This window comes from Phaseolus vulgaris, chromosome 11 (genome assembly GCF_051622355.1).
Source record: "Phaseolus vulgaris cultivar YP4 chromosome 11, ASM5162235v1, whole genome shotgun sequence".
Classification (NCBI taxonomy): domain Eukaryota; kingdom Viridiplantae; phylum Streptophyta; class Magnoliopsida; order Fabales; family Fabaceae; genus Phaseolus; species Phaseolus vulgaris.
The window spans coordinates 17,247,382-17,391,560 of record NC_143508.1 but is presented as its reverse complement, the minus strand read 5'-3'; positions in this window follow the sequence as shown (position 1 = coordinate 17,391,560).

Genomic DNA, 144,179 nt, shown 5'->3' with positions numbered 1-144,179 from the left:
TAGATGAGTGTCAAAGAGTTGTGATAGACATTGATTTTCAAGAAATTAGCTTGAAAAGACTTGAAACTACTTTTTTTGTGGTAGTTGTATGTATTTATTGTATATATGTGATAGATGAGTGTCTATAGCAGTGATAAACATTAGTTTATAAGAAATTAGGATGAAAAGACTTGAAACTAGTTCTTTTGTGATAGTTGCATGAATTTATTGATATATTGATAGATGAGTCACTATAGTAGTAATAAACATTGGTTTTCAAGAAGTTAGCATGAAATGACATGAAACTAGTTTTTTTTCTGGTAGTTGCGTGAGTTTATTGTATATATTTGATAGATGAGTGTCAAAGAGTAGTGATAGACATTGGTTTTCAAGAAATTAGCTTGAAAAGACTTGAAACTACTTTTTTGTGGTAGTTGCATGTATTTATTGTATATATTTGATAGATGAGTGTCAAGGAGTAGTGATAGACATTGGTTTTCAAGAAATTAGCTTGAAAAGACTTGAAACTACTTTTCTTGTGGTAGTTGCATGTATTTATTGTATATATTTGATTGATGAGTGTCAAAGAATAGTGATAGACATTGGTTTTCAAGAAATTAGCTTGAAAAGACTTGAAACTACTTTTTTTGTGGTAGTTGCATGTATTTATTGTATATATTTGATAGATGAGTGTCAAGGAGTAGTGATAGACATTGGTTTTCAAGAAATTAGCTTGAAAAGATTTCAAACTACTTTTTTTGTGGTAGTTGCATGTATTTATTGTATATATTTGATAGATGAGTGTCAAAGAGTTGTGATAGACATTGGTTTTCAAGAAATTAGCTTGAAAAGACTTGAAACTACTTTTTTTGTGGTAGTTGCATGTATTTATTTTATATATTTGATAGATGAGTGTCTATAGCAGTGATAAACATTGGTTTATAAGAAATTAGGATGAAAAGACTTGAAACTACTTCTTTTGTGATAGTTGCATGAATTTATTGATATATTGATAGATGAGTCTCTATAGTAGTAATAAACATTGGTTTTCAAGAAGTTAGCATGAAATGACATGAAACTAGCTTTTTTTCTGGTAGTTGCATGAGTTTATTGTATATATTTGATAGATGAGTGTCAAAGAGTAGTGATAGACATTGGTTTTCAAGAAATTAGCTTGAAAAGACTTGAAACTACTTTTTTGTGGTAGTTGCATGTATTAATTGTATATATTTGATAGATAAGTGTCAAGGAGTAGTGATAGACATTGGTTTTCAAGAAATTAGCTTGAAAAGACTTGAAACTACTTTTTTTGTGGTAGTTGCATGTATTTATTGTATATATTTGATAGATGAGTGTCAAAGAGGAGTGATAGACATTGGTTTTCAAGAAATTAGCTTGAAAAGACTTGAAACTACTTTTTTTTTTGTGGTAGTTGCATGTATTTATTGTATATATTTGATAGATGAGTGTCTATAGCAGTGATAAACATTGGTTTTCTAGAAATTAGCATGAAAAGTCTTGAAAGTAGTTTTTTTGAGGTAGTTGCATGAATATATTGTATATATTTGATAGATGAGTGTCTAGAGTAGTGATAGACATTGGTTTTAAAGAAATAAGCTTGAAAACAATTGAAACTACTTTTTTTTGTGGTAGTTGCATGTATTTATTTTATATATTTGATAGATGACTCTCACTAGTAGTGATAAACATTGGTTTTCAAGAAATTAGGATGAAAAGACTTGAAACTAGTTCTTTTGTGATAGTTGCATGAATTTATTGATATATTATAGTAGTAATAAACATTGGTTTTCAAGAAGTTAGCATGAAATGACATGAAACTAGCTTTTTTCTGGTAGTTGCCTGAATTTATTGTATAAATTTGATAGAGGAGTGTCAAGGAGTAGTGATAGACATTGGTTTTCAAGAAATTAGCTTGAAAAGACTTGAAACTACTTTTTTTGCGGTAGTTGCATGTATTTATTGTATATATTTGATTGATGAGTGTCAAAGAGTAGTGATAGACATTGGTTTTCAAGAAATTAGCTTGAAAAGACTTGAAACTACTTTTTTTTTGTGGTAGTTGCATGTATTTATTGTATATATTTGATAGATGAGTGTCTATAGCAGTGATAAACATTGGTTTTCTAGAAATTAGCATGAAAAGTCTTGAAAGTAGTTTTTTTGAGGTAGTTGCATGAATATATTGTATATATTTGATAGATGAGTGTCTAGAGTGGTGATAGACATTGGTTTTAAAGAAATAAGCTTGAAAACAATTGAAACTACTTTTTTTGTGGTAGTTGCATGTATTTATTTTATATATTTGATAGATGAGTCTCACTAGTAGTGATAAACATTGGTTTATAAGAAATTAGGATGAAAAGACTTGAAACTAGTTCTTTTGTGATAGTTGCATGAATTTATTGATATATTGATAGATGAGTCACTATAGTAGTAGTAAACATTGGTTTTCAAGAAGTTAGCATGAAATGACATGAAACTAGCTTTTTTCTGGTAGTTGCCTGAATTTATCGTATAAATTTGATAGAGGAGTGTCAAGGAGTAGTGATAGACATTGGTTTTCAAGAAATTAGCTTGAAAAGACTTGAAACTACTTTTTTGTGGTAGTTGCATGTATTTATTGTATATATTTGATAGATGAGTGTCAAGGAGTAGTGATAGACATTGGTTTTCAAGAAATTAGCTTGAAAAGACTTGAAACTACTTTTTTTGTGGTAGTTGCATGTATTTATTGTATATATTTGATAGATGAGTGTCAAAGAGTTGTGATAGACATTGGTTTTCAAGAAATTAGCTTGAAAAGACTTGAAACTACTTTTTTTGTGGTAGTTGCATGTATTTATTGTATATATTTGATAGATGAGTGTCTATAGCAGTGATAAACATTGGTTTTCTAGAAATTAGCATGAAAAGTCTTGAAACTACTTTTTTTGTGGTAGTTGCATGAATTAATTGTATATATTTGATAGATGAGTGTCTAGAGTAGTGATAGATATTGGTTTTAAAGAAATAAGCTTGAAAAGAATTGAAACTACTTTTTTGTGGTAGTTGCATGTATTTATTTTATATATTTGATAGATGAGTCTCACTAGTAGCGATAAACATTGGTTTTCAAGAAATTAGGATGAAAAGACTTGAAAGTAGTTCTTTTGTGATAGTTGCATGAATTTATTGATATATTATAGTAGTAATAAACATTGGTTTTGCAAGAAGTTAGCATGAAATGACATGAAACTAGCTTTTTTCTGGTAGTTGCCTGAATTTATAGTATAAATTTGATAGAGGAGTGTCAAGGAGTAGTGATAGACATTAGTTTTCAAGAAATTAGCTTGAAAAGACTTGAAACTACTTTTTTTGTGGTAGTTGCATGTATTTATTGTATATATTTGATTGATGAGTGTCAAAGAGTAGTGATAGACATTGGTTTTCAAGAAATTAGCTTGAAAAGACTTGAAACTACTTTTTTTTTGTGGTAGTTGCATGTATTTATTGTATATATTTGATAGATGAGTGTCTATAGCAGTGATAAACATTGGTTTTCTAGAAATTAGCATGAAAAGTCTTGAAAGTAGTTTTTTTGAGGTAGTTGCATGAATATATTGTATATATTTGATAGATGAGTGTCTAGAGTAGTGATAGACATTGGTTTTAAAGAAATAAGCTTGAAAACAATTGAAACTACTTTTTTTGTGGTAGTAGCATGTATTTATTTTATATATTTGATAGATGAGTCTCACTAGTAGTGATAAACATTGGTTTATAAGAAATTAGGATGAAAAGACTTGAAACTAGTTCTTTTGTGATAGTTGCATGAATTTATTGATATATTGATAGATGAGTCACTATAGTAGTAATAAACATTGGTTTTCAAGAAGTTAGCATGAAATGACATGAAACTAGCTTTTTTCTGGTAGATGCCTGAATTTATCGTATAAATTTGATAGAGGAGTGTCAAGGAGTAGTGATAGACATTGGTTTTCAAGAAATTAGCTTGAAAAGACTTGAAACTACTTTTTTTGTGGTAGTTGCATGTATTTATTGTATATATTTGATAGATGAGTGTCAAAGAGTTGTGATAGACATTGGTTTTCAAGAAATTAGCTTGAAAAGACTTGAAACTACTTTTTTTGTGGTAGTTGCATGTATTTATTGTATATATTTGATAGATGAGTGTCTATAGCAGTGATAAAGATTGGTTTTCTAGAAATTAGCATGAAAAGTCTTGAAACTACTTTTTTTGTGGTAGTTGCATGAATTTATTGTATATATTTGATGGATGAGTGTCTAGAGTAGTGTTAGACATTGGTTTTAAAGAAATAAGCTTGAAAAGAATTCAAACTACTTTTTTTGTGGTAGTTGCATGTATTTATTTTATATATTTGATAGATGAGTCTCACTAGTAGTGATAAACATTGGTTTATAAGAAATTAGGATGAAAAGACTTGAAACTAGTTCTTTTGTGATAGTTGCATGAATTTATTGATATATTGATAGATGAGTCACTATAGTAGTAATAAACATTGGTTTTCAAGAAGTTAGCATGAAATGACATGAAACTAGCTTTTTTCTGGTAGTTGCCTGAATTTATCGTATAAATTTGATAGAGGAGTGTCAAGGAGTAGTGATAGACATTGGTTTTCAAGAAATTAGCTTCAAAAGACTTGAAACTACTATTTTTGTGGTAGTTGCATGTATTTATTGTATATATTTGATTGATGAGTGTCAAAGAGTAGTGATAGACATTGGTTTTCAAGAAATTAGCTTGAAAAGCCTTGAAACTACTTTTTTTTGTGGTAGTTGCATGTATTTATTGTATATATTTGATAGATGAGTGTCTATAGCAGTGATAAACATTGGTTTTCTAGAAATTAGCTTGAAAAGTCTTGAAAGTAGTTTTTTTGAGGTAGTTGCATGAATATATTGTATATATTTGATAGATGAGTGTCAAAGAGTTGTGATAGACATTGGTTTTCAAGAAATTAGCTTGAAATGACTTCAAAACTACTTTTTTGTGGTAGTTGCATGTATTTATTGTATATATTTGATAGATGAGTGTCTATAGCAGTGATAAACATTGGTTTATAAGAAATTAGGATGAAAAGACTTGAAACTAGTTCTTTTGTGATAGTTGCATGAATTTATTGATATATTGATAGATCAGTCACTATAGTAGTAATAAACATTGGTTTTCAAGAAGTTAGCATGAAATGACATGAAACTAGTTTTTTTTTCTGGTAGTTGCGTGAGTTTATTGTATATATTTGATAGATGAGTGTCAAAGAGTAGTGATAGACATTGGTTTTCAAGAAATTAGCTTGAAAAGACTTGAAACTACTTTTTTGTGGTAGTTGCATGTATTTATTGTATATATTTGATAGATGAGTGTCAAGGAGTAGTGATAGACATTGGTTTTCAAGAAATTAGCTTCAAAAGACTTGAAACTACATTTTTTGTGGTAGTTGCATGTATTTATTGTATATATTTGATTGATGAGTGTCAAAGAGTAGTGATAGACATTGGTTTTCAAGAAATTAGCTTGAAAAGACTTGAAACTACTTTTTTTTTGTGGTAATTGCATGTATTTATTGTATATATTTGATAGATGAGTGTCTATAGCAGTGATAAACATTGGTTTTCTAGAAATTAGCATGAATAGTCTTGAAAGTAGTTTTTTTAAGGTAGTTGCATGCATATATTGTATATATTTGATAGATGAGTGTCTAGAGTAGTGATAGACATTGGTTTTAAAGAAATAAGCTTGAAAACAATTGAAACTACTTTTTTTGTGGTAGTTGCATGTATTTATTTTACATATTTGATAGATGAGTCTCACTAGTAGTGATAAACATTGGTTTATAAGAAATTAGGATGAAAAGACTTGAAACTAGTTCTTTTGTGATAGTTGCATGAATTTATTGATATATTGATAGATGAGTCACTATAGTAGTAATAAACATTGGTTTTCAAGAAGTTAGCATGAAATGACATGAAACTAGTTTTTTTTCTGGTAGTTGCGTGAGTTTATTGTATATATTTCATAGATGAGTGTCAAAGAGTAGTGATAGACATTGGTTTTCAAGAAATTAGCTTGAAAAGACTTGAAACTACTTTTTTGTGGTAGTTGCATGTATTTATTGTATATATTTGATAGATGAGTGTCAAGGAGTAGTGATAGACATTGGTTTTCAAGAAATTAGCTTGAAAAGACTTGAAACTACTTTTTTTGTGGTAGTTGCATGTATTTATTGTATATATTTGATAGATGAGTGTCAAGGAGTAGTGATAGACATTGGTTTTCAAGAAATTAGCTTGAAAAGACTTGAAACTACTTTTTTTGTGGTAGTTGCATGTATTTATTGTATATATTTGATAGATGAGTGTCAAAGAGTTGTGATAGACATTGGTTTTCAAGAAATTAGCTTGAAAAGACTTGAAACTACTTTTTTTGTGGTAGTTGCATGTATTTATTGTATATATTTGATAGATGAGTGTCAAAGAGTTGTGATAGACATTGGTTTTCAAGAAATTAGCTTGAAAAGACTTGAAACTACATTTTTTGTGGTAGTTGCATGTATTTATTGTATATATTTGATAGATGAGTGTCTATAGCAGTGATAAACATTGGTATTCTAGAAATTAGCATGAAAAGTCTTGAAACTACTTTTTTTGTGGTAGTTGCATGAATTTATTGTATATATTTGATACATGAGTGTCTAGAGTGGTGATAGACATTGGTTTTAAAGAAATAAGCTTGAAAACAATTGAAACTACTTTTTTTGTGGTAGTTGCATGTATTTATTTTATATATTTGATAGATGAGTGTCTATAGCAGTGATAAACATTGGTTTATAAGAAATTAGGATGAAAAGACTTGAAACTAGTTCTTTTGTGATAGTTGCATGAATTTATTGATATATTGATAGATGAGTCACTATAGTAGTAATAAACATTGGTTTTCAAGAAGTTAGCATGAAATGACATGAAACTAGCTTTTTTCTGGTAGTTGCCTGAATTTATCGTATAAATTTGATAGAGGAGGGTCAAGGAGTAGTGGTAGACATTGGTTTTCAAGAAATTAGCTTGAAAAGACTTGAAACTACTTTTTTTGTGGTAGTTGCATGTATTTATTGTATATATTTGATTGATGAGTGTCAAAGAGTAGTGATAGACATTGGTTTTCAAGAAATTAGCTTGAAAAGACTTGAAACTACTTTTTTTGTGGTAGTTGCATGTATTTATTGTATATATTTGATAGATGAGTGTCAAGGAGTAGTGATAGACATTGGTTTTCAAGAAATTAGCTTGAAAAGATTTCAAACTACTTTTTTTGTGGTAGTTGCATGTATTTATTATATATATTTGATAGATGAGTGTCAAAGAGTTGTGATAGACATTGGTTTTCAAGAAATTAGCTTGAAAAGACTTGAAACTACTTTTTTTGTGGTAGTTGCATGTATTTATTGTATATATTTGATAGATGAGTGTCTATAGCAGTGATAAACATTGGTTTATAACAAATTAGGATGAAAAGACTTGAAACTAGTTCTTTTGTGATAGTTGCATGAATTTATTGATATATTGATAGATGAGTCACTATAGTAGTAATAAACATTGGTTTTCAAGAAGTTAGCATGAAATGACATGAAACTAGTTTTTTTCTGGTAGTTGCATGAATTTATCGTATAAATTTGATAGAGGAGGGTCAAGGAGTAGTGGTAGACATTGGTTTTCAAGAAATTAGCTTGAAAAGACTTGAAACTACTTTTTTTGTGGTAGTTGCATGTATTTATTGTATATATTTGATTGATGAGTGTCAAGGAGTAGTGATAGACATTGGTTTTCAAGAAATTAGCTTGAAAAGACTTGAAACTACTTTTTTTGTGGTAGTTGCATGTATTTATTGTATATATTTGATAGATGAGTGTCAAAGAGATGTGATAGACATTGGTTTTCAAGAAATTAGCTTGAAAAGAATTGAAACTACTTTTTTTGTGGTAGTTGCATGTATTTATTTTATATATTTGATAGATGAGTCTCACTAGTAGTGATAAACATTGGTTTCTAAGAAATTAGGATGAAAAGACTTGAAACTAGTTCTTTTGTGATAGTTGCATGAATTTATTGATATATTGATAGATGAGTCACTATAGTAGTAATAAACATTGGTTTTCAAGAAGTTAGCATGAAATGACATGAAACTAGCTTTTTTCTGGTAGTTGCCTGAATTTATCGTATAAATTTGATAGAGGAGGGTCAAGGAGTAGTGGTAGACATTGGTTTTCAAGAAATTAGCTTGAAAAGACTTGAAACTACTTTTTTTGTGGTAGTTGCATGTATTTATTGTATATATTTGATTGATGAGTGTCAAAGAGTAGTGATAGACATTGGTTTTCAAGAAATTAGCTTGAAAAGCCTTGAAACTACTTTTTTTTGTGGTAGTTGCATGTATTTATTGTATATATTTGATAGATGAGTGTCTATAGCAGTGATAAACATTGGTTTTCTAGAAATTAGCTTGAAAAGTCTTGAAAGTAGTTTTTTTGAGGTAGTTGCATGAATATATTGTATATATTTGATAGATGAGTGTCAAAGAGTTGTGATAGACATTGGTTTTCAAGAAATTAGCTTGAAATGACTTCAAAACTACTTTTTTGTGGTAGTTGCATGTATTTATTGTATATATTTGATAGATGAGTGTCTATAGCAGTGATAAACATTGGTTTATAAGAAATTAGGATGAAAAGACTTGAAACTAGTTCTTTTGTGATAGTTGCATGAATTTATTGATATATTGATAGATCAGTCACTATAGTAGTAATAAACATTGGTTTTCAAGAAGTTAGCATGAAATGACATGAAACTAGTTTTTTTTCTGGTAGTTGCGTGAGTTTATTGTATATATTTGATAGATGAGTGTCAAAGAGTAGTGATAGACATTGGTTTTCAAGAAATTAGCTTGAAAAGACTTGAAACTACTTTTTTGTGGTAGTTGCATGTATTTATTGTATATATTTGATAGATGAGTGTCAAGGAGTAGTGATAGACATTGGTTTTCAACAAATTAGCTTGAAAAGACTTGAAACTACTTTTCTTGTGGTAGTTGCATGTATTTATTGTATATATTTGATTGATGAGTGTCAAAGAATAGTGATAGACATTGGTTTTCAAGAAATTAGCTTGAAAAGACTTGAAACTACTTTTTTGTGGTAGTTGCATGTATTTATTGTATATATTTGATAGATGAGTGTCAAGGAGTAGTGATAGACATTGGTTTTCAAGAAATTAGCTTGAAAAGATTTCAAACTACTTTTTTTGTGGTAGTTGCATGTATTTATTGTATATATTTGATAGATGAGTGTCAAAGAGTTGTGATAGACAATGATTTTCAAGAAATTAGCTTGAAAAGACTTGAAACTACTTTTTTTGTGGTAGTTGTATGTATTTATTGTATATATTTGATAGATGAGTGTCTATAGCAGTGATAAACATTGGTTTATAAGAAATTAGGATGAAAAGACTTGAAACTAGTTCTTTTGTGATAGTTGCATGAATTTATTGATATATTGATAGATGAGTCACTATAGTAGTAATAAACATTGGTTTTCAAGAAGTTAGCATGAAATGACATGAAACTAGTTTTTTTTCTGGTAGTTGCGTGAGTTTATTGTATATATTTGATAGATGAGTGTCAAAGAGTAGTGATAGACATTGGTTTTGAAGAAATTAGCTTGAAAAGACTTGAAACTACTTTTTTGTGGTAGTTGCATGTATTTATTGTATATATTTGATAGATGAGTGTCAAGGAGTAGTGATAGACATTGGTTTTCAAGAAATTAGCTTGAAAAGACTTGAAACTACTTTTCTTGTGGTAGTTGCATGTATTTATTGTATATATTTGATTGATGAGTGTCAAAGAATAGTGATAGACATTGGTTTTCAAGAAATTAGCTTGAAAAGACTTGAAACTACTTTTTTTGTGGTAGTTGCATGTATTTATTGTATATATTTGATAGATGAGTGTCAAGGAGTAGTGATAGACATTGGTTTTCAAGAAATTAGCTTGAAAAGATTTCAAACTACTTTTTTTGTGGTAGTTGCATGTATTTATTGTATATATTTGATAGATGAGTGTCAAAGAGTTGTGATAGACATTGGTTTTCAAGAAATTAGCTTGAAAAGACTTGAAACTACTTTTTTTGTGGTAGTTGCATGTATTTATTGTATATATTTGATAGATGAGTGTCTATAGCAGTGATAAACATTGGTTTATAAGAAATTAGGATGAAAAGACTTGAAACTACTTCTTTTGTGATAGTTGCATGAATTTATTGTATATATTTGATAGATGAGTGTCAAAGAGTTGTGATAGACATTGATTTTCAAGAAATTAGCTTGAAAAGACTTGAAACTACTTTTTTTGTGGTAGTTGTATGTATTTATTGTATATATTTGATAGATGAGTGTCTATAGCAGTGATAAACATTGGTTTATAAGAAATTAGGATGAAAAGACTTGAAACTAGTTCTTTTGTGATAGTTGCATGAATTTATTGATATATTGATAGATGAGTCACTATAGTAGTAATAAACATTGGTTTTCAAGAAGTTAGCATGAAATGACATGAAACTAGTTTTTTTTCTGGTAGTTGCGTGAGTTTATTGTATATATTTGATAGATGAGTGTCAAAGAGTAGTGATAGACATTGGTTTTCAAGAAATTAGCTTGAAAAGACTTGAAACTACTTTTTTGTGGTAGTTGCATGTATTTATTGTATATATTTGATAGATGAGTGTCAAGGAGTAGTGATAGACATTGGTTTTCAACAAATTAGCTTGAAAAGACTTGAAACTACTTTTCTTGTGGTAGTTGCATGTATTTATTGTATATATTTGATTGATGAGTGTCAAAGAATAGTGATAGACATTGGTTTTCAAGAAATTAGCTTGAAAAGACTTGAAACTACTTTTTTGTGGTAGTTGCATGTATTTATTGTATATATTTGATAGATGAGTGTCAAGGAGTAGTGATAGACATTGGTTTTCAAGAAATTAGCTTGAAAAGATTTCAAACTACTTTTTTTGTGGTAGTTGCATGTATTTATTGTATATATTTGATAGATGAGTGTCAAAGAGTTGTGATAGACATTGGTTTTCAAGAAATTAGCTTGAAAAGACTTGAAACTACTTTTTTTGTGGTAGTTGCATGTATTTATTGTATATATTTGATAGATGAGTGTCTATAGCAGTGATAAACATTGGTTTATAAGAAATTAGGATGAAAAGACTTGAAACTACTTCTTTTGTGATAGTTGCATGAATTTATTGATATATTGATAGATGAGTCTCTATAGTAGTAATAAACATTGGTTTTCAAGAAGTTAGCATGAAATGACATGAAACTAGCTTTTTTTCTGGTAGTTGCGTGAGTTTATTGTATATATTTGATAGATGAGTGTCAAAGAGTAGTGATAGACATTGGTTTTCAAGAAATTAGCTTGAAAAGACTTGAAACTACTTTTTTGTGGTAGTTGCATGTATTAATTGTATATATTTGATAGATAAGTGTCAAGGAGTAGTGATAGACATTGGTTTTCAAGAAATTAGCTTGAAAAGACTTGAAACTACTTTTTTTGTGGTAGTTGCATGTATTTATTGTATATATTTGAAAGATGAGTGTCAAAGAGGAGTGATAGACATTGGTTTTCAAGAAATTAGCTTGAAAAGACTTGAAACTACTTTTTTTTTGTGGTAGTTGCATGTATTTATTGTATATATTTGATAGATGAGTGTCTATAGCAGTGATAGACATTGGTTTTAAAGAAATAAGCTTGAAAACAATTGAAACTACTTTTTTTTGTGGTAGTTGCATGTATTTATTTTGTATATTTGATAGATGACTCTCACTAGTAGTGATAAACATTGGTTTTCAAGAAATTAGGATGAAAAGACTTGAAACTAGTTCTTTTGTGATAGTTGCATGAATTTATTGATATATTATAGTAGTAATAAACATTGGTTTTCAAGAAGTTAGCATGAAATGACATGAAACTAGCTTTTTTCTGGTAGTTGCCTGAATTTATCGTATAAATTTGATAGAGGAGTGTCAAGGAGTAGTGATAGACATTGGTTTTCAAGAAATTAGCTTGAAAAGACTTGAAACTACTTTTTTTGCGGTAGTTGCATGTATTTATTGTATATATTTGATTGATGAGTGTCAAAGAGTAGTGATAGACATTGGTTTTCAAGAAATTAGCTTGAAAAGACTTGAAACTACTTTTTTTTGTGGTAGTTGCATGTATTTATAGTATATATTTGATAGATGAGTGTCTATAGCAGTGATAAACATTGGTTTTCTAGAAATTAGCATGAAAAGTCTTGAAAGTAGTTTTTTTGAGGTAGTTGCATGAATATATTGTATATATTTGATAGATGAGTGTCTAGAGTGGTGATAGACATTGGTTTTAAAGAAATTAGCTTGAAAACAATTGAAACTACTTTTTTTGTGGTAGTTGCATGTATTTATTTTATATATTTGATAGATGAGTCTCACTAGTAGTGATAAACATTGGTTTATAAGAAATTAGGATGAAAAGACTTGAAACTAGTTCTTTTGTGATAGTTGCATGAATTTATTGATATATTGATAGATGAGTCACTATAGTAGTAATAAACATTGGTTTTCAAGAAGTTAGCATGAAATGACATGAAACTAGCTTTTTTCTGGTAGTTGCCTGAATTTATCGTATAAATTTGATAGAGGAGTGTCAAGGAGTAGTGATAGACATTGGTTTTCAAGAAATTAGCTTGAAAAGACTTGAAACTACTTTTTTTGTGATAGTTGCATGTATTTATTGTATATATTTGATAGATGAGTGTCAAAGAGTTGTGATAGACATTGGTTTTCAAGAAATTAGCTTGAAAAGACTTGAAACTACTTTTTTTGTGGTAGTTGCATGTATTTATTGTATATATTTGATAGATGAGTGTCTATAGCAGTGATAAACATTGGTTTATAAGAAATTAGGATGAAAAGACTTGAAACTAGTTCTTTTGTGATAGTTGCATGAATTTATTGATATATTGATAGATGAGTCACTATAGTAGTAATAAACATTGCTTTTCAAGAAGTTAGCATGAAATGACATGAAACTAGCTTTTTTCTGGTAGTTGCCTGAATTTATCGTATAAATTTGATAGAGGAGTGTCAAGGAGTAGTGATAGACATTGGTTTTCAAGAAATTAGCTTGAAAAGACTTGAAACTACTTTTTTTGTGGTAGTTGCATGTATTTATTGTATATATTTGATAGATGAGTGTCAAAGAGTTGTGATAGACATTGGTTTTCAAGAAATTAGCTTGAAAAGACTTGAAACTACTTTTTTTGTGGTAGTTGCATGTATTTATTGTATATATTTGATAGATGAGTGTCTATAGCAGTGATAAACATTGGTTTATAAGAAATTAGGATGAAAAGACTTGAAACTAGTTCTTTTGTGATAGTTGCATGAATTTATTGATAAATTGATAGATGAGTCACTATAGTAGTAATAAACATTGGTTTTCAAGAAGTTAGCATGAAATGACATGAAACTAGTTTTTTTTCTGGTAGTTGCGTGAGTTTATTGTATATATTTGATAGATGAGTGTCAAAGAGTAGTGATAGACATTGGTTTTCAAGAAATTAGCTTGAAAAGACTTGAAACTACTTTTTTGTGGTAGTTGCATGTATTTATTGTATATATTTGATAGATGAGTGTCAAGGAGTAGTGATAGACATTGGTTTTCAAGAAATTAGCTTGAAAAGACTTGAAACTACTTTTTTTGTGGTAGTTGCATGTATTTATTGTATATATTTGATAGATGAGTGTCAAAGAGTTGTGATAGACATTGGTTTTCAAGAAATTAGCTTGAAAAGACTTGAAACTACTTTTTTTGTGGTAGTTGCATGTATTTATTGTATATATTTGATAGATGAGTGTCTATAGCAGTGATAAACATTGGTTTTCTAGAAATTAGCATGAAAAGTCTTGAAAGTAGTTTTTTTGAGGTAGTTGCATGAATATATTGTATATATTTGATAGATGAGTGTCTAGAGTAGTGATAGACATTGGTTTTAAAGAAATAAGCTTGAAAACAATTGAAACTACTTTTTTTTTGTGGTAGTTGCATGTATTTATTTTATATATTTGATAGATGACTCTCACTAGTAGTGATAAACATTGGTTTTCAAGAAATTAGGATGAAAAGACTTGAAACTAGTTCTTTTGTGATAGTTGCATGAATTTATTGATATATTATAGTAGTAATAAACATTGGTTTTGCAAGAAGTTAGCATGAAATGACATGAAACTAGCTTTTTTCTGGTAGTTGCCTGAATTTATAGTATAAATTTGATAGAGGAGTGTCAAGGAGTAGTGATAGACATTGGTTTTCAAGAAATTAGCTTGAAAAGACTTGAAACTACTTTTTTTGTGGTAGTTGCATGTATTTATTGTATATATTTGATTGATGAGTGTCAAAGAGTAGTGATAGACATTGGTTTTCAAGAAATTAGCTTGAAAAGACTTGAAACTACTTTTTTTTTGTGGTAGTTGCATGTATTTATTGTATATATTTGATAGATGAGTGTCTATAGCAGTGATAAACATTGGTTTTCTAGAAATTAGCATGAATAGTCTTGAAAGTAGTTTTTTTAAGGTAGTTGCATGCATATATTGTATATATTTGATAGATGAGTGTCTAGAGTAGTGATAGACATTGGTTTTAAAGAAATAAGCTTGAAAACAATTGAAACTACTTTTTTTGTGGTAGTTGCATGTATTTATTTTATATATTTGATAGATGAGTCTCACTAGTAGTGATAAACATTGGTTTATAAGAAATTAGGATGAAAAGACTTGAAACTAGTTCTTTTGTGATAGTTGCATGAATTTATTGATATATTGATAGATGAGTCACTATAGTAGTAATAAACATTGGTTTTCAAGAAGTTAGCATGAAATGACATGAAACTAGCTTTTTTCTGGTAGTTGCCTGAATTTATCGTATATATTTGATAGATGAGTGTCAAGGAGTAGTGAGAGACATTGGTTTTCAAGAAATTAGCTTGAAAAGACTTGAAACTACTTTTTTTGTGGTAGTTGCATGTATTTGTTGTATATATTTGATAGATGAGTGTCAAAGAGTTGTGATAGACATTGGTTTTCAAGAAATTAGCTTGAAAAGACTTGAAACTACTTTTTTTGTGGTAGTTGCATGTATTTATTGTATATATTTGATAGATGAGTGTCAAAGAGTTGTGATAGACATTGGTTTTCAAGAAATTAGCTTGAAAAGACTTGAAACTACTTTTTTTGTGGTAGTTGCATGTATTTATTGTATATATTTGATAGATGAGTGTCTATAGCAGTGATAAACATTGGTTTATAAGAAATTAGGATGAAAAGACTTGAAACTAGTTCTTTTGTGATAGTTGCATGAATTTATTGATAAATTGATAGATGAGTCACTATAGTAGTAATAAACATTGGTTTTCAAGAAGTTAGCATGAAATGACATGAAACTAGTTTTTTTTCTGGTAGTTGCGTGAGTTTATTGTATATATTTGATAGATGAGTGTCAAAGAGTAGTGATAGACATTGGTTTTCAAGAAATTAGCTTGAAAAGACTTGAAACTACTTTTTTGTGGTAGTTGCATGTATTTATTGTATATATTTGATAGATGAGTGTCAAGGAGTAGTGATAGACATTGGTTTTCAAGAAATTAGCTTGAAAAGACTTGAAACTACTTTTTTTGTGGTAGTTGCATGTATTTATTGTATATATTTGATAGATGAGTGTCAAAGAGTTGTGATAGACATTGGTTTTCAAGAAATTAGCTTGAAAAGACTTGAAACTACTTTTTTTGTGGTAGTTGCATGTATTTATTGTATATATTTGATAGATGAGTGTCTATAACAGTGATAAACATTGGTTTTCTAGAAATTAGCATGAAAAGTCTTGAAAGTAGTTTTTTTGAGGTAGTTGCATGAATATATTGTATATATTTGATAGATGAGTGTCTAGAGTAGTGATAGACATTGGTTTTAAAGAAATAAGCTTGAAAACAATTCAAACTACTTTTTTTTGTGGTAGTTGCATGTATTTATTTTATATATTTGATAGATGACTCTCACTAGTAGTGATAAACATTGGTTTTCAAGAAATTAGGATGAAAAGACTTGAAACTAGTTCTTTTGTGATAGTTGCATGAATTTATTGATATATTATAGTAGTAATAAACATTGGTTTTGCAAGAAGTTAGCATGAAATGACATGAAACTAGCTTTTTTCTGGTAGTTGCCTTAATTTATAGTATAAATTTGATAGAGGAGTGTCAAGGAGTAGTGATAGACATTGGTTTTCAAGAAATTAGCTTGAATAGACTTGAAACTACTTTTTTTGTGGTAGTTGCATGTATTTATTGTATATATTTGATTGATGAGTGTCAAAGAGTAGTGATAGACATTGGTTTTCAAGAAATTAGCTTGAAAAGACTTGAAACTACTTTTTTTTTGTGGTAGTTGCATGTATTTATTGTATATATTTGATAGATGAGTGTCTATAGCAGTGATAAACATTGGTTTTCTAGAAATTAGCATGAATAGTCTTGAAAGTAGTTTTTTTAAGGTAGTTGCATGCATATATTGTATATATTTGATAGATGAGTGTCTAGAGTAGTGATAGACATTGGTTTTAAAGAAATAAGCTTGAAAACAATTGAAACTACTTTTTTTGTGGTAGTTGCATGTATTTATTTTATATATTTGATAGATGAGTCTCACTAGTAGTGATAAACATTGGTTTATAAGAAATTAGGATGAAAAGACTTGAAACTAGTTCTTTTGTGATAGTTGCATGAATTTATTGATATATTGATAGATGAGTCACTATAGTAGTAATAAACATTGGTTTTCAAGAAGTTAGCATGAAATGACATGAAACTAGCTTTTTTCTGGTAGTTGCCTGAATTTATCGTATATATTTGATAGATGAGTGTCAAGGAGTAGTGAGAGACATTGGTTTTCAAGAAATTAGCTTGAAAAGACTTGAAACTACTTTTTTTGTGGTAGTTGCATGTATTTGTTGTATATATTTGATAGATGAGTGTCAAAGAGTTGTGATAGACATTGGTTTTCAAGAAATTAGCTTGAAAAGACTTGAAACTACTTTTTTTGTGGTAGTTGCATGTATTTATTGTATATATTTGATAGATGAGTGTCTATAGCAGTGACAAACATTGGTTTTCTAGAAATTAGCATGAAAAGTCTTGAAACTACTTTTTTTGTGGTAGTTGCATGAATTTATTGTATATATTTGATAGATGAGTGTCTAGAGTAGTGATAGAAATTGGTTTTAATGAAATAAGCTTGAAAACAATTGAAACTACTTTTTTTGTGGTAGTTGCATGTATTTATTTTATATATTTGATAGATGAGTCTCACTAGTAGTGATAAACATTGGTTTTCAAGAAATTAGGATGAAAAGACTTGAAACTAGTTCTTTTGTGATAGTTGCATGAATTTATTGATATATTATAGTAGTAATAAACATTGGTTTTCAAGAAGTTAGCTTGAAATGACATGAAACTAGCTTTTTTCTGGTAGTTGCCTGAATTTATTGTATAAATTTGATAGAGGAGTGTCAAGGAGTAGTGATAGACATTGGTTTTCAAGAAATTAGCTTGAAAAGACTTGAAACTACTTTTTTTGTGGTAGTGGCATGTATTTATTGTATATATTTGATTGATGAGTGTCAAAGAGTAGTGATAGACATTGGTTTTCAAGAAATTAGCTTGAAAAGACTTGAAACTACTTTTTTTTTGTGGTAGTTGCATGTATTTATTGTATATATTTGATAGATGAGTGTCTATAGCAGTGATAAACATTGGTTTTCTAGAAATTAGCATGAAAAGTCTTGGAAGTAGTTTTTTTGAGGTAGTTGCATGAATATATTGTATATATTTGATAGATGAGTGTCTAGAGTAGTGATAGACATTGGTTTTAAAGTAATAAGCTTGAAAACAATTGAAACTACTTTTTTTTGTGGTAGTTGCATGTATTTATTTTATATATTTGATAGATGAGTCTCACTAGTAGTGATAAACATTGGTTTTCAAAAAATTAGGATGAAAAGACTTGAAACTAGTTCTTTTGTGATAGTTGCATGAATTTATTGATATATTATAGTAGTAATAAACATTAGTTTTCAAGAAGTTAGCATGAAATGACATGAAACTAGCTTTTTTCTGGTAGTTGCCTGAATTTATTGTATAAATTTGATAGAGGAGTGTCAAGGAGTAGTGATAGACATTGTTTTTCAAGAAATTAGCTTGAAAAGACTTGAAACTACTTTTTTTGTGGTAGTTGCATGTATTTATTGTATATATTTGATTGATGAGTGTCAAAGAGTAGTGATAGACATTGGTTTTCAAGAAATTAGCTTGAAAAGACTTGAAACTACTTTTTTTTTGTGGTAGTTGTATGTATTTATTGTATATATTTGATAGATGAGTGTCTACAGCAGTGATAAACATTGGTTTTCTAGAAATTAGCATGAAAAGTCTTGAAAGTAGTTTTTTTGAGGTAGTTGCATGAATATATTGTACATATTTGATAGATGAGTGTCTAGAGTAGTGATAGACATTGGTTTTAAAGAAATAAGCTTGAAAACAATTGAAACTACTTTTTTTTGTGGTTGTTGCATGTATTTATTTTATATATTTGATAGATGAGTCTCACTAGTAGTTATAAACATTGGTTTTCAAAAAATTAGGATGAAAAGACTTGAAACTAGTTCTTTTGTGATAGTTGCATGAATTTATTGATATATTATAGTAGTAATAAACATTAGTTTTCAAGAAGTTAGCATGAAATGACATGAAACTAGCTTTTTTCTGGTAGTTCCCTGAATTTATTGTATAAATTTGATAGAGGAGTGTCAAGGAGTAGTGATAGACATTGTTTTTCAAGAAATTAGCTTGAAAAGACTTGAAACTACTTTTTTTGTGGTAGTTGCATGTATTTATTGTATATATTTGATTGATGAGTGTCAAAGAGTAGTGATAGACATTGGTTTTCAAGAAATTAGCTTGAAAAGACTTGAAACTACTTTTTTTTGTGGTAGTTGCATGTATTTATTGTATATATTTGATAGATGAGTGTCTATAGCAGTGATAAACATTGGTTTTCTAGAAATTAGCATGAAAAGTCTTGGAAGTAGTTTTTTTGAGGTAGTTGCATGAATATATTGTATATATTTGATAGATGAGTGTCTAGAGTAGTGATAGACATTGGTTTTAAAGAAATAAGCTTGAAAACAATTGAAACTACTTTTTTTTGTGGTAGTTGCATGTATTTATTTTATATATTTGATAGATGAGTCTCACTAGTAGTGATAAACATTGGTTTTCAAAAAATTAGGATGAAAAGACTTGAAACTAGTTCTTTTGTGATAGTTGCATGAATTTATTGATATATTATAGTAGTAATAAACATTAGTTTTCAAGAAGTTAGCATGAAAGGACATGAAACTAGCTTTTTTCTGGTAGTTGCCTGAATTTATTGTATAAATTTGATAGAGGAGTGTCGAGGAGTTGTGATAGACATTGTTTTTCAAGAAATTAGCTTGAAAAGACTTGAAACTACTTTTTTTGTGGTAGTTGCATGTATTTATTGTATATATTTGATTGATGAGTGTCAAAGAGTAGTGATAGACATTGGTTTTCAAGAAATTAGCTTGAAAAGACTTGAAACTACTTTTTTTTGTGGTAGTTGCATGTATTTATTGTATATATTTGATTGATGAGTGTCTACAGCAGTGATAAACATTGGTTTTCTAAAAATTAGCATGAAAAGTCTTGAAAGTAGTTTTTTTGAGGTAGTTGCATGAATATATTGTATATATTTGATAGATGAGTGTCTAGAGTAGTGATAGACATTGGTTTTAAAGAAATAAGCTTGAAAACAATTGAAACTACTTTTTTTTGTGGTTGTTGCATGTATTTATTTTATATATTTGATAGATGAGTCTCACTAGTAGTGATAAACATTGGTTTTCAAAAAATTAGGATGAAAAGACTTGAAACTAGTTCTTTTGTGATAGTTGCATGAATTTATTGATATATTATAGTAGTAATAAACATTGGTTTTCAAGAAGTTAGCATGAAATGACATGAAACTAGCTTTTTTCTGGTAGTTGCCTGAATTTATTGTATAAATTTGATAGAGGAGTGTCAAGGAGTAGTGATAGACATTGGTTTTCAAGAAATTAGCTTGAAAAAGACTTGAAACTACTTTTTTGTGGTAGTTGCATGTATTTATTGTATATATTTGATTGATGAGTGTCAAAGAGTAGTGATAGACATTGGTTTTCAAGTAATTAGCTTGAAAAGACTTGAAACTTCTTTTTTTTTGTGGTAGTTGCGTGTATTTCTTGTATATATTTGATAGATGAGTGTCAAAGAGTAGTGATAGACATTGGTTTTCAAGAAATTAGCTTGAAAAGACTTGAAACTACTTTTTTTTTGTGGTAGTTGCATGTATTTATTGTATATATTTGATAGATGAGTGTCTACAGCAGTGATAAACATTGGTTTTCTAGAAATTAGCATGAAAAGTCTTGAAAGTAGTTTTTTTGAGGTAGTTGCATGAATATATTGTATATATTTGATAGATGAGTGTCTAGAGTAGTGATAGACATTGGTTTTAAAGAAATAAGCTTGAAAACAATTGAAACTACTTTTTTTGTGGTAGTTGCATGTATTTATTTTATATATTTGATAGATGACTCTCACTAGTAGTGATAAACATTGGTTTTCAAGAAATTAGGATGAAAAGACTTGAAACTAGTTCTTTTGTGATAGTTGCATGAATTTATTGATATATTATAGTAGTAATAAGCATTGGTTTTGCAAGAAGTTAGCATGAAATGACATGAAACTAGCTTTTTTCTGGTAGTTGCCTGAATTTATAGTATAAATTTGATAGAGGAGTGTCAAGGAGTAGTGATAGACATTGGTTTTCAAGAAATTAGCTTGAAAAGACTTGAAACTACTTTTTTTGTGGTAGTTGCATGTATTTATTGTATATATTTGATTGATGAGTGTCAAAGAGTAGTGATAGACATTGGTTTTCAAGAAATTAGCTTGAAAAGACTTGAAACTACTTTTTTTTTGTGGTAGTTGCATGTATTTATTGTATATATTTGATAGATGAGTGTCTATAGCAGTGATAAACATTGGTTTTCTAGAAATTAGCATGAAAAGTCTTGAAAGTAGTTTTTTTGAGGTAGTTGCATGAATATATTGTATATATTTGATAGATGAGTGTCTAGAGTAGTGATAGACATTGGTTTTAAAGAAATAAGCTTGAAAACAATTGAAACTACTTTTTTTGTGGTAGTAGCATGTATTTATTTTATATATTTGATAGATGAGTCTCACTAGTAGTGATAAACATTGGTTTATAAGAAATTAGGATGAAAAGACTTGAAACTAGTTCTTTTGTGATAGTTGCATGAATTTATTGATATATTGATAGATGAGTCACTATAGTAGTAATAAACATTGGTTTTCAAGAAGTTAGCATGAAATGACATGAAACTAGCTTTTTTCTGGTAGTTGCCTGAATTTATCGTATAAATTTGATAGAGGAGTGTCAAGGAGTAGTGATAGACATTGGTTTTCAAGAAATTAGCTTGAAAAGACTTGAAACTACTTTTTTTGTGGTAGTTGCATGTATTTATTGTATATATTTGATAGATGAGTGTCAAAGAGTTGTGATAGACATTGGTTTTCAAGAAATTAGCTTGAAAAGACTTGAAACTACTTTTTTTGTGGTAGTTGCATGTATTTATTGTATATATTTGATAGATGAGTGTCTATAGCAGTGATAAACATTGGTTTTCTAGAAATTAGCATGAAAAGTCTTGAAACTACTTTTTTTGTGGTAGTTGCATGAATTTATTGTATATATTTGATGGATGAGTGTCTAGAGTAGTGATAGACATTGGTTTTAAAGAAATAAGCTTGAAAACAATTGAAACTACTTTTTTTTGTGGTAGTTGCATTTATTTATTTTATATATTTGATAGATGACTCTCACTAGTAGTGATAAACATTGGTTTTCAAGAAATTAGGATGAAAAGACTTGAAACTAGTTCTTTTGTGATAGTTGCATGAATTTATTGATATATTATAGTAGTAATAAACATTGGTTTTCAAGAAGTTAGCATGAAATGACATGAAACTAGCTTTTTTCTGGTAGTTGCCTGAATTTATTGTATAAATTTGATAGAGGAGTGTCAAGGAGTAGTGATAGACATTGGGTTTCAAGAAATTAGCTTGAAAAGACTTGAAACTACTTTTTTGTGTGGTAGTTGCATGTATTTATTGTATATATTTGATTGATGAGTGTCAAAGAGTAGTGATAGACATTGGTTTTCAAGAAATTAGCTTGAAAAGACTTGAAACTACTTTTTTTGTGGTAATTGCATGTATTTATTGTATATATTTGATAGATGAGTGTCAAGGAGTAGTGAGAGACATTGGTTTTCAAGAAATTAGCTTGAAAAGACTTGAAACTACTTTTTTTGTGGTAGTTGCATGTATTTGTTGTATATATTTGATAGATGAGTGTCAAAGAGTTGTGATAGACATTGGTTTTCAAGAAATTAGCTTGAAAAGACTTGAAACTACTTTTTTTTGTGGTAGTTGCATGTATTTATTGTATATATTTGATAGATGAGTGTCTATAGCAGTGACAAACATTGGTTTTCTAGAAATTAGCATGAAAAGTTTTGAAACTACTTTTTTTGTGGTAGTTGCATGAATTTATTGTATATATTTGATTGATGAGTGTCAAAGAGTAGTGATAGACATTGGTTTTCAAGAAATTAGCTTGAAAAGACTTGAAACTACTTTTTTTTTGTGGTAATTGCATGTATTTATTGTATATATTTGATAGATGAGTGTCTATAGCAGTGATAAACATTGGTTTTCTAGAAATTAGCATGAATAGTATTGAAAGTAGTTTTTTTAAGGGAGTTGCATGCATATATTGTATATATTTGATAGATGAGTGTCTAGAGTAGTGATAGACATTGGTTTTAAAGAAATAAGCTTGAAAACAATTGAAACTACTTTTTTTGTGGTAGTTGCATGTATTTATTTTATATATTTGATAGATGAGTCTCACTAGTAGTGATAAACATTGGTTTATAAGAAATTAGGATGAAAAGACTTGAAACTAGTTCTTTTGTGATAGTTGCATGAATTTATTGATATATTGATAGATGAGTCACTATAGTAGTAATAAACATTGGTTTTCAAGAAGTTAGCATGAAATGACATGAAACTAGCTTTTTTCTGGTAGTTGCCTGAATTTATCGTATAAATTTGATAGAGGAGTGTCAAGGAGTAGTGATAGACATTGGTTTTCAAGAAATTAGCTTGAAAAGACTTGAAACTACTTTTTTTGTGGTAGTTGCATGTATTTATTGTATATATTTGATTGATGAGTGTCAAAGAGTAGTGATAGACATTGGTTTTCAAGAAATTAGCTTGAAAAGACTTGAAACTACTTTTTTTGTGGTAGTTGCATGTATTTATTGTATATATTTGATAGATGAGTGTCAAGGAGTAGTGAGAGACATTGGTTTTCAAGAAATTAGCTTGAAAAGACTTGAAACTACTTTTTTTGTGGTAGTTGCATGTATTTGTTGTATATATTTGATAGATGAGTGTCAAAGAGTTGTGATAGACATTGGTTTTCAAGAAATTAGCTTGAAAAGACTTGAAACTACTTTTTTTGTGGTAGTTGCATGTATTTATTGTATATATTTGATAGATGAGTGTCTATAGCAGTGACAAACATTGGTTTTCTAGAAATTAGCATGAAAAGTCTTGAAACTACTTTTTTTGTGGTAGTTGCATGAATTTATTGTATATATTTGATAGATGAGTGTCTAGAGTAGTGATTGAAATTGGTTTTAATGAAATAAGCTTGAAAACAATTGAAACTACTTTTTTTGTGGTAGTTGCATGTATTTATTTTATATATTTGATAGATGAGTCTCACTAGTAGTGATAAACATTGGTTTTCAAGAAATTAGGATGAAAAGACTTGAAACTAGTTCTTTTGTGATAGTTGCATGAATTTATTGATATATTATAGTAGTAATAAACATTGGTTTTCAAGAAGTTAGCATGAAATGACATGAAACTAGCTTTTTTCTGGTAGTTGCCTGAATTTATTGTATAAATTTGATAGAGGAGTGTCAAGGAGTAGTGATAGACATTGGTTTTCAAGAAATTAGCTTGAAAAGACTTGAAACTACTTTTTTTGTGGTAGTTGCATGTATTTATTGTATATATTTGATTGATGAGTGTCAAAGAGTAGTGATAGACATTGGTTTTCAAGAAATTAGCTTGAAACTACTTTTTTTTGTGGTAGTTGCATGTATTTATTGTATATATTTGATAGATGAGTGTTTATAGCAGTGATAAACATTGGTTTTCTAGAAATTAGCATGAAAAGTCTTGAAAGTAGTTTTTTTGAGGTAGTTGCATGAATATATTGTATATATTTGATAGATGAGTGTCTAGAGTAGTGATAGACATTGGTTTTAAAGAAATAAGCTTGAAAACAATTGAAACTACTTTTTTTTGTGGTAGTTGCATGTATTTATTTTATATATTTGATAGATGACTCTCACTAGTAGTGATAAACATTGGTTTTCAAGAAATTAGGATGAAAAGACTTGAAACTAGTTCTTATGTGATAGTTGCATGAATTTATTGATATATTGATAGATGAGTCACTATAGTAGTAATAAACATTGGTTTTCAAGAAGTTAGCATGAAATGACATGAAACTAGCTTTTTTCTGGTAGTTGCCTGAATTTATTGTATAAATTTGATAGAGGAGTGTCAAGGAGTAGTGATAGACATTGGTTTTCAAGAAATTAGCTTGAAAAGACTTGAAACTACTTTTTTTGTGGTAGTTGCATGTATTTATTGTATATATTTGATTGATGAGTGTCAAAGAGTAGTGATAGACATTGGTTTTCAAGAAATTAGCTTGAAAAGACTTGAAACTACTTTTTTTTTTGTGGTAGTTGCATGTATTTATTGTATATATTTGATAGATGAGTGTCTATAGCAGTGATAAACATTGGTTTTCTAGAAATTAGCATGAAAAGTCTTGAAAGTAGTTTTTTTGAGGTAGTTGCATGAATATATTGTATATATTTGATAGATGAGTGTCTAGAGTAGTGATAGACATTGGTTTTAAAGAAATAAGCTTGAAAACAATTGAAACTACTTTTTTTTTGTGGTAGTTGCATGTATTTATTTTATATATTTGATAGATGACTCTCACTAGTAGTGATAAACATTGGTTTTCAAGAAATTAGGATGAAAAGACTTGAAACTAGTTCTTTTGTGATAGTTGCATGAATTTATTGATATATTATAGTAGTAATAAACATTGGTTTTCAAGAAGTTAGCATGAAATGACATGAAACTAGCTTTTTTCTGGTAGTTGCCTGAATTTATTGTATAAATTTGATAGAGGAGTGTCAAGGAGTAGTGATAGACATTGGTTTTCAAGAAATTAGCTTGAAAAGACTTGAAACTACTTTTTTTGTGGTAGTTGCATGTATTTATTGTATATATTTGATTGATGAGTGTCAAAGAGTAGTGATAGACATTGGTTTTCAAGAAATTAGCTTGAAAAGACTTGAAACTACTTTTTTTTTTGTGGTAGTTGCATGTATTTATTGTATATATTTGATAGATGAGTGTCTATAGCAGTGATAAACACTGGTTTTCTAGAAATTAGCATGAAAAGTCTTGAAAGTAGTTTTTTTGAGGTAGTTGCATGAATATATTGTATATATTTGATAGATGAGTGTCTAGAGTAGTGATAGACATTGGTTTTAAAGAAATAAGCTTGAAAACAATTGAAACTACTTTTTTTTGTGGTAGTTGCATGTATTTATTTTATATATTTGATAGATGAGTCTCACTAGTAGTGATAAACATTGGTTTTCAAGAAATTAGGATGAAAAGACCTGAAACTAGTTCTTTTGTGATAGTTGCATGAATTTATTGATATATTATAGTAGTAATAAACATTGGTTTTCAAGAAGTTAGCATGAAATGACATGAAACTAGCTTTTTTCTGGTAGTTGCCTGAATTTATTGTATAAATTTGATAGAGGAGTGTCAAGGAGTAGTGATAGACATTGGTTTTCAAGAAATTAGCTTGAAAAGACTTGAAACTACTTTTTTTGTGGTAGTTGCATGTATTTATTGTATATATTTGATTGATGAGTGTCAAAGAGTAGTGATAGACATTGGTTTTCAAGAAATTAGCTTGAAACTACTTTTTTTGTGGTAGTTGCATGTATTTATTGTATATATTTGATAGATGAGTGTCTATAGCAGTGATAAACATTGGTTTTCTTAGAAATTAGCATGAAAAGTCTTGAAAGTAGTTTTTTTGAGGTAGTTGCATGAATATATTGTATATATTTGATAGATGAGTGTCTAGAGTAGTGATAGACATTGGTTTTAAAGAAATAAGCTTGAAAACAATTGAAACTACTTTTTTTTGTGGTAGTTGCATGTATTTATTTTATATATTTGATAGATGAGTCTCACTAGTAGTGATAAACATTGGTTTTCAAGAAATTAGGATGAAAAGACCTGAAACTAGTTCTTTTGTGATAGTTGCATGAATTTATTGATATATTATAGTAGTAATAAACATTGGTTTTCAAGAAGTTAGCATGAAATGACATGAAACTAGCTTTTTTCTGGTAGTTGCCTGAATTTATTGTATAAATTTGATAGAGGAGTGTCAAGGAGTAGTGATAGACATTGGTTTTCAAGAAATTAGCTTGAAAAGACTTGAAACTACTTTTTTTGTGGTAGTTGCATGTATTTATTGTATATATTTGATTGATGAGTGTCAAAGAGTAGTGATAGACATTGGTTTTCAAGAAATTAGCTTGAAACTACTTTTTTTGTGGTAGTTGCATGTATTTATTGTATATATTTGATAGATGAGTGTCTATAGCAGTGATAAACATTGGTTTTCTTAGAAATTAGCATGAAAAGTCTTGAAAGTAGTTTTTTTGAGGTAGTTGCATGAATATATTGTATATATTTGATAGATGAGTGTCTAGAGTAGTGATAGACATTGGTTTTAAAGAAATAAGCTTGAAAACAATTGAAACTACTTTTTTTTGTGGTAGTTGCATGTATTTATTTTATATATTTGATAGATGAGTCTCACTAGTAGTGATAAACATTGGTTTTCAAGAAATTAGGATGAAAAGACCTGAAACTAGTTCTTTTGTGATAGTTGCATGAATTTATTGATATATTATAGTAGTAATAAACATTGGTTTTCAAGAAGTTAGCATGAAATGACATGAAACTAGCTTTTTTCTGGTAGTTGCCTGAATTTATTGTATAAATTTGATAGAGGAGTGTCAAGGAGTAGTGATAGACATTGGTTTTCAAGAAATTAGCTTGAAAAGACTTGAAACTACTTTTTTTGTGGTAGTTGCATGTATTTATTGTATATATTTGATTGATGAGTGTCAAAGAGTAGTGATAGACATTGGTTTTCAAGAAATTAGCTTGAAACTACTTTTTTTGTGGTAGTTGCATGTATTTATTGTATATATTTGATAGATGAGTGTCTATAGCAGTGATAAACATTGGTTTTCTTAGAAATTAGCATGAAAAGTCTTGAAAGTAGTTTTTTTGAGGTAGTTGCATGAATATATTGTATATATTTGATAGATGAGTGTCTAGAGTAGTGATAGACATTGGTTTTAAAGAAATAAGCTTGAAAACAATTGAAACTACTTTTTTTTGTGGTAGTTGCATGTATTAATTTTATATATTTGATAGATGACTCTCACTAGTAGTGATAAACATTGGTTTTCAAGAAATTAGGATGAAAAGACTTGAAACTAGTTCTTTTGTGATAGTTGCATGAATTTATTGATATATTATAGTAGTAATAAACATTGGTTTTCAAGAAGTTAGCATGAAATGACATGAAACTAGCTTTTTTCTGGTAGTTGCCTGAATTTATTGTATAAATTTGATAGAGGAGTGTCAAGGAGTAGTGATAGACATTGGTTTTCAAGAAATTAGCTTGAAAAGACTTGAAACTACTTTTTTTGTGGTAGTTGCATGTATTTATTGTATATATTTGATTGATGAGTGACAAAAAGTAATGATAGACATTGGTTTTCAAGAAATTAGCTTGAAACTACTTTTTTTGTGGTAGTTGCATGAATTTATTGTATATATTTGATAGATGAGTGTCTAGAGTAGTGATAGACATTGGTTTTCAAGAAATTAGCTTGAAAAGACTTGAAACTACTTTTTTTGTGGTAGTTGCATGTATTTATTGTATATATTTGATTGATGAGTGTCAAAGAGTAGTGATAGACATTGGTTTTCAAGAAATTAGCTTGAAACTACTTTTTTTGTGGTAGTTGCATGTATTTATTGTATATATTTGATAGATGAGTGTCTATAGCAGTGATAAACATTGGTTTTCTTAGAAATTAGCATGAAAAGTCTTGAAAGTAGTTTTTTTGAGGTAGTTGCATGAATATATTGTATATATTTGATAGATGAGTGTCTAGAGTAGTGATAGACATTGGTTTTAAAGAAATAAGCTTGAAAACAATTGAGACTACTTTTTTTTGTGGTAGTTGCATGTATTAATTTTATATATTTGATAGATGACTCTCACTAGTAGTGATAAACATTGGTTTTCAAGAAATTAGGATGAAAAGACTTGAAACTAGTTCTTTTGTGATAGTTGCATGAATTTATTGATATATTATAGTAGTAATAAACATTGGTTTTCAAGAAGTTAGCATGAAATGACATGAAACTAGCTTTTTTCTGGTAGTTGCCTGAATTTATTGTATAAATTTGATAGAGGAGTGTCAAGGAGTAGTGATAGACATTGGTTTTCAAGAAATTAGCTTGAAAAGACTTGAAACTACTTTTTTTGTGGTAGTTGCATGTATTTATTGTATATATTTGATTGATGAGTGACAAAAAGTAGTGATAGACATTGGTTTTCAAGAAATTAGCTTGAAACTACTTTTTTTTGTGGTAGTTGCATGTATTTATTGTATATATTTGATAGATGAGTGTCTATAGCAGTGATAAACATTGGTTTTCTTAGAAATTAGCATGAAAAGTCTTGAAAGTAGTTTTTTTGAGGTAGTTGCATGAATATATTGTATATATTTGATAGATGAGTGTCTAGAGTAGTGATAGACATTGGTTTTAAAGAAATAAGCTTGAAAACAATTGAAACTACTTTTTTTTGTGGTAGTTGCATGTATTTATTTTATATATTTGATAGATGACTCTCACTAGTAGTGATAAACATTGGTTTTCAAGAAATTAGGATGAAAAGACTTGAAACTAGTTCTTTTGTGATAGTTGCATGAATTTATTGATATATTATAGTAGTAATAAACATTGGTTTTCAAGAAGTTAGCATGAAATGACATGAAACTAGCTTTTTTCTGGTAGTTGCCTGAATTTATTGTATAAATTTGATAGAGGAGTGTCAAGGAGTAGTGATAGACATTGGTTTTCAAGAAATTAGCTTGAAAAGACTTGAAACTACTTTTTTTGTGGTAGTTGCATGTATTTATTGTATATATTTGATTGATGAGTGTCAAAGAGTAGTGATAGACATTGGTTTTCAAGAAATTAGCTTGAAAAGACTTGAAACTACTTTTTTTTTTTGTGGTAGTTGCATGTATTTATTGTATATATTTGATAGATGAGTGTCTATAGCAGTGATAAACACTGGTTTTCTAGAAATTAGCATGAAAAGTCTTGAAAGTAGTTTTTTTGAGGTAGTTGCATGAATATATTGTATATATTTGATAGATGAGTGTCTAGAGTAGTGATAGACATTGGTTTTAAAGAAATAAGCTTGAAAACAATTGAAACTACTTTTTTTTGTGGTAGTTGCATGTATTTATTTTATATATTTGATAGATGAGTCTCACTAGTAGTGATAAACATTGGTTTTCAAGAAATTAGGATGAAAAGACCTGAAACTAGTTCTTTTGTGATAGTTGCATGAATTTATTGATATATTATAGTAGTAATAAACATTGGTTTTCAAGAAGTTAGCATGAAATGACATGAAACTAGCTTTTTTCTGGTAGTTGCCTGAATTTATTGTATAAATTTGATAGAGGAGTGTCAAGGAGTAGTGATAGACATTGGTTTTCAAGAAATTAGCTTGAAAAGACTTGAAACTACTTTTTTTGTGGTAGTTGCATGTATTTATTGTATATATTTGATTGATGAGTGTCAAAGAGTAGTGATAGACATTGGTTTTCAAGAAATTAGCTTGAAACTACTTTTTTTTGTGGTAGTTGCATGTATTTATTGTATATATTTGATAGATGAGTGTCTATAGCAGTGATAAACATTGGTTTTCTTAGAAATTAGCATGAAAAGTCTTGAAAGTAGTTTTTTTGAGGTAGTTGCATGAATATATTGTATATATTTGATAGATGAGTGTCTAGAGTAGTGATAGACATTGGTTTTAAAGAAATAAGCTTGAAAACAATTGAAACTACTTTTTTTGTGGTAGTTGCATGTATTTATTTTATATATTTGATAGATGACTCTCACTAGTAGTGATAAACATTGGTTTTCAAGAAATTAGGATGAAAAGACTTGAAACTAGTTCTTTTGTGATAGTTGCATGAATTTATTGATATATTATAGTAGTAATAAACATTGGTTTTCAAGAAGTTAGCATGAAATGACATGAAACTAGCTTTTTTCTGGTAGTTGCCTGAATTTATTGTATAAATTTGATAGAGGAGTGTCAAGGAGTAGTGATAGACATTGGTTTTCAAGAAATTAGCTTGAAAAGACTTGAAACTACTTTTTTTGTGGTAGTTGCATGTATTTATTGTATATATTTGATTGATGAGTGTCAAAGAGTAGTGATAGACATTGGTTTTCAAGAAATTAGCTTGAAAAGACTTGAAACTACTTTTTTTTTTTGTGGTAGTTGCATGTATTTATTGTATATATTTGATAGATGAGTGTCTATAGCAGTGATAAACATTGGTTTTCTAGAAATTAGCATGAAAAGTCTTGAAAGTAGTTTTTTTGAGGTAGTTGCATGAATATATTGTATATATTTGATAGATGAGTGTCTAGAGTAGTGATAGACATTGGTTTTAAAGAAATAAGCTTGAAAACAATTGAAACTACTTTTTTTTGTGGTAGTTGCATGTATTTATTTTATATATTTGATAGATGACTCTCACTAGTAGTGATAAACATTGGTTTTCAAGAAATTAGGATGAAAAGACTTGAAACTAGTTCTTTTGTGATAGTTGCATGAATTTATTGATATATTATAGTAGTAATAAACATTGGTTTTCAAGAAGTTAGCATGAAATGACATGAAACTAGCTTTTTTCTGGTAGTTGCCTGAATTTATTGTATAAATTTGATAGAGGAGTGTCAAGGAGTAGTGATAGACATTGGTTTTCAAGAAATTAGCTTGAAAAGACTTGAAACTACTTTTTTTGTGGTAGTTTCATGTATTTATTGTATATATTTGATTGATGAGTGTCAAAGAGTAGTGATAGACATTGGTTTTCAAGAAATTAGCTTGAAAAGACTTGAAACTACTTTTTTTTTGTGGTAGTTGCATGTATTTATTGTATATATTTGATAGATGAGTGTCTACAGCAGTGATAAACATTGGTTTTCAAGAAATTAGCATGAAAAGTCTTGAAAGTAGTTTTTTTGAGGTAGTTGCATGAATATATTGTATATATTCGATAGATGAGTGTCTAGAGTAGTGATAGACATTGGTTTTAAAGAAATAAGCTTGAAAACAATTGAAACTACTTTTTTTTGTGGTTGTTGCATGTATTTATTTTATATATTTGATAGATGAGTCTCACTAGTAGTGATAAACATTGGTTTTCAAAAAATTAGGATGAAAAGACTTGAAACTAGTTCTTTTGTGATAGTTGCATGAATTTATTGATATATTATAGTAGTAATAAACATTGGTTTTCAAGAAGTTAGCATGAAATGACATGAAACTAGCTTTTTTCTGGTAGTTGCCTGAATTTATTGTATAAATTTGATAGAGGAGTGTCAAGGAGTAGTGATAGACATTGGTTTTCAAGAAATTAGCTTGAAAAGACTTGAAACTACTTTTTTTGTGGTAGTTGCATGTATTTATTGTATATATTTGATTGATGAGTGTCAAAGAGTAGTGATAGACATTGGTTTTCAAGAAATTAGCTTGAAAAGACTTGAAACTACTTTTTTTTTTTGTGGTAGTTGCATGTATTTATTGTATATATTTGATAGATGAGTGTCTATAGCAGTGATAAACATTGGTTTTCTAGAAATTAGCATGAAAAGTCTTGAAAGTAGTTTTTTTGAGGTAGTTGCATGAATATATTGTATATATTTGATAGATGAGTGTCTAGAGTAGTGATAGACATTGGTTTTAAAGAAATAAGCTTGAAAACAATTGAAACTACTTTTTTTTGTGGTAGTTGCATGTATTTATTTTATATATTTGATAGATGACTCTCACTAGTAGTGATAAACATTGGTTTTCAAGAAATTAGGATGAAAAGACTTGAAACTAGTTCTTTTGTGATAGTTGCATGAATTTATTGATATATTATAGTAGTAATAAACATTGGTTTTCAAGAAGTTAGCATGAAATGACATGAAACTAGCTTTTTTCTGGTAGTTGCCTGAATTTATTGTATAAATTTGATAGAGGAGTGTCAAGGAGTAGTGATAGACATTGGTTTTCAAGAAATTAGCTTGAAAAGACTTGAAACTACTTTTTGTGTGGTAGTTGCATGTATTTATTGTATATATTTGATTGATGAGTGTCAAAGAGTAGTGATAGACATTGGTTTTCAAGAAATTAGCTTGAAAAGACTTGAAACTACTTTTTTTTTGTGGTAGTTGCATGTATTTATTGTATATATTTGATAGATGAGTGTCTACAGCAGTGATAAACATTGGTTTTCAAGAAATTAGCATGAAAAGTCTTGAAAGTAGTTTTTTTGAGGTAGTTGCATGAATATATTGTATATATTCGATAGATGAGTGTCTAGAGTAGTGATAGACATTGGTTTTAAAGAAATAAGCTTGAAAACAATTGAAACTACTTTTTTTTGTGGTTGTTGCATGTATTTATTTTATATATTTGATAGATGAGTCTCACTAGTAGTGATAAACATTGGTTTTCAAAAAATTAGGATGAAAAGACTTGAAACTAGTTCTTTTGTGATAGTTGCATGAATTTATTGATATATTATAGTAGTAATAAACATTGGTTTTCAAGAAGTTAGCATGAAATGACATGAAACTAGCTTTTTTCTGGTAGTTGCCTGAATTTATTGTATAAATTTGATAGAGGAGTGTCAAGGAGTAGTGATAGACATTGGTTTTCAAGAAATTAGCTTGAAAAGACTTGAAACTACTTTTTTTGTGGTAGTTGCATGTATTTATTGTATATATTTGATTGATGAGTGTCAAAGAGTAGTGATAGACATTGGTTTTCAAGAAATTAGCTTGAAAAGACTTGAAACTACTTTTTTTGTGGTAGTTTCATGTATTTATTGTATATATTTGATTGATGAGTGTCAAAGAGTAGTGATAGACATTGGTTTTCAAGAAATTAGCTTGAAAAGACTTGAAACTACTTTTTTTTTGTGGTAGTTGCATGTATTTATTGTATATATTTGATAGATGAGTGTCTACAGCAGTGATAAACATTGGTTTTCAAGAAATTAGCATGAAAAGTCTTGAAAGTAGTTTTTTTGAGGTAGTTGCATGAATATATTGTATATATTCGATAGATGAGTGTCTAGAGTAGTGATAGACATTGGTTTTAAAGAAATAAGCTTGAAAACAATTGAAACTACTTTTTTTTGTGGTTGTTGCATGTATTTATTTTATATATTTGATAGATGAGTCTCACTAGTAGTGATAAACATTGGTTTTCAAAAAATTAGGATGAAAAGACTTGAAACTAGTTCTTTTGTGATAGTTGCATGAATTTATTGATATATTATAGTAGTAATAAACATTGGTTTTCAAGAAGTTAGCATGAAATGACATGAAACTAGCTTTTTTCTGGTAGTTGCCTGAATTTATTGTATAAATTTGATAGAGGAGTGTCAAGGAGTAGTGATAGACATTGGTTTTCAAGAAATTAGCTTGAAAAGACTTGAAACTACTTTTTTTGTGGTAGTTGCATGTATTTATTGTATATATTTGATTGATGAGTGTCAAAGAGTAGTGATAGACATTGGTTTTCAAGAAATTAGCTTGAAAAGACTTGAAACTACTTTTTTTTTTGTGGTAGTTGCATGTATTTATTGTATATATTTGATAGATGAGTGTCTATAGCAGTGATAAACATTGGTTTTCTAGAAATTAGCATGAAAAGTCTTGAAAGTAGTTTTTTTGAGGTAGTTGCATGAATATATTGTATATATTTGATAGATGAGTGTCTAGAGTAGTGATAGACATTGGTTTTAAAGAAATAAGCTTGAAAACAATTGAAACTACTTTTTTTTGTGGTAGTTGCATGTATTTATTTTATATATTTGATAGATGACTCTCACTAGTAGTGATAAACATTGGTTTTCAAGAAATTAGGATGAAAAGACTTGAAACTAGTTCTTTTGTGATAGTTGCATGAATTTATTGATATATTATAGTAGTAATAAACATTGGTTTTCAAGAAGTTAGCATGAAATGACATGAAACTAGCTTTTTTCTGGTAGTTGCCTGAATTTATTGTATAAATTTGATAGAGGAGTGTCAAGGAGTAGTGATAGACATTGGTTTTCAAGAAATTAGCTTGAAAAGACTTGAAACTACTTTTTTTGTGGTAGTTGCATGTATTTATTGTATATATTTGATTGATGAGTGTCAAAGAGTAGTGATAGACATTGGTTTTCAAGAAATTAGCTTGAAAAGACTTGAAACTACTTTTTTTTTGTGGTAGTTGCATGTATTTATTGTATATATTTGATAGATGAGTGTCTACAGCAGTGATAAACATTGGTTTTCAAGAAATTAGCATGAAAAGTCTTGAAAGTAGTTTTTTTGAGGTAGTTGCATGAATATATTGTATATATTCGATAGATGAGTGTCTAGAGTAGTGATAGACATTGGTTTTAAAGAAATAAGCTTGAAAACAATTGAAACTACTTTTTTTTGTGGTTGTTGCATGTATTTATTTTATATATTTGATAGATGAGTCTCACTAGTAGTGATAAACATTGGTTTTCAAAAAATTAGGATGAAAAGACTTGAAACTAGTTCTTTTGTGATAGTTGCATGAATTTATTGATATATTATAGTAGTAATAAACATTGGTTTTCAAGAAGTTAGCATGAAATGACATGAAACTAGCTTTTTTCTGGTAGTTGCCTGAATTTATTGTATAAATTTGATAGAGGAGTGTCAAGGAGTAGTGATAGACATTGGTTTTCAAGAAATTAGCTTGAAAAGACTTGAAACTACTTTTTTTGTGGTAGTTGCATGTATTTATTGTATATATTTGATTGATGAGTGTCAAAGAGTAGTGATAGACATTGGTTTTCAAGAAATTAGCTTGAAAAGACTTGAAACTACTTTTTTTTTGTGGTAGTTGCATGTATTTATTGTATATATTTGATAGATGAGTGTCTATAGCAGTGATAAACATTGGTTTTCTAGAAATTAGCATGAAAAGTCTTGAAAGTAGTTTTTTTTAGGTAGTTGCATGAATATATTGTATATATTTGATAGATGAGTGTCTAGAGTAGTGATAGACATTGGTTTTAAAGAAATAAGCTTGAAAACAATTGAAACTACTTTTTTTTGTGGTAGTTGCATGTATTTATTTTATATATTTGATAGATGACTCTCACTAGTAGTGATAAACATTGGTTTTCAAGAAATTAGGATGAAAAGACTTGAAACTAGTTCTTTTGTGATAGTTGCATGAATTTATTGATATATTATAGTAGTAATAAACATTGGTTTTCAAGAAGTTAGCATGAAATGACATGAAACTAGCTTTTTTCTGGTAGTTGCCTGAATTTATTGTATAAATTTGATAGAGGAGTGTCAAGGAGTAGTGATAGACATTGGTTTTCAAGAAATTAGCTTGAAAAGACTTGAAACTACTTTTTTTGTGGTAGTTGCATGTATTTATTGTATATATTTGATTGATGAGTGTCAAAGAGTAGTGATAGACATTGGTTTTCAAGAAATTAGCTTGAAAAGACTTGAAACTACTTTTTTTTTGTGGTAGTTGCATGTATTTATTGTATATATTTGATAGATGAGTGTCTACAGCAGTGATAAACATTGGTTTTCAAGAAATTAGCATGAAAAGTCTTGAAAGTAGTTTTTTTGAGGTAGTTGCATGAATATATTGTATATATTCGATAGATGAGTGTCTAGAGTAGTGATAGACATTGGTTTTAAAGAAATAAGCTTGAAAACAATTGAAACTACTTTTTTTTGTGGTTGTTGCATGTATTTATTTTATATATTTGATAGATGAGTCTCACTAGTAGTGATAAACATTGGTTTTCAAAAAATTAGGATGAAAAGACTTGAAACTAGTTCTTTTGTGATAGTTGCATGAATTTATTGATATATTATAGTAGTAATAAACATTGGTTTTCAAGAAGTTAGCATGAAATGACATGAAACTAGCTTTTTTCTGGTAGTTGCCTGAATTTATTGTATAAATTTGATAGAGGAGTGTCAAGGAGTAGTGATAGACATTGGTTTTCAAGAAATTAGCTTGAAAAGACTTGAAACTACTTTTTTTGTGGTAGTTGCATGTATTTATTGTATATATTTGATTGATGAGTGTCAAAGAGTAGTGATAGACATTGGTTTTCAAGAAATTAGCTTGAAACTACTTTTTTTTGTGGTAGTTGCATGTATTTATTGTATATATTTGATAGATGAGTGTCTATAGCAGTGATAAACATTGGTTTTCTAGAAATTAGCATGAAAAGTCTTGAAAGTAGTTTTTTTGAGGTAGTTGCATGAATATATTGTATATATTTGATAGATGAGTGTCTAGAGTAGTGATAGACATTGGTTTTAAAGAAATAAGCTTGAAAACAATTGAAACTACTTTTTTTTTGTGGTAGTTGCATGTATTTATTTTATATATTTGATAGATGACTCTCACTAGTAGTGATAAACATTGGTTTTCAAGAAATTAGGATGAAAAGACTTGAAACTAGTTCTTTTGTGATAGTTGCATGAATTTATTGATATATTATAGTAGTAATAAACATTGGTTTTCAAGAAGTTAGCATGAAATGACATGAAACTAGCTTTTTTCTGGTAGTTGCCTGAATTTATTGTATAAATTTGATAGAGGAGTGTCAAGGAGTAGTGATAGACATTGGTTTTCAAGAAATTAACTTGAAAAGACTTGAAACTACTTTTTTTGTGGTAGTTGCATGTATTTATTGTATATATTTGATTGATGAGTGTCAAAGAGTAGTGATAGACATTGGTTTTCAAGAAATTAGCTTGAAAAGACTTGAAACTACTTTTTTTTTTTGTGGTAGTTGCATGTATTTATTGTATATATTTGATAGATGAGTGTCTATAGCAGTGATAAACATTGGTTTTCTAGAAATTAGCATGAAAAGTCTTGAAAGTAGTTTTTTTGAGGTAGTTGCATGAATATATTGTATATATTTGATAGATGAGTGTCTAGAGTAGTGATAGACATTGGTTTTAAAGAAATAAGCTTGAAAACAATTGAAACTACTTTTTTTTGTGGTAGTTGCATGTATTTATTTTATATATTTGATAGATGACTCTCACTAGTAGTGATAAACATTGGTTTTCAAGAAATTAGGATGAAAAGACTTGAAACTAGTTCTTTTGTGATAGTTGCATGAATTTATTGATATATTATAGTAGTAATAAACATTGGTTTTCAAGAAGTTAGCATGAAATGACATGAAACTAGCTTTTTTCTGGTAGTTGCCTGAATTTATTGTATAAATTTGATAGAGGAGTGTCAAGGAGTAGTGATAGACATTGGTTTTCAAGAAATTAGCTTGAAAAGACTTGAAACTACTTTTTTTGTGGTAGTTGCATGTATTTATTGTATATATTTGATTGATGAGTGTCAAAGAGTAGTGATAGACATTGGTTTTCAAGAAATTAGCTTGAAAAGACTTGAAACTACTTTTTTTTTGTGGTAGTTGCATGTATTTATTGTATATATTTGATAGATGAGTGTCTATAGCAGTGATAAACATTGGTTTTCTAGAAATTAGCATGAAAAGTCTTGAAAGTAGTCTTTTTGAGGTAGTTGCATGAATATATTGTATATATTTGATAGATGAGTGTCTAGAGTAGTGATAGACATTGGTTTTAAAGAAATAAGCTTGAAAACAATTGAAAGTACTTTTTTTTTGTGGTAGTTGCATGTATTTATTTTATATATTTGATAGATGACTCTCACTAGTAGTGATAAACATTGGTTTTCAAGAAATTAGGATGAAAAGACTTGAAACTAGTTCTTTTGTGATAGTTGCATGAATTTATTGATATATTATAGTAGTAATAAACATTGGTTTTCAAGAAGTTAGCATGAAATGACATGAAACTAGCTTTTTTCTGGTAGTTGCCTGAATTTATTGTATAAATTTGATAGAGGAGTGTCAAGGAGTAGTGATAGACATTGGTTTTCAAGAAATTAGCTTGAAAAGACTTGAAACTACTTTTTTTGTGGTAGTTGCATGTATTTATTGTATATATTTGATTGATGAGTGTCAAAGAGTAGTGATAGACATTGGTTTTCAAGAAATTAGCTTGAAAAGACTTGAAACTACTTTTTTTTTGTGGTAGTTGCATGTATTTATTGTATATATTTGATAGATGAGTGTCTATAGCAGTGATAAACATTGGTTTTCTAGAAATTAGCATGAAAAGTCTTGAAAGTAGTTTTTTTGAGGTGGTTGCATGAATATATTGTATATATTTGATAGATGAGTGTCTAGAGTAGTGATAGACATTGGTTTTAAAGAAATAAGCTTGAAAACAATTGAAACTACTTTTTTTTGTGGTAGTTGCATGTATTTATTTTATATATTTGATAGATGACTCTCACTAGTAGTGATAAACATTGGTTTTCAAGAAATTAGGATGAAAAGACTTGAAACTAGTTCTTTTGTGATAGTTGCATGAATTTATTGATATATTATAGTAGTAATAAACATTGGTTTTCAAGAAATTAGCTTGAAAAGACTTGAAACTACTTTTTTTGTGGTAGTTGCATGTATTTATTGTATATATTTGATTCATGAGTTTCAAAGAGTAGTGATAGACATTGGTTTTCAAGAAATTAGCTTGAAAAGACTTGAAACTACTTTTTTTTTGTGGTAGTTGCATGTATTTATTGTATATATTTGATAGATGAGTGTCAATAGAAGTGATAAACATTGGTTTTCTAGAAATTAGCATGAAAAGTCTTGAAAGTAGTTTTTTTGAGGTAGTTGCATGAATATATTGTATATATTTGATAGATGAGTGTCTAGAGTAGTGATAGACATTGGTTTTAAAGAAATAAGCTTGAAAAGAATTCAAACTACTTTTTTTGTGGTAGTTGCATGTATTTATTTTATATATTTGATAGATGAGTCTCACTAGTAGTGATAAACATTGGTTTTCAAGAAATTAGGATGAAAAGACTTGAAACTAGTTCTTTTGTGATAGTTGCATGAATTTATTGATATATTATAGTAGTAATAAACATTGGTTTTCAAGAAGTTAGCATGAACTGACATTAAACTAGCTTTTTTCTGGTAGTTGCCTGAATTTATTGTATAAATTTGATAGAGGAGTGTCAAGGAGTAGTGATAGACATTGGTTTTCAAGAAATTAGCTTGAAAAGACTTGAAACTACTTTTTTTGTGGTAGTTGCATGTATTTATTGTATATATTTGATTGATGAGTGTCAAAGAGTAGTGATAGACATTGGTTTTCAAGAAATTAGCTTGAAAAGACTTGAAACTACTTTTTTTTTGTGGTAGTTGCATGTATTTATTGTATATATTTGATAGATGAGTGTCTATAGCAGTGATAAACATTGGTTTTCTAGAAATTAGCATGAAAAGTCTTGAAAGTAGTCTTTTTGAGGTAGTTGCATGAATATATTGTATATATTTGATAGATGAGTGTCTAGAGTAGTGATAGACATTGGTTTTAAAGAAATAAGCTTGAAAACAATTGAAACTACTTTTTTTTTGTGGTAGTTGCATGTATTTATTTTATATATTTGATAGATGACTCTCACTAGTAGTGATAAACATTGGTTTTCAAGAAATTAGGATGAAAAGACTTGAAACTAGTTCTTTTGTGATAGTTGCATGAATTTATTGATATATTATAGTAGTAATAAACATTGGTTTTCAAGAAGTTAGCATGAAATGACATGAAACTAGCTTTTTTCTGGTAGTTGCCTGAATTTATTGTATAAATTTGATAGAGGAGTGTCAAGGAGTAGTGATAGACATTGGTTTTCAAGAAATTAGCTTGAAAAGACTTGAAACTACTTTTTTTGTGGTAGTTGCATGTATTTATTGTATATATTTGATTGATGAGTGTCAAAGAGTAGTGATAGACATTGGTTTTCAAGAAATTAGCTTGAAAAGACTTGAAACTACTTTTTTTTTGTGGTAGTTGCATGTATTTATTGTATATATTTGATAGATGAGTGTCTATAGCAGTGATAAACATTGGTTTCTAGAAATTAGCATGAAAAGTCTTGAAAGTAGTTTTTTTGAGGTAGTTGCATGAATATATTGTATATATTTGATAGATGAGTGTCTAGAGTAGTGATAGACATTGGTTTTAAAGAAATAAGCTTGAAAAGAATTCAAACTACTTTTTTTGTGGTAGTTGCATGTATTTATTTTATATATTTGATAGATGAGTCTCACTAGTAGTGATAAACATTGGTTTTCAAGAAATTAGGATGAAAAGACTTGAAACTAGTTCTTTTGTGATAGTTGCATGAATTTATTGATATATTATAGTAGTAATAAACATTGGTTTTCAAGAAGTTAGCATGAACTGACATTAAACTAGCTTTTTTCTGGTAGTTGCCTGAATTTATTGTATAAATTTGATAGAGGAGTGTCAAGGAGTAGTGATAGACATTGGTTTTCAAGAAATTAGCTTGAAAAGACTTGAAACTACTTTTTTTGTGGTAGTTGCATGTATTTATTGTATATATTTGATTGATGAGTGTCAAAGAGTAGTGATAGACATTGGTTTTCAAGAAATTAGCTTGAAAAGACTTGAAACTACTTTTTTTTTGTGGTAGTTGCATGTATTTATTGTATATATTTGATAGATGAGTGTCTATAGCAGTGATAAACATTGGTTTTCTAGAAATTAGCATGAAAAGTCTTGAAAGTAGTCTTTTTGAGGTAGTTGCATGAATATATTGTATATATTTGATAGATGAGTGTCTAGAGTAGTGATAGACATTGGTTTTAAAGAAATAAGCTTGAAAACAATTGAAACTACTTTTTTTTTGTGGTAGTTGCATGTATTTATTTTATATATTTGATAGATGACTCTCACTAGTAGTGATAAACATTGGTTTTCAAGAAATTAGGATGAAAAGACTTGAAACTAATTCTTTTGTGATAGTTGCATGAATTTATTGATATATTATAGTAGTAATAAACATTGGTTTTCAAGAAGTTAGCATGAAATGACATGAAACTAGCTTTTTTCTGGTAGTTGCCTGAATTTATTGTATAAATTTGATAGAGGAGTGTCAAGGAGTAGTGATAGACATTGGTTTTCAAGAAATTAGCTTGAAAAGACTTGAAACTACTTTTTTTGTGGTAGTTGCATGTATTTATTGTATATATTTGATTGATGAGTGTCAAAGAGTAGTGATAGACATTGGTTTTCAAGAAATTAGCTTGAAAAGACTTGAAACTACTTTTTTTTTGTGGTAGTTGCATGTATTTATTGTATATATTTGATAGATGAGTGTCTATAGCAGTGATAAACATTGGTTTCTAGAAATTAGCATGAAAAGTCTTGAAAGTAGTTTTTTTGAGGTAGTTGCATGAATATATTGTATATATTTGATAGATGAGTGTCTAGAGTAGTGATAGACATTGGTTTTAAAGAAATAAGCTTGAAAACAATTGAAACTACTTTTTTTTGTGGTAGTTGCATGTATTTATTTTATATATTTGATAGATGACTCTCACTAGTAGTGATAAACATTGGTTTTCAAGAAATTAGGATGAAAAGACTTGAAACTAGTTCTTTTGTGATAGTTGCATGAATTTATTGATATATTATAGTAGTAATAAACATTGGTTTTCAAGAAGTTAGCATGAAATGACATGAAACTAGCTTTTTTCTGGTAGTTGCCTGAATTTATTGTATAAATTTGATAGAGGAGTGTCAAGGAGTAGTGATAGACATTGGTTTTCAAGAAATTAGCTTGAAAAGACTTGAAACTACTTTTTTTGTGGTAGTTGCATGTATTTATTGTATATATTTGATTGATGAGTGTCAAAGAGTAGTGATAGACATTGGTTTTCAAGAAATTAGCTTGAAAAGACTTGAAACTACTTTTTTTTTTTGTGGTAGTTGCATGTATTTATTGTATATATTTGATAGATGAGTGTCTATAGCAGTGATAAACATTGGTTTTCTAGAAATTAGCATGAAAAGTCTTGAAAGTAGTTTTTTTGAGGTAGTTGCATGAATATATTGTATATATTTGATAGATGAGTGTCTAGAGTAGTGATAGACATTGGTTTTAAAGAAATAAGCTTGAAAACAATTGAAACTACTTTTTTTTGTGGTAGTTGCATGTATTTATTTTATATATTTGATAGATCAGTCTCACTAGTAGTGATAAACATTGGTTTTCAAAAAATTAGGATGAAAAGACTTGAAACTAGTTCTTTTGTGATAGTTGCATGAATTTATTGATATATTATAGTAGTAATAAACATTGGTTTTCAAGAAGTTAGCATGAAATGACATGAAACTAGCTTTTTTCTGGTAGTTGCCTGAATTTATTGTATAAATTTGATAGAGGAGTGTCAAGGAGTAGTGTTAGACATTGGTTTTCAAGAAATTAGCTTGAAAAAGACTTGAAACTACTTTTTTTGTGGTAGTTGCATGTATTTATTGTATATATTTGATTGATGAGTGTCAAAGAGTAGTGATAGACATTGGTTTTCAAGAAATTAGCTTGAAAAGACTTGAAACTACTTTTTTTTTGTGGTAGTTGCATGTATTTATTGTATATATTTGATAGATGAGTGTCTATAGCAGTGATAAACATTGGTTTTCTAGAAATTAGCATGAAAAGTCTTGAAAGTAGTTTTTTTGAGGTAGTTGCATGAATATATTGTATATATTTGATAGATGAGTGTCTAGAGTAGTGATAGACATTGGTTTTAAAGAAATAAGCTTGAAAACAATTGAAACTACTTTTTTTGTGGTAGTTGCATGTATTTATTTTATATATTTGATAGATGAGTCTCACTAGTAGTGATAAACATTGGTTTTCAAGAAATTAGGATGAAAAGACCTGAAACTAGTTCTTTTGTGATAGTTGCATGAATTTATTGATATATTATAGTAGTAATAAACATTGGTTTTCAAGAAATTAGCTTGAAAAGACTTGAAACTACTTTTTTTGTGGTAGTTGCATGTATTTATTGTATATATTTGATTGATGAGTTTCAAAGAGTAGTGATAGACATTGGTTTTCAAGAAATTAGCGTGAAAAGACTTGAAACTACTTTTTTTTTGTGGTAGTTGCATGTATTTATTGTATATATTTGATAGATGAGTGTCAATAGCAGTGATAAACATTGGTTTTCTAGAAATTAGCATGAAAAGTCTTGAAAGTAGTTTTTTTGAGGTAGTTGCATGAATATATTGTATATATTTGATAGATGAGTGTCTAGAGTAGTGATAGACATTGGTTTTAAAGAAATAAGCTTGAAAAGAATTCAAACTACATTTTTTGTGGTAGTTGCATGTATTTATTTTATATATTTGATAGATGAGTCTCACTAGTAGTGATGAACATTGGTTTTCAAGAAATTAGGATGAAAAGACTTGAAACTAGTTCTTTTGTGATAGTTGCATGAATTTATTGATATATTATAGTAGTAATAAACATTGGTTTTCAAGAAGTTAGCATGAACTGACATTAAACTAGCTTTTTTCTGGTAGTTGCCTGAATTTATTGTATAAATTTGATAGAGGAGTGTCAAGGAGTAGTGATAGACATTGGTTTTCAAGAAATTAGCTTGAAAAAGACATGAAACTACTTTTTTTGTGGTAGTTGCATGTATTTATTATATATATTTGATTGATGAGTGTCAAAGAGTACTGATACACATTGGTTTTCAAGAAATTAGCTTGAAAAGACTTGAAACTACTTTTTTTTGTGGTAGTTGCATGTATTTATTGTATATATTTGATAGATGAGTGTCTATAGCAGTGATAAACATTGGTTTTCTAGAAATTAGCATGAAAAGTCTTGAAAGTAGTTTTTTTGAGGTAGTTGCATGAATATATTGTATATATTTGATAGATGAGTGTCTAGAGTAGTGATAGACATTGGTTTTAAAGAAATAAGCTTGAAAACAATTGAAACAACTTTTTTTGTGGTAGTTGCATGTATTTATTTTATATATTTGATAGATGAGTCTCACTAGTAGTGATAAACATTGGTTTATAAGAAATTAGGATGAAAAGACTTGAAACTAGTTCTTTTGTGATAATTGCATGAATTTATTGATATATTGATAGATGAGTCACTATAGTAGTAATAAACATTGGTTTTCAAGAAGTTAGCATGAAATGACATGAAACTAGTTTTTTTCTGGTAGTTGCGTGAGTTTATTGTATATATTTGATAGATGAGTGTCAAAGAGTAATGATAGACATTGGTTTTCTAGAAATTAGCATGAAATGTCTTGAAACTACTTTTTTGTGGTAGTTGCATGAATTTATTGTATATATTTGATAGATGAGTGTCTAGAGTAGTGATAGACATTGGTTTTAAAGAAATAAGCTTGAAAAGAATTCAAATTACTTTTTTTGTGGTAGTTGCATGTATTTATTTTATATATTTGATAGATGAGTCGTACTAGTAGTGATAAACATTGGTTTATAAGAAATTAGGATGAAAAGACTTGAAACTAGTTCTTTTGTGATAGTTGCATGAATTTATTGATATATTATAGTAGTAATAAACATTGGTTTTCAAGAAGTTAGCATGAAATGACATGAAACTAGCTTTTTTCTGGTAGTTGCCTGAATTTATTGTATAAATTTGATAGAGGAGTGTCAAGGAGTAGTGATAGACATTGGTTTTCAAGAAATTAGCTTGAAAAGACTTGAAACTACTTTTTTTGTGGTAGTTGCATGTATTTATTGTATATATTTGATAGATGAGTGTCTATAGCAGTGATAAACATTGGTTTTCTAGAAATTAGCATGAAAAGTCTTGAAAGTAGTTTTTTTGAGGTAGTTGCATGAATATATTGTATATATTTGATAGATGAGTGTCTAGAGTAGTGATAGACATTGGTTTTAAAGAAATAAGCTTGAAAACAATTGAAACTACTTTTTTTTTGTGGTAGTTGCATGTATTTATTTTATATATTTGATAGATGACTCTCACTAGTAGTGATAAACATTGGTTTTCAAGAAATTAGGATGAAAAGACTTGAAACTAGTTCTTTTGTGATAGTTGCATGAATTTATTGATATATTATAGTAGTAATAAACATTGGTTTTCAAGAAGTTAGCATGAAATGACATGAAACTAGCTTTTTTCTGGTAGTTGACTGAATTTATTGTATAAATTTGATAGAGGAGTGTCAAGGAGTAGTGATAGACATTGGTTTTCAAGAAATTAGCTTGAAAAGACTTGAAACTACTTTTTTTGTGGTAGTTGCATGTATTTATTGTATATATTTGATTGATGAGTGTCAAAGAGTAGTGATAGACATTGGTTTTCAAGAAATTAGCTTGAAAAGACTTGAAACTACTTTTTTTTTGTGGTAGTTGCATGTATTTATTGTATATATTTGATAGATGAGTGTCTATAGCAGTGATAAACATTGGTTTTCTAGAAATTAGCATGAAAAATCTTAAAAGTAGTTTTTTTGAGGTAGTTGCATGAATATATTGTATATATTTGATAGATGAGTGTCTAGAGTAGTGATAGACATTGGTTTTAAAGAAATAAGCTTGAAAACAATTGAAACTACTTTTTTTTGTGGTAGTTCCATGTATTTATTTTATATATTTGATAGATGACTCTCACTAGTAGTGATAAACATTGGTTTTCAAGAAATTAGGATGAAAAGACTTGAAACTAGTTCTTTTGTGATAGTTGCATGAATTTATTGATATATTATAGTAGTAATAAACATTGGTTTTCAAGAAATTAGCTTGAAAAGACTTGAAACTACTTTTTTTGTGGTAGTTGCATGTATTTATTATATATATTTGATTGATGAGTTTCAAAGAGTAGTGATAGACATTGGTTTTCAAGAAATTAGCTTGAAAAGACTTGAAACTACTTTTTTTTTGTGGTAGTTGCATGTATTTATTGTATATATTTGATAGATGAGTGTCAATAGCAGTGATAAACATTGGTTTTCTAGAAATTAGCATGAAAAGTCTTGAAAGTAGTTTTTTTGAGGTAGTTGCATGAATATATTGTATATATTTGATAGATGAGTGTCTAGAGTAGTGATAGACATTGGTTTTAAAGAAATAAGCTTGAAAAGAATTCAAACTACTTTTTTTGTGGTAGTTGCATGTATTTATTTTATATATTTGATAGATGAGTCGTACTAGTAGTGATAAACATTGGTTTATAAGAAATTAGGATGAAAAGACTTGAAACTAGTTCTTTTGTGATAGTTGCATGAATTTATTGATATATTATAGTAGTAATAAACATTGGTTTTCAAGAAGTTAGCATGAAAGGACATGAAACTAGCTTTTTTCTGGTAGTTGCCTGAATTTATTGTATAAATTTGATAGAGGAGTGTCAAGGAGTAGTGATAGACATTGGTTTTCAAGAAATTAGCTTGAAAAGACTTGAAACTACTTTTTTTGTGGTACTTGCATGTATTTATTGTATATATTTGATTGATGAGTGTCAAAGAGTAGTGATAGACATTGGTTTTCAAGAAATTAGCTTGAAAAGACTTGAAACTACTTTTTTTTTGTGGTAGTTGCATGTATTTATTGTATATATTTGATAGATGAGTGTCAATAGCAGTGATAAACATTGGTTTTCTAGAAATTAGCATGAAAAGTCTTGAAAGTAGTTTTTTTGAGGTAGTTGCATGAATATATTGTATATATTTGATAGATGAGTGTCTAGAGTAGTGATAGACATTGGTTTTAAAGAAATAAGCTTGAAAACAATTGAAACTACTTTTTTTTGTGGTAGTTGCATGTATTTATTTTATATATTTGATAGATGAGTGTCACTAGTAGTGATAAACATTGGTTTTCAAAAAATTAGGATGAAAAGACTTGAAACTAGTTCTTTTGTGATAGTTGCATGAATTTATTGATATATTATAGTAGTAATAAACATTGGTTTTCAAGAAGTTAGCATGAAATGACATGAAACTAGCTTTTTTCTGGTAGTTGCCTGAATTTATTGTATAAATTTGATAAAGGAGTGTCAAGGAGTAGTGATAGACATTGGTTTTCAAGAAATTAGCTTGAAAAAGACTTGAAACTACTTTTTTTGTGGTAGTTGCATGTATTTATTGTATATATTTGATTGATGAGTGTCAAAGAGTAGTGATAGACATTGGTTTTCAAGAAATTAGCTTGAAAAGACTTGAAACTACTTTTTTTTTTGTGGTAGTTGCGTGTATTTATTGTATATATTTGATAGATGAGTGTCTATAGCAGTGATAAACATTGGTTTTCTAGAAATTAGCATGAAAAGTCTTGAAAGTAGTTTTTTTGAGGTAGTTGCATGAATATATTGTATATATTTGATAGATGAGTGTCTAGAGTAGTGATAGACATTGGTTTTAAAGAAATAAGCTTGAAAACAATTGAAACTACTTTTTTTTGTGGTAGTTGCATGTATTTATTTTATATATTTGATAGATGAGTCTCACTAGTAGTGATAAACATTGGTTTTCAAGAAATTAGGATGAAAAGACCTGAAACTAGTTCTTTTGTGATAGTTGCATGAATTTATTGATATATTATAGTAGTAATAAACATTGGTTTTCAAGAAGTTAGCATGAAATGACATGAAACTAGCTTTTTTCTGGTAGTTGTCTGAATTTATTGTATAAATTTGATAGAGGAGTGTCAAGGAGTAGTGATAGACATTGGTTTTCAAGAAATTAGCTTGAAAAGACTTGAAACTACTTTTTTTGTGGTAGTTGCATGTATTTATTGTATATATTTGATTGATGAGTGTCAAAGAGTAGTGATAGACATTGGTTTTCAAGAAATTAGCTTGAAAAGACTTGAAACTACTTTTTTTTTTGTGGTAGTTGCGTGTATTTATTGTATATATTTGATAGATGAGTGTCTATAGCAGTGATAAACATTGGTTTTCTAGAAATTAGCATGAAAAGTCTTGAAAGTAGTTTTTTTGAGGTAGTTGCATGAATATATTGTATATATTTGATAGATGAGTGTCTAGAGTAGTGATAGACATTGGTTTTAAAGAAATAAGCTTGAAAACAATTGAAACTACTTTTTTTTGTGGTAGTTGCATGTATTTATTTTATATATTTGATAGATGAGTCTCACTAGTAGTGATAAACATTGGTTTTCAAGAAATTAGGATGAAAAGACTTGAAACTAGTTCTTTTGTGATAGTTGCATGAATTTATTGATATATTATAGTAGTAATAAACATTGGTTTTCAAGAAGTTAGCATGAAATGACATGAAACTAGCTTTTTTCTGGTAGTTGCCTGAATTTATTGTATAAATTTGATAGAGGAGTGTCAAGGAGTAGTGATAGACATTGGTTTTCAAGAAATTAGCTTGAAAAGACTTGAAACTACTTTTTTTGTGGTAGTTGCATGTATTTATTGTATATATTTGATTGATGAGTGTCAAAGAGTAGTGATAGACATTGGTTTTCAAGAAATTAGCTTGAAAAGACTTGAAACTACTTTTTTTTTTTGTGGTAGTTGCATGTATTTATTGTATATATTTGATAGATGAGTGTCTATAGCAGTGATAAACATTGGTTTTCTAGAAATTAGCATGAAAAGTCTTGAAAGTAGTTTTTTTGAGGTAGTTGCATGAATATATTGTATATATTTGATAGATGAGTGTCTAGAGTAGTGATAGACATTGGTTTTAAAGAAATAAGCTTGAAAACAATTGAAACTACTTTTTTTTGTGGTAGTTGCATGTATTTATTTTATATATTTGATAGATCAGTCTCACTAGTAGTGATAAACATTGGTTTTCAAAAAATTAGGATGAAAAGACTTGAAACTAGTTCTTTTGTGATAGTTGCATGAATTTATTGATATATTATAGTAGTAATAAACATTGGTTTTCAAGAAGTTAGCATGAAATGACATGAAACTAGCTTTTTTCTGGTAGTTGCCTGAATTTATTGTATAAATTTGATAGAGGAGTGTCAAGGAGTAGTGTTAGACATTGGTTTTCAAGAAATTAGCTTGAAAAAGACTTGAAACTACTTTTTTTGTGGTAGTTGCATGTATTTATTGTATATATTTGATTGATGAGTGTCAAAGAGTAGTGATAGACATTGGTTTTCAAGAAATTAGCTTGAAAAGACTTGAAACTACTTTTTTTTTGTGGTAGTTGCATGTATTTATTGTATATATTTGATAGATGAGTGTCTATAGCAGTGATAAACATTGGTTTTCTAGAAATTAGCATGAAAAGTCTTGAAAGTAGTTTTTTTGAGGTAGTTGCATGAATATATTGTATATATTTGATAGATGAGTGTCTAGAGTAGTGATAGACATTGGTTTTAAAGAAATAAGCTTGAAAACAATTGAAACTACTTTTTTTTTGGTAGTTGCATGTATTTATTTTATATATTTGATAGATGAGTCTCACTAGTAGTGATAAACATTGGTTTTCAAAAAATTAGGATGAAAAGACTTGAAACTAGTTCTTTTGTGATAGTTGCATGAATTTATTGATATATTATAGTAGTAATAAACATTGGTTTTCAAGAAGTTAGCATGAAACTAGCTTTTTTCTGGTAGTTGCCTGAATTTATTGTATAAATTTGATAAAGGAGTGTCAAGGAGTAGTGATAGACATTGGTTTTCAAGAAATTAGCTTGAAAAAGACTTGAAACTACTTTTTTTGTGGTAGTTGCATGTATTTATTGTATATATTTGATTGATGAGTGTCAAAGAGTAGTCATAGACATTGGTTTTCAAGAAATTAGCTTGAAAAGACTTGAAACTACTTTTTTTTTGTGGTAGTTGCATGTATTTATTGTATATATTTGATAGATAAGTGTCAATAGAGTTGATAAACATTGGTTTTCTAGAAATTAGCATGAAAAGTCTTGAAAGTAGTTTTTTTGAGGTAGTTGCATGAATTTATTGTATATATTTGATAGATGAGTGTCTATAGCAGTGATAAACATTGGTTTTCTAGAAATTAGCATGAAAAGTCTTGAAAGTAGTTTTTTTGAGGTAGTTGCATGAATATATTGTATATATTTGATAGATGAGTGTCTAGAGTAGTGATAGACATTGGTTTTCAAGAAATTAGCTTGAAAAGACTTGAAACTACTTTTTTTTGTGGTAGTTGCATGTATTTATTGTATATATTTGATAGATGAGTGTCTATAGCAGTGATAAACATTGGTTTTCTAGAAATTAGCATGAAAAGTCTTGAAAGTAGTTTTTTTGAGGTAGTTGCATGAATATATTGTATATATTTGATAGATGAGTGTCTAGAGTAGTGATAGACATTGGTTTTAAAGAAATAAGCTTGAAAACAATTGAAACTACTTTTTTTTGTGGTAGTTGCATGTATTTATTTTATATATTTGATAGATGAGTCTCACTAGTAGTGATAAACATTGGTTTTCAAAAAATTAGGATGAAAAGACTTGAAACTAGTTCTTTTGTGATAGTTGCATGAATTTATTGATATATTATAGTAGTAATAAACATTGGTTTTCAAGAAGTTAGCATGAAATGACATGAAACTAGCTTTTTTCTGGTAGTTGCCTGAATTTATTGTATAAATTTGATAAAGGAGTGTCAAGGAGTAGTGATAGACATTGGTTTTCAAGAAATTAGCTTGAAAAAGACTTGAAATTACTTTTTTTGTGGTAGTTGCATGTATTTATTGTATATATTTGATTCATGAGTGTCAAAGAGTAGTGATACACATTGGTTTTCAAGAAATTAGCTTGAAAAGTCTTGTAACTACTTTTTTTTGTGGTAGTTGCATGTATTTATTGTATATATTTGATAGATGAGTGTCTATAGCAGTGATAAACATTGGTTTTCTAGAAATTAGCATGAAAAGTCTTGAAAGTAGTTTTTTTGAGGTAGTTGCATGTATTTATTGTATATATTTGATTGATGAGTGTCAAAGAGTACTGATACACATTGGTTTTCAAGAAATTAGCTTGAAAAGACTTGAAACTACTTTTTTTTGTGGTAGTTGCATGTATTTATTGTATATATTTGATAGATGAGTGTCTATAGCAGTGATAAACATTGGTTTTCTAGAAATTAGCATGAAAAGTCTTGAAAGTAGTTTTTTTGAGGTAGTTGCATGAATATATTGTATATATTTGATAGATGAGTGTCTAGAGTAGTGATAGACATTGGTTTTAAAGAAATAAGCTTGAAAACAATTGAAACTACTTTTTTTGTGGTAGTTGCGTGTATTTATTTTATATATTTGATAGATGAGTCTCACTAGTAGTGATAAACATTGGTTTATAAGAAATTAGGATGAAAAGACTTGAAACTAGTTCTTTTGTGATAGTTGCATGAATTTATTGATATATTATAGTAGTAATAAACATTGGTTTTCAAGAAGTTAGCATGAAATGACATTAAACTAGCTTTTTTCTGGTAGTTGCCTGAATTTATTGTATAAATTTGATAGAGGAGTGTCAAGGAGTAGTGATAGACATTGGTTTTCAAGAAATTAGCTTGAAAAGACTTGAAACTACTTTTTTTGTGGTAGTTGCATGTATTTATTGTATATATTTGATTGATGAGTGTCAAAGAGTAGTGATAGACATTGGTTTTCAAGAAATTAGCTTGAAAAGACTTGAAACTACTTTTTTTTTTGTGGTAGTTGCATGTATTTATTGTATATATTTGATAGATGAGTGTCTATAGCAGTGATAAACATTGGTTTTCTAGAAATTAGCATGAAAAGTCTTGAAAGTAGTTTTTTTGAGGTAGTTGCATGAATATATTGTATATATTTGATAGATGAGTGTCTATAGTAGTGATAGACATAGGTTTTAAAGAAATAAGCTTGAAAACAATTGAAACTACTTTTTTTGTGGTAGTTGCATGTATTTATTTTATATATTTGATAGATGAGTCTTACTAGTAGTGATAAACATTGGTTTATAAGAAATTAGGATGAAAAGACTTGAAACTAGTTCTTTTGTGATAGTTGCATGAATTTATTGATATATTGATAGATTAGTCACTATAGTAGTAATAAACATTGGTTTTCAAGAAGTTAGCATGAAATGACACGAAACTAGTTTTTTTCTGGTAGTTGCGTGAGTTTATTGTATATATTTGATAGATGAGTGTCAAAGAGTAGTGATAGACATTGGTTTTCAAGAAATTAGCTTGAAAAGACTTGAAACTACTTTTTTTGTGGTAGTTGCATGTATTTATTGTATATATTTGATAGATGAGTGTCAAAGAGTAGTGATAGACATTGGTTTTCAAGAAATTAGCTTGAAAAGACTTGAAACTACTTTTTTTGTGGTAGTTGCATGTATTTATTGTATATATTTGATAGATGAGTGTCTATAGCAGTGTTAAACATTGGTTTTCTAGAAATTAGCATGAAAAGTCTTGAAACTACTTTTTTTGTGGTAGTTGCATGAATTTACTGTATATATTTGATAGATGAGTGTCTAGAGTAGTGATAGACATTGGTTTTAAAGAAATAAGCTTGAAAAGAATTCAAACTACTTTTTTTGTGGTAGTTGCATGTATTTATTTTATATATTTGATAGATGAGTCTCACTAGTAGTGATAAACATTGGTTTTCAAGAAATTAGGATGAAAAGACTTGAAACTAGTTCTTTTGTGATAGTTGCATGAATTTATTGATATATTATAGTAGTAATAAACATTGGTTTTCAAGAAGTTAGCATGAAATGACATTAAACTAGCTTTTTTCTGGTAGTTGCCTGAATTTATTGTATAAATTTGATAGAGGAGTGTCAAGGAGTAGTGATGGACATTGGTTTTCAAGAAATTAGCTTGAAAAGACTTGAAACTACTTTTTTTGTGGTAGTTGCATGTATTTATTGTATATATTTGATTGATGAGTGTCAAAGAGTAGTGATAGACATTGGTTTTCAAGAAATTAGCTTGAAAAGACTTGAAACTACTTTTTTTTGTGGTAGTTGCATGTATTTATTGTATATATTTGATAGATGAGTGTCTATAGCAGTGATAAACTTTGGTTTTCTAGAAATTAGCATGAAAAGTCTTGAAAGTAGTTTTTTTGAGGTAGTTGCATGAATATATTGTATATATTTGATAGATGAGTGTCTAGAGTAGTGATAGACATTGGTTTTATAGAAATAAGCTTGAAAACAGTTGAAACTACTTTTTTTGTGGTAGTTGCATGTATTTATTTTATATATTTGATAGATGAGTCTCACTAGTAGTGATAAACATTGGTTTATAAGAAATTAGGATGAAAAGACTTGAAACTAGTTCTTTTGTGATAGTTGCATGAATTTATTGATATATTGATAGATGAGTCACTATAGTAGTAATAAACATTGGTTTTCAAGAAGTTAGCATGAAATGACATGAAACTAGTTTTTTTCTGGTAGTTGCGTGAGTTTATTGTATATATTTGATAGATGAGTGTCAAAGAGTAATGATAGACATTGGTTTTCAAGAAATTAGCTTGAAAAGACTTGAAACTATTTTTTTGTGGTAGTTGCATGTATTTATTGTATATATTTGATAGATGAGTGTCAAAGAGTAGTGATAGACATTGGTTTTCAAGAAATTAGCTTGAAAAGACTTGAAACTACTTTTTTTGTGGTAGTTGCATGTATTTATTGTATATATTTGATTGATGAGTGTCTATAGCAGTGTTAAACATTGGTTTTCTAGAAATTACCATGAAAAGTCTTGAAACTACTTTTTTTGTGGTAGTTGCATGAATTTACTGTATATATTTGATAGATGAGTGTCTAGAGTAGTGATAGACATTGGTTTTAAAGAAATAAGCTTGAAAACAATTCAAACTACTTTTTTTGTGGTAGTTGCATGTATTTATTTTTTATATTTGATAGATGAGTCTCACTAGTAGTGATAAACATTGGTTTTCAAGAAATTAGGATGAAAAGACTTGAAACTAGTTCTTTTGTGATAGTTGCATGAATTTATTGATATATTATAGTAGTAATAAACATTGGTTTTCAAGAAGTTAGCATGAAATGACATTAAACTAGCTTTTTTCTGGTAGTTGCCTGAATTTATTGTATAAATTTGATAGAGGAGTGTCAAGGAGTAGTGATAGACATTGGTTTTCAAGAAATTAGCTTGAAAAGACTTGAAACTACTTTTTTTGTGGTAGTTGCATGTATTTATTGTATATATTTGATTCATGAGTGTCAAAGAGTAGTGATAGACATTGGTTTTCAAGAAATTAGCTTGAAAAGACTTGAAACTACTTTTTTTTTGTGGTAGTTGCATGTATTTATTGTATATATTTGATAGATGAGTGTCTATAGCAGTGATAAACATTGGTTTTCTAGAAATTAACATGAAAAGTCTTGAAAGTAGTTTTTTTGAGGTAGTTGCATGAATATATTGTATATATTTGATAGATGATTGTCTATAGTAGTGATAGACATAGGTTTTAAAGAAATAAGCTTGAAAACAATTGAAACTACTTTTTTTGTGGTAGTTGCATGTATTTATTTTATATATTTGATAGATGAGTCTCACTAGTAGTGATAAGCATTGGTTTATAAGAAATTAGGATGAAAAGACTTGAAACTAGTTCTTTTGTGATAGTTGCATGAATTTATTGATATATTGATAGATTAGTCACTATAGTAGTAATAAACATTGGTTTTCAAGAAGTTAGCATGAAATGACACGAAACTAGTTTTTTTCTGGTAGTTGCGTGAGTTTATTGTATATATTTGATAGATGAGTGTCAAAGAGTAATGATAGACATTGGTTTTCAAGAAATTAGCTTGAAAAGACTTGAAACTACTTTTTTTGTGGTGGTTGCATGTATTTATTGTATATATTTGATAGATGAGTGTCTATAGCAGTGATAAACATTGGTTTTCTAGAAATTAGCATGAAAAGTCTTGAAAGTAGTTTTTTTGAGGTAGTTGCATGTATTTATTGTATATATTTGATTGATGAGTGTCAAAGAGTACTGATACACATTGGTTTTCAAGAAATTAGCTTGAAAAGACTTGAAACTACTTTTTTTGTGGTAGTTGCATGTATTTATTGTATATATTTGATTGATGAGTGTCAAAGAGTAGTGATAGACATTGGTTTTCAAGAAATTAGCTTGAAAAGTCTTGTAACTACTTTTTTTTGTGGTAGTTGCATGTATTTATTGTATATATTTGATAGATGAGTGTCTATAGCAGTGATAAACATTGGTTTTCTAGAAATTAGCATGAAAAGTCTTGAAAGTAGTTTTTTTGAGGTAGTTGCATGTATTTATTGTATATATTTGATTGATGAGTGTCAAAGAGTACTGATACACATTGGTTTTCAAGAAATTAGCTTGAAAAGACTTGAAACTACTTTTTTTTGTGGTAGTTGCATGTATTTATTGTATATATTTGATAGATGAGTGTCTATAGCAGTGATAAACATTGGTTTTCTAGAAATTAGCATGAAAAGTCTTGAAAGTAGTTTTTTTGAGGTAGTTGCATGAATATATTGTATATATTTGATAGATGAGTGTCTAGAGTAGTGATAGACATTGGTTTTAAAGAAATAAGCTTGAAAACAATTGAAACTACTTTTTTTGTGGTAGTTGCGTGTATTTATTTTATATATTTGATAGATGAGTCTCACTAGTAGTGATAAACATTGGTTTATAAGAAATTAGGATGAAAAGACTTGAAACTAGTTCTTTTGTGATAGTTGCATGAATTTATTGATATATTATAGTAGTAATAAACATTGGTTTTCAAGAAGTTAGCATGAAATGACATTAAACTAGCTTTTTTCTGGTAGTTGCCTGAATTTATTGTATAAATTTGATAGAGGAGTGTCAAGGAGTAGTGATAGACATTGGTTTTCAAGAAATTAGCTTGAAAAGACTTGAAACTACTTTTTTTGTGGTAGTTGCATGTATTTATTGTATATATTTGATTGATGAGTGTCAAAGAGTAGTGATAGACATTGGTTTTCAAGAAATTAGCTTGAAAAGACTTGAAACTACTTTTTTTTTTGTGGTAGTTGCATGTATTTATTGTATATATTTGATAGATGAGTGTCTATAGCAGTGATAAACATTGGTTTTCTAGAAATTAGCATGAAAAGTTTGAAAGTAGTTTTTTTGAGGTAGTTGCATGAATATATTGTATATATTTGATAGATGAGTGTCTATAGTAGTGATAGACATAGGTTTTAAAGAAATAAGCTTGAAAACAATTGAAACTACTTTTTTTGTGGTAGTTGCATGTATTTATTTTATATATTTGATAGATGACTCTCACTAGTAGTGATAAACATTGGTTTTCAAGAAATTAGGATGAAAAGACTTGAAACTAGTTCTTTTGTGATAGTTGCATGAATTTATTGATATATTGATAGATGAGTCACTATAGTAGTAATAAACATTGGTTTTCAAGAAGTTAGCATGAAATGACATGAAACTAGTTTTTTTCTGGTAGTTGCGTGAGTTTATTGTATATATTTGATAGATGAGTTTCAAAGAGTAATGATAGACATTGGTTTTCAAGAAATTAGCTTGAAAAGACTTGAAACTACTTTTTTTGTGGTAGTTGCATGTATTTATTGTATATATTTGATAGATGAGTGTCAAAGAGTAGTGATAGACATTGGTTTTCAAGAAATTAGCTTGAAAAGACTTGAAACTACTTTTTTTGTGGTAGTTGCATGTATTTATTGTATATATTTGATTGATGAGTGTCTATAGCAGTGTTAAACATTGGTTTTCTAGAAATTACCATGAAAAGTCTTGAAACTACTTTTTTTGTGGTAGTTGCATGAATTTACTGTATATATTTGATAGATGAGTGTCTAGAGTAGTGATAGACATTGGTTTTAAAGAAATAAGCTTGAAAACAATTCAAACTACTTTTTTTGTGGTAGTTGCATGTATTTATTTTATATATTTGATAGATGAGTCTCACTAGTAGTGATAAACATTGGTTTTCAAGAAATTAGGATGAAAAGACTTGAAACTAGTTCTTTTGTGATAGTTGCATGAATTTATTGATATATTATAGTAGTAATAAACATTGGTTTTCAAGAAGTTAGCATGAAATGACATTAAACTAGCTTTTTTCTGGTAGTTGCCTGAATTTATTGTATAAATTTGATAGAGGAGTGTCAAGGAGTAGTGATAGACATTGGTTTTCAAGAAATTAGCTTGAAAAGACTTGAAACTACTTTTTTTGTGGTAGTTGCATGTATTTATTGTATATATTTGATTCATGAGTGTCAAAGAGTAGTGATAGACATTGGTTTTCAAGAAATTAGCTTGAAAAGACTTGAAACTACTTTTTTTTGTGGTAGTTGCATGTATTTATTGTATATATTTGATAGATGAGTGTCTATAGCAGTGATAAACATTGGTTTTCTAGAAATTAACATGAAAAGTCTTGAAAGTAGTTTTTTTGAGGTAGTTGCATGAATATATTGTATATATTTGATAGATGATTGTCTATAGTAGTGATAGACATAAGTTTTAAAGAAATAAGCTTGAAAACAATTGAAACTACTTTTTTTGTGGTAGTTGCATGTATTTATTTTATATATTTGATAGATGAGTCTCACTAGTAGTGATAAACATTGGTTTATAAGAAATTAGGATGAAAAGACTTGAAACTAGTTCTTTTGTGATAGTTGCATGAATTTATTAATATATTGATAGATTAGTCACTATAGTAGTAATAAACATTGGTTTTCAAGAAGTTAGCATGAAATGACACGAAACTAGTTTTTTTCTGGTAGTTGCGTGAGTTTATTGTATATATTTGATAGATGAGTGTCAAAGAGTAGTGATAGACATTGGTTTTCAAGAAATTAGCTTGAAAAGACTTGAAACTACTTTTTTTGTGGTAGTTGCATGTATTTATTGTATATATTTGATAGATGAGTGTCAAAGAGTTGTGATAGACATTGGTTTTCAAGAAATTAGCTTGAAAAGACTTGAAACTACTTTTTTGTGGTAGTTGCATGTATTTATTGTATATATTTGATAGATGAGTGTCTATAGCAGTGATAAACATTGGTTTTCTAGAAATTAGCATGAAAAGTCTTGAAACTACTTTTTTTGTGGCAGTTGCATGAATTTATTGTATATATTTGATAGATGAGTGTCTAGAGTAGCGATAGACATTGGTTTTAAAGAAAAAAGCTTGAAAAGAATTCAAACTACTTTTTTTGTGGTAGTTGCATGTATTTATTTTATATATTTGATAGATGAGTCTCACTAGTAGTGATAAACATTGGTTTTCAAGAAATTAGGATGAAAAGACTTGAAACTAGTTCTTTTGTGATAGTTGCATGAATTTATTGATATATTATAGTAGTAATAAACATTGGTTTTCAAGAAGTTAGCATGAAATGACATTAAACTAGCTTTTTTCTGGTAGTTGCCTGAATTTATTGTATAAATTTGATAGAGGAGTGTCAAGGAGTAGTGATGGACATTGGTTTTCAAGAAATTAGCTTGAAAAGACTTGAAACTACTTTTTTTGTGGTAGTTGCATGTATTTATTGTATATATTTGATTGATGAGTGTCAAAGAGTAGTGATAGACATTGGTTTTCAAGAAATTAGCTTGAAAAGACTTGAAACTACTTTTTTTTGTGGTAGTTGCATGTATTTATTGTATATATTTGATAGATGAGTGTCTATAGCAGTGATAAACTTTGGTTTTCTAGAAATTAGCATGAAAAGTCTTGAAAGTAGTTTTTTTGAGGTAGTTGCATGAATATATTGTATATATTTGATAGATGAGTGTCTAGAGTAGTGATAGACATTGGTTTTATAGAAATAAGCTTGAAAACAATTGAAACTACTTTTTTTGTGGTAGTTGCATGTATTTATTTTATATATTTGATAGATGAGTCTCACTAGTAGTGATAAACATTGGTTTATAAGAAATTAGGATGAAAAGACTTGAAACTAGTTCTTTTGTGATAGTTGCATGAATTTATTGATATATTGATAGATGAGTCACTATAGTAGTAATAAACATTGGTTTTCAAGAAGTTAGCATGAAATGACATGAAACTAGTTTTTTTCTGGTAGTTGCGTGAGTTTATTGCATATATTTGATAGATGAGTGTCAAAGAGTAATGATAGACATTGGTTTTCAAGAAATTAGCTTGAAAAGACTTGAAACTACTTTTTTTGTGGTAGTTGCATGTATTTATTGTATATATTTGATAGATGAGTGTCAAGGAGTAGTGATAGACATTGGTTTTCAAGAAATTAGCTTGAAAAGACTTGAAACTACTTTTTTTGTGGTAGTTGCATGTATTTATTGTATATATTTGATAGATGAGTGTCAAAGAGTAGTGATAGACATTGGTTTTCAAGAAATTAGCTTGAAAAGACTTGAAACTACTTTTTTTGTGGTAGTTGCATGTATTTATTGTATATATTTGATAGATGAGTGTCTATAGCAGTGTTAAACATTGGTTTTCTAGAAATTACCATGAAAAGTCTTGAAACTACTTTTTTTGTGGTAGTTGCATGAATTTACTGTATATATTTGATAGATGAGTGTCTAGAGTAGTGATAGACATTGGTTTTAAAGAAATAAGCTTGAAAACAATTCAAACTACTTTTTTTGTGGTAGTTGCATGTATTTATTTTATATATTTGATAGATGAGTCTCACTAGTAGTGATAAACATTGGTTTTAAAGAAATTAGGATGAAAAGACTTGAAACTAGTTCTTTTGTGATAGTTGCATGAATTTATTGATATATTATAGTAGTAATAAACATTGGTTTTCAAGAAGTTAGCATGAAATGACATTAAACTAGCTTTTTTCTGGTAGTTGCCTGAATTTATTGTATAAATTTGATAGAGGAGTGTCAAGGAGTAGTGATAGACATTGGTTTTCAAGAAATTAGCTTGAAAAGACTTGAAACTACTTTTTTTGTGGTAGTTGCATGTATTTATTGTATATATTTGATTCATGAGTGTCAAAGAGTAGTGATAGACATTGGTTTTCAAGAAATTAGCTTGAAAAGACTTGAAACTACTTTTTTTTGTGGTAGTTGCATGTATTTATTGTATATATTTGATAGATGAGTGTCTATAGCAGTGATAAACATTGGTTTTCTAGAAATTAACATGAAAAGTCTTGAAAGTAGTTTTTTTGAGGTAGTTGCATGAATATATTGTATATATTTGATAGATGATTGTCTATAGTAGTGATAGACATAAGTTTTAAAGAAATAAGCTTGAAAAAATTGAAACTACTTTTTTTGTGGTAGTTGCATGTATTTATTTTATATATTTGATAGATGAGTCTCACTAGTAGTGATAAACATTGGTTTATAAGAAATTAGGATGAAAAGACTTGAAACTAGTTCTTTTGTGATAGTTGCATGAATTTATTGATATATTGATAGATTAGTCACTATAGTAGTAATAAACATTGGTTTTCAAGAAGTTAGCATGAAATGACACGAAACTAGTTTTTTTCTGGTAGTTGCGTGAGTTTATTGTATATATTTGATAGATGAGTGTCAAAGAGTAGTGATAGACATTGGTTTTCAAGAAATTAGCTTGAAAAGACTTGAAACTACTTTTTTTGTGGTAGTTGCATGTATTTATTGTATATATTTGATAGATGAGTGTCAAAGAGTTGTGATAGACATTGGTTTTCAAGAAATTAGCTTGAAAAGACTTGAAACTACTTTTTTGTGGTAGTTGCATGTATTTATTGTATATATTTGATAGATGAGTGTCTATAGCAGTGATAAACATTGGTTTTCTAGAAATTAGCATGAAAAGTCTTGAAACTACTTTTTTTGTGGCAGTTGCATGAATTTATTGTATATATTTGATAGATGAGTGTCTAGAGTAGCGATAGACATTGGTTTTAAAGAAAAAAGCTTGAAAAGAATTCAAACTACTTTTTTTGTGGTAGTTGCATGTATTTATTTTATATATTTGATAGATGAGTCTCACTAGTAGTGATAAACATTGGTTTTCAAGAAATTAGGATGAAAAGACTTGAAACTAGTTCTTTTGTGATAGTTGCATGAATTTATTGATATATTATAGTAGTAATAAACATTGGTTTTCAAGAAGTTAGCATGAAATGACATTAAACTAGCTTTTTTCTGGTAGTTGCCTGAATTTATTGTATAAATTTGATAGAGGAGTGTCAAGGAGTAGTGATGGACATTGGTTTTCAAGAAATTAGCTTGAAAAGACTTGAAACTACTTTTTTTGTGGTAGTTGCATGTATTTATTGTATATATTTGATTGATGAGTGTCAAAGAGTAGTGATAGACATTGGTTTTCAAGAAATTAGCTTGAAAAGACTTGAAACTACTTTTTTATGTGGTAGTTGCATGTATTTATTGTATATATTTGATAGATGAGTGTCTATAGCAGTGATAAACTTTGGTTTTCTAGAAATTAGCATGAAAAGTCTTGAAAGTAGTTTTTTTGAGGTAGTTGCATGAATATATTGTATATATTTGATAGATGAGTGTCTAGAGTAGTTATAGACATTGGTTTTATAGAAATAAGCTTGAAAACAATTGAAACTACTTTTTTTGTGGTAGTTGCATGTATTTATTTTATATATTTGATAGATGAGTCTCACTAGTAGTGATAAACATTGGTTTATAAGAAATTAGGATGAAAAGACTTGAAACTAGTTCTTTTGTGATAGTTGCATGAATTTATTGATATATTGATAGATGAGTCACTATAGTAGTAATAAACATTGGTTTTCAAGAAGTTAGCATGAAATGACATGAAACTAGTTTTTTTCTGGTAGTTGCGTGAGTTTATTGCATATATTTGATAGATGAGTGTCAAAGAGTAATGATAGACATTGGTTTTCAAGAAATTAGCTTGAAAAGACTTGAAACTACTTTTTTTGTGGTAGTTGCATGTATTTATTGTATATATTTGATAGATGAGTGTCAAGGAGTAGTGATAGACATTGGTTTTCAAGAAATTAGCTTGAAAAGACTTGAAACTACTTTTTTTGTGGTAGTTGCATGTATTTATTGTATATATTTGATAGATGAGTGTCAAAGAGTAGTGATAGACATTGGTTTTCAAGAAATTAGCTTGAAAAGACTTGAAACTACTTTTTTTGTGGTAGTTGCATGTATTTATTGTATATATTTGATAGATGAGTGTCTATAGCAGTGTTAAACATTGGTTTTCTAGAAATTACCATGAAAAGTCTTGAAACTACTTTTTTTGTGGTAGTTGCATGAATTTACTGTATATATTTGATAGATGAGTGTCTAGAGTAGTGATAGACATTGGTTTTAAAGAAATAAGCTTGAAAACAATTCAAACTACTTTTTTTGTGGTAGTTGCATGTATTTATTTTATATATTTGATAGATGAGTCTCACTAGTAGTGATAAACATTGGTTTTAAAGAAATTAGGATGAAAAGACTTGAAACTAGTTCTTTTGTGATAGTTGCATGAATTTATTGATATATTATAGTAGTAATAAACATTGGTTTTCAAGAAGTTAGCATGAAATGACATTAAACTAGCTTTTTTCTGGTAGTTGCCTGAATTTATTGTATAAATTTGATAGAGGAGTGTCAAGGAGTAGTGATAGACATTGGTTTTCAAGAAATTAGCTTGAAAAGACTTGAAACTATTTTTTTGTGGTAGTTGCATGTATTTATTGTATATATTTGATTGATGAGTGTCAAAGAGTAGTGATAGACATTGGTTTTCAAGAAATTAGCTTGAAAAGACTTGAAACTACTTTTTTTTTTGTGGTAGTTGCATGTATTTATTGTATATATTTGATAGATGTGTGTCTATAGCAGTGATAAACATTGGTTTTCTAGAAATTAGCATGAAAAGTCTTAAAAGTAGTTTTTTTGAGGTAGTTGCATGAATATATTGTATATATTTGATAGATGAGTGTCTATAGTAGTGATAGACATAGGTTTTAAAGAAATAAGCTTGAAAACAATTGAAACTACTTTTTTTTGTGGTAGTTGCATGTATTTATTTTATATATTTGATAGATGAGTCTCACTAGTAGTGATAAACATTGGTTTATAAGAAATTAGGATGAAAAGACTTGAAACTAGTTCTTTTGTGATAGTTGCATGAATTTATTGATATATTGATAGATTAGTCACTATAGTAGTAATAAACATTGGTTTTCAAGAAGTTAGCATGAAATGACACGAAACTAGTTTTTCTCTGGTAGTTGCGTGAGTTTATTTTATATATTTGATAGATGAGTGTCAAAGAGGAATGATAGACATTTGTTTTCAAGAAATTAGCTTGAAAAGACTTGAAACTACTTTTTTTGTGGTAGTTGCATGTATTTATTGTATATATTTGATAGATGAGTGTCTATAGCAGTGTTAAACATTGGTTTTCTAGAAATTACCATGAAAAGTCTTGAAACTACTTTTTTTGTGGTAGTTGCATGAATTTACTGTATATATTTGATAGATGAGTGTCTAGAGTAGTGATAGGCATTGGTTTTATAGAAATAAGCTTGAAAACAATTGAAACTACTTTTTTTGTGGTAGTTGCATGTATTTATTTTATATATTTGATAGATGAGTCTCACTAGTAGTGATAAACATTGGTTTATAAGAAATTAGGATGAAAAGACTTGAAACTAGTTCTTTTGTGATAGTTGCATGAATTTATTGATATATTGATAGATGAGTCACTATAGTAGTAATAAACATTGGTTTTCAAGAAGTTAGCATGAAATGACATGAAACTAGTTTTTTCTGGTAGTTGCGTGAGTTTATTGCATATATTTGATAGATGAGTGTCAAAGAGTAATGATAGACATTGGTTTTCAAGAAATTAGCTTGAAAAGACTTGAAACTACTTTTTTTGTGGTAGTTGCATGTATTTATTGTATATATTTGATAGATGAGTGTCAAGGAGTAGTGATAGACATTGGTTTTCAAGAAATTAGCTTGAAAAGACTTGAAACTACTTTTTTTGTGGTAGTTGCATGTATTTATTGTATATATTTGATAGATGAGTGTCAAAGAGTAGTGATAGACATTGGTTTTCAAGAAATTAGCTTGAAAAGACTTGAAACTACTTTTTTTGTGGTAGTTGCATGTATTTATTGTATATATTTGATAGATGAGTGTCTATAGCAGTGTTAAACATTGGTTTTCTAGAAATTACCATGAAAAGTCTTGAAACTACTTTTTTTGTGGTAGTTGCATGAATTTACTGTATATATTTGATAGATGAGTGTCTAGAGTAGTGATAGACATTGGTTTTAAAGAAATAAGCTTGAAAACAATTCAAACTACTTTTTTTGTGGTAGTTGCATGTATTTATTTTATATATTTGATAGATGAGTCTCACTAGTAGTGATAAACATTGGTTTTAAAGAAATTAGGATGAAAAGACTTGAAACTAGTTCTTTTGTGATAGTTGCATGAATTTATTGATATATTATAGTAGTAATAAACATTGGTTTTCAAGAAGTTAGCATGAAATGACATTAAACTAGCTTTTTTCTGGTAGTTGCCTGAATTTATTGTATAAATTTGATAGAGGAGTGTCAAGGAGTAGTGATAGACATTTGTTTTTCAAGAAATTAGCTTGAAAAGACTTGAAACTACTTTTTTTGTGGTAGTTGCATGTATTTATTGTATATATTTGATTCATGAGTGTCAAAGAGTAGTGATAGACATTGGTTTTCAAGAAATTAGCTTGAAAAGACTTGAAACTACTTTTTTTTGTGGTAGTTGCATGTATTTATTGTATATATTTGATAGATGAGTGTCTATAGCAGTGATAAACTTTGGTTTTCTAGAAATTAGCATGAAAAGTCTTGAAAGTAGTTTTTTTGAGGTAGTTGCATGAATATATTGTATATATTTGATAGATGAGTGTCTAGAGTAGTGATAGACATTGGTTTTATAGAAATAAGCTTGAAAACAATTGAAACTACTTTTTTTGTGGTAGTTGCATGTATTTATTTTATATATTTGATAGATGAGTCTCACTAGTAGTGATAAACATTGGTTTATAAGAAATTAGGATGAAAAGACTTGAAACTAGTTCTTTTGTGATAGTTGCATGAATTTATTGATATATTGATAGATGAGTCACTATAGTAGTAATAAACATTGGTTTTCAAGAAGTTAGCATGAAATGACATTAAACTAGCTTTTTTCTGGTAGTTGCCTGAATTTATTGTATAAATTTGATAGAGGAGTGTCAAGGAGTAGTGATGGACATTGGTTTTCAAGAAATTAGCTTGAAAAGACTTGAAACTACTTTTTTTGTGGTAGTTGCATGTATTTATTGTATATATTTGATTGATGAGTGTCAAAGAGTAGTGATAGACATTGGTTTTCAAGAAATTAGCTTGAAAAGACTTGAAACTACTTTTTTTTGTGGTAGTTGCATGTATTTATTGTATATATTTGATAGATGAGTGTCTATAGCAGTGATAAACTTTGGTTTTCTAGAAATTAGCATGAAAAGTCTTGAAAGTAGTTTTTTTGAGGTAGTTGCATGAATATATTGTATATATTTGATAGATGAGTGTCTAGAGTAGTGATAGACATTTGTTTTATAGAAATAAGCTTGAAAACAATTGAAACTACTTTTTTTGTGGTAGTTGCATGTATTTATTTTATATATTTGATAGATGAGTCTCACTAGTAGTGATAAACATTGGTTTATAAGAAATTAGGATGAAAAGACTTGAAACTAGTTCTTTTGTGATAGTTGCATGAATTTATTGATATATTGATAGATGAGTCACTATAGTAGTAATAAACATTGGTTTTCAAGAAGTTAGCATGAAATGACATGAAACTAGTTTTTTTCTGGTAGTTGCGTGAGTTTATTGTATATATTTGATAGATGAGTGTCAAAGAGTAATGATAGACATTGGTTTTCAAGAAATTAGCTTGAAAAGACTTGAAACTACTTTTTTTGTGGTAGTTGCATGTATTTATTGTATATATTTGATAGATGAGTGTCAAGGAGTAGTGATAGACATTGGTTTTCAAGAAATTAGCTTGAAAAGACTTGAAACTACTTTTTTTGTGGTAGTTGCATGTATTTATTGTATATATTTGATAGATGAGTGTCAAAGAGTAGTGATAGACATTGGTTTTCAAGAAATTAGCTTGAAAAGACTTGAAACTACTTTTTTTGTGGTAGTTGCATGTATTTATTGTATATATTTGATAGATGAGTGTCTATAGCAGTGTTAAACATTGGTTTTCTAGAAATTACCATGAAAAGTCTTGAAACTACTTTTTTTGTGGTAGTTGCATGAATTTACTGTATATATTTGATAGATGAGTGTCTAGAGTAGTGATAGACATTGGTTTTAAAGAAATAAGCTTGAAAACAATTCAAACTACTTTTTTTGTGGTAGTTGCATGTATTTATTTTATATATTTGATAGATGAGTCTCACTAGTAGTGATAAACATTGGTTTTAAAGAAATTAGGATGAAAAGACTTGAAACTAGTTCTTTTGTGATAGTTGCATGAATTTATTGATATATTATAGTAGTAATAAACATTGGTTTTCAAGAAGTTAGCATGAAATGACATTAAACTAGCTTTTTTCTGGTAGTTGCCTGAATTTATTGTATAAATTTGATAGAGGAGTGTCAAGGAGTAGTGATAGACATTGGTTTTCAAGAAATTAGCTTGAAAAGACTTGAAACTATTTTTTTGTGGTAGTTGCATGTATTTATTGTATATATTTGATTGATGAGTGTCAAAGAGTAGTGATAGACATTGGTTTTCAAGAAATTAGCTTGAAAAGACTTGAAACTACTTTTTTTTTTGTGGTAGTTGCATGTATTTATTGTATATATTTGATAGATGTGTGTCTATAGCAGTGATAAACATTGGTTTTCTAGAAATTAGCATGAAAAGTCTTAAAAGTAGTTTTTTTGAGGTAGTTGCATGAATATATTGTATATATTTGATAGATGAGTGTCTATAGTAGTGATAGACATAGGTTTTAAAGAAATAAGCTTGAAAACAATTGAAACTACTTTTTTTTGTGGTAGTTGCATGTATTTATTTTATATATTTGATAGATGAGTCTCACTAGTAGTGATAAACATTGGTTTATAAGAAATTAGGATGAAAAGACTTGAAACTAGTTCTTTTGTGATAGTTGCATGAATTTATTGATATATTGATAGATGAGTCACTATAGTAGTAATAAACATTGGTTTTCAAGAAGTTAGCATGAAATGACATTAAACTAGCTTTTTTCTGGTAGTTGCCTGAATTTATTGTATAAATTTGATAGAGGAGTGTCAAGGAGTAGTGATGGACATTGGTTTTCAAGAAATTAGCTTGAAAAGACTTGAAACTACTTTTTTTGTGGTAGTTGCATGTATTTATTGTATATATTTGATTGATGAGTGTCAAAGAGTAGTGATAGACATTGGTTTTCAAGAAATTAGCTTGAAAAGACTTGAAACTACTTTTTTTTGTGGTAGTTGCATGTATTTATTGTATATATTTGATAGATGAGTGTCTATAGCAGTGATAAACTTTGGTTTTCTAGAAATTAGCATGAAAAGTCTTGAAAGTAGTTTTTTTGAGGTAGTTGCATGAATATATTGTATATATTTGATAGATGAGTGTCTAGAGTAGTGATAGACATTTGTTTTATAGAAATAAGCTTGAAAACAATTGAAACTACTTTTTTTGTGGTAGTTGCATGTATTTATTTTATATATTTGATAGATGAGTCTCACTAGTAGTGATAAACATTGGTTTATAAGAAATTAGGATGAAAAGACTTGAAACTAGTTCTTTTGTGATAGTTGCATGAATTTATTGATATATTGATAGATGAGTCACTATAGTAGTAATAAACATTGGTTTTCAAGAAGTTAGCATGAAATGACATGAAACTAGTTTTTTTCTGGTAGTTGCGTGAGTTTATTGTATATATTTGATAGATGAGTGTCAAAGAGTAATGATAGACATTGGTTTTCAAGAAATTAGCTTGAAAAGACTTGAAACTACTTTTTTTGTGGTAGTTGCATGTATTTATTGTATATATTTGATAGATGAGTGTCAAGGAGTAGTGATAGACATTGGTTTTCAAGAAATTAGCTTGAAAAGACTTGAAACTACTTTTTTTGTGGTAGTTGCATGTATTTATTGTATATATTTGATAGATGAGTGTCAAAGAGTAGTGATAGACATTGGTTTTCAAGAAATTAGCTTGAAAAGACTTGAAACTACTTTTTTTGTGGTAGTTGCATGTATTTATTGTATATATTTGATAGATGAGTGTCTATAGCAGTGTTAAACATTGGTTTTCTAGAAATTACCATGAAAAGTCTTGAAACTACTTTTTTTGTGGTAGTTGCATGAATTTACTGTATATATTTGATAGATGAGTGTCTAGAGTAGTGATAGACATTGGTTTTAAAGAAATAAGCTTGAAAACAATTCAAACTACTTTTTTTGTGGTAGTTGCATGTATTTATTTTATATATTTGATAGATGAGTCTCACTAGTAGTGATAAACATTGGTTTTAAAGAAATTAGGATGAAAAGACTTGAAACTAGTTCTTTTGTGATAGTTGCATGAATTTATTGATATATTATAGTAGTAATAAACATTGGTTTTCAAGAAGTTAGCATGAAATGACATTAAACTAGCTTTTTTCTGGTAGTTGCCTGAATTTATTGTATAAATTTGATAGAGGAGTGTCAAGGAGTAGTGATAGACATTGGTTTTCAAGAAATTAGCTTGAAAAGACTTGAAACTATTTTTTTGTGGTAGTTGCATGTATTTATTGTATATATTTGATTGATGAGTGTCAAAGAGTAGTGATAGACATTGGTTTTCAAGAAATTAGCTTGAAAAGACTTGAAACTACTTTTTTTTTTGTGGTAGTTGCATGTATTTATTGTATATATTTGATAGATGTGTGTCTATAGCAGTGATAAACATTGGTTTTCTAGAAATTAGCATGAAAAGTCTTAAAAGTAGTTTTTTTGAGGTAGTTGCATGAATATATTGTATATATTTGATAGATGAGTGTCTATAGTAGTGATAGACATAGGTTTTAAAGAAATAAGCTTGAAAACAATTGAAACTACTTTTTTTTGTGGTAGTTGCATGTATTTATTTTATATATTTGATAGATGAGTCTCACTAGTAGTGATAAACATTGGTTTATAAGAAATTAGGATGAAAAGACTTGAAACTAGTTCTTTTGTGAAAGTTGCATGAATTTATTGATATATTGATAGATTAGTCACTATAGTAGTAATAAACATTGGTTTTCAAGAAGTTAGCATGAAATGACACGAAACTAGTTTTTTTCTGGTAGTTGCGTGAGTTTATTTTATATATTTGATAGATGAGTGTCAAAGAGGAATGATAGACATTTGTTTTCAAGAAATTAGCTTGAAAAGACTTGAAACTACTTTTTTTGTGGTAGTTGCATGTATTTATTGTATATATTTGATAGATGAGTGTCTATAGCAGTGTTAAACATTGGTTTTCTAGAAATTACCATGAAAAGTCTTGAAACTACTTTTTTGTGGTAGTTGCATGAATTTACTGTATATATTTGATAGATGAGTGTCTATAGTAGTGATAGACATAGGTTTTAAAGAAATAAGCTTGAAAAGAATTCAAACTACTTTTTTTGTGGTAGTTGCATGTATTTATTTTATATATTTGATAGATGAGTCTCACTAGTAGTGATAAACATTGGTTTTCAAGAAATTAGGATGAAAAGACTTGAAACTAGTTCTTTTGTGATAGTTGGATGAATTTATTGATATATTGATAGATTAGTCACTATAGTAGTAATAAACATTGGTTTTCAAGAAGTTAGCATGAAATGACACGAAACTAGTTTTTTTCTGGTAGTTGCGTGAGTTTATTGTATATATTTGATAGATGAGTGTCAAAGAGTAGTGATAGACATTGGTTTTCAAGAAATTAGCTTGAAAAGACTTGAAACTACTTTTTTTGTGGTAGTTGCACGTATTTATTGTATATATTTGATTGATGAGTGTCAAAGAGTAGTGATAGACATTGGTTTTCAAGAAATTAGCTTGAAAAGAGTTGAAACTACTTTTTTTTGTGGTAGTTGCATGTATTTATTTTATATATTTGATAGATGAGTCTCACTAGTAGTGATAAACATTGGTTTATAAGAAATTAGGATGAAAAGACTTGAAACTAGTTCTTTTGTGATAGTTGCATGAATTTATTGATATATTGATAGATGAGTCACTATAGTAGTAAAAAACATTGGTTTTCAAGAAGTTAGCATGAAATGACATGAAACTAGTTTTTTTCTGGTAGTTGCGTGAGTTTATTGTATATATATGATAGATGAGTGTCAAAGAGTAGTGATAGACATTGGTTTTCAAGAAATTAGCTTGAAAAAACTTGAAACTACTTTTTTTGTGGTAGTTGCATGTATTTATTGTATATATTTGATAGATGAGTGTCAAAGAGTAGTGATAGACATTTGTTTTCAAGAAATTAGCTTGAAAAGACTTGAAACTACTTTTTTTGTGGTAGTTGCATGTTGTACCGCCCTGGTGGTCGGGAGTGATGACGTGGCACCCTGCTACAGTATAGGCGTGTTGACAAGGCGCCAGGTTGGCAAGAGGGAAGGAAGTCGGGGGGCTCGTGTAGTCGCCAGTTGTTAAATTGGCGTGTTCCGATCTCCATCTTACCAGAATCGGCGATCACCAGGTTAAAGATGAAGTCGCCAGATGTAAACCCAGGCGACCAAGCAGTTGGAGATCGCCGAAGAAAGCATATCGCCGAAGATGAAAGAGAAGCAGATTATGAAGGCGGCCGGCGAGACCACAGGGAAGGTGTATGAGGACACCCTAACTCGCTAGTTCCAGTAGAGATCGCACTCCCAAGTTAGCTATGCACTGGGCAGTACCATGCATAAGTAACTTAGCCAAAATGAGAGTAGAAGCAGCGCCAAGTCAAGGAGGCTCCAGATGATGGCACGTGTACGACTGGATGCGAGCCACGTGTCCAGGTCTGTAACTGCCAGGAGAGAGAAAACAACCAGGTATATAAGAGTTCTCAACAAACTTTCTGAGGTACGCACGTTCAGTTCATACTCTTTACGCTTGCGAGTGATATAGCTGACTGTGAGAGAGGATTTGCACGGTTCTTGTTCTCTTAGTATTTGGTGATACCGTCACTGACTTGAGCGTTGGAGTGCGATCGGCCGCAGCGGCGCCGCTCTGTTTCTTTGCAGGTTCTTGAGGTGGATCTCGAAGAGGAACGAAGGTGAGAAGCGGTGCGCACGTCGATCCTTTGACGAGGCAGTTTCCAGCGTTCCGGTCAACAGGTAGGATCATCAGGCGCCCACCGTGGGGCCGTGTAAAACTTGCTCCCATCCACAGCGTGAGTTCTTGGAAGTTTTTGAAGTTTTCTGCGTGGTTGTGTGCTGGTGCAACCATCGTTCGCTGTTTGCTTGAGATTCGTTCGGTGAGTTCGCGTTTTGTACCGTTCGTTTGGCTTTTCGATCGGTGGAGTGAGGTTTCCTGCTGCTTACGCGTAATCTGTTTGGTGGAAGTTCGAGTTCTTTCGCTTGTTTGGTTGTTCGCGGGGAAGCGGTGGTTTCTGGTGAAGTTGTGGTTTTCTTTGAAGGCTTACGGTGTTCTTGAGTTTTCTTGCGCAGTTTCGCACTGTTTTCTCCGGCTGATCGCTGATTCGATCGTGGTTGAAGTGTTGTTCGCTGCATTCCTGTGATTCGCTGAAGTTCATGAGAAAAATGAGAAGCAATCGTTCAAGCCCCGTGGTGCCTGTCGCTGCTGAAGGCGACGCCGCCATGACCATGGCGCAGATGGCAGAGATGATGCGCTCGTTGCAGGCAACTGTGGAAGCCTCACGCGTAGAGCAGGCGAGAATACATGAGGACCTGGTCGCCTCTCGCGCCAGGAACGAGGAGCTTAGCAAGGTGACTGAGGAGCTGCGTCAAGCTCTTCGGGAGCAGCAAGGACGTTCTTCTGCTGAAGAGGTGGCGCCGTCGACGCCACCTCGTGTTTTCCCTATGCCTTTTGTTCAGGCGATTACCGACACGCCTATTCCCACGAGCGTGGTTCCGGTTAAGGCTGTCTTTACCGGCGTGGAGGATCCAGAGGCTCATCTGACCACGTTCCATACGCAGATGATGCTGTCGGGAGGGTCAGACGCCGTCTACTGCAAGATGTTCGTGAGTACGCTCCAGGGAACGGCGATGGAGTGGTTTGTGAGCCTGCCTAACGGCCACATAACCAATTTTCAACAGTTCTCGAAGATTTTTGTCGAGCAGTACATCGTGAATAAGGCACCGCCCAGGGTGTCTTATGATCTGTTTGATATAAGGCAGTACCAGGGAGAGTCCCTCAGAGACTACCTGAATCGCTTTGGGGCGCAGATGGTCAGATCGCCGGCCAAGGATGAAGAAATGCTGGTCTATGCCTTCAAGAAGGGCGTGCAGCCAGGACCATTCTGCGAGGCCTTGATCAGGGCTCACCCCGCGACGTTCGCTGAAGTCAGGCGACTTGCGGTGGCTCACATCGCCGACGAGAGTGAAGTCGCCGAGAAGAGAGGCAGCGTGGCTCCCGCCAGGCCACGCGTCCAGACCAGGATCCAGCCGCAGAGGGTGCTGGAAACAGCGGCGGCGCCCAGGAAGGACCAGAGGACTCGCCATCCTTACGACAGGAGGAACAAGGGAAGGAGCCAGGGGCGCCAGCAACCAGCACGTCGGGAATACAATCGCCCGCCTAAGCACAAATTTGTCATGGGACTAGCGGACCTGATCGCCATTCCTAACATATCTGCTAGGTTGAAAGCGCCTGAGAAGGTGGGCGACAAGGTGCTGGGGTCAAAGCCGGATGCCTGGTGTGAGTTCCACCAATGTTTTGGCCACACTTTGGACTCGTGTCTGTCCTTGGGATATCAGCTCGACGATCTGGTTAAGAGCGGGTTCCTAAATGACTATCTGTTGGACAGGAGGACGGGGGGAGCGTCGAGTTCCCAGCCAGCAGGTGGAGAAGCCCAGCAGCACGAGATGCCTATCCACGGGGAGATCCACACCATTGCAGGGGGCTTCTCAGGTGGCGGATGCACCGCATCGCAGAGGAAGAAGTACGCGCGATCGGTGATGACAGTGGATATGTTTGAAGATCACTCGCCGAAAGTGGACATTACGTTCACCAAGCAGGATCTTCGGGACGTTGTGCCTCATGACAACGATCCCATAGTTATTTCGTTGGTTACAGCGGGAAGGAAGGTCCACAGAGTTCTGGTGGACCAAGGAAGCTCGGCAGACGTGATGTTCTGGCCGACTTTCACGCAGCTGGAGTTGCCCCTTGACCAGCTAAGGCCCTATGGAGGGTGCCTATATGGGTTCGCTGGTGACCAGGTGGAGGTCAGGGGGTACATTGAGCTGAGAACCACGTTTACAGATGAGGCTGGTTCGAGGACGGAGAAAATCAAGTACCTCATCGTAAACGCTCCTTCAGCGTATAACATCCTGTTGGGAAGGCCCACGCTTAACAGGATAGGCGCCATTCCGTCGACTCGGCACATGAAGGTAAAGTTGCCGTCCATGGAAGGGGTGGTGATCACGATCAAGTCTGACCAGAAAGAAGCGAAAAGGTGCTATGAGAATAGCCTGAAAAACAAAAGATCAGTGAGTTATGTAACAACCACCCCACCTCCCGGTGTGAAGCCCAGATCGACGGTAACAGAGGAGGCCGCCGGAAGAGATGTGGAGATGGTAGACGCTGAGCTAGGGGAGAGGAATGCTGGCCTGGAGGAGGAAGAGGCGCGGAATCGCCCTGAGGAAGCAAGGGAGCAGGGAATCGCCAGGGCGGTGATCGCCAGAGAATCCAGGCCAAAACCTGTCGAGCAGTGGCTCGAAAAGGAGATCGGAGGAAAGATCTTCAAGCTGGGAAGATCTCTGGAGGTCGAGCTCCAGGACCAGATCGCCAAGGTGATTGAGCGGCATCTGGACGCGTTCGCATGGTCCGCTTCGGACATGCCCGGGATTGATCCCGACTTCTTGTGCCATCATCTGGCGATGGACAATTTGGTGAGACCGGTGCGACAAAGGAGAAGAAAGTTCAACGAGGAGAGGAGACAGGCGATCAGGGACGAAACACAGAAACTCCTCGCTGCAGGCCACATCAGGGAAGTCCAGTACCCTGAATGGTTGGCAAATGTCGTGCTGGTGAAGAAGAGTAACGGGAAATGGCGCATGTGCGTCGATTTCACCGACCTGAACAAAGCTTGCCCAAAGGATTCGTATCCTTTACCAAGCATTGATGCCTTGGTCGATAGTGCTGCAGGGTGCAAGTTGCTGAGTTTCCTGGATGCCTTCTCGGGATACAATCAGATCAGGATGCATCCCATGGATGAAGAGAAAACAGCCTTCATGACGGAGAGATCGTGTTACTGCTATAAGGTGATGCCGTTTGGGCTGAAGAACGCGGGGGCCACGTACCAGAGGCTGATGGATCGAGTACTTGCACCAATGCTGGGAAGGAACGTGCAAGCTTACGTCGATGACATGGTCGTGACCTCGCAGGAAAAGAGCAAGCACGTTGCAGACTTGGAAGAATTGTTCACGACGATCGCCAAGTTCAAGTTAAAGCTCAATCCGGAGAAATGCATTTTCGGCGTGGAGGCTGGAAAGTTTTTGGGGTTCCTCTTAACTGAAAGAGGAATAGAAGCCAACCCAGACAAGTGTGCCGCCATCTTGGCGATGAGGAGCCCAGCTACGGTGAAAGAAGTCCAGCAGCTAACAGGTCGGATGGCAGCCCTATCTCGCTTCGTGTCAGCTAGCGGAGAAAAGGGGCATCCCTATTTTCAATGTCTGCGGCGCAATAATAAGTTTGTTTGGACGAAAGAGTGCGAGGAAGCTTTCGTCAAACTGAAGGAATATCTGGCGAGCCCGCCGGTTCTGTGCAAACCGCTGATGGGAATCCCTCTCAGGTTGTATTTTGCTGTAACTGAGAGGGCGGTGAGTGCGGTGCTCGCCCAGGATCAAGATCAGGCTCAGAAGCCTATCTATTTTGTGAGCAAGGTGTTGCAGGGCCCAGAAACGAGATATCAGGCCCTGGAGAAGGCTGCACTGGCCGTGGTATTTTCGGCGAGGAGGTTGCGCCACTACTTCCATAGTTTCACAATACTGGTGATGACTGACCTGCCCATCCAGAAGGTCTTGAAGAAACCCGACGTTGCGGGAAGGATGGTGAAGTGGGCGGTAGAGTTGTCAGAGTTTGATATTAAATATGAGCCCCGAGGCCCGATCAAGTGGCAAATCTTTGCAGATTTCGTGGTTGAGCTCTCATCAGAGGCGACGCGGGTTGAAGGAGACGATTTCCGTTGGGAACTTTCTGTGGATGGATCGTCGAACCAGCAGGGCAGCGGTGCTGGAGTCATATTGGAGGGACCCAACGGCGTGCTGATCGAACAATCTCTGAGGTTCGCCTTCAAAGCCAGCAACAATCAAGCAGAGTATGAGGTGCTGATCGCCGGAATTTTGCTGGCCAAGGAGATGGGAGCTAGGGTGCTGATGGCTAAGAGTGACTCGCTGCTGGTCACGGGGCAAGTAACAGGCGAGTTCCAGGCTAAAGATCCACAAATGGCGGCTTACTTGGCGTATGTGCAGGAATTGAAGAGTTCCTTTGCCTCCTTTGAAGTAGTACATGTGCCCAGAGAGCAGAATGCCCGAGCTGACTTGCTTGCTAAGCTCGCCAGCTCAGGCAAGGGGGGTAGGCAGAGGACGGTGATTCAAGAAACTCTGAAGACGCCAAGGGCATTTGTAGCAGATCACCTGGTCCTTCAGATAAGCAAGTCGACGGAGAAAGCAGCGAGAAGCCATAAGTCCTTGACGCAAGAAACTCTGAGATCGCCGAGAATTAGAGCATGTCGAGGAGAGAAGGTGAAGGTGATGCAGGTCTGCGCCACCCACGAGCCAGACACTTGGATAACACAGTACAAGCGGTGCCTGGCAGATGGCCTCCTCCCGCTGGATCCGACAGAAGCTAGGAAGGTAAAGAAAAATTCCAGCAAGTACACATTGATTGATGGCAATCTGTACAGGTTTGGGTTCACTCACCCACTCCTGGAATGCGTACACGGCGAGAAGTGCACGAGGATCATGGCAGAGCTCCACGAGGGTATATGCGGAAGCCACGTTGGGGGTCGAGCTCTGGCCGCGAGGACTCTCCGTGCAGAATACTACTGGCCATCGATGAGAGAAGATTGCAAGAAATATGCCCAATGTTGTAAACAATGCCAGCAGCACGCCGATTGGCATAAGGCACCTCCCGAGGAGTTGAAGTCGATCTATAGCCCTTGGCCGTTTCATACTCGGGGAATCGACATCCTGGGACCTTTCCCGCTGGCGATCAGGCAGATGAAGTACTTGGTGGTGGCGATTGAGTATTTCACCAAGTGGATTGAAGCAGAACCAGTGGCCCAGATCACCGCACACAAGATCGAAGGTTTCGTATGGAAGAACATCGTGTGCCGGTTTGGAGTGCCTAAACGCCTGGTGTCGGATAATGGGACGCGGTTTGCAAGCCACCTGTTGAAGAAGCTTTGCGAAGGAGTGGGAATTCAACAAGTGTTTGCATCCGTCGAGCACCCTCAGACAAATGGCCAGGTGGAGTCAGCTAATCGGGTGTCGTTGAGAGGTTTGAAGAGAAGGCTTGAGAAAGCCAAGGGAAGTTGGGCTGAGGAGGTGCCCCGTATAGTCTGGGCGTACCACACCACCGAGCAGTCAGGAACCCATGAGACCCCGTTCAGCTTGGTCTATGGGTGTGATGCCATGATTCCGGTGGAGATCCAGGAGAGCTTGCCGAGATTCCAGAACTTCGTAGAGGAAGACTCGAATGAAGAGAGAAGGCTGAACCTGGATCTACTGGATGAGGTCAGGGAAGAGGCGAGGTTGAAGGCTGAAGCCGTGAAGAGAAGGGTCGAACGAAGATACAACTCGAAGGTGATGCCAAGGCAGTTTAGAGAGGGCGATCTGGTGATGAGGAAGGCCCACCAGTACGAGATGGAGAATAAACTGTCACCCAAGTGGACTGGACCGTTCAGAATAACCGAGGCGCTCGGGAACGGAGCCTACCGCTTAGAGACGCTAGAAGGAGGGGCGATTCCTCGCACCTGGAACGCCAGACACCTGAAGTTGTACTATAGTTAAGAGCTTTGTAAGTAAAGACAAACACAAAGTCATATTACAATGTCTCTGATGAAACAGTTTGAAAGGGGGCACTCTTTTTTCCCTAAGGAGGGTTTTTAATGAGGCCACCCAATAAAAGAAGAGTTTTCGAAGTATAAGGCGTTTTCTGATTGCATGTTTGCTGTTTTCCAAAAGTTTTGAAGAAAGACCTTGTCACTTGTAAGTGATTTAAGGCAAGAAAAGATATATCGCATGCTTTCCAGTTAAAGTTTTTAAGTCCTCATCGTTTTTCGGCGATTGGAGGCACCAGTTAAAGTTTTTAAGTCCTCATCGTTTTTCGGCGATTGGAGGCACCAGTTAAAGTTTTTAAGTCCTCATCGTTTTTCGGCGATTGGAGGCACCAGTTAAAGTTTTTAAAGTCCTCATCGTTTTTCGGCGATTGGAGGCACCAGTTAAAGATTTAAAGTCCTCATCGTCTTTCGGCGATCGGAGGCACCAGATAAAGACCTCCTCGCCGTCGAGCGTGTGCAGGCGAGAAAGAGTAAAAGTCCTCCGTGTTTCTGGGGGCGAGAAGATGTAACCCCTGGGGCAATGTAGAGGCACCAGTGAAAAGTCCTCCGTGTTTCTGGGGGCGAGAAGATGTAACCCCTGGGGCAATGTAGAGGCACCAGTGAAAAGTCCTCCGTGTTTCTGGGGGCGAGAAGATGTAACCCCTGGGGCAATGTAGAGGCACCAGTGAAAAGTCCTCCGTGTTTCTGGGGGCGAGAAGATGTAACCCCTGGGGCAATGTAGAGGCGAGTTAAAGACCTTCTCGCCGATGAGCGAGTTCAGGCGAGTTAAAGACCTTCTCGCCGATGAGCGAGTTCAGGCGAGTTAAAGACCTTCTCGCCGATGAGCGAGTTCAGGCGAGTTAAAGACCTTCTCGCCGATGAGCGAGTTCAGGCGAGTTAAAGACCTTCTCGCCGATGAGCGAGTTCAGGCGAGTTAAAGACCTTCTCGCCTACATGCGAGCTTAGGCAAGATAAAATCCTTCTCGTCTCGAACGAGTTCAGGTACGGTGCAGAGGGTGGAAGAAGTTTGGAAGGTGGCTAAGGTAGGTTCGAAGAGAACGCCTAGTCAACCGGTCTTTGTTCTGAAGTTCAGGGAGGTAAAGAAAGATCCCAAAAGGCGTCTCTGCCCCTATACAAAGAAACAATGGCCAAAGCATGAGGCTAGAAAGAAGCTGATGTCACCAAGAGTCCTTGGCGATCGGGAAGAGTTCAAACAGCGGCGAGAAGGTTAAAAGACCTGTTTGATGAAGCAGGTCGAGCGGAGCGTGTTTAAGCCAGCAACTGAGTTAGAGTTCGTTGCTTGAAGGGTATTTTTACGAGAAGGTTAAAAGACCTGTTTGATGAAGCAGGTCGAGTGAAGCGTGTTTAAGTCAGCAACTGAGTTACAGTTCGTTGCTTGAAGGGTATTTTTACGATAAGGTTAATTGCCTTAAGGTTACGAATTGTTAAGTGTTTGTTGCTTAGGGCTGAAGTGATCCGAAGCGGTTAAGTCAAAGGTTGTACCTATCGTTTTCCTAAGTCATTTCTTTGAAATTAAACAAGCAAGGAAAGTTGAAGCGAGTGAAGAAGTTATAAAGGGAAAAGCGTAAACCTTTGTCATTAACAGATAGCAATGAATAACAGTTTAGAGCGTATATACGAGGGGACATAAAAGTTTATTACAAGTTATATACGAGGGAAAGCACAAGAGGTGGCAGATGAAGAAGAATTGATTAGTCTTCAGCAGGAACGACTTTTCCATCCACCACTTCATTGTTCAGCGACACCATGCTGAGATCCAGGTCGGGGAATAGGCAAGCAAATTGTTCCCGCGCAGCTTCGAATCCAGCAGCCAGAATCTGAGCAGAGTTTAGCTTGAGTTCTTCAATTTGTTTCTGAAGTTCCTCAATCCGCCTCTTGAGGTCTTCAGTTTGCTCTTTCAGCTCTTTATTCTGTTGCTCCAGCTCTTCAACCTGTTTTTTAAGTTGTTCGTTGGTCTCTTGAGCCTGGAGAAGGTCTTCAGTAACCTTATTGGATTCCGATTGTGCTTGGGCCAACTCAGCAGCCACCTTTCCTTTCTCTTTGTTGGCCTCGACCAGATCAGCCAAGGCGTCGTCCCTCGCCTTTTCCACTTGCCCAAGTAGTTTCTCTCGGTCGATCGACCTCTGCTCCAATTTTTGCACCTTAGCGGCGTCAGCTTTCATGAGAGCCTCCAGGTCAACCGCCCTGGCGCGAAGAGGCACAATCTTGCTCTCCAGCTCGACCTTCTCTTGGGCAAGTTGATGCACTTTGTGGCAGAGGTCAGTGGCCTCCTTGCGCGCCAGCCTGAGCTCGGTGTTCATTGCATCCTCCACTCGGGAGTGTTCGATTTCTGCGAGCGTCAGGCTGAAAGACAACTTCTCCACCTCGACCCTCATGGTGCTGTTTTCGGTTTTGAGGTTGAAGAGGTCGTCTTGGAGCCTCCTGGTTGAGCCCTCCACAACCCTGGTTATGATCGCCGGGATATCCTCTGCTATGGTCTTCAGCTTGGCAGTCAGAGGCTCCCACATCCTTGTGACCTCCAAAGGGAGGTTTGCTGCTTGGAGAGGCGCCAGGTGGGCCTGTTGTGGGTTTTCGTCGCCACCTTCCTTAGCGGGTTCTTCAGTAGTTGCTTCTTGGCGTGGCGACGGAATCGGGGATTCGGTGATCAGAATCGGAGAGGTATGTGCAACCTCATCCCCGATTGGAGCATCTTCTGCAGCTGAAGCGTTTGAAGGGGGACCCCCTCCAGCTGACACATATGGCGTTGAAGCGCTTGGGGGGTCCTCCAGGAAGTTTGGCTCTTGGGCCTCAGCTGCAGGTGGCGCAGTGGCCAGTGGGACCGCTTGGACTGGAGAGGCAGGAGCCTGTGGGGGTGGCGATGCTGGAGGAGGAACAGGCGTCGACGGAGGTGTTGAGGTTGGAAGAGGGGGTGGAGCAGGCGGTGAGGAAGGTGCCACCCTCTTCCTCTTTGAGACCAAACCGTCCTCGGTGGCCTCGTCATCTTCTTCCTCTTCCTCGTGGATCACCTGAGGGGCTTTCCTTTTAGGTCTGAGGACCAGTTTCTTGCGTTGGGTGGGTTCCTTGGGAGGTGATCGCCCTTGGACGATGGCTGTCTCCACCACCGAGTTGGGCACCGTTTGCGAACCCGTCACCAACCCATGGTTTCGGGCGAGCGCCTTTAGTTCAGCGAGCATGTTTTTGCCCAACATGTTGTCTGCATGGAACGAAAATGCATGGGTTAACTCAAGGAAAACAAATAAGTGCATAAGGTAATAAACAGCAAAGCAGATGATATGTGCAGGAAAGGTAAAACCAAAGTCTTGCGCATAACGCACAAGACGCCCAGAAACAGCTAAACAGAAGCAGTATCAAAGCAATAGTTTAATGTCCTAACCTATTCGAATTTCTAGCTGATCTTCATAGAATTCGAAGCATATCAAGGTGGTGATAAGGAAAGTTATATTGGCGTCCGCCACCTTTTTCCAGAAGAGACAGAGGTCTCTGTCCAATGCTCCCATGCTGTCAGGACTTCTGGGCCTCCTGAAGCAGCTCTTGGACTCCTTCTTCCCCTTGTCCACCCAGTACAAGGGGAAGCCATCGAGAAGGGAGGCGTCCTTGTCGTTCGCACGCACTTGGACGAATTTCCCCTTCCAGTCCTTGTAAGATTGTTGGAAGATAGCAAAGATGGACCTCCCAGCAATCGCGTTCAAGCTGACCCATAGGCGGTCTCCTGGGTGCTTGGCTTCGAAGAGGAATAAGAACACGTCCACCGACGCGGGCAAACCCAGGTGGTCGCACATCACTTGAAAAGCTCGAACAAACGCCCAGCTGTTGGGGTGGAGCTGGGCGGCAGCAATGTTGAGCTCGGTAAGAAGTTCCCTCTCGAATCGGGTGAAAGGGAACCTGAGCTTGACCTTCTTGAATAAAGTCGTATAGACAAAGCAGAAGGGCCCGTCGGCGCTTACTTTGTCATCAACACAAACAGGCAGATCGGGGGGGCAAGGCAGCACCATCATCTTCTCGTCGTGCTCCTTGTGAAACAATTGATAGATTTCGTCCCCCTTTGTCAGCCGCAAAACTGCTCCCGCAGTGTTCACAGAGGATGTCTCCCTCATAAGGGTCGAGTTGGCCCAGGGATACAAAGTTTTGAAGTCTGGCAGAGGAACGGGGGCTCCTCCAGCGATAGGTGGAGTCGCCTGGGCCAGGACAGGACAGGAAGACGCAGGCCTCTCAGCCTGCGAAGATGAAGCGCCACGAACTTGTGGTGGGTCGTGTGCTTGTGAAGGGAGATTTCGTGATGAAGGAGGAGGATTCGGGGTAATCTTTGTGCGAGTCATGGTAGCAGCTGCAAAGGAAGAAGAAAGGAAAAATGATCAGGGGGTTACAGAGGCTGACTCGATCATAGAAGGAAGGTGAAAAACGAACGAATGTAGGTTCGTTGCGACGATTGACGAAGCCCTAAGTTACGCAGAAGGAGAAATGGAAAAACAACCCACAGCGTATGCACCAGGCAGTTACAGGATGATGCGAATCGGTTAAAATGCAAGGAAAACCAGCAGAGGGAGGACAGTAGGTACCTTTTGATGATCAGGAAGACGATGAAGGTTGATGGTGATTCAGAATGCTGGAGAGCGCTGAGAGTTTTTCGCAGAAGGAAGTTAGAGCGTTCGTGAATGCGAGGGAAAAGTGATGGAACAGTGTTGAGTGGAAATGGGTTTAAGAGTTTTTTCGAAATGGGTTTAGGAAGCGCAAACGGCAACTGAAGAGAGCCGTTGATGAAGCCACGCGTCAAGCGATGAGTGAGGGGTTTGGTGGAGCGTCAGAGCAGCAGAAGATACAACCGCTTGGAATTCTGCGTCAGTGCCACGTAGACCGGTGTTGACGTGACTTTTTCAGTCTTTTCGCTAGACAAGTCTTCGCTTAAGACTGGGGGGCTTGTGTACCGCCCTGGTGGTCGGGAGTGATGACGTGGCACCCTGCTACAGTATAGGCGTGTTGACAAGGCGCCAGGTTGGCAAGAGGGAAGGAAGTCGGGGGGCTCGTGTAGTCGCCAGTTGTTAAATTGTCGTGTTTCGATCTCCATCTTACCAGAATTGACGATCACCAGGTTAAAGATGAAGTCGCCAGATGTAAACCCAGGCGACCATGCAGTTGGAGATCGCCGGAGAAAGCACATCGCCAAAGATGAAAGAGAAGCAGATTATGAAGGCGGCCGGCGAGACCACAGGGAAGGTGTATGAGGACACCCTAACTCGCCAGTTCCAGTAGAGATCGCACTCCCAAGTTAGCTATGCACTGGGCAGTACCATGCATAAGTAACTTAGCCAAAATGAGAGTAGAAGCAGCGCCAAGTCAAGGAGGCTCCAGATGATGGCACGTGTACGACTGGATGCGAGCCACGTGTCCAGGTCTGTAACTGCCAGGAGAGAGAAAACAGCCAGGTATATAAGAGTTCTCAACAAACTTTCTGAGGTACGCACGTTCAGTTCATACTCTTTACGCTTGCGAGTGATATAGCTGACTATGAGAGAGGATTTGCACGGTTCTTGTTCTCTTAGTATTTGGTGATACCATCACTGACTTGAGCGTTGGAGTGCGATCGGCCGCAGCGGCGCCGCTCTGTTTCTTTGCAGGTTCTTGAGGTGGATCTCGAAGAAGAACGAAGGTGAGAAGCGGTGCGCACGTCGATCCTTTGACGAGGCAGTTTCCAGCGTTCCGGTCAACAGGCAGGATCACATGTATTTATTGTATATATTTGATAGATGAGTGTCTATAGCAGTGTTAAACATTGGTTTTCTAGAAATTAGCATGAAAAGTCTTGAAACTACTTTTTTTGTGGTAGTTGCATGAATTTATTGTATATATTTGATAGATGAGTGTCTAAAGTAGTGATAGACATTGGTTTTAAAGAAATAAGCTTGAAAAGAATTCAAACTACTTTTTTTGTGGTAGGTGCATGTATTTATTTTATATATATGATAGATGAGTCTCACTAGTAGTGATAAACATTGGTTTTCAAGAAATTAGGATGAAAAGACTTGAAACTAGTTCTTTTGTGATAGTTGCATGAATTTATTGATATATTATAGTAGTAATAAACATTGGTTTTCAAGAAGTTAGCATGAAATGACATTAAACTAGCTTTTTTCTGGTAGTTGCCTGAATTTATTGTATAAATTTAATAGAGGAGTGTCAAGGAGTAGTGATAGACATTGGTTTTCAAAAAATTAGCTTGAAAAGACTTGAAACTACTTTTTTTTTTGTGGTAGTTGCATGTATTTATTGTATATATTTGATAGATGAGTGTCTATAGCAGTGATAAACATTGGTTTTCTAGAAATTAGCATGAAAAGTCTTGAAAGTAGTTTTTTGAGGTAGTTGCATGAATATATTGTATATATTTGATAGATGAGTGTCTAGAGTAGTGATAGACATTGGTTTTAAAGAAATAAGCTTGAAAACAATTGAAACTACTTTTTTTGTGGTAGTTGCATGTATTTATTTTATATATTTGATAGATGAGTCTCACTAGTAGTGATAAACATTGGTTTATAAGAAATTAGGATGAAAAGACTTGAAACTAGTTCTTTTGTGATAGTTGCATGAATTTATTGATATATTGATAGATGAGTCACTATAGTAGTAATAAACATTGGTTTTCAAGAAGTTAGCATGAAATGACATGAAACTAGTTTTTTTCTGGTAGTTGCGTGAGTTTATTGTATATATTTGATAGATAAGTGTCAAAGAGTAGTGATAGACATTGGTTTCCAAGAAATTAGCTTGAAAAGACTTGAAACTACTTTTTTTGTGGTAGTTGCATGTATTTATTGTATATATTTGATAGATGAGTGTCAAAGAGTAGTGATAGGCATTGGTTTTCAAGAAATTAGCTTGAAAAGACTTGAAACTACTTTTTTAGTGGTAGTTGCATGTATTTATTGTATATATTTGATAGATGAGTGTCTATAGCAGTGATAAACATTGGTTTTCTAGAAATTAGCATGAAAAGTCATGAAACTACTTTTTTTGTGGTAGTTGCATGAATTTATTGTATATATTTGATAGATGAGTGTCTAGAGTAGTGATAGACATTGGTTTTAAAGAAATAAGCTTGAAAAGAATTCAAACTACTTTTTTTTGTGGTAGTTGCATGTATTTATTTTATATATTTGATAGATGAGTCTCACTAGTAGTGATAAACATTGGTTTATAAGAAATTAGGATGAAAAGACTTGAAACTAGTTCTTTTGTGATAGTTGCATGAATTTATTGATATATTGATAGATGAGTCACTATAGTAGTAATAAACATTGGTTTTCAAGAAGTTAGCATGAAATGACATGAAACTAGTTTTTTTCTGGTAGTTGCGTGAGTTTATTGTATATATTTGATAGAGGAGTGTCAAGGAGTAGTGATAGACATTGGTTTTCAAGAAATTAGCTTGAAAAGACTTGAAACTACTTTTTTTTGTGGTAGTTGCATGTATTTATTGTATATATTTGATTGATGAGTGTCAAAGAGTAGTGATAGACATTGGTTTTCAAGAAATTAGCTTGAAAAGACTTGAAACTACTTTTTTTGTGGTAGTTGCATGTATTTATTGTATATATTTGATAGATGAGTGTCTATAGCAGTGATAAACATTGGTTTTCTAGAAATTAGCATGAAAAGTCTTGAAAGTAGTTTTTTTGAGGTAGTTGCATGAATATATTTTATATATTTGATAGATGAGTGTCTAGAGTAGTGATAGACATTGGTTTTAAAGAAATAAGCTTGAAAACAATTGAAACTACTTTTTTTGTGGTAGTTGCATGTATTTATTTTATATATTTGATAGATGAGTCTCACTAGTAGTGATAAACATTGGTTTATAAGAAATTAGGATGAAAAGACTTGAAACTAGTTCTTTTGTGATAGTTGCATGAATTTATTGATATATTGATAGATTAGTCACTATAGTAGTAATAAACATTGGTTTTCAAGAAGTTAGCATGAAATGACATGAAACTAGTTTTTTTCTGGTAGTTGCGTGAGTTTATTGTATATATTTGATAGATGAGTGTCAAAGAGTAGTGATAGACATTGGTTTTCAAGAAATTAGCTTGAAAAGACTTGAAACTACTTTTTTTGTGGTAGTTGCATGTATTTATTGTATATATTTGATAGATGAGTGTCCAAGAGTAGTGATAGACATTGGTTTTCAAGATATTAGCTTGAAAAGACTTGAAACTACTTTTTTAGTGGTAGTTGCATGTATTTATTGTATATATTTGATAGATGAGTGTCTATAGCAGTGTTAAACATTGGTTTTCTAGAAATTAGCATGAAAGGTCTTGAAACTACTTTTTTTGTGGTAGTTGCATGAATTTATTGTATATATTTCATAGATGAGTGTCTAGAGTAGTGATAGACATTGGTTTTAAAGAAATAAGCTTGAAAAGAATTCAAACTACTTTTTTTGTGGTAGTTGCATGTATTTATTTTATATATTTGATAGATGAGTCTCACTAGTAGTAATAAACATTGGTTTTCAAGAAGTTAGCATGAAATGACATTAAACTAGCTTTTTTCTGGTAGTTGCATGAATTTATTGTATAAATTTGATAGAGGAGTGTCAAGGAGTAGTGATAGACATTGGTTTTCAAGAAATTAGCTTGAAAAGACTTGAAACTACTTTTTTTGTGGTAGTTGCATGTATTTATTGTATATATTTGATTGATGAGTGTCAAAGAGTAGTGATAGACATTGGTTTTCAAGAAATTAGCTTGAAAAGACTTGAAACTACTTTTTTTTGTGGTAGTTGCATGTATTTATTGTATATATTTGATAGATGAGTGTCTATAGCAGTGATAAACTTTGGTTTTCTAGAAATTAGCATGAAAAGTCTTGAAACTACTTTTTTTGTGGTAGTTGCATGAATTTATTGTATATATTTGATAGATGAGTGTCTAGAGTAGTGATAGACATTGGTTTTCTAGAAATTAGCATGAAATGTCTTGAAACTACTTTTTTTGTGGTAGTTGCATGAATTTATTGTATATATTTGATAGATGAGTGTCTAGAGTAGTGATAGACATTGGTTTTAAAGAAATAAGCTTGAAAAGAATTCAAACTACTTTTTTTGAGGTAGTTGCATGTATTTATTTTATATATTTGATAGATGAGTCTCACTAGTAGTGATAAACATTGGTTTTTGATCCTGCCTGTTGACCGGAACGCTGGAAACTGCCTCGTCAAAGGATCGACGTGCGCACCGCTTCTCACCTCCGTTCCTCTTCGGGATCTATCTCAAGAACCTGCAAAGAAACAGCACGGCGCCGCTGCGGCCGATCGCACTCCAACGCTCAAGTCAGTGACGGTATCACCAAAAACTAAGAGAACTAGAACCGTGCAAATCCTCTCTCACAGTCAGCTATAACTCGCAAGCGTAAAGTGTATGAACTGAACGTGCGTACCTCAGAAAGTTTGTTAAGAACTCTTATATACCTGGTGGCTTTCTCTCTCCTGGCAGTTACAGACTTGGACACGTGGCTCGCATCCAACTGTACACGTGCCATCATCTGGAAGCTCCCTGACTTGGCGCTGCCTCTACTCTCATTTTGGCTAAGTTACTTATGCCTGGTACTGCCCAGTGCATAGCTAACTTAGGAGTGCGATCTCTACTGGAACTGGCGAGTTAGGGGCCTTCATACACCTTCCCTGTGGTCTCGCCGGCCGCCTTCATAATCTGCTTCTCCTTCATCTTTGGCGATGTGCTTGCTCTGACGATCTCTAATGACTAGGTCGCCTGAATCTACATCGGGCGACTTCATCTTCAACCTGGCGATCGCCTATTCTGGTAAGCTGGAAGTCGGAACACGCCAGCTTAACAACTGGCGACTACACGTGCCCCCCGACTTCCTTCCCTTATGCCAACCTGGCGCCTTGTCAACACGCCTACACTGAAGCAGGATGCCACGTCATCACACCCGACCACCAGGGCGGTACACAAGCCCCCCAGTCTTAAGCGAAGACTTGTCTAGCGAAAAGACTGAAAGAGCCTTCGTTAACACCGATCTACGTGGCCCTGACGCGGAATTCCAAGCGGTTGTACTTTCTGCTGCTCTGACGCCCCACCAAACCCCTCACTCATCGCTCGACACGTGGCTTCATCAACGGCTCTCTTCATTTGCCGTTTGCGCTTCCTAAACCCATTTCGAAAAACCGTTAAACCCATTTCGCTTCACTGTTCCATCACTTTCTTCGTGCTTGCAAATGCTCCAACTTACTTTTGCGAAAACTCTCTACGCTCTTCAACGCTCTAGATCACCATCTTCCTCCATCACCTTCCCGATCATCAAAAGGTAATTACTTTCCTTCATCTGCTGGTTTTCCTTGCATTTTCACCGATTCGCATCATCCTGTAACTGCTTGGTGCATACGCCGTGGGTTGTTTTTCCATTTCTCCTTCTGCGTAACTTAGGGCTTTGTCGATCGTCGCAACGATCCCACATTCGTTCGTTTTTTCACCTTCCTTCTATGATCGAGTCAGCCTCTGTAACCCCCTGATCATTTTCCTTTCTTCTTCCTTTGCAGTTGCTATCATGACTCGCACAAAGATTACCCCGAACCCCCCTCCATCAGCACGAAACCTTCCTTCACAAGCACACGACTCAACACAAGTTCGTGGCGCTTCCTCTTCGCAGGCTGAGAGGCCTGTGTCTTCCCAATCTGCCCTGGCCCAGGCGACTCCATCTAACGCTGGAGGAGCCCCCGTTCCTCCGCCAGACTTCAAAACTTTATACCCCTGGGCTAACTCAACCCTTCTGAAAGAAATATCCTCTGTGAACACTGCGGGGGCAGTCTTGCGGCTGACCAAGGGGGACGAGATCTACCAGTCGTTTCACAAGGAGCACGACGAAAGGATGATGGTGTTGCCTTGCCCTGCCGACCTGCCTGTGTGTGCTGATGACAAAGTAAGCGCCGACGGGCCCTTCTGCTTTGTCTCTACGACTCTGTTCAAGAAGGTTAGGCTCAGGTTCCCTCTCACCCGATTCGAGAGGGAACTTCTTACCGAGCTCAATATTGCGGCCGCCCAGCTCCACCCCAACAGCTGGGCGTTTGTTCGAGCCTTCCAAGTAACGTGCGCCCACCTGGGGTTGCCCGCGTCGGTGGACGTGTTCTTATTCCTTTTCGAAGCCAAGCACCCAGGAGACCGCCTGTGGATCAGCTTGAATGCGATTGCTGGGAGATCCATCTTTACCATCTTCCAGCAATGGTACAAAGATTGGAAGGGGAAATTCGTCCAAGTACGTGCAAACGACAAGGACACCTCCCTTCTTGATGGCTTCCCCTTGTACTGGGTGGACAAGGGGAAAAAAGAGTCCAAGAGCTGCTTCAGGAGGCCCAGAAGTCCTGATAGCATGGGAGCATTGGACAGAGACCTTTGTCTCTTCTGGAAGAAGGTGGCGGACGCCAACATAACTTTCCTCACCACCTCCCTGATCAGCTTTGAATTCTTCGAAGATCAGCTAGAATTTCAAATAGGTTAGGTCATTTGAACCATTGCTTTAATACTGCTTCTGTTTAGCTGTCTCTGGGCGTCTTGTGCGTTATGCGCAAGACTTTGGCTTTACTTTTCCTGCACATATTATCTGCTTTGCTGTTTATTACACTATGCACTTATCTGTTTTCCTTAAGCTAACCCACGCATCTCTGTCCCCTGCAGACAACATGTTGCCCAGGAACATGCTCGCTGAACTCAAATCGCTCGCCCGAAACCACGGGTTGGCAACCGGTTCCCAAACGGTGCCCAACTCGGTGGTGGAGGCCGCCATTGTCCAAGGGCAATCACCACCCAAGGAGCCCGCTCAACGCAAAAAATTGGTCCTTAAGAGACCCAGAAGGAAAGCCCCCCAAGTCGTACAAGAGGAGGAAGAAGAGGACGACGAGGTCACCGAGGATGGCCTCGTTACGAAGAGGAAAAGGGTGGCACCATCTTCACCACCTGCCCCACCCCCTCTTCCGACCTCAACACCACCATCAACGCCTGCTCCTCCTCCCTCATCGCCAACACAACAAGCTCCTTCATCACCAGTCCAAGCGGTTCCACTGGCCACTGCGCCACCTGCAGCTGAGGCCCAAGAGCCAAATTTCCTGGAGGACCCCCCAAGCGCCTCTACGCCATACGTGTCAGCCGGAGGGGGCCCCCCTTCAAACACTTCAGCTGCAGAAAACGTTCCAATCGGGGATGAGGTTGCTCATACCTCTCCGATTCTGATTACCGAATCCCCGATTGCGTCGCCACGCCAGGAAGCAAACACTGAAGAACCTGCTAAGGAAGGTGGCGACGAGAACCCACTACAAGCCCCCCTGGCGCCTCTCCAAGCGGCAAACCTTCCCCTTGAGGTCACAAGGATGTGGGAACCTCTAACTGCCAAACTCAAAACCATAGCAGAGGATATCCCATCGATTATAACCAGGGCCGTGGAAGGCTCAACCAGGAGGCTCCAAGATGACCTCTTCAACCTCAAAACCGAAAACAGCACTATGAAGATTGAGGTGGAGAAGTTATCCTTCAACCTGACGCTCGCAGAAATCGAACACTCCCGAGTGGAGGATGCAATGAGTACCGAGCTCAGGCTGGCGCCCAAGGAGGCTACTGACCTTCGCCGCAAAGTTCATGATCTTGCCCAAGAGAAGGTCGAGCTAGAAAGCAAAATTGTGCCCCTTCGTGCCAAGGCGGTCGACCTGGAGGCTCGCATGCAAGCTGACGCCGCTAAGGTGCAAAAACTGGAGCAAAGGTCGATTGACCGGGAGAAACTACTTGGGCAAGTAGAAAAGGCGAGGGACGACGCCATGGCTGATCTCGTCGAGGCCAACAAAGAGAAAGGAAAACTGGCTGCTGAGTTGGCCCAAGCACAATCGGAATCCAAGAAGGTTACTGAAGACCTTCTCCAGGCTCGAGAGACCAACGAACAACTTAAAAAACAGGTTGAAGAGCTGGAACAGCAGAACAAAGAGCTGAAAGAGCAAACCGAAGACCTCAAGAAGCGGATTGAGGAACTTCAGGGGCAAATCGAAGCACTCAAGCTAAATTCTGCTCAGATTCGAAGCTGCTGGATTCGAAGCTGCGCGGGAACAATTCGCTTGCCTATTCCCCGATCTGGACCTCAGCCTGGTGTCGCTGAACAACGAAGTAGTAGATGGAAAGGTCGTTCCTGCTGAAGACTAATCAACTCCACCTCATCTGCTACTTTTATGATTTCCCTTGTATTATTCTATAAAAACTCCTGTATGTATGCCTTTAACAAATACTTATCTCAATGACAAAGTTTGGGTATTCACTCTCTTGACTTCTTTAAGCGCTTTAACCTTCTTTGCATGTTTAACTTTGTCGGATATAACTTAACGATTTTGCAAACACTACCTTTTAACTTAACCGCTTCAAACCACTTCAAACTCAGGTAATAATCACCTTAACCAACTTGTACTCTTAAAGCAACTAACCTTATCACAAGAATACCCTTCAAGCAACAAACTGTAACTCAATTATTGGCTCAAACAACGTCCCACTCGACCTGCTTTATCAAACAAGTCTTTTAACCTTCTCGCCGCTGTTTGAACTTTTTCCGATCGCCAAAAACTCTTGGTACCATTAGCTTTTCCTAGCCTCATGCTTTGGCAATCGTTTCTTTGCATGGGAGCAGAGACGCCTTTAGGGATCTCTCTTTACCCTCCTGGACTTCAGAACGAAGACCGGCTGACTAGGCGTTCTCTTCGAACCTACCTTAGCCACCTTCCATACTTCTTCCACCCTCTGCGCCATACCTGAACTCGTTCGAGACGAGAAGGATTTTATCTTGCCTAAGCTCGCATGTAAGCGAGAAGGTCTTTTAACTCGCCTGAACTCGCTCAACGGCGAGAAGGACTTTATCTGGTGCCTCAACTTGCCCAGGGTGTACATCTCCTCCCCCCTGGATGCACTGAGGACCCTTTCTTTCTCTCGCCTGCACTCGCTCGACGGCGAGGAGGTCTTTAACTGGCCTTAGCTCGCACAACGGCGAGAAGGACTTTATCTGGTGCCTCAACTTGCCCAGGGTGTACATCTCCTCCCCCCTGGATGCACTGAGGACCTTTTCTTTTTCTCGCCTGCACTCGCTCGACGGCGAGGAGGTCTTTAACTGGCCTTAACTCGCTTGACGGCGAGAAGGACTTTATCTGGTGCCTCAACTTGCCCAGGGTGTACATCTCCTCCCCCCTGGATGCACTGAGGACCTTTCTCTTTCTCGCCTGCGCTCGCTCGACGGCGAGGAGGTCTTTTACTTGCCTCAGGACGCGCGAGGGCGTTGAGGTCTTTCATCTGGTGCCTCCGATCGCCGAAAGACGATGAGGACTTTAAAACTTAACTGGTGCCTCCAATCGCCGAAAAACGATGAGGACCTAAAACTTAACTGGTGCCTCCAATCGCCGAAAAACGATGAGGACTTAAAACTTAACTGGTGCCTCCAATCGCCGAAAAACGATGAGGACTTAAAACTTTTTTAGAAAGCATGCGATATATCTTTTCTCGCCTCAAATCACGTACAAGCGACAAGGTCTTTCTTCAAAAACTCTTGGAAAAAAGCAAACATGCAATCTGAAAACGCCTTATACTTCAAAAATTCTTCTTTATTGGGTGGCCTCATTAAAAACCCTCATTAGGGAAAAAAGAGTGCCCCCTTGAAACTGTTTTAACAGAGACATTGTAATATAACATTTGTGTTTGTCTTTACTTACAAAGCTCTTAACTATAGTACAACTTCAGGTGTGTGGCGTTCCAGGTGCGAGGGATCGCTCCTCCTTCCAGCGTCTCTAAGCGGTAGGCCCCGTTCCCGAGCGCCTCGGTTATTCTGAACGGTCCAGTCCACTTGGGTGACAATTTATTCTCCATCTCGTACTGGTGGGCCTTCCTCATCACCAAGTCGGCCTCTCTAAACTGCCTTGGCATCACCTTCGAGTTGTATCTTCGTTCAACCCTTCTCTTCACGGCCTCAGCCTTCAACCTCGCCTCTTCCCTGACCTCATCCAGCAGATCCAGGTTCAGCCTTCTCTCTTCATTCGAGTCTTCCTCTACGAAGTTCTGGAATCTCGGCGAGCTCTCCTGGATCTCCACTGGAATCATGGCATCACACCCATAGACCAAGCTGAACGGGGTCTCGTGGGTTCCTGACTGCTCGGTGGTGTGGTACGCCCAGACTATACGGGGCACCTCCTCAGCCCAACTTCCCTTGGCTTTCTCAAGCCTTCTCTTCAAACCTCTCAACAACACCCGATTAGCTGACTCCACCTGGCCATTTGTCTGAGGGTGCTCGACGGATGCAAATACTTGTTGAATTCCCACCCCTTCACAAAGCTTCTTCAACAGGTGGCTTGCAAACTGCGTCCCATTATCCGACACCAGGCACTTAGGCACTCCAAACCGGCACACGATGTTCTTCCATACAAAACCTTCGATCTTGTGTGCGGTGATCTGGGCCACTGGTTCTGCTTCAATCCACTTGGTGAAATACTCAATCGCCACCACCAAGTACTTCATTTGCCTGATCGCCAGCGGGAAAGGTCCCAGGATGTCGATTCCCCAAGTATGAAACGGCCAAGGGCTATAGATCGACTTCAACTCCTCGGGAGGTGCCTTATGCCAATCGGCGTGCTGCTGGCATTGTTTACAACATTGGGCATATTTCTTGCAATCTTCTCTCATGGATGGCCAGTAGTAGCCTGCACGGAGAGTCCTTGCGGCCAGAGCTCGACCCCCGACGTGGCTTCCGCATATACCTTCGTGGAGCTCCGCCATGATTCTCGTGCACTTCTCGCCGTGTATACATTCCAGGAGCGGGTGAGTGAACCCAAACCTGTACAGATCGCCATCAATCAACGTATACTTGCTGGAATTTTTCTTTACCTTCCTAGCTTCTGTCGGCTCCAGCGGGAGGAGGCCATCTGCCAGGCACCGTTTGTATTGCGTTATCCAAGTGTCTGGCTCATGGGCGGCGCAGACCTGCATCACATCCACCTTCTCTCCTCGACATGCTCTAACTCTCGGCGATCTCAGAGTTTCTTGCGTCAAGGACTTATGGCTTCTCGCTGCTCTCTCCGTCGACCTGCTTATCTGAAGGACCAGGTGATCTGCTACAAATGCCCTGGCGTCTTCAGAGTTTCTTGAATCACCGTCCTCTGCCTACCCCCCTTGCCTGAGCTGGCGAGCTTAGCAAGCAAGTCAGCTCGGGCATTCTGCTCTCGGGGCACATGTACCACTTCAAAAGAGGCAAAGGAACTCTTCAATTCCTGCACATACGCCAAGTAAGCCGCCATTTGTGGATCTTTAGCCTGGAACTCGCCGGTTACTTGCCCTGTGACTAGCAGCGAGTCACTCTTAGCCATCAGCACCCTAGCTCCCATCTCCTTGGCCAGCAAAATCCCGGCGATCAGCGCCTCATACTCTGCTTGATTGTTGCTGGCTTTGAAGGCAAACCTCAAAGATTGTTCAATCAGCACGCCGTTGGGTCCTTCCAATATGACTCCAGCACCGCTGCCTTGCTGGTTCGACGATCCATCCACCGAAAGTACCCAACGGAAATCGTCTCCTTCAACCCGCGTCGCCTCTGATGAGAGCTCAACCACGAAATCCGCAAAGATTTGCCCCTTGATCGGGCCTCGGGGCTCGTACTTAATATCAAACTCTGACAACTCTACCGCCCACTTCACCATCCTTCCCGCAACGTCGGGTTTCTTCAAGACCTTCTGGATGGGCAGGTCAGTCATCACCAGTATTGTGAAACTGTGGAAGTAGTGGCGCAACCTTCTCGCCGAAAACACCACAGCCAGCGCAGCCTTCTCCAGGGCCTGATATCTCGTTTCTGGGCCCTGCAACACCTTGCTCACGAAATAAATAGGCTTATGAGCCTGATCTTGATCCTGGGCGAGCACCGCACTCACCGCCCTCTCAGTCACAGCGAAATACAACCTGAGAGGGATTCCCGCCAGCGGTTTGCACAGAACCGGCGGGCTCGCCAGATACTCCTTCAGCTTGACGAAAGCTTCCTCGCACTCTTTCGTCCAAGCAAACTTACTATTGCGCCGCAGACACTGAAAATAGGGATGCCCCTTTTCTCCGCTAGCTGACACGAAGCGAGATAGGGCTGCCATCCGACCTGTTAGCTGCTGGACCTCTTTCACCGTGGCCGGGCTTCTCATCGCCAAAATGGCGGCGCACTTGTCTGGGTTGGCTTCTATTCCTCTTTCAGTCAAGAGAAAACCCAAAAACTTTCCAGCCTCCACGCCGAAAATGCATTTCTCCGGGTTGAGCTTTAACTTGAACTTGGCGATCGTCGTGAACAATTCTTCCAAGTCTGCAACGTGCTTGCTCTTTTCCTGCGAGGTCACGACCATGTCATCGACGTAGGCTTGCACGTTCCTTCCCAGCATTGGTGCAAGTACTCGATCCATCAGCCTCTGGTACGTGGCCCCGGCGTTCTTCAGCCCAAACGGCATCACCTTATAGCAGTAGCACGACCTCTCCGTCATGAAGGCTGTTTTTTCTTCATCCAAGGGATGCATCTTGATCTGATTATAGCCCGAGAAGGCATCCAGGAAACTCAGCAGCTTGCACCCTGCAGCACTATCAACCAGGGCATCAATGCTTGGTAAAGGATACGAATCCTTTGGGCAAGCTTTGTTCAGATCGGTGAAATCGACGCACATGCGCCATTTCCCGTTACTCTTCTTCACCAGTACGACATTTGCCAACCATTCAGGGTACTGGACTTCCCTGATGTGGCCTGCAGCGAGGAGTTTCTGTGTTTCGTCCTTGATCGCCTGCCTCCTCTCCTCGTTGAATTTTCTTCTCTTTTGTCGCACCGGTCTCACCATGTTGTCCATCGCCAGATGATGGCACAGGAAGTCGGGATCAATCCCGGGCATGTCCGAAGCGGACCAAGCAAACGCGTCCAGATGCCGCTCAATCACCTCGGCGATCTGGTCCTGGAGATCGACCTCCAGAGATCTTCCCAGCTTGAAGACCTTTCCTCCGATCTCCCTTTCAAGCCACTGCTCGACGGGTTTAGGCCTGGATTCTCTGGCGATCACCGCCCTGGCGATTCCCTGTTCCCTTGCTTCCTCGGGGCGATTCCGTGCCTCTTCCTCCTCCAGGCCAGCATTCCTCTCCCCCAGTTCAGCATCCACCATTTCCACGTCTCTTCCGGCGACCTCCTCTGTTACCGGCGGTCTGGGCTTCACACCGGGAGGTGGGGTGGTTGTTACATAACTCACTGATCTTTTGTTTTTCAGGCTATTCTCATAGCACCTTTTCGCTTCTTTCTAATCAGACCTGATCGTGATCACCACCCCTTCCATGGACAGCAACTTCACCTTCATGTGCCGAGTCGACGGAATGGCGCCTATCCTGTTAAGAGTGGGCCTTCCCAGCAGGATGTTATATGCTGAAGGGGCGTTTACGATGAGGTACTTGATTTTCTCCGTCCTCGACCCGGCCTCATCTGTAAACGTGGTTCTCAACTCAATGTACCCCCTGACCTCCACCTGGTCACCAGCGAACCCATATAAGCACCCTCCATAGGGCCTTAGCTGGTCAAGGGGCAATTCCAGCTGCGTGAAAGTCGGCCAGAACATCACGTCTGCCGAGCTTCCTTGGTCCACCAGAACTCTATGGACCTTCCTCCCTGCTGTAACCAACGAAATAACTATGGGATCGTTGTCATGAGGCACAACGTCCCGAAGATCCTGCTTGGTGAACGTAATGTCCACTTCCGGCGAGTGATCTTCAAACATGTCCACTGTCATCACCGATCGCGCATACTTTTTCCTTTGCGATGCGGTGCATCCACCACCTGAGAAACCCCCTGCAATGGTGTGGATCTCCCCGTGAATAGGCATCTCGTGTTGCTGGGCTTCTCCACCTGCTGGCTGGGAACTCGACGCTCCCCCCGTCCTTCTATCCAGTAGATAGTCATTTAGGAAACTGCTCTTAACCAGATCGTCGAGCTGATATCCCAAAGACAAACACGAGTCCAAGGTGTGGCCAAAACATTGGTGGAACTCGCACCAGGCGTCCGGCTTTGACCCCAGCACCTTGTCGCCCACCTTCTCAGGCGCCTTCAACCTAGCAGATATGTTAGGGATGGCGATCAGGTCCGCTAGTCCCATGACAAATTTGTGCTTAGGCGGGCGATTGTATTCCCAGCGTGCTGGTTGTTGGCGCGCTTGGCTTCTTCCCTTGTTTCTCCTGTCGTAAGGATGGCGAGTCCTGTGGTCTTTTCTGGCCGCCGCCGCCGTTTCCAGCACCCTCTGCGGCTGGATCCTGGTCTGGGCGCGTGGCCTGGCGGGAGCCACGCTGCCTCTCTTCTCGGCGACTTCACTCTCGTCGGCGATGTGGGCCACCGCAAGTCGCCTGACTTCAGCAAACGTCGCTGGATGGGCCCTGATCAAGGCCTCGCAGAATGGCCCTGGCTGCACGCCCTTCTTGAAGGCATAGACCAGCATTTCTTCATCCTTGGCCGGCGATCTGACCATCTGCGCTCCGAAGCGATTGAGGTAGTCTCTGAGGGACTCCCCATGGTACTGCCTTATATCAAACAGATCATAGGACACCCTGGGCGGTGCCTTATTCACAATGTACTGCTCGACAAAGATTTTCGAGAACTGTTGAAAATTGGTTATGTGGCCGTTAGGCAAGCTCACAAACCACTCCATCGCCGTTCCCTGGAGCGTACTTACGAACATCTTGCAGTAGACGGCGTCTGACCCTCCCGACAGCATCATCTGCGTGTGGAACGTTGTCAGATGAGCCTCTGGATCCTCCACGCCGGTAAAGACAGCCTTAACCGGAACCACGCTCGTGGGAATAGGCGTGTCGGTAATCGCCTGAACAAAAGGCATTGGGAAAACACGAGGTGGCGTCGACGGCGCCACCTCTTCAGCAGAAGAACATCCTTGCTGCTCCTGAAGAGCTCGACGCAGCTCCTCAGTCACCTTGCTGAGCTCCTCGTTCCTGGCGCGAGAGGCGACCAGGTCCTCATGTATCCTCGCTTGCTCTACGCGCGAGGCTTCCACAGTTGCCTGCAACGAGCGCATCATTTCTGCCATCTGCGCCATGGTCATGGCGGTGTCGCCTTCAGCAGCGACAGGCGCCACGGGACTGGAACGATTGCTTCTCATTTTTCTCATTAACTTCAGCGAATCACAGGAATGCAGCAAACAACACTTCAGCCTCGATCGAATCAGCGATCAATCGGAGAAACAGTGCGAAACAGTGCAAGAAAACTCAAGAACACCGTAAGCCTTCAAAGAAAACCACGACTTCGCCAGAAACCACCGCTTCCCGCGAACAACCAAACAAACGAAAGAACTCGAACTTCCACCAAACAGACTACGCGTAATCAGCAAAACAAACCTTATTCCACCGATCGAAAAGCCAAACGAACGGTTCAAAACGCAAATTCACCGAACGAAACTCAAAGAGACAGTGAACGACGGTTGCACCAGCACGCAACCACGCAGAAAACTTCGGAAACTTCCAAGAACTCACGCTGTGGATGGGAGCAAGTTTTACACGGCCCCACAGTGGGCGCCTGATGATCCTGCCTGTTGACCGGAACGCTGGAAACTGCCTCGTCAAAGGATCGACGTGCGCACCGCTTCTCACCTCCGTTCCTCTTCGGGATCTATCTCAAGAACCTGCAAAGAAACAGCACGGCGCCGCTGCGGCCGATCGCACTCCAACGCTCAAGTCAGTGACGGTATCACCAAAAACTAAGAGAACTAGAACCGTGCAAATCCTCTCTCACAGTCAGCTCTAACTCGCAAGCGTAAAGTGTATGAACTGAACGTGCGTACCTCAGAAAGTTTGTTAAGAACTCTTATATACCTGGTGGCTTTCTCTCTCCTGGCAGTTACAGACTTGGACACGTGGCTCGCATCCAACTGTACACGTGCCATCATCTGGAAGCTCCCTGACTTGGCGCTGCCTCTACTCTCATTTTGGCTAAGTTACTTGTGCGTGGTACTACCCAGTGCATAGCTAACTTAGGAGTGCGATCTCTACTGGAACTGGCGAGTTAGGGGCCTTCATACACCTTCCCTGTGGTCTCGCCGGCCGCCTTCATAATCTGCTTCTCCTTCATCTTTGGCGATGTGCTTGCTCTGGCGATCTCTAATGACTAGGTCGCCTGAATCTACATCGGGCAACTTCATCTTCAACCTGGCGATCGCCTATTCTGGTAAGCTGGAAGTCGGAACACGCCAGCTTAACAACTGGCGACTACACGTGCCCCCCGACTTCCTTCCCTTATGCCAACCTGGCGCCTTCTCAACACGCCTACACTGAAGCAGGATGCCATGTCATCACACCCGACCACCAGGGCGGTACAGTTTTCAAGAAATTAGGATGAAAAGACTTGAAACTAGTACTTTTGTGATAGTTGCATGAATTTATTGATATATTATAGTAGTAATAAACATTGGTTTTCAAGAAGTTAGCATGAAATGACATGAAACTAGCTTTTTTCTGGTAGTTGCCTGAATTTTTTGTATAAATTTGATAGAGGAGTGTCAAGGAGTAGTGATAGACATTGGTTTTACAGAAATTAGCTTGAAAACACTTGAAACTACTTTTTTTGTGGTAGTTGCATGTATTTATTGTATATATTTGATTGATGAGTGTCAAAGAGTAGTGATAGACATTGGTTTTCAAGAAATTAGCTTGTAAAGACTTGAAACTACTTTTTTTTGTGGTAGTTGCATGTATTTATTGTATATATTTGATAGATGAGTGTCTATATCAGTGATAAACATTGGTTTTCTAGAAATTAGCATGAAAAGTCTTGAAAGTAGTTTTTTTGAGGTAGTTGCATGAATATATTTTATATATTTGATAGATGAGTGTCTAGAGTAGTGATAGACATTGGTTTTAAAGAAATAAGCTTGAAAAGAATTCAAACTACTTTTTTTGTGGTAGTTGCATGTATTTATTTTATATATTTGATAGATGAGTCGCACTAGTAGTGATAAACATTGGTTTATAAGAAATTAGGATGAAAAGACTTCAAACTAGTTCTTTTTTGATAGTTGCATGAATTTATTGATATATTGATAGATGAGTCACTATAGTAGTAATAAACATTGGTTTTCAAGAAGTTAGCATGAAATGACATGAAACTAGTTTTTTTCTGGTAGTTGCGTGAGTTTATTGTATATATTTGATAGAGGAGTGTCAAGGAGTAGTGATAGACATTGGTTTTCAAGAAATTAGCTTGAAAAGACTTGAAACTACTTTTTTTTTGTGGTAGTTGCATGTATTTATTGTATATATTTGATAGATGAGTGTCAAAGAGTAGTGATAGACATTGGTTTTCAAAAAATTAGCTTGAAAAGACTTGAAACTACTTTTTTTGTGGTAGTTGCATGTATTTATTGTATATATTTGATAGATGGGTGTCTATAGCAGTGATAAACATTGGTTTTCTAGAAATTAGCATGAAAAGTCTTGAAAGTAGTTTTTTTGAGGTAGTTGCATGAATATATTGTATATATTTGATAGATGAGTGTCTAGAGTAGTGATAGACATTGGTTTTAAAGAAATAAGCTTGAAAACAATGGAAACTACTTTTTTTGTGGTAGTTGCATGTATTTATTTTATATATTTGATAGATGAGTCTCACTAGTAGTGATAAACATTGGTTTATAAGAAATTAGGATGAAAAGACTTGAAACTAGTTCTTTTGTGATAGTTGCATGAATTTATTGATATATTGATAGATGAGTCACTATAGTAGTAATAAACATTGGTTTTCAAGAAGTTAGCATGAAATGACACGAAACTAGTTTTTTTCTGGTAGTTGCGTGAGTTTATTGTATATATTTGATAGATGAGTGTCAAAGAGTAGTGATAGACATTGGTTTTAAAGAAATAAGCTTGAAAAGAATTCAAACTACTTTTTTTGTGGTAGGTGCATGTATTTATTTTATATATTTGATAGATGAGTCTCACTAGTAGTGATAAACATTGGTTTTCAAGAAATTAGGATGAAAAGACTTGAAACTAGTTCTTTTGTGATAGTAGCATGAATTTATTGATATATTATAGTAGTAATAAACATTGGTTTTCAAGAAGTTAACATGAAATGACATTAAACTAGCTTTTTTCTGGTAGTTGCCTGAATTTATTGTATAAATTTGATAGAGGAGTGTGAAGGAGTAGTGATAGACATTGGTTTTCAAAAAATTAGCTTGAAAAGACTTGAAACTACTTTTTTTTTGTGGTAGTTGCATGTATTTATTGTATATATTTGATAGATGAGTGTCTATAGCAGTGATAAACATTGGTTTTCTAGAAATTAGCATGAAAAGTCTTGAAAGTAGTTTTTTTGAGGTAGTTGCATGAATCTATTGTATATATTTTATAGATGAGTGTCTAGAGTAGTGATAGACATTGGTTTTAAAGAAATAAGCTTGAAAACAATTGAAAGTACTTTTTTTGTGGTAGTTGCATGTATTTATTTTATATATTTGATAGATGAGTCTCACTAGTAGTGATAAACATTGGTTTATAAGAAATTAGGATGAAAAGACTTGAAACTAATTCTTTTGTGATAGTTGCATGAATTTATTGATATATTGATAGATGAGTCACTATAGTAGTAATAAACATTGGTTTTCAAGAAGTTAGCATGAAATGACATGAAACTAGTTTTTTTCTGGTAGTTGCGTGAGTTTATTGTATATATTTGATAGATGAGTGTCAAGGAGTAGTGATAGACATTGGTTTTACAGAAATTAGCTTGAAAAGACTTGAAACTACTTTTTTTGTGGTAGTTGCATGTATTTATTGTATATATTTGATAGATGAGTGTCAAAGAGTAGTGATAGACATTGGTTTTCAAGAAATTAGCTTGAAAAGACTTGAAACTACTTTTTTTGTGGTAGTTGCATGTATATATTGTATATATTTGATAGATGAGTGTCTATAGCAGTGTTAAACATTGGTTTTCTAGAAATTAGCATGAAAAGTCTGAAACTACTTTTTTTGTGGTAGTTGCATGAATTTATTGTATATATTTGATAGATGAGTGTCTAGAGTAGTGATAGACATTGGTTTTAAAGAAATAAGCTTGAAAAGAATTCAAACTACTTTTTTTGTGGTAGTTGCATGTATTTATTTTATATATTTGATAGATGAGTCTCACTAGTAGTAATAAACATTGGTTTTCAAGAAGTTAGCATGAAATGACATTAAACTAGCTTTTTTATGGTAATTGCCTGAATTTATTGTATAAATTTGATAGAGGAGTGTCAAGGAGTAGTGATAGACATTGGTTTTCAAGAAATTAGCTTGAAAAGACTTGAAACTACTTTTTTGTGGTAGTTGCATGTATTTACTATATATATTTGGTTGATGAGTGTCAAAGAGTAGTGATAGACATTGGTTTTCAAGAAATTAGCTTGAAAAGACTTGAAACTACTTTTTTTTGTGGTAGTTGCATGTATTTATTTTATATATTTGATAGATGAGTCTCACTAGTAGTGATAAACATTGGTTTTCAAGAAATTAGGATGAAAAGACTTGAAACTAGTTCTTTTGTGATAGTTGCATGAATTTATTGATATATTATAGTAGTAATAAACATTGGTTTTCAAGAAGTTAGCATGAAATGACATGAAACTAGCTTTTTTCTGGTAGTTGCCTGAATTTTTTGTATAAATTTGATAGAGGAGTGTCAAGGAGTAGTGATAGACATTGGTTTTACAGAAATTAGCTTGAAAAGACTTGAAACTACTTTTTTTGTGGTAGTTGCATGTATTTATTGTATATATTTGATTGATGAGTGTCAAAGAGTAGTGATAGACATTGGTCTTCAAGAAATTAGCTTGTAAAGACTTGAAACTACTTTTTTTTGTGGTAGTTGCATGTATTTATTGTATATATTTGATAGATGAGTGTCTATAGCAGTGATAAACATTGGTTTTCTAGAAATTAGCATGAAAAGTCTTGAAAGTAGTTTTTTTGAGGTAGTTGCATGAATATATTTTATATATTTGATAGATGAGTGTCTAGAGTAGTGATAGACATTGGTTTTAAAGAAATAAGCTTGAAAAGAATTCAAACTACTTTTTTTGTGGTAGTTGCATGTATTTATTTTATATATTTGATAGATGAGTCGCACTAGTAGTGATAAACATTGGTTTATAAGAAATTAGGATGAAAAGACTTGAAACTAGTTCTTTTGTGATAGTTGCATGAATTTATTGATATATTGATAGATGAGTCACTATAGTAGTAATAAACATTGGTTTTCAAGAAGTTAGCATGAAATGACATGAAACTAGTTTTTTTCTGGTAGTTGCGTGAGTTTATTGTATATATTTGATAGAGGAGTGTCAAGGAGTAGTGATAGACATTGGTTTTCAAGAAATTAGCTTGAAAAGACTTGAAACTACTTTTTTTGTGGTAGTTGCATGTATTTATTGTATATATTTGATAGATGAGTGTCAAAGAGTAGTGATAGACATTGGTTTTCAAAAAATTAGCTTGAAAAGACTTGAAACTACTTTTTTTGTGGTAGTTGCATGTATTTATTGTATATATTTGATAGTTGAGTGTCTATAGCAGTGATAAACATTGGTTTTCTAGAAATTAGCATGAAAAGTCTTGAAATTAGTTTTTTTGAGGTAGTTGCATGAATATATTGTATATATTTGATAGATGAGTGTCTAGAGTAGTGATAGACATTGGTTTTAAAGAAATAAGCTTGAAAACAATGGAAACTACTTTTTTTGTGGTAGTTGCATGTATTTATTTTATATATTTGATAGATGAGTCTCACTAGTAGTGATAAACATTGGTTTATAAGAAATTAGGATGAAAAGACTTGAAACTAGTTCTTTTGTGATAGTTGCATGAATTTATTGATATATTGATAGATGAGTCACTATAGTAGTAATAAACATTGGTTTTCAAGAAGTTAGCATGAAATGACACGAAACTAGTTTTTTTCTGGTAGTTGTGTGAGTTTATTGTATATATTTGATAGATGAGTGTCAAAGAGTAGTGATAGACATTGGTTTTAAAGAAATAAGCTTGAAAAGAATTCAAACTACTTTTTTTGTGGTAGGTGCATGTATTTATTTTATATATTTGATAGATGAGTCTCACTAGTAGTGATAAACATTGGTTTTCAAGAAATTAGGATGAAAAGACTTGAAACTAGTTCTTTTTTGATAGTAGCATGAATTTATTGATATATTATAGTAGTAATAAACATTGGTTTTCAAGAAGTTAGCATGAAATGACATTAAACTAGCTTTTTTCTGGTAGTTGCCTGAATTTATTGTATAAATTTGACAGAGGAGTGTGAAGGAGTAGTGATAGACATTGGTTTTCAAAAAATTAGCTTGAAAAGACTTGAAACTACTTTTTTTTTGTGGTAGTTGCATGTATTTATTGTATATATTTGATAGATGAGTGTCTATAGCAGTGATAAACATTGGTTTTCTAGAAATTAGCATGAAAAGTCTTGAAAGTAGTTTTTTTGAGGTAGTTGCATGAATCTATTGTATATATTTTATAGATGAGTGTCTAGAGTAGTGATAGACATTGGTTTTAAAGAAATAAGCTTGAAAACAATTGAAAGTACTTTTTTTGTGGTAGTTGCATGTATTTATTTTATATATTTGATAGATGAGTCTCACTAGTAGTGATAAACATTGGTTTATAAGAAATTAGGATGAAAAGACTTGAAACTAATTCTTTTGTGATAGTTGCATGAATTTATTGATATATTGATAGATGAGTCACTATAGTAGTAATAAACATTGGTTTTCAAGAAGTTAGCATGAAATGACACGAAACTAGTTTTTTCTGGTAGTTGCGTGAGTTTATTGTATATATTTGAAAGATGAGTGTCAAAGAGTAGTGATAGACATTGGTTTTAAAGAAATAAGCTTGAAAACAATGGAAACTACTTTTTTTGTGGTAGTTGCATGTATTTATTTTATATATTTGATAGATGAGTCTCACTAGTAGTGATAAACATTGGTTTATAAGAAATTAGGATGAAAAGACTTGAAACTAATTCTTTTGTGATAGTTGCATGAATTTATTGATATATTGATAGATGAGTCACTATAGTAGTAATAAACATTGGTTTTCAAGAAGTTAGCATGAAATGACATGAAAGTAGTTTTTTTCTGGTAGTTGCGTGAGTTTATTGTATATATTTGATAGAGGAGTGTCAAGGAGTAGTGATAGACATTGGTTTTCAAGAAATTAGCTTGAAAAGACTTGAAACTACTTTTTTTGTGGTAGTTGCATGTATTTATTGTATATATTTGATAGATGAGTGTCAAAGAGTAGTGATAGACATTGGTTTTCAAGAAATTAGCTTGAAAAGACTTGAAACTACTTTTTTGTGGTAGTTGCATGTATTTATTGTATATATTTGATAGATGAGTGTCTATAGCAGTGTTAAACATTGGTTTTCTTGAAATTAGCATGAAAAGTCTTGAAACTACTTTTTTTGTGGTAGTTGCATGAATTTATTGTATATATTTGATAGATGAGTGTCTAGAGTAGTGATAGACATTGGTTTTAAACAAATACGCTTGAAAAGAATTCAAACTACTTTTTTTGTGGTAGTTGCATGTATTTATTTTATATATTTGATAGATGAGTCTCACTAGTAGTAATAAACATTGGTTTTCAAGAAGTTAGCATGAAATGACATGAAACTAGTTTTTTTCTGGTAGTTGCGTGAGTTTATTGTATATATTTGATAGAGGAGTGTCAAGGAGTAGTGATAGACATTGGTTTTCAAGAAATTAGCTTGAAAAGACTTGAAACTACTTTTTTTGTGGTAGTTGCATGTATTTATTGTATATATTTGATAGATGAGTGTCAAAAAGTAGTGATAGACATTGGTTTTCCAAAAATTAGCTTGAAAAGACTTGAAACTACTTTTTTTGTGGTAGTTGCATGTATTTATTGTATATATTTCATAGATGAGTGTCTATAGCAGTGATAAACATTGGTTTTCTAGAAATTAGCATGAAAAGTCTTGAAATTAGTTTTTTTGAGGTAGTTGCATGAATATATTGTATATATTTGATAGATGAGTGTCTAGAGTAGTGATAGACATTGGTTTTAAAGAAATAAGCTTGAAAACAATGGAAACTACTTTTTTTGTGGTAGTTCCATGTATTTATTTTATATATTTGATAAATGAGTCTCACTAGTAGTGATAAACATTGGTTTATAAGAAATTAGGATGAAAAGACTTGAAACTAGTTCTTTTGTGATAGTTGCATGAATTTATTGATATATTGATAGATGAGTCACTATAGTAGTAATAAACATTGGTTTTCAAGAAGTTAGCATGAAATGACACGAGACTAGTTTTTTTCTGGTAGTTGCGTGAGTTTATTGTATATATTTGATAGATGAGTGTCAAAGAGTAGTGATAGACATTGGTTTTAAAGAAATAAGCTTGAAAAGAATTCAAACTACTTTTTTTGTGGTAGGTGCATGTATTTATTTTATATATTTGATAGATGAGTCTCACTAGTAGTGATAAACATTGGTTTTCAAGAAATTAGGATGAAAAGACTTGAAACTAGTTCTTTTTTGATAGTAGCATGAATTTATTGATATATTATAGTAGTAATAAACATTGGTTTTCAAGAAGTTAGCATGAAATGACATTAAACTAGCTTTTTTCTGGTAGTTGCCTGAATTTATTGTATAAATTTGACAGAGGAGTGTGAAGGAGTAGTGATAGACATTGGTTTTCAAAAAATTAGCTTGAAAAGACTTGAAACTACTTTTTTTTTGTGGTAGTTGCATGTATTTATTGTATATATTTGATAGATGAGTGTCTATAGCAGTGATAAACATTGGTTTTCTAGAAATTAGCATGAAAAGTCTTGAAAGTAGTTTTTTTGAGGTAGTTGCATGAATCTATTGTATATATTTTATAGATGAGTGTCTAGAGTAGTGATAGACATTGGTTTTAAAGAAATAAGCTTGAAAACAATTGAAAGTACTTTTTTTGTGGTAGTTGCATGTATTTATTTTATATATTTGATAGATGAGTCTCACTAGTAGTGATAAACATTGGTTTATAAGAAATTAGGATGAAAAGACTTGAAACTAATTCTTTTGTGATAGTTGCATGAATTTATTGATATATTGATAGATGAGTCACTATAGTAGTAATAAACATTGGTTTTCAAGAAGTTAGCATGAAATGACACGAAACTAGTTTTTTCTGGTAGTTGCGTGAGTTTATTGTATATATTTGAAAGATGAGTGTCAAAGAGTAGTGATAGACATTGGTTTTAAAGAAATAAGCTTGAAAAGAATTCAAACTACTTTTTTTGTGGTAGTTGCATGTATTTATTTTATATATTTGATAGATGAGTCGCACTAGTAGTGATAAACATTGGTTTATAAGAAATTAGGATGAAAAGACTTGAAACTAGTTCTTTTGTGATAGTTGCATGAATTTATTGATATATTGATAGATGAGTCACTATAGTAGTAATAAACATTGGTTTTCAAGAAGTTAGCATGAAATGACATGAAACTAGTTTTTTTCTGGTAGTTGCGTGAGTTTATTGTATATATTTGATAGAGGAGTGTCAAGGAGTAGTGATAGACATTGGTTTTCAAGAAATTAGCTTGAAAAGACTTGAAACTACTTTTTTTGTGGTAGTTGCATGTATTTATTGTATATATTTGATAGATGAGTGTCAAAGAGTAGTGATAGACATTGGTTTTCAAAAAATTAGCTTGAAAAGACTTGAAACTACTTTTTTTGTGGTAGTTGCATGTATTTATTGTATATATTTGATAGTTGAGTGTCTATAGCAGTGATAAACATTGGTTTTCTAGAAATTAGCATGAAAAGTCTTGAAATTAGTTTTTTTGAGGTAGTTGCATGAATATATTGTATATATTTGATAGATGAGTGTCTAGAGTAGTGATAGACATTGGTTTTAAAGAAATAAGCTTGAAAACAATGGAAACTACTTTTTTTGTGGTAGTTGCATGTATTTATTTTATATATTTGATAGATGAGTCTCACTAGTAGTGATAAACATTGGTTTATAAGAAATTAGGATGAAAAGACTTGAAACTAGTTCTTTTGTGATAGTTGCATGAGTTTATTGATATATTGATAGAGGAGTGTCAAGGAGTAGTGATAGACATTGGTTTTCAAGAAATTAGCTTGAAAAGACTTGAAACTACTTTTTTTGTGGTAGTTGCATGTATTTATTGTATATATTTGATAGATGAGTGTCAAAAAGTAGTGATAGACATTGGTTTTCCAAAAATTAGCTTGAAAAGACTTGAAACTACTTTTTTTGTGGTAGTTGCATGTATTTATTGTATATATTTGATAGATGAGTGTCTATAGCAGTGATAAACATTGGTTTTCTAGAAATTAGCATGAAAAGTCTTGAAAGTAGTTTTTTTGAGGTAGTTGCATGAATATATTTTATATATTTGATAGATGAGTGTCTAGAGTAGTGATAGACATTGGTTTTAAAGAAATAAGCTTGAAAAGAATTCAAACTACTTTTTTTGTGGTAGTTGCATGTATTTATTTTATATATTTGATAGATGAGTCGCACTAGTAGTGATAAACATTGGTTTATAAGAAATTAGGATGATAAGACTTGAAACTAGTTCTTTTGTGATAGTTGCATGAATTTATTGATATATTGATAGATGAGTCACTATAGTAGTAATAAACATTGGTTTTCAAGAAGTTAGCATGAAATGACATGAAACTAGTTTTTTTCTGGTAGTTGCGTGCGTTTATTGTATATATTTGATAGATGAGTGTCAAAGAGTAGTGATAGACATTGGTTTTCAAGAAATTAGCTTGAAAAGACTTCAAACTACTTTTTTTGTGGTAGTTGCATGTATTTATTGTATATATTTGATAGATGAGTGTCAAAGAGTAGTGATAGACATTGGTTTTCAAGAAATTAGCTTGAAAAGACTTGAAACTACTTTTTTGTGGTAGTTGCACGTATTTATTGTATATATTTGATAGATGAGTGTCTATAGCAGTGTTAAACATTGGTTTTCTTGAAATTAGCATGAAAAGTCTTGAAACTACTTTTTTTGTGGTAGTTGCATGAATTTATTGTATATATTTGATAGATGAGTGTCTAGAGTAGTGACAGACATTGGTTTTAAAGAAATAAGCTTGAAAAGAATTCAAACTACTTTTTTTGTGGTAGTTGCATGTATTTATTTTATATATTTGATAGATGAGTCTCACTAGTAGTGATAAACATTGGTTTATAAGAAATTAGGATGAAAAGACTTGAAACTAGTTCTTTTGTGATAGTTGCATGAGTTTATTGATATATTGATAGAGGAGTGTCAAGGAGTAGTGATAGACATTGGTTTTCAAGAAATTAGCTTGAAAAGACTTGAAACTACTTTTTTTGTGGTAGTTGCATGTATTTATTGTATATATTTGATAGATGAGTGTCAAAAAGTAGTGATAGACATTGGTTTTCCAAAAATTAGCTTGAAAAGACTTGAAACTACTTTTTTTGTGGTAGTTGCATGTATTTATTGTATATATTTGATAGATGAGTGTCTATAGCAGTGATAAACATTGGTTTTCTAGAAATTAGCATGAAAAGTCTTGAAAGTAGTTTTTTTGAGGTAGTTGCATGAATATATTTTATATATTTGATAGATGAGTGTCTAGAGTAGTGATAGACATTGGTTTTAAAGAAATAAGCTTGAAAAGAATTCAAACTACTTTTTTTGTGGTAGTTGCATGTATTTATTTTATATATTTGATAGATGAGTCGCACTAGTAGTGATAAACATTGGTTTATAAGAAATTAGGATGATAAGACTTGAAAGTAGTTCTTTTGTGATAGTTGCATGAATTTATTGATATATTGATAGATGAGTCACTATAGTAGTAATAAACATTGGTTTTCAAGAAGTTAGCATGAAATGACATGAAACTAGTTTTTTTCTGGTAGTTGCGTGCGTTTATTGTATATATTTGATAGATGAGTGTCAAAGAGTAGTGATAGACATTGGTTTTCAAGAAATTAGCTTGAAAAGACTTGAAACTACTTTTTTTGTGGTAGTTGCATGTATTTATTGTATATATTTGATAGATGAGTGTCAAAGAGTAGTGATAGACATTGGTTTTCAAGAAATTAGCTTGAAAAGACTTGAAACTACTTTTTTGTGGTAGTTGCACGTATTTATTGTATATATTTGATAGATGAGTGTCTATAGCAGTGTTAAACATTGGTTTTCTTGAAATTAGCATGAAAAGTCTTGAAACTACTTTTTTTGTGGTAGTTGCATGAATTTATTGTATATATTTGATAGATGAGTGTCTAGAGTAGTGACAGACATTGGTTTTAAAGAAATAAGCTTGAAAAGAATTCAAACTACTTTTTTTGTGGTAGTTGCATGTATTTATTTTATATATTTGATAGATGAGTCTCACTAGTAGTAATAAACATTGGTTTTCAAGAATTTAGCATGAAATGACATGAAACTAGCTTTTTTCTGGTAGTTGCCTGAATTTATTGTATAAATTTGATAGAGGAGTGTCAAGGAGTAGTGATAGACATTGGTTTTCAAGAAATTAGCTTGAAAAGACTTGAAACTACTTTTTTTGTGGTACTTGCATGTATTTATTGTATATATTTGATTGATGAGTGTCAAAGAGTAGTGATAGACATTGGTTTTCAAGAAATTAGCTTGAAAAGACTTGAAACTACTTTTTTTTTGTGGTAGTTGCATGTATTTATTGTATATATTTGATAGATGAGTGTCTATAGCAGTGAGAAACATTGGTTTTCTAGAAATTAGCATGAAAAGTCTTGAAAGTAGTTTTTTTGAGGTAGTTGCATGAATATATTGTATATATTTGATAGATGAGTGTCTAGAGGAGTGATAGACATTGGTTTTAAAGAAATAAGCTTGAAAACAATTGAAACTACTTTTTTTTGTGGTAGTTGCATGTATTTATTTTATATATTTGATAGATGACTCTCACTAGTAGTGATAAACATTGGTTTTCAAGAAATTAGGATGAAAAGACTTGAAACTAGTTCTTTTGTGATAGTTGCATGAATTTATTGATATATTATAGTAGTAATAAACATTGGTTTTCAAGAAGTTAGCATGAAATGACATGAAACTAGCTTTTTTCTTGTAGTTGCCTGAATTTATTGTATAAATTTGATAGAGGAGTGTCAAGGAGTAGTGATAGACATTGGTTTTCAAGAAATTAGCTTGAAAAGACTTGAAACTACTTTTTTTGTGGTACTTGCATGTATTTATTGTATATATTTGATTGATGAGTGTCAAAGAGTAGTGATAGAGATTGGTTTTCAAGAAATTAGCTTGAAAAGACTTGAAACTACTTTTTTTGTGGTAGTTGCATGTATTTATTGTGTATATTTGATAGATGAGTGTCTAGAGTAGTGATAGACATTGGTTTTCTAGAAATTAGCATGAAATGTCTTGAAACTACTTTTTTTGTGGTAGTTGCATGAATTTATTGTATATATTTGATAGATGAGTGTCTAGAGTAGTGATAGACATTGGTTTTAAAGAAATAAGCTTGAAAACAATTGAAACTACTTTTTTTGTGGTAGTTGCATGTATTTATTTTATATATTTGATAGATGAGTCTCACTAGTAGTGATAAACATTTGTTTATAAGAAATTAGGATGAAAAGACTTGAAACTAGTTCTTTTGTGATAGTTGCATGAATTTATTGATATATTGATAGATGAGTCACTATAGTAGTAATAAACATTTGTTTTCAAGAAGTTAGCATGAAATGACATGAAACTAGTTTTTTTCTGGTAGTTGCGTGAGTTTATTCTATATATTTGATAGATGTGTGTCAAAGAGTAGTGATAGACATTGGTTTTCAAGAAATTAGCTTGAAAAGACTTGAAACTACTTTTTTTGTGGTAGTTGCATGAATTTATTGTATATATTTGATAGATGAGTGTCTAGAGTAGTGATAGACATTGGTTTTAAAGAAATAAGCTTGAAAAGAATTCAAACTACTTTTTTTGTGGTAGTTGCATGTATTTATTTTATATATTTGATAGATGAGTCTCACTAGTAGTGATAAACATTGGTTTTCAAGAAATTAGGATGAAAAGACCTTAAACTAGTTCTTTTGTGATAGTTGCATGAATTTATTGATATATTATAGTAGTAATAAACATTGGTTTTCAAGAAGTTAGCATGAAATGACATGAAACTAGCTTTTTTTTGGTAGTTGCCTGAATTTTTTGTATAAATTTGATAGAGGAGTGTCAAGGAGTAGTGATAGACATTGGTTTTACAGAAATTAGCTTGAAAAGACTTGAAACTACTTTTTTTGTGGTAGTTGCATGTATTTATTGTATATATTTGATACATGAGTGTCTGTAGCAGTGATAAACATTGGTTTTCTAGAAATTAGCATGAAAAGTCTTGAAACTACTTTTTTTGTGGTAGTTGCATGAATTTATTGTATATATTTGATAGATGAGTGTCTAGAGTAGTGATAGACATTGGTTTTAAAGAAATAAGCTTGAATAGAATTCAAACTACTTTTTTTGTGCTAGTTGTATGTATTTATTTTATATATTTGATAGATGAGTCTCACTAGTAGTGATAAACATTGGTTTTCAAGAAATTAGGATGAAAAGACTTGAAACTAGTTCTTTTGTGATAGTTGCATGAATTTATTGATATATTATAGTAGTAATAAACATTGGTTTTCAAGAAGTTAGCATGAAATGACATGAAACTAGCTTTTTTCAGGTAGTTGCCTGAATTTATTGTATAAATTTGATGGAGGAGTGTCAAGGAGTAGTGATAGACATTGGTTTTCAAGAAATTAGCTTGAAAAGACTTGAAAATACTTTTTTTGTGGTAGTTGCATGTATTTAATGTATATATTTGATTGATGAGGGTCAATTAGTAGTGATAGACATTGGTTTTCAAGAAATTAGCTTGAAAAGACTTGAAACTACTTTTTCTTGTGGTAGTTGCATGTATTTATTGTATATATTTGATAGATGAGTGTCTATAGCAGTGATAAATATTTGTTTTCTAGAAATTAGCATGAAAACTCTTGAAAGTAGTTTTTTTGAGGTAGTTGCATGAATATATTGTATATATTTGATAGATGAGTGTCTAGAGTAGTGATAGACATTGGTTTTAAAGAAATAAGCTTGAAAACAATTGAAACTACTTTTTTTGTGGTAGTTGCATGTATTTATTTTATATATTTGATAGATGAGTCTCACTAGTAGTGATAAACATTGGTTTATAAGAAATTAGGATGATAAGACTTGAAACTAGTTCTTTTGTGATAGTTGCATGAATTTATTGATATATTGTTAGATGAGTCACTATAGTAGTAATAAACATTGGTTTTCAAGAAGTTAGCATGAAATGACATGAAACTAGTTTTTTTCTGGTAGTTGCGTGAGTTTATTGTATATATTTGATAGATGAGTGTCAAAGAGTAGTGATAGACATTGGTTTTCAAGAAATTAGCTTGAAAAGACTTGAAACTACTTTTTTTGTGGTAGTTGCATGTATTTATTGTATATATTTCATAGACGAGTGTCAAAGAGTAGTGATAGACATTGGTTTTCAAGAAATTAGCTTGAAAAGACTTGAAACTACTTTTTTTGTGGTAGTTGCACTTATTTATTGTATATATTTGATAGATTAGTGTCAAAGAGGAGTGATAGACATTGGTTTTCAAGAAATTAGCTTGAAAAGATTTGAAACTACTTTTTTTGTGGTAGTTGCATGTATTTATTTGATATATTTGATAGATGAGTCTCACTAGTAGTGATAAACATTGGTTTTCAAGAAATTAGGATGAAAAGACTTGAAACTAGTTCTTTTGTGATAGTTGCATGAATTTATTGATATATTATAGTAGTAATAAACATTGGTTTTCAAGAAGTTAGCATGAAATGACATGAAACTACTTTTTTTTGTGGTAGTTGCACTTATTTATTGTATATATTTGGTAGATTAGTGTCAAAGAGTAGTGATAGACATTGGTTTTCAAGAAATTAGCTTAAAAAGATTTGAAACTACTTTTTTTGTGGTAGTTGCATGTATTTATTTGATATATTTGATAGATGAGTCTCACTAGTAGTGATAAACATTGGTTTTCAAGAAATTAGGATGAAAAGACTTGAAACTAGTTCTTTTGTGATAGTTGCATGAATTTATTGATATATTATAGTAGTAATAAACATTGGTTTTCAAGAAGTTAGCATGAAATGACATGAAACTAACTTTTTTCTGGTAGCTGCCTGAATTTAGTGTATAAATTTGATAGAGGAGTGTCAAGGAGTAGTGATAGACTTTGGTTTTCAAGAAATTAGCTTGAAAAGACTTGAAACTACTTTTTTTTGTGGTAGTTGCATGTATTTATTGTATATATTTGATTGATGAGTGTCAAAGAGTAGTGATAGACATTGGTTTTCAAGAAATTAGCTTGAAAAGACTTGAAACTACTTTTTTTTTTGGTAGTTGCATGTATTTATTGTATATATTTGATAGATGAGTGTCTATAGCAGTGATAAACATTGGTTTTCTAGAAATTAGCATGAAAAGTCTTGAAAGTAGTTTTTTTAAAGTAGTTGCATGAATATATTGTATATATTTGATAGATGAGTGTCTAGAGTAGTGATAGACATTGGTTTTAAAGAAATAAGCTTGAAAACAATTGAAACTACTTTTTTTGTGGTAGTTGCATGTATTTATTTTATAAATTTGATAGATGAGTCTCACTAGTAGTGATAAACATTGGTTTATAAGAAATTAGGATGAAAAGACTTGAAACTAGTTCTTTTGTGATAGTTGCATGAATTTATTGATAAATTGATAGATGAGTCATTATAGTAGTAATAAACATTGGTTTTCAAGAAGTTAGCATGAAATGACATGAAACTAGTTTTTTTCTGGTAGTTGCGTGAGTTTATTGTATATATTTGATAGATGTGTGTCAAAGAGTAGTGATAGACATTGGTTTTCAAGAAATTAGCTTGAAAAGACTTGAAACTACTATTTTTGTGGTAGTTGCATGTATTTATTGTATATATTTGATAGATGAGTGTCAAGGAGTAGTGATAGACATTGGTTTTTAAGAAATTAGCTTGAAAAGACTTGAAACTACTTTTTTTGTGGTAGTTGCATGTATTTATTGTATATATTTCATAGACGAGTGTCAAAGAGTAGTGATAGACATTGGTTTTCAAGAAATTAGCTTGAAAAGACTTGAAACTACTTTTTTTTGTGGTAGTTGCACTTATTTATTGTATATATTTGATATATGAGTGTCAAAGAGTAGTGATAGACATTGGTTTTCTAGAAATTAGCTTGAAAAGACTTGAAACTACTTTTTTTGTGGTAGTTGCATGTATTTATTTTATATATTTGATAGATGAGTCTCACTAGTAGTGATAAACATTGGTTTTCAAGAAATTAGGATGAAAAGACTTGAAACTAGTTCTTTTGTGATAGTTGCATGAATTTATTGATATATTATAGTAGTAATAAACATTGGTTTTCAAGAAGTTAGCATGAAATGACATGAAACTAGCTTTTTTCTGGTAGTTGCCTGAATTTATTGTATAAATTTGATAGAGGAGTGTCAAGGAGTAGTGATAGACATTGGTTTTCAAGAAATTAGCTTGAAAAGACTTGAAACTACTATTTTTGTGGTAGTTGCATGTATTTATTGTATATATTTGATAGATGAGTGTCAAGGAGTAGTGATAGACATTGGTTTTTAAGAAATTAGCTTGAAAAGACTTGAAACTACTTTTTTTGTGGTAGTTGCATGTATTTATTGTATATATTTCATAGACGAGTGTCAAAGAGTAGTGATAGACATTGGTTTTCAAGAAATTAGCTTGAAAAGACTTGAAACTACTTTTTTTTGTGGTAGTTGCACTTATTTATTGTATATATTTGATATATGAGTGTCAAAGAGTAGTGATAGACATTGGTTTTCTAGAAATTAGCTTGAAAAGACTTGAAACTACTTTTTTTGTGGTAGTTGCATGTATTTATTTTATATATTTGATAGATGAGTCTCACTAGTAGTGATAAACATTGGTTTTCAAGAAATTAGGATGAAAAGACTTGAAACTAGTTCTTTTGTGATAGTTGCATGAATTTATTGATATATTATAGTAGTAATAAACATTGGATTTCAAGAAGTTAGCATGAAATGACATGAAACTAGCTTTTTTCTGGTAGCTGCCTGAATTTATTGTATAAATTTGATAGAGGAGTGTCAAGGAGTAGTGATAGACATTGGTTTTCAAGAAATTAGCTTGAAAAGACTTGAAACTACTTTTTTTTGTGGTAGTTGCATGTATTTATTGTATATATTTGATTGATGAGTGTCAAAGAGTAGTGATAGACATTGGTTTTCAAGAAATTAGCTTGAAAAGACTTGAAACTACTTTTTTTGTGGTAGTTGCATGAATTTATTGTATATATTTGATAGATGAGTGTCTATAGCAGTGATAAACATTGGTTTTCAAGAAATTAGCTTGAAAAGACTTGAAACTACTTTTTTTGTGGTAGTTGCATGTATTTATTTTTATATATTTGATAGATGAGTCTCACTAGTAGTGATAAACATTGGTTTTCAAGAAATTAGGATGAAAAGACTTGAAAGTAGTTCTTTTGTGATAGTTGCATGAATTTATTGATATATTATAGTAGTAATAAATATTGGTTTTCAAGAAGTTAGCATGAAATGACATGAAACTAGCTTTTTTCTGGTAGCTGCCTGAATTTAATGTATAAATTTGATAGAGGAGTGTCAAGGAGTAGTGATAGACATTGGTTTTCAAGAAATTAGCTTGAAAAGACTTGAAACTACTTTTTTTTGTGGTAGTTGCATGTATTTATTGTATATATTTGATTGATGAGTGTCAAAGAGTAGTGATAGACATTGGTTTTCAAGAAATTAGCTTGAAAAGACTTGAAACTACTTTTTTTTGTGGTAGTTGCATGTATTTATTGTATATATTTGATAGATGAGTGTCTAGAGCAGTGTTAAACATTGGTTTTCTAGAAATTAGCATGAAAAGTCTTGAAACTACTTTTTTTGTGGTAGTTGCATGAAGTTATTGTATATATTTGATAGATGAGTGTCTAGAGTAGTGATAGACATTGGTTTTAAAGAAATAAGCTTGAAAAGAATTCAAACTACTTTTTTTGTGGTAGTTACATGTATTTATTTGATAGATAATTGTCTATAGCAGTGATAAACATTGGTTTTGTAGAAATTAGCTTGAAAAGTCTTGAAACTACTTTTTTTGGGGTAGTTGCATGTATTTATTTTATATATATTTGATAGATGAGTCTCACTAGTAGTGATAAACATTGGTTTTCAAGAAATTAGGATGAAAAGACTTGAAACTAGTTCTTTTGTGATAGTTGCATGATTTTATTGAAATATTATAGTAGTAATAAACATTGGTTTTCAAGAAGTTAGCATGAAATGACATGAAACTAGCTTTTTTCTGGTAGATGCCTGAATATATTGTATAAATTTGATAGAGGAGTGTCAAGGAGTGGTGATAGACATTGGTTTTCAAGAAATTAGCTTGAAAAGACTTGAAACTACTTTTTTTGTGGTAGTTGCATGTATTTATTGTATATATTTGATTGATGAGTGTCAAAGAGTAGTGATAGACATTGGTTTTAAAGAAATTAGCTTGAAAAGACTTGAAACTACTTTTTTGTGGTAGTTGCATGTATTTATTGTATATATTTGATAGATGAGTGTCTATAGCAGTGATAAACATTTGTTTTCTAGAAATTAGCATGAAAAGTCTTGAAACTAGTTTTTTTGTGGTAGTTGCATGAATTTATTGTATATATTTGATAGATGAGTGTCTAGAGTAGTGATAGACATTGGTTTTCTAGAAATTAGCATGAAAAGTCTTGAAACTACTTTTTTTTGTGGTAGTTGCATGAATATATTGTATATATTTAATAGATGAGTGTCTGGAGTAGTGATAGACATTGGTTTTAAAGAAATAAGCTTGAAAACAATTGAAACTACTTTTTTTGTGGTAGTTGCATGTATTTATTGTATATATTTGATTGATGAGTGTCAAAGAGTAGTGATAGACATTGGTTTTAAAACAATTAGCTTGAAAACACTTGAAACTACTTTTTTGTGGTAGTTGCATGTATTTATTGTATATATTTGATAGATGAGTGTCTATAGCAGTGATAAACATTTGTTTTCTAGAAATTAGCATGAAAAGTCTTGAAACTACTTTTTTTGTGGTAGTTGCATGAATTTATTGTATATATTTGATAGATGAGTGTCTAGAGTAGTGATAGACATTGGTTTTCTAGAAATTAGCATGAAATGTCTTGAAACTACTTTTTTTGTGGTAGTTGCATGAATTTATTGTATATATTTGATAGATGAGTGTCTAGAGTAGTGATAGACATTGGTTTTCAAGAAATTAGCTTGAAAAGACTTGAAAGTTCTTTTTTTTTGTGGTAGTTGCATGTATTTATTGTATATATTTGATAGATGAGTGTCTATAGCAGTGATAAACATTGGTTTCCTAGAAATTAGCATGAAAAGTCTTGAAACTATTTTTTTTGTGGTAGTTGCATGTATTTATTTTATATATATTTGATAGATGAGTCTCACTAGTAGTGATAAACATTGGTTTTCAAGAAATTAGGATGAAAAGACTTGAAACTAGTTCTTTTGTGATAGTTGCATGAATTTATTGATATATTATAGTACTAATAAACATTGGTTTTCAAGAAGTTAGCATGAAATGACATGAAACTAGCTTTTTTCTGGTAGTTGCCTGAATTTATTGTATAAATTTGATAGAGGAGTGTCAAGGAGTAGTGATAGACATTGGTTTTCAAGAAATTAGCTTGAAAAGACTTGAAACTACTTTTTTTGTGGTAGTTGCATGTATTTATTGTATATATTTGATAGATGAGTGTCAAAGAGTAGTGATAGACATTGGTTTTAAAGAAATAAGCTTGAAAAGAATTCAAACTACTTTTTTTGTGGTAGTTGCATGTATTTATTTTATATATTTGATAGATGAGTCTCACTAGTAGTGATAAACATTGGTTTATAAGAAATTAGGATGAAAAGACTTGAAACTATTTCTTTTGTGATAGTTGCATGAATTTATTGATATATTGATAGATGAGTCACTAGAGTAGTAATAAACATTGGTTTTCAAGAAGTTAGCATGAAATGACATGAAACTAGTTTTTTTCTGGTAGTTGCGTGAGTTTATTGTATATATTTGATAGATGAGTGTCAAAGAGTAGTGATAGACATTGGTTTTCAAGAAATTAGCTTGAAAAGACTTGAAACTACTTTTTTTTGTGGTAGTTGCATGTATTTATTGTATATATTTGATAGATGAGTGTCAAAGAGTAGTGATAGACATTGGTTTTCAAGAAATTAGCTTGAAAAGACTTGAAACTACTTTTTTTGTGGTAGTTGCATGAATTTATTGTATATATTTGATAGATGAGTGTCTATAGCAGTGATAAACATTGGTTTTCTAGAAATTAGCATGAAAAGTCTTGAAACTACTTTTTTTGTGGTAGTTGCATGAAGTTATTGTATATATTTGATAGATGAGTGTCTAGAGTAGTGATAGACATTGGTTTTCTAGAAATTAGCATGAAATGTCTTGAAACTACTTTTTTTGTGGTAGTTGCATGAATTTATTGTATATATTTGATAGATGAGTGTCTAGGAGTAGTGATAGACATTGGTTTTCAAGAAATTAGCTTGAAAAGACTTGAAACTACTTTTTTTTGTGGTAGTTGCATGTATTTATTGTATATATTTGATTGATGAGTGTCAAAGAGTAGTGATAGACATTGGTTTTCAAGAAATTAGCTTGAAAAGACTTGAAACTACTTTTTTTGTGGTAGTTGCATGTATTTATTTTATATATTTGATAGATGAGTCTCACTAGTAGTGATAAACATTGGTTTATAAGAAATTAGGATGAAAAGACTTGAAACTAGTTCTTTTGTGATAGTTGCATGAATTTATTGATATATTGATAGATGAGTCACTATAGTAGTAATAAACATTGGTTTTCAAGAAGTTAGCATGAAATGACATGAAACTAGCTTTTTTGTGGTAGTTGCGTGAGTTTATTGTATATATTTGATAGATGAGTGTCAAAGAGTAGTGATAGACATTGGTTTTCAAGAAATTAGCTTGAAAAGACTTGAAACTACTTTTTTTGTGGTAGTTGCATGTATTTATTGTATATATTTGATAGATGAGTGTCAAAGAGTAGTGATAGACATTGGTTTTCTAGAAATTAGCATGAAAAGTCTTGAAACTACATTTTTTGTGGTAGTTGCATGAATTTATTGTATATATTTGAGAGATGAGTGTCTAGAGTAGTGATAGACATTAGTTTTCTAGAAATTAGCATGAAAAGTCTTGAAACTACTTTTTTTTGTGGTAGTTGCATGAATATATTGTATATATTTAATAGATGAGTGTCTGGAGTAGTGATAGACATTGGTTTTAAAGAAATAAGCTTGAAAACAATTGAAACTACTTTTTTTGTGGTAGTTGCATGTATTTATTTTATATATTTGATAGATGAGTCTCACTAGTAGTGATAAACATTGGTTTATAAGAAATTAGGATGAAAAGACTTGAAACTAGTTCTTTTGTGATAGTTGCATGAATTTATTGATATATTGATAGATGAGTCACTATAGTAGTAATAAACATTCGTTTTCAAGAAGTTAGCATGAAATGACATGAAACTAGTTTTTTTCTGGTAGTTGCGTGAGTTTATTGTATATATTTGATAGATGAGTGTCAAAGAGTAGTGATAGACATTGGTTTTCAAGAAATTAGCTTGAAAAGACTTGAAACTACTTTTTTTGTGGTAGTTGCATGTATTTATTGTATATATTTCATAGACGAGTGTCAAAGAGTAGTGATAGACATTGGTTTTCAAGAAATTAGCTTGAAAAGACTTGAAACTACTTTTTTTTGTGGTAGTTGCACTTATTTATTGTATATATTTGATAGATGAGTGTCAAAGAGTAGTGATAGACATTGGTTTTCAAGAAATTAGCTTGAAAAGACTTGAAACTACTTTTTTTTTGGTAGTTGCATGAATTTATTGTATATATTTGGTAGATAAGTGTCTATAGCAGTGTTAAACATTGGTTTTCTAGAAATTAGCATGAAAAGTCTTGAAACTACTTTTTTTGTGGTAGTTGCATGAATTTATTGTATATATTTGATAGATGAGTGTCTAGAGTAGTGATAGACATTGGTTTTCTAGAAATTAGCATGAAATGTCTTGAAACTACTTTTTTTGTGGTAGTTGCATGAATTTATTGTATATATTTGATAGATGAGTGTCTAGAGTAGTGATAGACATTGGTTTTCAAGAAATTAGCTTGAAAAGACTTGAAACTTCTTTTTTTTTGTGGTAGTTGCATGTATTTATTGTATATATTTGATAGATGAGTGTCTATAGCAGTGATAAACATTGGTTTCCTAGAAATTAGCATGAAAAGTCTTGAAACTATTTTTTTTGTGGTAGTTGCATGTATTTATTTTATATATATTTGATAGATGAGTCTCACTAGTAGTGATAAACATTGGTTTTCAAGAAATTAGGATGAAAAGACTTGAAACTAGTTCTTTTGTGATAGTTGCATGAATTTATTGATATATTATAGTACTAATAAACATTGGTTTTCAAGAAGTTAGCATGAAATGACATGAAACTAGCTTTTTTCAGGTAGTTGCCTGAATTTATTGTATAAATTTGATAGAGGAGTGTCAAGGAGTAGTGATAGACATTGGTTTTCAAGAAATTAGCTTGAAAAGACTTGAAACTACTTTTTTTGTGGTAGTTGCATGTATTTATTGTATATATTTGATAGATGAGTGTCAAAGAGTAGTGATAGACATTGGTTTTAAGGAAATAAGCTTGAAAAGAATTCAAACTACTTTTTTTGTGGTAGTTGCATGTATTTATTTTATATATTTGATAGATGAGTCTCACTAGTAGTGATAAACATTGGTTTATAAGAAATTAGGATGAAAAGACTTGAAACTATTTCTTTTGTGATAGTTGCATGAATTTATTGATATATTGATAGATGAGTCACTAGAGTAGTAATAAACATTGGTTTTCAAGAAGTTAGCATGAAATGACATGAAACTAGTTTTTTTCTGGTAGTTGCGTGAGTTTATTGTATATATTTTATAGATGAGTGTCAAAGAGTAGTGATAGACATTGGTTTTCAAGAAATTAGCTTGAAAAGACTTGAAACTACTTTTTTTTGTGGTAGTTGCATGTATTTATTGTATATATTTGATAGATGAGTGTCAAAGAGTAGTGATAGACATTGGTTTTCAAGAAATTAGCTTGAAAAGACTTGAAACTACTTTTTTTGTGGTAGTTGCATGAATTTATTGTATATATTTGATAGATGAGTGTGTATAGCAGTGATAAACATTGGTTTTCTAGAAATTAGCATGAAAAGTCTTGAAACTACTTTTTTTGTGGTAGTTGCATGAAGTTATTGTATATATTTGATAGATGAGTGTCTAGAGTAGTGATAGACATTGGTTTTAAAGAAATAAGCTTGAAAGGAATTCAAACTACTTTTTTTGTGGTAGTTACATGTATTTATTTGATAGATAATTGTCTATAGCTGTGATAAACATTGGTTTTGTAGAAATTAGCATGAAAAGTCTTGAAACTACTTTTTTTGGGGTAGTTGCATGTATTTATTTTATATATATTTGATAGATGAGTCTCACTAGTAGTGATAAACATTGGTTTTCAAGAAATTAGGATGAAAAGACTTGAAACTAGTTCTTTTGTGATAGTTGCATGATTTTATTGAAATATTATAGTAGTAATAAGCATTGGTTTTCAAGAAGTTAGCATGAAATGACATGAAACTAGCTTTTTTCTGGTAGTTGCCTGAATATATTGTATAAATTTGATAGAGGAGTGTCAAGGAGTGGTGATAGACATTGGTTTTCAAGAAATTAGCTTGAAAAGACTTGAAACTACTTTTTTTGTTGTAGTTGCATGTATTTATTGTATATATTTGATTGATGAGTGTCAAAGAGTAGTGATAGACATTGGTTTTAAAGAAATTAGCTTGAAAACACTTGAAACTACTTTTTTGTGGTAGTTGCATGTATTTATTGTATATATTTGATAGATGAGTGTCTATAGCAGTGATAAACATTTGTTTTCTAGAAATTAGCATGAAAAGTCTTGAAACTAGTTTTTTTGTGGTAGTTGCATGAATTTATTGTATATATTTGATAGATGAGTGTCTAGAGTAGTGATAGACATTGGTTTTAAAGAAATAAGCTTGAAAAGAATTCAAACTACTTTTATTGTGGTAATTACATGTATTTATTTGATAGATAATTGTCTATAGCAGTGATAAACATTGGTTTTCTAGAAATTAGCATGAAAAGTATTGAAACTACTTTTTTTGTGGTAGTTGCATGTATTTATTTTATATATATTTGATAGATGAGTCTCACTAGTAGTGATAAACATTGGTTTTCAAGAAATTAGGATGAAAAGACTTGAAACTAGTTCTTTTGTGATAGTTGCATGATTTTATTGATATATTATAGTAGTAATAAACATTGGTTTTCAAGAAGTTAGCATGAAATGACATGAAACTAGCTTTTTTCTGGTAGTTGCCTGAATTTATTGTATAAATTTGATAAAGGAGTGTCAAGGAGTAGTGATAGACATTGGTTTTCAAAAAATTAGCTTGTAAAGACTTGAAACTACTTTTTTTGTGGTAGTTGCATGTATTTATTTTATATATTTGATAGATGAGTGTCTATAGCAGTGATAAACATTTGTTTTCTTGAAATTAGCATGAAAAGTCTTGAAACTACTTTTTTTGTGGTAGTTGCATGAATTTATTGTATATATTTGATAGATGAGTGTCTAGAGTAGTGATAGACATTGGTTTTAAAGAAATAAGCTTGAAAAGAATTCAAACTACTTTTTTTGTGGTAGTTGCATGTATTTATTTTATATATTTGATAGATGAGTCTCACTAGTAGTGATAAACATTGGTTTATAAGAAATTAGGATGAAAAGACTTGAAACTAGTTCTTTTGTGATAGTTGCATGAATTTATTGATATATTATAGTAGTAATAAACATTGGTTTTCAAGAAGTTAGCATGAAATGACATGAAACTAGCTTTTTTGTGGTAGTTGCGTGAGTTTATTGTATATATTTGATAGATGAGTGTCAAAGAGTAGTGATAGACATTGGTTTTCAAGAAATTAGCTTGAAAAGACTTGAAACTACTTTTTTTGTGGTAGTTGCATGTATTTATTGTATATATTTGATAGATGAGTGTCAAAGAGTAGTGATAGACATTGGTTTTCTAGAAATTAGCATGAAAAGTCTTGAAACTACATTTTTTGTGGTAGTTGCATGAATTTATTGTATATATTTGATAGATGAGTGTCTAGAGTAGTGATAGACATTGGTTTTCTAGAAATTAGCATGAAAAGTCTTGAAACTTCTTTTTTTTGTGGTAGTTGCATGAATATATTGTATATATTTAATAGATGAGTGTCTGGAGTAGTGATAGACATTGGTTTTAAAGAAATAAGCTTGAAAACAATTGAAACTACTTTTTTTGTGGTAGTTGCATGTATTTATTTTATATATTTGATAGATGACTCTCACTAGTAGTGATAAACATTGGTTTATAAGAAATTAGGATGAAAAGACTTGAAACTAGTTCTTTTGTGATAGTTGCATGAATTTATTGATATATTGATAGATGAGTCACTATAGTAGTAATAAACATTCGTTTTCAAGAAGTTAGCATGAAATGACATGAAACTAGTTTTTTTCTGGTAGTTGCGTGAGTTTATTGTATATATTTGATAGATGAGTGTCAAAGAGTAGTGATAGACATTGGTTTTCAAGAAATTAGCTTGAAAAGACTTGAAACTACTTTTTTTGTGGTAGTTGCATGTATTTATTGTATATATTTCATAGACGAGTGTCAAAGAGTAGTGATAGACATTGGTTTTCAAGAAATTAGCTTGAAAAGACTTGAAACTACTTTTTTTTGTGGTAGTTGCACTTATTTATTGTATATATTTGATAGATGAGTGTCAAAGAGTAGTGATAGACATTGGTTTTCAAGAAATTAGCTTGAAAAGACTTGAAACTACTTTTTTTTTGGTAGTTGCATGAATTTATTGTATATATTTGGTAGATAAGTGTCTATAGCAGTGTTAAACATTGGTTTTCTAGAAATTAGCATGAAAAGTCTTGAAACTACTTTTTTTGTGGTAGTTGCATGAATTTATTGTATATATTTGATAGATGAGTGTCTAGAGTAGTGATAGACATTGGTTTTCTAGAAATTAGCATGAAATGTCTTGAAACTACTTTTTTTGTGGTAGTTGCATGAATTTATTGTATATATTTGATAGATGAGTGTCTAGAGTAGTGATAGACATTGGTTTTCAAGAAATTAGCTTGAAAAGACTTGAAACTTCTTTTTTTTTGTGGTAGTTGCATGTATTTATTGTATATATTTGATAGATGAGTGTCTATAGCAGTGATAAACATTGGTTTCCTAGAAATTAGCATGAAAAGTCTTGAAACTATTTTTTTTGTGGTAGTTGCATGTATTTATTTTATATATATTTGATAGATGAGTCTCACTAGTAGTGATAAACATTGGTTTTCAAGAAATTAGGATGAAAAGACTTGAAACTAGTTCTTTTGTGATAGTTGCATGAATTTATTGATATATTATAGTAGTAATAAACATTGGTTTTCAAGAAGTTAGCATGAAATGACATGAAACTAGCTTTTTTCTGGTAGTTGCCTGAATTTATTGTATAAATTTGATAGAGGAGTGTCAAGGAGTAGTGATAGACATTGGTTTTCAAGAAATTAGCTTGAAAAGACTTGAAACTACTTTTTTTGTGGTAGTTGCATGTATTTATTGTATATATTTGATAGATGAGTGTCAAAGAGTAGTGATAGACATTGGTTTTAAAGAAATAAGCTTGAAAAGAATTCAAACTACTTTTTTTGTGGTAGTTGCATGTATTTATTTTATATATTTGATAGATGAGTCTCACTAGTAGTGATAAACATTGGTTTATAAGAAATTAGGATGAAAAGACTTGAAACTAGTTCTTTTGTGATAGTTGCATGAATTTATTGATATATTGATAGATGAGTCACTAGAGTAGTAATAAACATTGGTTTTCAAGAACTTAGCATGAAATGACATGAAACTAGTTTTTTTCTGGTAGTTGCGTGAGTTTATTGTATATATTTGATAGATGAGTGTCAAAGAGTAGTGATAGACATTGGTTTTCAAGAAATTAGCTTGAAAAGACTTGAAACTACTTTTTTTTGTGGTAGTTGCATGTATTTATTGTATATATTTGATAGATGAGTGTCAAAGAGTAGTGATAGACATTGGTTTTCAAGAAATTAGCTTGAAAAGACTTGAAACTACTTTTTTTGTGGTAGTTGCATGAATTTATTGTATATATTTGATAGATGAGTGTCTATAGCAGTGATAAACATTGGTTTTCTAGAAATTAGCATGAAAAGTCTTGAAACTACTTTTTTTGTGGTAGTTGCATGAAGTTATTGTATATATTTGATAGATGAGTGTCTAGAGTAGTGATAGACATTGGTTTTAAAGAAATAAGCTTGAAAAGAATTCAAACTACTTTTTTTGTGGTAGTTACATGTATTTATTTGATAGATAATTGTCTATAGCAGTGATAAACATTGGTTTTGTAGAAATTAGCATGAAAAGTCTTGAAACTACTTTTTTTAGGGTAGTTGCATGTATTTATTTTATATATATTTGATAGATGAGTCTCACTAGTAGTGATAAACATTGGTTTTCAAGAAATTAGGATGAAAAGACTTGAAACTAGTTCTTTTGTGATAGTTGCATGATTTTATTGAAATATTATAGTAGTAATAAACATTGGTTCTCAAGAAGTTAGCATGAAATGACATGAAACTAGCTTTTTTCTGGTAGTTGCCTGAATATATTGTATAAATTTGATAGAGGAGTGTCAAGGAGTGGTGATAGACATTGGTTTTCAAGAAATTAGCTTGAAAAGACTTGAAACTACTTTTTTTGTGGTAGTTGCATGTATTTATTGTATATATTTGATTGATGAGTGTCAAAGAGTAGTGATAGACATTGGTTTTAAAGAAATTAGCTTGAAAAGACTTGAAACTACTTTTTTGTGGTAGTTGCATGTATTTATTGTATATATTTGATAGATGAGTGTCTATAGCAGTGATAAACATTTGTTTTCTAGAAATTAGCATGAAAAGTCTTGAAACTAGTTTTTTTGTGGTAGTTGCATGAATTTATTGTATATATTTGATAGATGAGTGTCTAGAGTAGTGATAGACATTGGTTTTAAAGAAATAAGCTTGAAAAGAATTCAAACTACTTTTATTGTGGTAGTTACATGTATTTATTTGATAGATAATTGTCTATAGCAGTGATAAACATTGGTTTTCTAGAAATTAGCATGAAAAGTCTTGAAACTACTTTTTTTGTGGTAGTTGCATGTATTTATTTTATATATATTTGATAGATGAGTCTCACTAGTAGTGATAAACATTGGTTTTCAAGAAATTAGGATGAAAAGACTTGAAACTAGTTCTTTTGTGATAGTTGCATGATTTTATTGATATATTATAGTAGTAATAAACATTGGTTTTCAAGAAGTTAGCATGAAATGACATGAAACTAGCTTTTTTCTGGTAGTTGCCTGAATTTATTGTATAAATTTGATAAAGGAGTGTCAAGGAGTAGTGATAGACATTGGTTTTCAAAAAATTAGCTTGAAAAGACTTGAAACTACTTTTTTTGTGGTAGTTGCATGTATTTATTTTATATATTTGATAGATGAGTGTCTATAGCAGTGATAAACATTTGTTTTCTTGAAATTAGCATGAAAAGTCTTGAAACTACTTTTTTTGTGGTAGTTGCATGAATTTATTGTATATATTTGATAGATGAGTGTCTAGAGTAGTGATAGACATTGGTTTTAAAGAAATAAGCTTGAAAAGAATTCAAACTACTTTTTTTGTGGTAGTTGCATGTATTTATTTTATATATTTGATAGATGAGTCTCACTAGTAGTGATAAACATTGGTTTATTAGAAATTAGGATGAAAAGACTTGAAACTAGTTCTTTTGTGATAGTTGCATGAATTTATTGATATGTTATAGTAGTAATAAACATTGGTTTTCAAGAAGTTAGCATGAAATGACATGAAACTAGCTTTTTTGTGGTAGTTGCGTGAGTTTATTGTATATATTTGATAGATGAGTGTCAAAGAGTAGTGATAGACATTGGTTTTCAAGAAATTAGCTTGAAAAGACTTGAAACTACTTTTTTTGTGGTAGTTGCATGTATTTATTGTATATATTTGATAGATGAGTGTCAAAGAGTAGTGATAGACATTGGTTTTCTAGAAATTAGCATGAAAAGTCTTGAAACTACATTTTTTGTGGTAGTTGCATGAATTTATTGTATATATTTGATAGATGAGTGTCTAGAGTAGTGATATACATTGGTTTTCTAGAAATTAGCATGAAAAGTCTTGAAACTACTTTTTTTTGTGGTAGTTGCATGAATATATTGTATATATTTAATAGATGAGTGTCTGGAGTAGTGATAGACATTGGTTTTAAAGAAATAAGCTTGAAAACAATTGAAACTACTTTTTTTGTGGTAGTTGCATGTATTTATTTTATATATTTGATAGATGAGTCTCACTAGTAGTGATAAACATTGGTTTATAAGAAATTAGGATGAAAAGACTTGAAACTAGTTCTTTTGTGATAGTTGCATGAATTTATTGATATATTGATAGTTGAGTCACTATAGTAGTAATAAACATTGGTTTTCAAGAAGTTAGCATGAAATGACATGAAACTAGTTTTTTTCTGGTAGTTGCGTGAGTTTATTGTATATATTTGATAGATGAGTGTCAAAGAGTAGTGATAGACATTGGTTTTCCAGAAATTAGCTTGAAAAGACTTGAAACTACTTTTTTTGTGGTAGTTGCATGAATTTATTGTATATATTTGATAGATGAGTGTCAAAGAGTAGTGATAGACATTGGTTTTCAAGAAATTAGCTTGAAAAGACTTGAAACTACTTTTTTTGTGGTAGTTGCATGTATTTATTGTATATATTTGATAGATGAGTGTCAAAGAGTAGTGATAGACATTGGTTTTCAAGAAATTAGCTTGAAAAGACTTGAAACTACTTTTTTTGTGGTAGTTGCATGAATTTATTGTATATATTTGATAGATGAGTGTCTATAGCTGTGATAAACATTGGTTTTCTAGAAATTAGCATGAAAAGTCTTGAAACTACATTTTTTGTGGTAGTTGCATGAATTTATTGTATATATTTGATAGATGAGTGTCTAGAGTAGTGATAGACATTGGTTTTAAAGAAATAAGCTTGAAAAGAATTCAAACTACTTTTTTTGTGGTAGTTGCATGTATTTATTTTATATATTTGAAAGATGAGTCTCACTAGTAGTGATAAACATCGGTTTTCAAGAAATTAGGATGAAAAGACTTGAAACTAGTTCTTTTGTGATAGTTGCATGAATTTATTGATATATTGATAGATGAGTCACTAGAGTAGTAATAAACATTGGTTTTCAAGAAGTTAGCATGAAATGACATGAAACTAGTTTTTTTCTGGTAGTTGCGTGAGTTTATTGTATATATTTGATAGATGAGTGTCAAAGAGTAGTGATAGACATTGGTTTTCCAGAAATTAGCTTGAAAAGACTTGAAACTACTTTTTTTGTGGTAGTTGCATGAATTTATTGTATATATTTGATAGATGAGTGTCAAAGAGTAGTGATAGACATTGGTTTTCTAGAAATTAGCATGAAAAGTCTTGAAACTACTTTTTTTTGTGGTAGTTGCATGAATTTATTGTATATATTTGATAGATGAGTGTCTAGAGTAGTGATAGACATTGGTTTTAAAGAAATAAGCTTGAAAAGAATTCAAACTACTTTTTTTGTGGTAGTTGCATGTATTTATTTTATATATTTGATAGATGAGTCTCACTAGTAGTGATAAACATTGGTTTATAAAAAATTAGGATGAAAAGACTTGAACTAGTTCTTTTGTGATAGTTGCATGAATTTATTGATATATTGATAGATGAGTCACTATAGTAGTTATAAACATTGGTTTTCAAGAAGTTAGCATGAAATGACATGAAACTAGTTTTTTGTGGTAGTTGCGTGAGTTTATTGTATATATTTGATAGATGAGTGTCAAAGAGTAGTGATAGACATTGGTTTTCAAGAAATTAGCTTGAAAAGACTTGAAACTACTTTTTTTGTGGTAGTTGCATGTATTTATTGTATATATTTGATAGATGAGTGTCAAAGAGTAGTGATAGACATTGGTTTTCAAGAAATTAGCTTGAAAAGACTTGAAACTACTTTTTTTTTGTGGTAGTTGCATGTATTTATTGTATATATTTGATTGATGAGTGTCGAAGAGTAGTGATAGACATTGGTTTTCAAGAAATTAGCTTGAAAACAATTGAAACTACTTTTTTTTGTGGTAGTTGCATGTATTTATTTTATATATTTGATAGATGACTCTCACTAGTAGTGATAAACATTGGTTTTCAAGAAATTAGGATGAAAAGACCTGAAACTAGTTCTTTTGTGATAGTTGCATGAATTTATTGATATATTATAGTAGTAATAAACATTGGTTTTCAAGAAGTTAGCATGAAATGACATGAAACTAGCTTTTTTCTGGTAGTTGCCTGAATTTATTGTATAAATTTGATAGAGGAGTGTCAAGGAGTAGTGATAGACATTGGTTTTCAAGAAATTAGCTTGAAAAGACTTGAAACTACTTTTTTTGTGGTAGTTGCATATATTTATTGTATATATTTGATTGATGAGTGTCAAAGAGTAGTGATAGACATTGGTTTTCAAGAAATTAGCTTGAAAAGACTTGAAACTACTTTTTTTTGTGGTTGTTGCATGTATTTATTGTATATATTTGATAGATGAGTGTCTATAGCAGTAATAAACATTGGTTTTCTAGAAATTAGCATTAAATGTCTTGAAACTACTTTTTTTGTGGTGGTTGCATGAATTTATTGTATATATTTGATAGATGAGTGTCTAGAGTAGTGATAGACATTGGTTTTAAAGAAATAAGCTTGAAAAGAATTGAAACTACTTTTTTTGTGGTAGTTGCATGTATTTATTTTATATATTTGATAGATGAGTCTCACTAGTAGTGATAAACATTGGTTTATAAGAAATTAGGATGAAAAGACTTGAAACTAGTTCTTTTGTGATAGTTGCATGAATTTATTGATATATTGATAGATGAGTCACTATAGTAGTAATAAACATTGGTTTTCAAGAAGTTAGCATGAAATGACATGAAACTAGTTTTTTTCTGGTAGTTGCGTGAGTTTATTGTATTTATTTGATAGATGAATGTCAAAGAGTAGTGATAAACATTGGTTTTCTAGAAATTAGCATGAAAAGTCTTGAAACTACTTTTTTGTGGTAGTTGCATGAATTTATTGTATATATTTGATAGATGAGTGTCTAGAGTAGTGATAGACATTGGTTTTCAAGAAATAAGCTTGAAAAGAATTCAAACTACATTTTTTGTGGTAGTTGCATGTATTTATTTTATATATTTGAAAGATGAGTCTCACTAGTAGTGATAAACATCGGTTTTCAAGAAATTAGGATGAAAAGACTTGAAACTAGTTCTTTTGTGATAGGTGCATGAATTGATTGATATATTATAGTAGTAATAAACATTGGTTTTCAAGAAGTTAGCATGAAATGACATGAAACTAGGTTTTTTCTGGTAGTTGCGTGAATTTATTGTATAAATTTGATAGAGGAGTGTCAAGGAGTAGTGATAGACATTGGTTTTCAAGAAATTAGCTTGAAAAGACTTGAAACTACATTTTTTTTGTGGTAGTTGCATGTATTTATTGTATATATTTGATTGATGAGTGTCAAAGAGTAGTGATAGACATTGGTTTTCAAGAAATTAGCTTGAAAAGACTTGAAACTACTTTTTTTTGTGGTAGTTGCATGTATTTATTGTATATATTTGATAGATGAGTGTCAAAGAGTAGTGATAGACATTGGTTTTCAAGAAATTAGCTTGAAAAGACTTGAAACTACTTTTTTTTGTGGTAGTTGCATGTATTTATTGTATATATTTGATAGATGAGTGTCTATAGCAGTAATAAACATTGGTTTTCTAGAAATTAGCAAGAAAAGTCTTGAAACTACTTTTTTTGTGGTAGTTGCATGAATTTATTGTATATATTTGATAGATGAGTGTCTAGAGTAGTGATAGACATTGGTTTTAAAGAAATAAGCTTGAAAAGAATTCAAACTACTTTTTTTGTGGTAGTTGCATGTATTTATTTTATATATTTGAAAGATGAGTCTCACTAGTAGTGATAAACATCGGTTTTCAAGAAATTAGGATGAAAAGACTTGAAACAAGTTCTTTTGTGATAGGTGCATGAATTTATTGATATATTATAGTAGTAATAAACATTGGTTTTCAAGAAGTTAGCATGAAATGACATGAAACTAGGTTTTTTCTGGTATTTGCCTGAATTTATTGTATAAATTTGATAGAGGAGTGTCAAGGAGTAGTGATAGACATTGGTTTTCAAGAAATTAGCTTGAAAAGACTTGAAACTACTTTTTTTGTGGTAGTTGCATGTATTTATTGTATATATTTGATTGATGAGTGTCAAAGAGTAGTGATAGACATTGGTTTTCAAGAAATTAGCTTGAAAAGACTTGAAACTACTTTTTTTTTTTTGTGGTAGTTGCATGTATTTATTGTATATATTTGATAGATGAGTGTCTATAGCAGTGATAAACATTGGTTTTCTAGAAATTAGCATGAAAAGTCTTGAATGTAGTTTTTTTGAGGTAGTTGCATGAATATATTGTATATATTTGATAGATGAGTGTCAAAGAGTAGTGATAGACATTGGTTTTAAAGAAATAAGCTTGAAAAGAATTCAAACTACTTTTTTTGTGGTAGTTGCATGTATTTATTTTATATATTTAATAGATGAGTCTCATTAGTAGTGATAAACATTGGTTTTCAAGAAATTAGGATGAAAAGACTTGAAACTAGTTCTTTTGTGATAGTTGCATGAATTTATTGATATATTATAGTAGTAATAAACATTGGTTTTCAAGAAGTTAGCATGAAATGACATGAAACTAGCTTTTTTCTGGTAGTTGCCTGGATTTATTGTATAAATTTGATAGAGGAGTGTCAAGGAGTAGTGATAGACATTGGTTTTCAAGAAATTAGCTTGAAAAGACTTGAAACTACTTTTTTTGTGGTAGTTGCATGTATTTATTGTATATATTTGATTGATGAGTGTCAAAGAGTAGTGATAGACATTGGTTTTCAAGAAATTAGCTTGAAACTACTTTTTTTTTGTGGTAGTTGCATGTATTTATTGTATATATTTGATAGATGAGTGTCTATAGCAGTGATAAACATTGGTTTTCTAGAAATTAGCATGAAAAGTCTTGAAAGTAGTTTTTTTGAGGTAGTTGCATGAATATATTGTATATATTTGATAGATGAGTGTCTAGAGTAGTGATAGACATTGGTTTTAAAGAAATAAGCTTGAAAACAATTGAAACTACTTTTTTTTTGTGGTAGTTGCATGTATTTATTTTATATATTTGATAGATGACTCTCACTAGTAGTGATAAACATTGGTTTTCAAGAAATTAGGATGAAAAGACTTGAAACTAGTTCTTTTGTGATAGTTGCATGAATTTATTGATATATTATAGTAGTAATAAACATTGGTTTTCAAGAAGTTAGCATGAAATGACATGAAACTAGCTTTTTTCTGGTAGTTGCCTGAATTTATTGTATAAATTTGATAGAGGAGTGTCAAGGAGTAGTGATAGACATTGGTTTTCAAGAAATTAGCTTGAAAAGACTTGAAACTACTTTTTTTGTGGTAGTTGCATGTATTTATTGTATATATTTGATAGATGAGTGTCAAAGAGTAGTGATAGACATTGGTTTTCAAGAAATTAGCTTGAAAAGACTTGAAACTACTTTTTTTTGTGGTAGTTGCATGAATTTATTGTATATATTTGTTAGATGAATGTCTATAGCAGTGATAAACATTGGTTTTCTAGAAATTAGCATGAAAAGTCTTGAAACTACATTTTTTGTGGTAGTTGCATGAATTTATTGTATATATTTGACAGATGAGTGTCTAGAGTAGTGATAGACATTGGTTTTAAAGAAATAAGCTTGAAAAGAATTCAAACTACTTTTTTTGTGGTAGTTGCATGTATTTATTTTATATATTTGAAAGATGAGTCTCACTAGTAGTGATAAACATCGGTTTTCAAGAAATTAGGATGAAAAGACTTGAAACTAGTTCTTTTGTGATAGGTGCATGAATTTATTGATATATTATAGTAGTAATAAACATTGGTTTTCAAGAAGTTAGCATGAAATGACATGAAACTAGGTTTTTTCTGGTAGTTGCCTGAATTTATTGTATAAATTTGATAGAGGAGTGTCAAGGAGTAGTGATAGACATTGGTTTTCAAGAAATTAGCTTGAAAAGACTTGAAACTACTTTTTTTGTGGTAGTTGCATGTATTTATTGTATATATTTGATTGATGAGTGTCAAAGAGTAGTGATAGACATTGGTTTTCAAGAAATTAGCTTGAAACTACTTTTTTTTGTGGTAGTTGCATGTATTTTTTGTATATATTTGATAGATGAGTGTCTATAGCAGTGATAAACATTGGTTTTCTAGAAATTAGCATGAAAAGTCCTGAAAGTAGTTTTTTTGAGGTAGTTGTATGAATATATTGTATATATTTGATAGATGAGTGTCTGGGGTAGTGATAGACATTGGTTTTAAAGAAATAAGCTTGAAAACAATTGAAACTACTTTTTTTGTGGTAGTTGCATGTATTTATTTTATATATTTGATAGATGAGTCTCACTAGTAGTGATAAACATTGGTTTATAAGAAATTAGGATGAAAAGACTTGAAACTAGTTCTTTTGTGATAGTTGCATGAATTTATTGATATATTGATAGATGAGTCACTATAGTAGTAATAAACATTGGTTTTCAAGAAGTTAGCATGAAATGACATGAAACTAGTTTTTTTCTGGTTGTTGCGTGAGTTTATTGTATATATTTGATAGATAAATATCAAAGAGTAGTGATAAACATTGGTTTTCTAGAAATTAGCATGAAAAGGCTTGAAACTACTTTTTTTGTGGTAGTTGCATGAATTTATTGTATATATTTGATAGATGAGTGTCTAGAGTAGTGATAGACATTGGTTTTCAAGAAATAAGCTTGAAAAGAATTCAAACTACTTTTTTTGTGGTAGTTGCATGTATTTATTTTATATATTTGAAAGATGAGTCTCACTAGTAGTGATAAACATCGGTTTTCAAGAAATTAGGATGAAAAGACTTGAAACTAGTTCTTTTGTGATAGGTGCATGAATTTATTGATATATTATAGTAGTAATAAACATTGGTTTTCAAGAAGTTAGCATGAAATGACATGAAACTAGGTTTTTTCTGGTAGTTGCCTGAATTTATTGTATAAATTTGATAGAGGAGTGTCAAGGAGTAGTGATAGACATTGGTTTTCAAGAAATTAGCTTGAAAAGACTTGAAACTACTTTTTTTGTGGTAGTTGCATGTATTTATTGTATATATTTGATAGATGAGTGTCAAAGAGTAGTGATAGACATTGGTTTTCAAGAAATTAGCTTGAAAAGACTTGAAACTACTTTTTTTTGTGGTAGTTGCATGAATTTATTGTATATATTTGTTAGATGAGTGTCTATAGCTGTGATAAACATTGGTTTTCTAGAAATTAGCATGAAAAGTCTTGAAACTACATTTTTTGTGGTAGTTGCATGAATTTATTGTATATATTTGACAGATGAGTGTCTAGAGTAGTGATAGACATTGGTTTTAAAGAAATAAGCTTGAAAAGAATTCAAACTACTTTTTTTGTGGTAGTTGCATGTATATATTTTATATATTTGAAAGATGAGTCTCACTAGTAGTGATAAACATCGGTTTTCAAGAAATTAGGATGAAAAGACTTGAAACTAGTTCTTTTGTGATAGGTGCATGAATTTATTGATATATTATAGTAGTAATAAACATTGGTTTTCAAGAAGTTAGCATGAAATGACATGAAACTAGGTTTTTTCTGGTAGTTGCCTGAATTTATTGTATAAATTTGATAGAGGAGTGTCAAGGAGTAGTGATAGACATTGGTTTTCAAGAAATTAGCTTGAAAAGACTTGAAACTACTTTTTTTGTGGTAGTTGCATGTATTTATTGTATATATTTGATTGATGAGTGTCAAAGAGTAGTGATAGACATTGGTTTTCAAGAAATTAGCTTGAAACTACTTTTTTTTGTGGTAGTTGCATGTATTTTTTGTATATATTTGATAGATGAGTGTCTATAGCAGTGATAAACATTGTTTTTCTAGAAATTAGCATGAAAAGTCTTGAAAGTAGTTTTTTTGAGGTAGTTGCATGAATATATTGTATATATTTGATAGATGAGTGTCTGGAGTAGTGATAGACATTGGTTTTAAAGAAATAAGCTTGAAAACAATTGAAACTACTTTTTTTGTGGTAGTTGCATGTATTTATTTTATATATTTGATAGATGAGTCTCACTAGTAGTGATAAACATTGGTTTATAAGAAATTAGGATGAAAAGACTTGAAACTAGTTCTTTTGTGATAGTTGCATGAATTTATTGATATATTGATAGATGAGTCACTATAGTAGTAATAAACATTGGTTTTCAAGAAGTTAGCATGAAATGACATGAAACTAGTTTTTTTCTGGTAGTTGCGTGAGTTTATTGTATATATTTGATAGATAAATGTCAAAGAGTAGTGATAAACATTGGTTTTCTAGAAATTAGCATGAAAAGGCTTGAAACTACTTTTTTTGTGGTAGTTGCATGAATATATTGTATATATTTGATAGATGAGTGTCTGGAGTAGTGATAGACATTGGTTTTAAAGAAATAAGCTTGAAAACAATTGAAACTACTTTTTTTGTGGTAGTTGCATGTATTTATTTTATATATTTGATAGATGAGTCTCACTAGTAGTGATAAACATTTGTTTATAAGAAATTAGGATGAAAAGACTTGAAACTAGTTCTTTTGTGATAGTTGCATGAATTTATTGATATATTGATAGATGTGTCACTATAGTAGTAATAAACATTGGTTTTCAAGAAGTTAGCATGAAATGACATGAAACTAGTTTTTTTCTGGTAGTTGCGTGAGTTTATTGTATATATTTGATAGATAAATGTCAAAGAGTAGTGATAAACATTGGTTTTCTAGAAATTAGCATGAAAAGGCTTGAAACTACTTTTTTTGTGGTAGTTGCATGAATTTATTGTATATATTTGATAGATGAGTGTCTAGAGTAGTGATAGACATTGGTTTTCAAGAAATAAGCTTGAAAAGAATTCAAACTACTTTTTTTGTGGTAGTTGCATGTATTTATTTTATATATTTGAAAGATGAGTCTCACTAGTAGTGATAAACATCGGTTTTCAAGAAATTAGGATGAAAAGACTTGAAACTAGTTCTTTTGTGATAGGTGCATGAATTTATTGATATATTATAGTAGTAATAAACATTGGTTTTCAAGAAGTTAGCATGAAATGACATGAAACTAGGTTTTTTCTGGTAGTTGCCTGAATTTATTGTATAAATTTGATAGAGGAGTGTCAAGGAGTAGTGATAGACATTGGTTTTCAAGAAATTAGCTTGAAAAGACTTGAAACTACTTTTTTTGTGGTAGTTGCATGTATTTATTGTATATATTTGATAGATGAGTGTCAAAGAGTAGTGATAGACATTGGTTTTCAAGAAATTAGCTTGAAAAGACTTGAAACTACTTTTTTTTGTGGTAGTTGCATGAATTTATTGTATATATTTGTTAGATGAATGTCTATAGCTGTGATAAACATTGGTTTTCTAGAAATTAGCATGAAAAGTCTTGAAACTACATTTTTTGTGGTAGTTGCATGAATTTATTGTATATATTTGACAGATGAGTGTCTAGAGTAGTGATAGACATTGGTTTTAAAGAAATAAGCTTGAAAAGAATTCAAACTACTTTTTTTGTGGTAGTTGCATGTATTTATTTTATATATTTGAAAGATGAGTCTCACTAGTAGTGATAAACATCGGTTTTCAAGAAATTAGGATGAAAAGACTTGAAACTAGTTCTTTTGTGATAGGTGCATGAATTTATTGATATATTATAGTAGTAATAAACATTGGTTTTCAAGAAGTTAGCATGAAATGACATGAAACTAGGTTTTTTCTGGTAGTTGCCTGAATTTATTGTATAAATTTGATAGAGGAGTGTCAAGGAGTAGTGATAGACATTGGTTTTCAAGAAATTAGCTTGAAAAGACTTGAAACTACTTTTTTTGTGGTAGTTGCATGTATTTATTGTATATATTTGATAGATGAGTGTCAAAGAGTAGTGATAGACATTGGTTTTCAAGAAATTAGCTTGAAAAGACTTGAAACTACTTTTTTTTGTGGTAGTTGCATGAATTTATTGTATATATTTGTTAGATGAATGTCTATAGCTGTGATAAACATTGGTTTTCTAGAAATTAGCATGAAAAGTCTTGAAACTACATTTTTTGTGGTAGTTGCATGAATTTATTGTATATATTTGACAGATGAGTGTCTAGAGTAGTGATAGACATTGGTTTTAAAGAAATAAGCTTGAAAAGAATTCAAACTACTTTTTTTGTGGTAGTTGCATGTATTTATTTTATATATTTGAAAGATGAGTCTCACTAGTAGTGATAAACATCGGTTTTCAAGAAATTAGGATGAAAAGACTTGAAACTAGTTCTTTTGTGATAGGTGCATGAATTTATTGATATATTATAGTAGTAATAAACATTGGTTTTCAAGAAGTTAGCATGAAATGACATGAAACTAGGTTTTTTCTGGTAGTTGCCTGAATTTATTGTATAAATTTGATAGAGGAGTGTCAAGGAGTAGTGATAGACATTTGTTTTCAAGAAATTAGCTTGAAAAGACTTGAAACTACTTTTTTTGTGGTAGTTGCATGTATTTATTGTATATATTTGATAGATGAGTGTCAAAGAGTAGTGATAGACATTGGTTTTCAAGAAATTAGCTTGAAAAGACTTGAAACTACTTTTTTTTGTGGTAGTTGCATGAATTTATTGTATATATTTGTTAGATGAGTGTCTATAGCTGTGATAAACATTGGTTTTCTAGAAATTAGCATGAAAAGGCTTGAAACTACTTTTTTTGTGGTAGTTGCATGAATTTATTGTATATATTTGATAGATGAGTGTCTAGAGTAGTGATAGACATTGGTTTTCAAGAAATAAGCTTGAAAAGAATTCAAACTACTTTTTTTGTGGTAGTTGCATGTATTTATTTTATATATTTGAAAGATGAGTCTCACTAGTAGTGATAAACATTGGTTTTCAAGAAATTAGGATGAAAAGACTTGAAACTAGTTCTTTTGTGATAGGTGCATGAATTTATTGATATATTATAGTAGTAATAAACATTGGTTTTCAAGAAGTTAGCATGAAATGACATGAAACTAGGTTTTTTCTGGTAGTTGCCTGAATTTATTGTATAAATTTGATAGAGGAGTGTCAAGGAGTAGTGATAGACATTGGTTTTCAAGAAATTAGCTTGAAAAGACTTGAAACTACTTTTTTTGTGGTAGTTGCATGTATTTATTGTATATATTTGATAGATGAGTGTCAAAGAGTAGTGATAGACATTGGTTTTCAAGAAATTAGCTTGAAAAGACTTGAAACTACTTTTTTTTGTGGTAGTTGCATGAATTTATTGTATATATTTGTTAGATGAGTGTCTATAGCTGTGATAAACATTGGTTTTCTAGAAATTAGCATGAAAAGTCTTGAAACTACATTTTTTGTGGTAGTTGCATGAATTTATTGTATATATTTGACAGATGAGTGTCTAGAGTAGTGATAGACATTGGTTTTAAAGAAATAAGCTTGAAAAGAATTCAAACTACTTTTTTTGTGGTAGTTGCATGTATATATTTTATATATTTGAAAGATGAGTCTCACTAGTAGTGATAAACATCGGTTTTCAAGAAATTAGGATGAAAAGACTTGAAACTAGTTCTTTTGTGATAGGTGCATGAATTTATTGATATATTATAGTAGTAATAAACATTGGTTTTCAAGAAGTTAGCATGAAATGACATGAAACTAGGTTTTTTCTGGTAGTTGCCTGAATTTATTGTATAAATTTGATAGAGGAGTGTCAAGGAGTAGTGATAGACATTGGTTTTCAAGAAATTAGCTTGAAAAGACTTGAAACTACTTTTTTTGTGGTAGTTGCATGTATTTATTGTATATATTTGATTGATGAGTATCAAAGAGTAGTGATAGACATTGGTTTTCAAGAAATTAGCTTGAAACTACTTTTTTTTGTGGTAGTTGCATGTATTTTTTGTATATATTTGATAGATGAGTGTCTATAGCAGTGATAAACATTGTTTTTCTAGAAATTAGCATGAAAAGTCTTGAAAGTAGTTTTTTTGAGGTAGTTGCATGAATATATTGTATATATTTGATAGATGAGTGTCTGGAGTAGTGATAGACATTGGTTTTAAAGAAATAAGCTTGAAAACAATTGAAACTACTTTTTTTGTGGTAGTTGCATGTATTTATTTTATATATTTGATAGATGAGTCTCACTAGTAGTGATAAACATTGGTTTATAAGAAATTAGGATGAAAAGACTTGAAACTAGTTCTTTTGTGATAGTTGCATGAATTTATTGATATATTGATAGATGAGTCACTATAGTAGTAATAAACATTGGTTTTCAAGAAGTTAGCATGAAATGACATGAAACTAGTTTTTTTCTGGTAGTTGCGTGAGTTTATTGTATATATTTGATAGATAAATGTCAAAGAGTAGTGATAAACATTGGTTTTCTAGAAATTAGCATGAAAAGGCTTGAAACTACTTTTTTTGTGGTAGTTGCATGAATATATTGTATATATTTGATAGATGAGTGTCTGGAGTAGTGATAGACATTGGTTTTAAAGAAATAAGCTTGAAAACAATTGAAACTACTTTTTTTGTGGTAGTTGCATGTATTTATTTTATATATTTGATAGATGAGTCTCACTAGTAGTGATAAACATTTGTTTATAAGAAATTAGGATGAAAAGACTTGAAACTAGTTCTTTTGTGATAGTTGCATGAATTTATTGATATATTGATAGATGAGTCACTATAGTAGTAATAAACATTGGTTTTCAAGAAGTTAGCATGAAATGACATGAAACTAGTTTTTTTCTGGTAGTTGCGTGAGTTTATTGTATATATTTGATAGATAAATGTCAAAGAGTAGTGATAAACATTGGTTTTCTAGAAATTAGCATGAAAAGGCTTGAAACTACTTTTTTTGTGGTAGTTGCATGAATTTATTGTATATATTTGATAGATGAGTGTCTAGAGTAGTGATAGACATTGGTTTTCAAGAAATAAGCTTGAAAAGAATTCAAACTACTTTTTTTGTGGTAGTTGCATGTATTTATTTTATATATTTGAAAGATGAGTCTCACTAGTAGTGATAAACATCGGTTTTCAAGAAAATAGGATGAAAAGACTTGAAACTAGTTCTTTTGTGATAGGTGCATGAATTTATTGATATATTATAGTAGTAATAAACATTGGTTTTCAAGAAGTTAGCATGAAATGACATGAAACTAGGTTTTTTCTGGTAGTTGCCTGAATTTATTGTATAAATTTGATAGAGGAGTGTCAAGGAGTAGTGATAGACATTGGTTTTCAAGAAATTAGCTTGAAAAGACTTGAAACTACTTTTTTTTGTGGTAGTTGCATGAATTTATTGTATATATTTGATAGATGAGTGTCTAGAGTAGTGATAGACATTGGTTTTCAAGAAATAAGCTTGAAAAGAATTCAAACTACTTTTTTTGTGGTAGTTGCATGTATTTATTTTATATATTTGAAAGATGAGTCTCACTAGTAGTGATAAACATCGGTTTTCAAGAAATTAGGATGAAAAGACTTGAAACTAGTTCTTTTGTGATAGGTGCATGAATTTATTGATATATTATAGTAGTAATAAACATTGGTTTTCAAGAAGTTAGCATGAAATGACATGAAACTAGCTTTTTTCTGGTAGTTCCCTGAATTTATTGTATAAATTTGATAGAGGAGTGTCAAGGAGTAGTGATAGACATTGGTTTTCAAGAAATTAGCTTGAAAAGATTTGAAACTACTTTTTTTGTGGTAGTTGCATGTATTTATTTTATATATTTGATAGATGAGTCTCGCTAGTAGTAATAAACATTGGTTTTCAAGAAGTTAGCATGAAATGACATGAAACTAGTTTTTTTCTGGTAGTTGCGTGAGTTTAATGTATATATTTGATAGATGAGTGTCAAAGAGTAGTGATAGACATTGGTTTTCAAGAAATTAGCTTGAAAAGACTTGAAACTACTTTTTTTGGTGGTAGTTGCATGTATTTATTGTATATATTTGATAGATGAGTGTCAAAGAGTAGTGATAGATATTGGTTTTCAAGAAATTAGCTTGAAAAGACTTGAAACTACTTTTTTTGTGGTAGTTGCATGTATTTATTGTATATATTTGATAGATGAGTGTTAAAGAGTAATGATAGACATTGGTTTTCAAGAAATTAGATTGAAAAGACTTGAAACTACTTTTTTTGTGGTAGTTGCATGAATTTATTGTATATATTTGATAGATGAGTGTCTAGAGTAGTGATAGACATTGGTTTTAAAGAAATAAGCTTGAAAACAATTCAAACTACTTTTTTTGTGGTAGTTGCATGTATTTATTTTATATATTTTATAGATGAGTCTCACTAGTAGTGATAAACATTAGTTTTCAAGAAATTAGGATGAAAAGACTTGAAACTAGTTCTTTTGTGATAGTTGCATGAATTTATTGATATATATTATAGTAGTAATAAACATTGGTTTTCAAGAAGTTAGCATGAAATGACATGAAACTAGCTTTTTTCTGGTAGTTGCCTGAATTTATTGTATAAATTTGATAGAGGAGTGTCAAGGAGTAGTGATAGACATTGGTTTTCAAGAAATTAGCTTGAAAAGACTTGAAACTACTTTTTTTGTGGTAGTTGCATGTATTTATTGTATATATTTGATAGATGAGTGTCTAGAGTAATGATAGACATTGATTTTCAAGAAATTAGCTTGAAAAGACTTGAAACTACTTTTTTTGTGGTAGTTGCATGTATTTATTGTATATATTTGATAGATGAGTGTCTAGAGTAGTGATATACATTGGTTTTAAAGAAATAAGCTTGAAAACAATTGAAACTACTTTTTTTGTGGTAGTTGCATGAATTTATTGTATATATTTGATAGATGAGTCTCACTAGTAGTGATAAACATTGGTTTTCAAGAAATTAGGATGGAAAGACTTGAAAGTAGTTCTTTTGTGATAGTTGCATGAATTTATTGATATATTATAGTAGTAATAAACATTGGTTTTCAAGAAGTTAGCATGAAATGACATGAAACTAGCTTTTTTCTGGTAGTTGCCTGAATTTATTGTATAAATTTGATAGAGGAGTGTCAAGGAGTAGTGATAGACATTGGTTTTCAAGAAATTAGCTTGAAAAGACTTGAAACTACTTTTTTTGTGGTAGTTGCATGTATTTATTGTATATATTTGATTGATGA